At 43.4% G+C, this 144,179-nt stretch overlaps 1 protein-coding gene across 2 annotated transcripts; it reads left to right on the forward strand.

Annotated features, from left to right (window-relative positions):
- The first annotated feature begins 424 nt into the window (after positions 1 to 424).
- On the forward strand, positions 425 to 61,134 carry LOC143832444 (organic cation/carnitine transporter 2-like). Of its 2 annotated transcripts, XM_077326898.1 has the most exons (10): positions 425 to 899; positions 27,979 to 28,082; positions 29,058 to 29,212; positions 31,342 to 31,513; positions 37,436 to 37,562; positions 39,863 to 39,963; positions 42,299 to 42,513; positions 45,576 to 45,758; positions 58,563 to 58,698; positions 59,623 to 61,134. In XM_077326898.1, exons 1-10 carry the CDS (start codon positions 513 to 515, stop codon positions 59,708 to 59,710), a joined length of 1,668 nt encoding a protein of 555 aa, XP_077183013.1. In that variant the 5' UTR covers positions 425 to 512; the 3' UTR covers positions 59,711 to 61,134. The 2 variants fall into 2 exon arrangements, with proteins under 2 accessions (XP_077183013.1, XP_077183014.1); XM_077326899.1 differs by lacking the exon at positions 58,563 to 58,698.
- The last annotated feature ends 83,045 nt before the right edge of the window (positions 61,135 to 144,179 follow it).

The raw sequence follows: 144,179 nt of genomic DNA on the forward strand, positions 1-144,179 counted from the left end.
AAAGGAGACTGAGATTTGCTTAAGGTTTTTGCAGATTTTTGGATTTGTCCTCCCAACTATTTGGCTACCGCTGGCTCACAAGCTCGGGCGGAACCTGTAGCCTCCTGTTCCCGATCCTCAGTTCAAGAATTCACCCGCCGAGCGCGCGAGAAGAAACCCTGGAGGGAAAACGCCCCCTATGGCCACGCTCTTCCGCCTCCCCAACGTGCAGACACGGCCCGCCTTTTGGCGCTGGGCCTGTCGCCGCTTTGTGTGCAAAACCACACCCCCATCTCCTCAGCCGGCCCATGGGAAGCGCTTACGGCTGGCCGAGCGGGACTGTGTATTTCCTAGTAGCTAAGGCAGCTGCAGGAGCAGTACGGCCAGAAGAGGCCGTTGTATGGAGTGGTAGCTGCTGTCTCTGCCGCTGCTCTTCATTCCCTCCCTTCCTCATTCCCTCCCGTGGCCGGTCGGCTGGGCCCGCACTCCATTCGCCCGGTGCTCGCCTCCTGCTTGCGCGGCGCCCACCTACTATGTACGATTATGAGCAGGTGACCGCCTTCCTGGGCGAGTGGGGCCCCTTCCAGCGCATCATCTTCTTCCTGCTCAGCGCCAGCATCATCCCCAACGGCTTCAATGGGCTCTCCGCCGTTTTCCTGGCCGACACCCCCGAGCACTGGTGCCGGGTGCCCGCCAACTTAACCAGTGAGTGGCTGAACGCCAGCATCCCTCTAGAAATGCGCGGCGGGCGGCAGGTGCCCAGCCGGTGCCGCCGCTACCGCCTCGAGGCCCTGGCCAACTTCTCCGCCCTCCACCTTCTGCCTGGCCGCGACGTCAACCTCAGCCAGGTGGAGCAGGAGAAGTGCCTGGACGGCTGGGAGTACAGCCGCGACCCCTACCTCTCCACCATCGTCACCGAGGTAGGGAGGACGTGCATCCGCGCGGGGGAAAGGCGTGTAAGCGGGGGGGCGGGCGGGGGCTTGTAGTGGCTGCTGCTGCTGGCGCCTCGGGGTGGCATGAGGGGCGTCGTCGTGTGTAATCCTATGGAGATGAGGCGTTTCGGGGGGGGAGGGGTGTGTGCCGGAGAAAGACGCGCGAAAGGCACTTGGAGGTGAGGGTCGCTGAGGAAAGGGCTCCAGAGGGCATTGTAAGTTCCACGGAGAAGCACATTTTTCGAATTTTGAAAGAAAAACTGGCCCTCTGTTCAGAGAGAAAGTGTGGCGAGTTTCCGTAGTTTCATGTTCTGAATAAGGGAAAAGTACCAAAGAGTGAAAAGCAGCCTTGTGGTTGACAAAGAACTCAGTGCGAGGAGACTGAATGAAGCGGGATGAATAGAGGCTTTATAAAGGGGACGAACTAGGGCAAGTTTAACAAAATACGAGTCCAGTAGCACCTTTAAGACCAACAAAGATTTATTGAAAGCGGGAGCTTTCCAGTGCATGAACTCTTTAGTTTGTGTCCCTGAAATGAGCTGCCCGGGGGTGGGGATGGAGGTGGGTTAATATAGGGTGAGACTTATTGTCATTTCTGAAATGTACTTACAGGGTTTTTATCAAGTAGATGAAATCGGATATTTTAATCTGGTGCTTGGGATGGGATAAATGATTGTCAGAACACAAGATCCTCTATTAAAGCAAGATCCAAGGGTCAACATTCCTTTCACTTTATGCAAATCCTATGCACTTCATGAAGTAAATAGCAACATAAGTGAGACATTCCTTGCTGGCTTGCTAATTTTGGATATCTAGTTGTAAATATAATCCATTCCTTTCCTTAATCTCTGAAGTAGATTGTTTCTAACATAGACAAACCTTATATTTTATTAATGAACACTACTAGAGAGCCAGTTTGGTGTAGTGGTTAGGAGTGCGGACTTCTAATCTGGCATGCCGGGTTCGATTCTGCACTCCCCCACATGCAGCCAGCTAGGTGACCTTGGCCTCGCCACAGCACTGATAAAAAACTGTTCTGACCGGGCAGTGATATCAGCGCTCTCTCAGCCTCACCCACCTCACAGGGTGTCTGTTGTGGGGAGAGGAATGGGAAGGCGACTGTAAGCCGCTTTGAGCCTCTTCTTCTTCTTCGTCTTCGTCTTCGTCGTCTTCGTAGTCGTCTTCTTCTTCTTCTTCTTCTTCTTCTTCTTCTTCTTCTTCTTCTTCTTCTTCTTCTTCTTCTTCTTCTTCTTCTTCTTCTTCTTCTTCTTATCTGGTTGTATTGTGGGTGGAAGGGGGTACCTGTATACAAACCTGTTGCATTGAGCCCAGCTGTAACTACAAGTTCCAAGTTTTTCGGTTTAATGTAAAATATATATATATATATTTGCCTTGGAAACACAGAACCTTTACGTGGTATCCCCTGTCCTCCACATTTCCTAGTTAATGAAAAAGGCTGTTCAAATAAATTACAAAGATGATCTGACCTGATCAGATTTACTTACAAAAATAGAAGCACATCTTGCATGACATCTTCAACAGCCAAAGAGGTTCAACATCTAACCCATGAGAGAGTGGGGCCAACTACCAGGTGTACCCTTTCCCTCCCAGATCCACTTGCATTCAGTGTTACAATATCCATTCCGTGTATGGTATAAGAAGGCTATTTTCTGACAGCAGAAAATAATCAGTATGGGGTTGTTTCCTGATACTTTCATGTGACAGCAGATCAGAGTTCCAAATGACCTCAGCATAGGATGGAAATTAATGACCAAGAACTTTGTTTCTTGGATTCTGTTTTACTGCTTGGTAGATAAAGGCATTGTAAGCAAAGTTATATTCAAAGTCTACTGAAATCAGTGAACATGCAGTTCCTCATAGGGTGGCAGGAAATGTTATCTAATGATTTTACAAGCAATTGGGAGAAGGCATACTAATGACAGTATCTCTGCTTGTAATCTGTAACGTTTAATAAAGCCGGTAAGCGGTGCTGGGAGGAATTGGAACTCAATTGTCGTATGCCTAGTTGGCCATCCATTAAACGAGCAGCCAATCAGGTAGCCTGTCATGCCCCTGACTGCATCCTCTGCCAACCTGATTGGCCAGCCATCTGACAAGTGGCCAATCAGATTCCATGTCCCATCCCTGACTGCATCCTCCTCCAACGTCATCTACATGAAAGAGGTGCCAGCCCACTCAGAGGTGAACTGGCCGATAAGTGAACTGGGAGGGAGGATGGGGGGAAGGAGGTCCTTGGGGCAGTGGTTGGGCACTGGAATGGAGAGGGGAACAGCCCTGGTCTCCACTGTGTGGGGGGGGGGACGAGCTGCTGCCACCCAAGTCAATGCCTTGCCTGTGGGGGTAGCAGGGAGGGAGGAGAAAGACCCAGCCTTGGCACCATGGGGGGGTCTGTCAAGATCCAGGGAGGAGGGCAGGGGTGCTGCGACATGAGCCCTCACCACCACCACAGCCCCAGCTGTGGCTACAGCCAGCTTCTGAGCTAGCTGTGTGCTTGGACAGCTGCATGATATTATTATTATTATTATTATTATTATTATTATTATTATTATTATTATTATTATTATTATTATTGGATTTATTTCCCACCACTCCCTAAAAGGTTCGTGGCAGGTAATAGTAGTCTTAATCCCATTAAATACCCATTAAAAGACTTTAAACATCCCAACATGACGGAAAATAATCACATTTCCACCCCCCGCTACTAGAGCAGCAGGGAGAATGGAGAGGAATGATGTAACTTCCAATCCCAGGGGAGGGGCGGTGGTTCTAATTTGCTGACCCCAGCCTCAACCATAGACCTGGTGGGAAAACCACATTTTACAGGCCCTATGGAAAGCTGGCAAATCCCACAGGGCTGCAGCTCACCCGGGAGCTCATTCCACCATCTCCATGCCCTGTGGGGGCATAGGGCGACAGGTGGTCCCTCAGGTATGTGGGTCCCAACCCGTGTAAGGCCTTAAAGGTTAAAACCAAAACCTTGAACCTGATCCGGGTAGCCATTGGCAACCACCTCCCATCCAGCTGCTCGCCTGGTCTACCCACGCTCCGACACACTCTTAGTCAGGCTTCCTCCATGTTTCCGGGAACCCCACTCACCTCCTCAGGAGCCCCACTGCCATCTCAGATTACCAGTTCCCCTATTTCAGGGCCCTATTGCCTCCACCCTAACTATGTTAACTTGCCCTTCCTACACTTGCAGCCCCTTACCACCCTTCCACACTCTAGTTCCAACCGCCAGAGTACTCTCCTCTCCAAAATCTCTATCCTCTTTGACAAGGTCTCCATTCACTGGTTTCCCTTCTGTTGCCATTGGAGCTTTATGTCCCTCCACTTTTCTGTTTGCCCGGACTGGGTGATCTGATGTTTTGTACCTGCCATTATTCGGTGTCCAAGTGGGGGGGGGGAGAACTTAGCTAGAAGAATTTTATGAATTTACACAGATTGTGAGTGGGTGGGCAAGAAGTGATATGCCAGTGTTTGTCGCTTGTGGCACTTCCTTGTATACCCAGGGAATTGCTGATCGCCACTGCGGGATGGTAGGTGAATGTCCTCCAGGCCAGGCTGGATTCTGGAAATGTTTGGTGGGGTGGATCACTTTGGAATGAAATTGGCGTCACTGTGGGTAGGGAGGTAGTTGTGAGTTCCTGCATTGCACAGGAGATTGGACTAGATGATCCTGGAGGTACCTTCCAACGCTATGATTCTAATGAGTGAGGCATGCTTAAAAGAAGATATAGTACAACACTATCAGGCTCAGAGTTTGTACTTTCTCCATTGAGCAACAAAAAGTCTTCATCCTGTTATATGTGGACGATAATTCCACGATCTCCCTTAGAAGAGTTGATTTGACAAGGCTACTTCATAACCTAGATCAGGGTTAGTCAAACTGCGGCCCTCCAGATGTCCATGGACTACAATTCCCATGAGCCCCTGCCAGCAAATGCAAAAGTGTCTTACCATCATCTACACAAATACAAAAGTCTTTGGGGAAAAAAGACCAAAAAAGAATTTCCTGGAGCATAGCTAGTATTCCCATTGAAAAACATGGTACATTTAAATACCTTAGAGTCACTTGTGATGAGACTTTAAACTGCAGTGCCCACCCGGCAACTATAAAGGCCTCAGTTTTAAAAATTATTAGTCATCATGGGGTTCTACTATAGCAGGGGATGGTTTCTAGTAGACCCAGTCTTAAAGCTTTTCAGAAGTAAGTTTATTCCCCATCTACTACATAGCATTGATTTCTGGGGTTGGAAAGAGAAAACACCAAACAGCTTGGAGCCTATCCAAAATCTTTTTCTCAGACAAGTTTTGATGCTTCCAAAGGGGTCCCCTATGGCCCTGATGAGGGCAGAGCTCGGCCTTCCTTCAGTCAAAGGTCATGCTCATATAGCTATTGTGAAATCTTGGAAGAAAAATATAACAGCAAAACTAGATTCCTTTAACCATCAGTGATTCAAGTTCTTATTGAGCAAAGATAAGACCCAATCAGATTTTTTTGGCTCCATCTTTACCCAGTATACTGTCCCAGATTATCTACTTTGCACCTTAGCCAACATCCTGGATGTGTGTGAATGGGTCTACAAAGGCAATGCTTTGATTGACTACTCCATAATCTTGCAGTTGAATTCAGCCCTATGGTATAAAACAATTTTTAAAAGATCATTCTAGAGCACTTTATTTAGTAAACATTATGGCACACAATCTTAGAATGGCATTCACATCTTTATGGTTTGAAACAAATTAACCTATTATTAGATCCTGACTCCTGTGTCTTACATAGGATGACACTTTTCACTCTGGCTGCAAGGAAGATGTGAGCTAAAGTACTTGTCGTTTGTTTGTTTGTTTGTTTATATACCACCCTCCCCAGAGGCTCAGGGCAGCTTACAGGAAAGATACAGATAACATATGGTAACAACATGTGATAACAGCGATAACATAACAACAATAACCGTAACATGATAACAAAAATAACATTAGAGAATGATGGAACTGTAAAAGACTCAGAAGAAAAAAGAAAATCACGAGGCACAATGATATAGTAGTCTTCTCTATGTTTATAGGTGAAAAGGTTATAACAAAGTCTAAATGGTCAAACATATGATCAAACAAAGAGTCAACCAAAACGGGATCCTAGGTTAAGTGACCCACTTTCTATTTTATCTTCGTCAGTGGTTGCTCTTCCAATATACTTGAAGTGCACTTTATGAAATCCCCAGACGATTATGAGCATTTTGCCAATGTGATACTACAACTATTATTATGACAGTATACAAAGTTGTCTTTAAGACCAACAAAAAAGATTTTGTTGGTCTTTATTGGACAAAAGTCTTTGTTGGTCTTGAAGGTGCTACTGGACTCTGATTTTATTGTGCTACTACAGACCAACACGGCTACTCATTTGAATTTATTTCACCACGTTATTATAGCCAGTGATAGCTTGATCCCGTCAGATTTTGGAAGCTCCTTGGTTCTGGGTATTAGTTGGAGGGGAGACCACCAAGGAAGACCAGGATCATGATTCAGAGGCAGGCAGTGGCAAACCACTGAAGGACACTTGCCTTGAAAGCCATTGGGGTTGCCAGAAGTCAATTGCAACTAGATTGTCAATTAAAACAAAATCAGTGACACAGGGCACAATTATCTCAAGTTAAGTGGAACCTATCTGACAACAAACACCTAAGTACATTTATTTGAATGTTAATTTCAGTGACCCATACGTCCTAGCACTGTAAGTTTACAACAACATGACAAATTTGTGCAAGCAGTTTTGTCATATATTATCACATGCTAGGAGGGAGACTAGTATTTCTTGTCAGCAGTTTTACATATGTATTGCTTTATGTAAATATCCAAATGATAAAGAAAGCACAGTGGATTACAGCTTGGTGAATCAAAAGCAGTTCCTGTGTTTATTTAGCAGAATAACAAGGGAATCAGCCAAAGGTCCATCAAGTTCATCTGTTCATAGTCCAATTGTACTGCCTGACTTTCCAAATGATATAGAAAGCACAGTGGATTACAGCTTGGTGAATTAAAAGCAAGTTCTGTGTTTATTTAGCAGAATAATAAGAGAATCAGCCAAAGGTCCATCAAGTTCAGTCTCCTGGTGCAATGCAGGAACTATCTATATACTCTCGTCCCCATTCTACCTGTGTAACCCTGACTGTCAATAGAAAGATGTTTCAGTTCAGGCCAGTCATGCAAATATGAGCTGTCAAATGTTCCTTTGAGAACTAGATTTTCCAAATTCTTTAAATCTGCAAATCTGTGTAGATTTACCCTAGCCTAAACCATTTTCTGTGGAGTAACTTGACATAGGATTACACTGTAAATCTCAGGTTCCTAGTTAAGTGAAATATTTGCAAGTAAAATATTTGATCCTATCCTGGTAAATTGAGATGCAACAAGTTGATGTAACCACTGGCTTGCTGGGCTACAAGGATTGCATATTGGGAACTGGGAAGATTGATGAAAGTGTTTAAATTACAGTGACAACTGTGTGAGTTAATTTGCAGCACAATGCTAAGCATATTTGCACATAAAGGTAAAGGTAAAGGTATCCCCTGTGCAAGCACCGAGTCATGTCTGACCCTTGGGGTGAGGACGCCCCAATTGAATGAAGTGGTATTTAATTTCTGAAAAGTTACACACATGATTGTAGTCTTAGGCTGCTGACCTAGGATCACCCAGTGAATTCAGGGCAAACTTGAGATTTGTGGCAGATCCCCCTGTCTCTAACCGTTTATGCACTGGAGGTTTCATGCCAGGCTGCAGGCTGGAATTTTAGTCATGGCAGGTTGCCCCACCTCTTCCTGCACCCACATGGGGGAGCATTTGGCCCGGTGCATATCGTCCACCCCCGATTTGTGCTCCTGCACGGGAGCTGAGGCAGTGAAGTTCCCAGTGCATAAACGGTCTCTGTCTGACGCTCTCGATTTCCAGTGTCTGTAAAAGGCCAGCAAGGGTATTTCAAGGCAAATGAGGAAGCAGAAATGGTTTGCCATTGCCTTCCTCAGCAGAGACTTCATTGGTGGTCTTCTATCCTACTTAGTTTTCAAGATTCAATGAGATCAGGATATATCATGCTGCCCTCCCTCCTTTTGAATTACTATTTTCATTTAAAAATACAATATCCTGAAAAACCCTTTAAAACTATTTTGTTATATAAGAATACTTGGAACATTTTTTATCCTGCTCCTAGTCTCCTAAAACCTGCTGCTGCCTTCCATTTCTTTTCATATCTTTCCATTCCCACCCCCACTTGTGGAATATTTATAGCTCCATTAATCCATGTTCCAAAAATATATTCCACAGATTTGTGGGGGGAATAATATGCTCAAGGGAGGTTTGTACTTCTCAAACAAGATCTGTTGCTATGCGTATCTTGATGCTAGCATTCTGCTTGGAAAGTTTTTAAACGAGGCTCATGGTTTCTCTAGTGTTGTGATCGCATGCAGATTTAATTACTGAGTAAGCCATGTTGAATACAGTGGAACTTGCTTCCAAGTAAACATGCATATGATTAGATTGCATTTGGTATTTACTGTATGTACAAGTGCAGCTTCAGTCCTGATGATAATTGTACCCTGAGAGCTCTGCATTGTATGAAAGTCTCCAGAAATGCTCACTGGAAAAGCACTGAAACAGCTCCCAAAAGCACTGGGCTTCAGGCCAGTGTAAACAGTACACTCAGAGTGCGCAGCAAGATCTCAAATTCTTGACCAGAACATGGCTCAGAAATTATTGTGTCTGTAAACGAATTCTTCCTGCAAAAGCCATAGGAGTTCCTGTTGGTGTTAAGAAACAAACTGCTATGATTTCATTAAAGTAAATGCAAAGCAGGTGTGAGTTTTAAGATTAAAAGCGCCTTCTCAACCAGATCCTGTTCCAACAACAGATTCTAGAGTGTTTATATGATTACATAAAACAGACTTTTAAAAATTCCAATTCAAACATTTCCTTTACTGAATTGAAAGTTCTGAATATGGAAATTTGTTCTATACTGAGTTATGTCTTTATGTCACAGCATTTCAGTTGTAGAATAAACAGCAGAATCATTAGCACATTCTGTCAGAATAGACATCTGGTGTACAAAGAAGAATCAAAGATGACCCTGAAGGAAGCAGCAAAAAAGACAAGTAGATAGGATAATGAGCTCTTCTCTTCTTCCTCCGTCTCCAGATTGCTACATTATGACCATTTCTTCCTTCTTTTTGGAAGCTCCACATTTAGTCTATCCTATCTCTGTCTCTCCTCTTTACTATCAAGTATGCTAGTTCCTGAATAAACTTTTATCTACCCTGTAATCAAGTTGTGTGCCATTGCTGCTGTCAACAGTCTTGCCTTTTTGTAACGTCTAAATCAGCCTTTCTCAACTTCTTAAATGTTGAGAAATCTCTGAAACATTTTTCAAGCTTTGAGAAATCCCAGAAGTGGCGCAATAGTTCAGAATAGGTTGGGAGGTATAGCTGTGCACCTGCCCACACTGAGCCCATCATTGACCATTTTGGGATGGGGGGGCAATCAGTTCGACATGACCATATATGATCGTATTACCTGAGATAGATATATCCACCCACTCAGGAAACGCTTCCAAGGCTTTCAAGAAACACCAGGGTTTCACAAACCCTGGATGAGAAAGCCTGATTTGTGCTGTAGAATTTATAGAATTTGAGGGTGAATGATAAATGATCTTGGTTCCATCTTCCATGGTTGTTTCAGCACTGGAAAAGCACTTAGAGGTGAGAGAGATGAGCTCCTGGGGCCACTGCACACCTGTTCTGGATTGGGGCCTAGCAGCAACTTTGTAGCTTGGCCCCTGGTCTTAATAAGGATTAAAATTGTGTTTCAACAACTTGAATAGAAGAAGAGCTGGTTTTTTACACCCCACTTTTTACTACCAAAAGAAGCCTCAATGCAGCTTACAATCACCTTGTCTTCCTTTCTCCGCAACAGACACTCTGTGGGGTAGGTGAAGCTGAGAGAGCTCTGAGAGAACTGTAACTGAGCCAAGGTCGCCCAGCTGGCTGTATGTAGGGGGAGCTGCCACTCTTAACCACTACACCAAGTTGGCTCTCTACAGACTTCTTGAGGTTTCCCAATTGAAATATTGGGGACACATGAAAAAAATTCATATGATTGTTTTACCTTGTTGAATGAGTGAAATTCAAGATTATTCAAAATGCACAATATGGAAAGGTTTACATAAGACAGTTTATACCATTGGATAATCAAATTCCAGGGACCTCAGCACAGAGCCACAGAGGCAGATGGTCACTAGTGCAATAGCAATACTGCTGGTCTGTTCCCTAAAGTGCTTTGGCAGGGACTAGGAAACCATCCCAAAGAAAACGAAATGCAAGAAAGCAAAATGGCTGTCTGAGGAAGGGAGTGAAAGGCAAGGGAGAAAGATACACCCAATTGAACGTAGAATTCCAGAGAATAGCTAGGAGAGATAAGAATGCCTTCTTAAATGAACAGTGCAAACAAATAGAAGAAAACAATAGAATAGGGAGGACCAGAGATCTCTTCAAGAAAATTGGAGATATGAAGAGAATGTTTCATGCAAAGATGGTTATGGTAAAGGACCAAAATGGTAGGGACCTAACAGAAGCAGAAGAGATTTTTTAAAGGTGGAAAACTGATAAAGAACTATCCAAGAGCGAGCTTAACATCCCTGATAACCACGAAGGGGTAGTCACTTACCTGGAGCCCGACATCCTGGAATGCGATGTCAAATAGTTGCAGCCATCTTTTAGTCTTAATTTTAACAATGTAATTGGGGTATTTAAGGGGTTTTATTGTATATTTTTATTCTTTTATTGTGTAAACCGCTGTGAGCCCAAATGGGAAGGGCAGTATATAAATTCAAGTAATAAAAATAAATAAATGAGCCTTAGGAAGTCTGAGCAACAATAAAGCTAGTAGAGGTGACAGCATTCCAGTTGTAATATTCAAAATCTTAAAAGATGATGCAGTAAAAGTGCTATACTCGATATGCCAGCAAATTTGGAAAACTTAACAGTGGCCACAGGATTGGAAAAGGTCAGTTTACATTCCAATCCCAAAGAAGGGCGATGCCAAACAATGTTCAAACTACTGCACCATTGCACTCATTTCTCATGCTAGCAAAGTTATGCTCAAAATCCTACAACCTAGGCTCCAGCAATATGTGGACCGAGAACTTCCAGAAGTACAGGCAGGATTTCGAAGAGGCAGAGGAACGAGAGATCAAATTGCCAACATATGCTGGATCATGGAGAAAGCTAGGGAGTTCCAGAAAGAAGATCAGCCCCCCCCCTCACAAACTGGCGGTAGAGAGTGTCACCCCCCCTCCTGTAGTTGAGGATGCGGAGACCAAATGAGTAAGATTAAGACATCGTTGTTGCCTCTATTGTAAATTTATTGGATCTTATTGTTATTTTATGGTTTTAGGGGACGGGGTTATGTAAGCCGCCTCGAGCCTTCGGGGGGAGGCGGGGTATAAATACAACAACAACAACAACAATAATAATAATAATAATAAACATCTACTTCTGCTTCATTGACTATGCTAAAGCCTTTGATTGTGTGGAGCACAACAAATTGTGGCAAGTTCTTAAAGAGATGGGAATACCAGAGCATCTTATCTGTCTCTTGAGAAACCTGTATCCAGGTCATGAAGGAACAGTGAAAACTGGGCATGGAATCACTGATTGGTTCAAAATTGAGCAAGGAGTTTGGCAAGGCTGTATACTGTCGCCTTGCCTATTTAAGTTCTATGTGGAGTACATCATGAGAAAGGCAGGGTTGGATGAGTCACAAATTGGGATTAAGATTGCAGGGAGAAATATCAACAACCTCAGATATACAGATGATATCTAATGGCAGAAAGCGAAGAGGAACTAAAGAGCCTCTTGATGCGGGTGAAGGAGGAGAGTGCAAAAGCTGGCTTGAAACTCAACATCAAGAAAATGAAGATCATAGGAGAACGACTGAAGATGGGGCCTGCTAGTTCGGTCTGTGACGAGCTCTTGAGCCAAGCAGAGGGTCAGGAGCAAATGCACCTGGCAGACCTGAGCAGATACGCAAATCTTGCTCGCCGGTCGCCCCAGGAACTGGGAACGGCATCCTGAGGGTCCTACAGATCTGTGGAGACTGAGTTCTCTGGATCTCCGCTGCATGTGCTCAAGGTCACGATGGTGTCCTTGTCGTAAACAACTTTATAAGCTTGAAACGACCAGCTGATCCTGCATTCTTCCCAGATTATCTCTTACCAGACTGACAGGAGCCGAAGTCTGGGAAGGTCGGTGGCGTAAAGACTGTGAGTTTTCTGTCTGTTTTCTTATTCTTTGGAGCCAGGCACCAGCCCCCCTCCCACCTCCTAACCAATTTACAAGGGAATCCTTTCTTCGGACGGGAGGCAAGCCAGCTAAATACACTCGTTAAACAAACAAAGAAAGAGCTTAAAGAAAAGAGAGAGTTTAAAGATTTATTGGAGAGAGTTCAGTGGGGGACGCTGACTTGACACGGAGATTGACAAACTGTTATTTTTTGATCGCCCGAACTCCCGTGAGACCTCGCGAGACTTTCTGCTTATAATCTGTGACTGCTTAGAACTATGGAAAAATTAACTAAGGCACAGTTCCTTCATTTGTTATGCGAAGGGAACTCAGAGATACTGAAAGCAGTCAAAAAGCTTGAAAAGGAAATCCAAGACACCAAGAAAGAGCTCTCAGACAGAATCGATGGTTTGAAAAAAACAGCCGATGAAAACACAACTCAGCCAGCAATACACCAAACGAGAATTCAATGTCTGGAAGTTAATCAACAGGAGTGGGAGAGAGCTAGGAACGTAAAAATCAAAAGCATCTTGGAAGAATTTGGGAAAACAGATTTAAGGAAGGAAAGCACCGAAAGCCTGGAAGACTATTTAGAGGAGGAAGAGATTCGGATTGACAAAATATACAGAGTCTACTCAAAGGCGACCGCCCGCAGGAAGCAATCAAGAGATATCTTTGTGCGACCTGACAACAAGGAAGAAGCACAAATACTTCAAGATCTGCCAGCAGATACATCATGGAAAAGAGCACAATTCCACCTTTTGCGACCACCTGAAGAATGTGATGAACAGTGGAGCAATTACTTGGGCTCTCTTAGGAAAGGCAGCAGCAACCTTTAGGTTAGGGCCAATATACGATAGGAACTGACTATATATTATTTGGGATAATAATAGATTGTATCCTTATAAGTATTAACAATTACTTGGCTAAGAAAGACAACAGTAACTTTTAGATTAGGACTAACTGCGATGGGAACTGAATATGTTTTTTTCTTCTTCTTTAAGATAATAACAGACTATACTTTTACACGTATTAACAATTACTCTCTCAGCTGGTTGTTTCTTTTTCTCTTTCTTTCTACCTTTGTAAGCGCTTTATATACAATAAAAGTAAAAAATATAGAAAAAAAGAAAACAAAGATCATGGCATCCGGCCCTCTCAATTCCTGGCAAATAGAAGGAGAAGAAATGGAGGTAGTGACAGATTTTATTTTCCTGGGCTCCAAGTTCACTGCAGATGGGGACTGCAGCAAAGAAATTAAAAGACGCTTGCTCCTGGGGAGGAAAGCTATGGCAAATCTAGACAGTATCCTAAAAAGCAGAGACATCACCCTGCCAACAAAAGTGCATCAAGTCAAGGCTATGGTCTTCCCAGTTGCAATGTATGGCTGTGAAAGTTGGACCATAAGGAAGGACAAGCTTCAAAGAATTGAGGCTTTTGAACTCTGGTGCTGGAGAAGACTCTTGTGAGTTCCTTGGACTGCAAGGCGAACAAACCGGTCAGACCTAGAGGAGATCAGTCCTGACTGCTCTTTAGAAGGCCAGATCCTGAAGATGAAACTCAAATACTTTGGCCACCTCATGAGAAGGAAGGACTCCTTGGAGAAGAGCCTAATGCTGGGAGCGATTGAGGGCAAAAGAAGCAGGGTACGACAGAGAATGAGGTGGCTGGATTGAGTCACTGAAGCAGTCGGTGGACTCCAGGGAATGGTAGAGTACAGGAAGGCCTGGAGGATCATTGTCCGTGGGGTCGCAATGGGTCGGACACGACTTTGCACATAACAACAGCAAGGCAAAAGCCCCAGCAGTGGGGCTGCACAAGCCACAAGTGCCCTAGCAACTATACCATCATACCCACAAGATGTTACAAATGTGCAACAGCAAGACCATGACAGAAAGGGGGAATCAGCCAATCACACAGCAGCAGCCACATGCTTCACTGCCAGATCCACAGCACAGATTCACTTAAAGGTATAGCTCCCCTATTAGACAGGAGCCCCACCCAATAAAAAGCATAGGAAGGGAGATATACCATCCCATGCACCAGAAGTAATCCCAAGTATGACCACCAAGCAGCATGTAGAAAAACAGGGGCAACTTACAGGAAATTGCTAAAATTAAGATAAATGTGGAATGGTAGAAGAAGGTACAAACGTTTGCAACTTTTTCAAGTATTGGATATATTTGCATTTTTCTTATAGAAAAAGTCATAATCTTAAATACCATAACTATGCCAAATAGTAGAACTTTGTGTGCTAAATAAATTATAAATGATGCATTCTGTGTTTAAGAAGTTTACATATGACAGAGAATTATTGTGTATCTCATTCTCCCCTTACACTTCCTCCCCCCACCCCTGTAAAAAAGCTGGCTCTGGGTTCTCCACATCCAGACAGCATCCACATGAACAGAATATTCCATGTGGAGAAGCAAAAATAGAGAAATAGCAAAAAAAAAATGACATAGGAAAATAGCCTTTTGTGACATTGGTTGTTTCAGTAAGGACTTTGGTAATACTGTGTTCATCCTATTTATTTATATAGTTTACCTTATCTCATGAATCAGTGTTGGTTTATCAAGTATGAAGGATCCCTGAAGGTCACACATGCTAGGTAATACAAGGGCTCTGGGAAATTGCCTACACATTCTTAAAATAAACATTGTTTACAGGTTATCAAAAGTGTTCCTGAAGCCCAGTTACCTTTAACATAGTAACATTTATCTGTGTCTGTACATGTTCTTCCCTCCCCCTCTCCATCTGTCATTCAAATCTTAACCTTTGCTCCAGATTTCAAAGTTTCTGTTTACCACACCCATCCTCAAACAAAATGACAAAATGGAGGAGGGAATATGGACATTACCTTGTATCATTCAACAAATGTGACTCAATACAGATCAAAGTAATGGAGATGAGGCATTGGTTGAGCTGATTGAGGGCTGGACTTCCTTAAAGTCTAATGCAAAAATGTTTTGCAGAAATCTTCTTGCCTGCCATGTGCCTACTCTATGCTTGACTTCTTCCAGTTGACATTCCACAACCAAAGATTTTTGGCATCTGAGTAGTTTTCAGATGAGCTTTGTTTAATCTTCTGAGGCAGTTGCATAAGTTCTGTAGCATTTCACCTACTTTCCCACTTTCAATTTTAAAATTGTTTAAACTTGCTAAACTCATTCCTGTCCGTTTTTGATTTACTAATCTTGCACTTGACTGTCTTACCTTCACATGTCAGATCACTATGGGGACCTTTGGCAGAGATTTAGCTGAGATTCCATTTAGGAATAATGCAGGTTGTATCTCTTCATCACATACCCCATTTCTATGGATGTTTTCTGAGAAGTACATAGAGAATTCAGAACTGTATTTCCATTTCTGCTTCTCAGAAGATGACCCCTTCTATATTTGATATATCTTTCCTTGTACATGTCACAGGTGTACACATATTGTTGCCTTAACAAATCTGGATAGAATGAATACTGTTTAGTGAGGGAAGTTGCCGAAAAGAAATCTTATTAATTGGCCCTTAAATAAAGTTAAAAGGGTCATGTAGGCTGGGCGTGTCCTGATTGGGCCAGCCCCTGAAACGCCTACCTACAGGAGCCAGCTGTGCCACCCGGACACCATGCGGACTTTCCGGTGAGGAGGCCATGCGCCCGGGTAAGCCATGCTCTTGCCGGGCGGGAGGGGGCCGGGGATGGCTTCCCTGTGGCCCAGTGAGCACACCCGGCTCCTCGAAGAGGCAGGGGTGTGCTCAGCAGCCCGTGGGGAAACCGCAGGCTCGCCGGGTGGGAGGGAGCTGGGGGGAGGGAGCCGCAGATCGCTTCGGGCATGCTTGGCGTGCCATGGGGGAAATGACCGTGGCAGGGGGGGGACTTTCAAAGCCCATTCTTATGAACAGACCTTGAAGCTAGTAAAGGAATAAAACAAGAATAAAATACAGTCACAGTATGAAATCAGGCTTGCAAAATGAAACTATTGCAGTAACAAAGATTCAAATACACTAATAAATGTAGCTATTAAAATGTGTCATTAAAAATGTAACTAGTTTTAAACTGACATCTTATAGAAAGAGTGGATGAGAAATTCCCGTTCCAGTAGTTTTTCAGTGTGTAATCCGTTTTTAACATCTGTAAACCGCTCCTGCAGAGTGGTAGAAATAAAGCAGTAAGGGCATTGTGGGCAGAAAAAGGGGCGGACAAGTACGCAATAAAAACTTAGAGCAGCCAATTGGGAGCCGCAAGGCAGCTCCCAATTGGCTCCTCCGAGTGTCACTCTGGGGTCAGCGGCCAGTCAGGAGCCGCACACAGTGCGGCTTCTGATTGGCCGCTTGGTCCGCCGTGGACTAGAGGGTGCGGGTCCCAGAAGAAGACACTTTGCTGCCATTTTGCCCTGCTCCTTTCCCCACGCCAAAGCCAGGTACTGCCCTGGGGGTGGCCAAAAGCCACCCATTCCCACCAAGCTGACGACTGCTGGAGGCAGCAAGGGGGGAAGACTGTGGCCAGGGGGGGGGACTCATGCCCCTTCCAAGCCACCCCACCCACCTGGAGGTAGTCCGGCCCCGGGAGTCTTTGGCCCGGCAAAGGGACAGCCCTGCCACATCCCTGACGTGGCGGCCTTGTCTCTTTGCCGCCCACGGAGCCTGCCAGCCGGCTGGGAGCTGCCAGCCCAAGCCAGCAACAACGCGGAGTATCCCCGGATAAAAGGGAACTAAAGAAATTATCTCAGTAGACTGAAACATCAGCTATCTCAGCCTTGCCAGATGTCATGCCATGTAATGCATCACTTCCTTGTTAAGTCTGAGCAAAAGATGAGCTACTCTACAATATTACAGCTCTCATAATTATTTAGCACCAATCATCCTACTACACATTTTCATCACTGCTTCACAGAACCTGGCAACACCAGCTATCTCTGTAATTTTCCATTCGAAGACAGATGCATCCCACTTACACTTTAATTCTTTCACCCTTAAAACTTGGGAAGTCTGCTGGAGATGCAAACTGCAATGTTGACCATCAAAGTGTTCCGAAGGTTTACTGTATACTTGAAAAACATCATCTGTTTGTTGTAAATAAGCTTGCTTTTTGTTTCAAAGGAAATTAGTTTTAATGGGTTTATAACTATGATGATGGAAATGATCAGCGCTTTGCTGGCTTGTGTTGATGGGACGATATTGATTGATTGACCCAGGTTTTTACAGCAAGACTTTCACCCTAATGGTTCTTGGACAAGAGGACCAACGCCCCTTAGTTAGGTCCGGAAGAGGCCGTATGTCTAAACTTAATCCCGTTCCTACTGCTGTGCCTCCCTCTGCCTGATATCCTGGTAATATTAGCTCTGTAGATGTCCTTGTGATCTCCTTCCTCTCCAATACCCGACAACCCAACTCATCTTGAGGTAGCACAACAAATTTGCATCTATGAACTGGTCCTTTATTTATCTGCTTGGGTGGAAACAGAAGAGTTGTTATCACATTCTAGTGATTTGTATGCAGCCTCTTTTAAAACTGGTAATTGCTACATTGTAATGGGTTTCATGGTGAGGCGAATGTGACCATGTCTTCACTACATTTTTACTCTAAGCAAATGAAGTCTCTGGAGTAAGCTTTTAAAGTAACCACTGCATGATGATTGGCTAAGTTATTATTTATTTATAAGCCATTTGTTTGAGAGCTGTACAATAGGAAGAACTGTAACACATGCAGAACAGAAGTTTGCTCTCTTCAAAATGAAAAAGAAATAGAAATAGAACTTGAACTGGCCATTCTTGAGGAGGAAGTTGAACAAGCCTCGAGTCAGCTGCCAAACAACATCGCCCCCCCCCCCCGCTACTTACCTCCCAGTGCCAAGAGGAGGAAGATAAAAGAAGCTGCACAGCCCTCTCCAAACTAATTTCTACAGTGGCTGATACAGGAGAAAACATCTTGCCCTGCTTAGACCTTCAGCAGGTGAAGACCCATCTCAAGCTGGCGATGGCGAAGTGATTTAATGTTCAAAACAATATCAAAATGGATTCCCAGGTATAGACCATTTTCGATATCTTCATCAGTGAATTCTCAATATTGTAATAACTCAATCTTCTCTAACAGTGTTTTTATGATTGTTTGAAATAACTCTTATAATGTCTTTGTTACATAGTTCAATCCCAAACTGGTTGCATAATATCCAGATTTGTAGGAATCTACTAATAATAACATCACAATGTATAATTCCTCTAGAGGATTTCACTTCCTCAGAAACACACTCTTTGCTCCTACCTGCTTTGTGACAGAGTAGTGCGCACGCACATATTTATGATTTGTGCGGTCCTGGGGAATAATAGCAACAGCTCCAAGTTGGCTACCCACATGCCAGATGCCTTCCTTGTGCTAGAAGCCAGGAAGTCTCCTCATGAGCAAGTTTCTTCTTTCCCTGCTCTGCTCTCTGTTCCAGCAGTAAGTAATGGTTACATTGCAAGTAGTACGCTCAAGTGTTGGGGGGTGGGGGGGGCAGGACTAATCTCCTCCCCCCAGCATTTCTTTATAGGATCACTGTTTGTGTTGAAGGCTTTCCTTAAAGGGTGTTTTTGGTTCCCTCTAAAGCAACAAAAGAATGGAAGGGTTTAATTTCATTCATAGCAAATTTGATAGCAAATTTCAAAATTAAATTTTTCTGTATCTAACAAAGTGTGCAGGCATATGAAAGCTTCTACCTTGAACAAAATTTTGTTCATCTTAAAGGTACTACTGGACTCTGTTTGTTTGACCTAGCATGTTCTGCCACGGGACTGTGTTGAAGGATGCAGTGTTATTCTAAGCACGTTTGCCTGGACATTCAGTGGTGCCTACTGCCAAGTTAATATGGGTAGGGTTGCTGGTCTTAAAGACATAACTGGATTGACTGTAGATAAACTTTCGGTGAATTTGGGTGGCGCAGTGCAAAACCCAGGAGGATCCATGTTTTGGAACCATGTTTTTGTCCTGTGGTGTCACCACAAATGCATGCATCTGTGATGTTTGTGTTGTATGCTGTGGCTGTTGATAAAATAGGTGATCTTATGGTGGTTTGGGATGATCCAGTGCAAAACTCATGAGGATCCATGTATTTCAACCATGTTTTTGCCCCATTGCAGCACCACAACACTGTGGAGATATAATTTTTGTGCCTATAGTCTACGATCTACAGGGCAAAGGTGGCTTGATTTTCTTTCAATGTAAAAATCATACAAATTCATGAGGATCCATTTGAAATTATTTATATCTGAGAAACTCTTGGGTACTTTCCCTCTAGGTCAGGAGGACAGCTTGGTGGATGTTTCCCATATCTCCTTGAGGGAGGCAGGACTAAATTGAACTTCCTGTTTCCCAGTGGGGAACTCCCTCCTTCAGTCTTCTTCCTGCCTCAAGAGGGAGAGCAGCTCAGGCTAAGCATCTCTTACTGTTCTTTACTTTCTCTTTCTCTTTCTAATTTTACTTATTTTCTCATTCATTCTGACTAATTCATCTTCCTGCTCCTCCTCCCCCCCCCCCCAACAATTTCTGCCTCTCAGTTTTGGCTGCCCTCTGATCAAGCGACATGGGGGGGGGGCATGTGGCGCACCGGAGTGCCTGCAGCTCCAGCAGACATTTTAGGCACCGACACAGCCTGAAATGGCAACAAGCAGGGTGGATGACAACTTCATGTTGGAGGACAAGCAGCGGATGTCTCGAAAGCCCGATAGAGCCCCGGGATGTCTTGCAGTGGCAGCATGAAGCACTATGGTGCAGGCAGAGGCTAAAGAGCAAGGACAACGCTCCAAACTGCAAAGCCGCCATAAGCCGTGCCACTTGCTCCCAAGCTGTCTGATTTAGCGGCTACAGGAGAGAGGTCAGATTCAGATGGCTGTCCCCATGCCTCCCAAAGGAAGTTTGGTCTGGAGGGGCTTCATTTCACTGGCGCATGAGGTCCCTCAGATCTCACTGAACTTGATAATGTTGCGGCTATCTCAGGACAGTTTGATTTGCCATCCGAATTCTTTGTACTTCGGCAAACTTCTGTGCAAGCTGTACAAGCGAAGTTTTGCACACATTACATGCCCTTGCTTAGCAGGGCTACTTATTATTCTTGAATCTCCTCTCCTGCAACAGGTCCCAGGGGCATTGGGAGACTATCCCCCAGGAGCAATCCAAGGGCTAAGGTAACTTATTAAGGCTGACTAAAGATGGGGAACAGAGAGAGAGAGAGAGAGAGAACGGAGAGTTCTTTTTTACTGATAAGAAGCAAGTAGAACCTATTCAGATTTCCCAGCAGAGTGATTCTTTCAATGTTGAGAATATATAGTTCCTTTTGGAATAGATCTCTCTATGTTTGGAATTAAGGCATTCAGGTTCCGAGGAATTCCCTGCCAGGGAGACAAGAAAGTATTGTGGCCCTAAATGATCTGGAAAAACTTCTTTCTTAGTTATAATTAATAATAATAAATTAATCAACAAAGTTTTCCCATGCAGGTGTTACTGCAACACATCCACAGGAGTGGTAAGCCCCAGGCTGGAAAATACAGAAGATCCTGGGGCCAGAACAGACAAGGATGTCATAGAGGAGATTTTTGATCCAGATACAGTTGTTACAGACTAGGCTGCTCAGACTGGCCTGAAGGAGAAGATAAGCCCCCAAATGTATGACTCACTGGGCTTCCTGGTGGGGGTGGGGTTCATCCTCCGGGGGTTTTCAGGAGGCCTGGATTGACCCCAAGACGGACTCCGGGTCTCAGGAGATAGCTGCAATATACAGTTCTTCCTGTTGACCTCCAGATCGCTTCTTCCAATCTTCAGAGTCTAAGGATCCGTTAAAGGACAGAGGACCCTACAGGTGATAGAGCACCTGATAAATATAGGAGGCATTGAACCCTCTCCAGTTCCAGAGAGGGGTTGTGGGCATGCGCTCTGCCATTCACATTCCCCAACATCTAATGGAGACTAGAGGGCCATCTGGGCTCGAAAGTATAAACAACTTCATGGCCCTACTGAAATCCTGCCTAGTGACCCTGAAGCCCATAGCAGAGGCATTTCAGCATGGCTAATACCCCATGTCACTGGGTGTGCAGGAGGCATACTTGCAGATGTTACTTATGTTTCTGTGCAGGGCTCTATCATTTGGCTGGTCAATGACTCCTAATGGGTCTTCACAAAGGTCTGGGCGAATGTGGTAGGTTCTAATGTGTTAGGAGGAGGATCACATTCCTACTTAGGTTAGTAACCTTTTTTTCAGGACAGCCTTCCTGCTACAATTCAAAGCATACTCGCAAGGCAACTTCCAGGTGTTAGAACACTTCAGCCTTTTTGTCAACAGGGAAAAGAGCTCCCTGACCCCGTCACAGCATCCGGGGCATCTAGGAATGGTTAAAGACACAGTTCAATTGTCACTCTTCCTTACTCAGCTCTAGGTACTCAAGACAGGCCAATTGGCCACAGCAGTAATCAAGTAACCGCCCTGAGCCTCCAGGGAGGACGGTATATAAATATAATAAATAAATAAAGACCTGATGCTTATAATTTTTTCAGTTGTCAAGCCTGATGGGGCTGATAGTGTCAAACTCAGAAGTAGTCTACTGGGGAAGAGTTTGCACTCAATGCCTGCGCTGAGACCTTTTCAGCAAAGGATATCAAGCAAGATAGATATACTATTGTGGTCTTGGATCACCAGGCCTAGTTCAGCTGAAACTGGTAGACAGTCAAGAGTAATCTCAATCAAAGTAACCCATCCCTCTTAAACTAGTTCCAGCAGATATACACTGCTGCAAGCCTGACCAGTTGGGGAGCGCTGCTGAACCACAGCCTAGCACATGGACCTCTGGAGTTAGGGCAATATTCCTGTTGCTAAAATTCTTCAGACCAACAATAAGAAGCCCCCACAGCATAAACCACATGAACTATGTGTCAGCAAAGATGTACACCTAGTTCATCAAGGTGGATCCAGATCCGGGAAACTTCAAGGGAAGCTAATCAGATTATGACCTGGGCACAGCATTCTAGGAAGTCCTAAATACACAGGCAGGCTGGCTCAGCCAGCAAGGGATCCAGAAGACAGAGTGGTTTCTCTACTGGAAGGTGCTTCAAAGGTTTGGATCGTTACAGGATGCCAATTTTGGACTTGCTGCATCATGTCCTAATCTTCAGGTCACAAGATTCTGTGTTCAGTTCCATCATTCCAAGGCAGAGATGATGGATAAGCCAATAACAATGTCCAGACAAACGCCTACAGGAGGAGCAGCAACAGTGGCAGTGCCCCCCCCCCCAGACCAAGCTGCTCACCCTGCTTGCGACCCCTGTGAAAGGATCATTTGACCCCCAAAGGAGTCCCGACCCCCAGGTTGAGAACCACTGGTGTAGGGAATGAGTATATTTCTTCACCCTTTTATTATATGCCCTGTGTATTTAAAAGTGCTGTTGCTTTATTTCATGTGGTGTGCTGCTGGGATTGTTAATTTACTAAGCTTAAAGTTTAAATAGTTCAATGAACTTGAGGTTTTGGTATTTAAAAGTGAGTGGTGCTGTGGACTACTTAGGGCCATTTCGCACCAGGATCTATGTTGCAAATTGGTTGCGGAACGAAAAAAACACCATTTTAAATAGTGGAATTCGTCGTTATGCATACCTGCCTTTGTAGTGGAATCCAGTTGTGTTTTTATCATTTTCCACAGGTTTCCGGTCGCGGCAAAAATCGCTAGCCAGGAAGCGATATTGCTGAGCTTTGTCCCGCTCCTGGCCCGTCAATCAAACGAGCAGCCAATGGGCGGCCGTTATCATGCTCCCGAAAAGCCCCTTTCCCTTTAAGGCAGGTTTAAAAACACACACACACACACACACATGTTGCAACGAATCTGCGTTGATTCGTTGCAACGGAGAGACCAATCTAGCTAGCAGGTGGTGTTTGAGCTGCCGTTTCATCATTGCCACGCTCCCCCCGAGTGAAAAAAAATACCCTCCCCCATATCCCCCCCCCGCACGGGCACGATTTTCGGGCGAAAATAAAGGGAAAAATAAAGGGAAAATAAACCAGCAAACGGGGCTGCTTGGTGACTTAAAACAGCTCTGGGGCGGGACTGCAGCCGGGGAAGCCTTGCTGGGAAAAGGAAGGCTCGCCGGTTGATCTCCGCTTGCTCCAGGAAATAAAATGGTGATCGCTTCGCCAGAAGATCAGAGGAGAGAGCCAGGAGTAGGGACTTTGCAGAAACCGCAACAATGGTAATGCACAGAACTTTCCCGCTAGTGTTGCAGATTGGTTGCAAGAGTGTAGCGCTTTCCGGAGGGTGAATCCACTTTTTGGAATTTCCCTGAAAGCGCTACAACGAAGCGCTTTTTGCGGATCAGTTTCAGGAGTGTGGCAGATTGTCAACGATGTTGTGCATAACTGCATTTTTGTAGCGATTTCAATTTGCCACAGTCCTGCTACAAAGAATCTGTGCGGAATGGCCCTTAGTCTCCCCCGCTCTGGCAGTACTCACACATTGGGAGGGCCCAGGGAAGGAATTGAATGCAAAACTGGATGATTGCCAACTCTGCAGGCAGGACCCAAAGATTCAGTGTTTTAATCCCAAAATGCTGGGAAGTTGGCCAAGAGGTCTCAGTGTCCCTCAGGAAGGGTAATTTCAAGACAGTGAGTGGTGACAGCAACCCAGAAGGAGAGATAGGCCACAGCCAGGGAAAGAGGGTGGGAGGCTGGAACAGAGCCCACAAGCTTGGCATCAGTTGAGCTAGTGGCCCATTCTGTCACAAAAGCTTAACAACAACAACTAACAAGGGCCCCGCTCTGGCTCTGGTGCTACAGGCCCCACAAATCCTTAAACCAGGCCTGACACAGTTAGGCCAGCCTATAGTTCGAAGTGCTGCTGTATGAAGCAAGCATTCTGCTTATGCACTTACTAGACAATTTTCTTTTGGTTTGCTAAATTACAGAGCTCTGTAATTTAGCAAACCAAAAGAAAAGCTTATTCTCATTGATTCATAGCAATTTCAATGCAAAGGGGCAAATTAGATTCAGATTAAGCAATTTGCAGGGCCTGGAAAAGGGAGCTCTTCCATCAGGCATTTGGTTGAGGCCGAGGGGAACCAGCAACATCTACAGTAGCGATCCCCAACCTGTGGGCGGCGGACCACATGTGGTCCGTCGACTAACAGGAGGTGGGCCGCGAAGGACACCTTCCCCCCCCCCCGGCCCTTCATCCACGATCTGTCAGGCGCACATGGGACTATCTCGTTGCAGAGAAGCAAGCTCAGGGTTCCCATTGATTTGTCATTGTCATGAGTTAAAATTTCCATGAAAATAAAATGTTCCTTATGTTCATTGTTGTGGCATGTCTGTATCTTATTTTGAAGGGATGTTTAAACATTACCAAAACTCTCAAGCATTGAGTGGTCCCCGGTGATAAAAAGGTTGGGGACCACTGATCTACAGGGCCCCAGCTTCCTCCCTCCCTCCTAGAAACCCATTCATGTGTTCTATCCTTGGACCTGTTTGCACTGTTATAATTATCTCTGTTAATGTTAATTATTATGGTTGTGGTTCTCTATATATTATGGAAAATCTAAGTTCCTTGTTTTCGTTTCTACGTTCTATGTAAACCACCCTGAGCCTCAGGAGAGGGTGATATATAAATATAATAAATAAATAAAATTTGTCATTGATGCACAGCAAAAATCAATATAAAAGAGCTGTAAGGATGTTTATTTGAATTCATAACAAATTAGTATGTTCAGTCTACAATTCAAGAAGTGTTTCTGTACGCCTTTGAAAAAGATGGAAGAACCAGTAATCATTTATAGCAGAGTGATAATTTGTTTTACTCGTTGGGTCCACTATATATTACATTTGTTCACTTGCTTGTGCTGGTTTCCCCATATACTCTGCAGCCACACAGCGGCTCCAGGAAAGTGCTTCTTTAACTATAAAAAGGAGACCCCCCCCCCCCAAATGGGCTTATACTTGTGCCACAGGGGAAGGAAAGGATTCTGCCTCCTCACAAGCTGTTTTCTCAAGTGAATTCTGCTTGGGAGGGCAGGAGTTACTTTACTGTTCCATGTGGAGAGGCAACATATCTCCCCTCAGTGCAGTTTTTCCATGAGAAAACTCTTTGAGGGGGCAATAGGAACCCTTCCTTTTTATGTGGTGCTATTTGGAGCCTTTGGGCTCTCTCTCTCTCTCTCTCAAGAAGCAGTTCCCTGAAGCCGCTGTGTGGCTATACGGAAGAGAGGAAAGCCAGAACAAACATGATGTATAGCTGACTCCTTATGCAAGGATCACAAACAAACTGAGATCTGCATGTACCTCACATCTCCAAAATGTTAAGAATACATTTCAAAGTTAATTATTTACTTAGTTTTAAATATATTTCAAACTGATGTTAAAAAAAGATGCACATTATTTTAAAAATAAATCATACTTGCTTTTACCTGAGTTGCTGCAAAGCTTGGACTGAAACCAACAATAGCAGATCATATATGGACAATAACAGTGTTAATCATTACAGACTAGGAAGATGGAATAATATCTTCTGTTGTCCTGTTCCCACTTTCTGTTCCTCATGAACCTGATCTGGATCAACAGTAAAGAAACTAGTTCCTGCATAGGGCTTGCTGGGGGGTAAACGGTAATGACTGGGGAAGGCACTGGCAAACCACCCCATATTGAGTCTGCCATGAAAACGCTAGAGGGCGTCACCCCAAGGGTCAGACATGACTCGGTGCTTGCACAGGGGATACCTTTACCTTTAAGCAAAATAGACAACCCATCTGATCTATTTGCTGTGCATGTACAATATCTCTAAAAAAAGCAATATATGTGAAGAGCATCATTCTTGAATATAAACTGTAAATGTAAGGACAATTATTAAAAATGCTAATTATTATCATGTAATTATGAATGATGTCCTAAGACCAGCCAGCAATTAGTCAAAAGAAGCACAAAAAAGAGGGAAAAAATACATCAAAAGCAATTTTTAAAAATTCTAAAAGCAAAGTACTCAGGTGATATTACTAAATGTCCTCTTATACTGCTATGATGATATAGCAAGAGGGCTCAATGCTGCCATCTGCAATTAAATACAGGGCCAGAAAAAAAAGACAAAGAAGAAAAAGACCCTTGGAGGGGGTGTCAACCTACAACTGTGCAGTGAGGGATGTCAGTTCCTTTAATCTTTGGATTCCAGGGTGAAGGGGGCGGGAGACCTTTAATCTATTGCATCTGTTTTATAAATACATAATAATAAAATGATAAACTTGTGGAGGACAACAGTAAGAAACTAAATATTAAATTGAAATTAGATATATAGCCAGTAATATACACCAATTGACTTTGAATGGGTGGGGGAGTAAAAAAAATGAGCCTTCTCATAAAAGAACATACTGATTTTAGTTGTAATGTTACATAAGCAAGACTAATTATCACATTACATAAACAAGTCTAACATACTAAATAAAATTATATCAAACTGGATAAGAGTCAAGTCATTGGAATGAAAAAAAACTAAAGGGTTTGTATTTGTATTTCCAATTAAACATAGTTCATTCTTTAAAGCTTTGATTTACTTCATAGCAATGCCTAGTGATTTGTTGAAGCTGTCTTCACCTTTTGCCTTCTTCCTTGTCTTGATGGTTATCTGTTCCTCCCCTGGCTCCTTTACAGTTTCTTCTTTATCTTGGTCATTTGTTTTCCCCCATAATATGAAAGTGTGTTGAAATGCAAATCTCAGGGAAGAGGTAGCTTTAGTTTCTCAAACATAGTCAGCATTTCCTTAGGGTTTGAAGCTGTTTATTTTTTTCCCCTCTTGATGAACGTTAAGCAAACTGAACTCTTTTTTCTTTAAAAATATTAGTAAAACTACATGGTTCCCAGCAGTGCCTTAAAGTTTAAGGAGTCAAGTCTTGTATCTATGTTATTTCCATCTTTTTGGAAAAATAAAAAATTATATATATTAAAAAAAGGTCTTGTCAATTTGGAGAGGGGTGCCATTGTGAGATAATTGTTCTTTCCCTTTAAGACCACAGACTACTGCTTCTTTCAGTGTAAAACAATGAAAGCAGATAATAATATCTTGAGGCCTTGAAATTGTATTTATTGAAGCTTTGGGGCTGATAACTCTATGAATACATTCAAAGTCTGTTGTAGCTATCAGTTTCTGATAGCTTCTTTGCTAATATATATATTATATATAATATATATATATATATATAATATATATATATATATATATATATATATATATATATATATATATATATATATATATATATATATATATATATATATATATGTTAGGGTTACTGGGATATATATATATATCCCTTCTCTATAGTGATTTTTTAGACTCAACTTCCTAGTCTGATATTTTGGACTGACCCTCTGTGCTAGTCTGTCTCTGTTATCGCCACTTAGTTGGCATTTTAGCTCTTAGCAGAGGATTACTGGCAGAATGTAAAAATCTTTAAAACTGGCCTTGAGATATCAACTTCCAGGGTTGTTAATTAGGGTGGAGAAGTAGATATTCTGAAAAAGTTTTAAGCTTTAAGCAAGTCACTCCGAGCTCCCTGGAACTCTGCCCGTCCTCACAGCACCGTAACCATGCCCTGGAATGAGAACCTTTCCAACCACCTTTGGCAGTTCAGTTTGCAGGGGCTACTACAGAAAATGCACATGTCTAGTCAATTGGTTGGGTTTTTTTACATCATATGAGTAAGTTAAAAATGCTAAAAAATTGTCTTTCTTTTCCAGTGGAATCTTGTGTGTGACAATGACTGGAAATCACCTTTATCTATCTCTTTGTTTTTTGTGGGCGTTCTGATTGGATCTTTTGTATCTGGACTACTCTCAGACAAGTAAAGTATATATATTAAAGACCTGTCTCCTTTTTTATACATTACTTTTAACCCTGAGTTAGAACTGAGTGTATAAATTGTAATCAGGAAGTTTGTTGTATTTTGCTTTCAAAGTAACGCACATCATCTTCCCACAAATCTTGTGAGTTGTTAGGGTTACTGGTTTAAGATGATTCAGTGAGTTTCATGGCTGAGTAGAGGTATAAACCTATGTCTCTCCGTTGAGAATCTGCATTTGATGAGAAATATGCAAAGAAAAAGGAAGGAAAAATTGTTCTGCCCCCTGTCTTTACTCCCTCATTCCACAAGAGGACAAGTTCCTTGTAGGCCACAGTAAAAAAGGAATAGGCTAGAACAGTCTTTTTCAAACTTTTGACTCTGGAGGAGCCCCTGAAATAACCTTTCAGGCTTTGAGTGATGTGAGCTGCAAGGCTGCCCTATGCCCCTGGAAGTGACATCATTACCTGCTACAACAAGGGAGGAGGGGAGAGACAAGAGGTGATTTAAGGTGGGAGTAGGTGTGCAGTCTCTGCCCCCTCCCACATGCAAAAACCACAAGATAACTCATGCTTGTTGCGGGGGGGGGGGGATGTACACAGCCAGTTCCCTAGCTTGTGGCCAAGTCGATTAAGGCAGGAGGCAAAAGGCTAGGTGCTCTCTGAAGCTCCCATGGATCTCCAGGGGTTTGTGGACCCGTGGTTGGGAATCCCTCTGCTAGAAAATAAAAGACCTGAATGGATTTACAGACATCAGTTCCCTCTGTTGATTGAGTGCAATTGAACCTTCAGTGATGACATTTTACTGCTATGGAATTTTAAAATATTTAAATAAATAAATGAAGGAATGATTCTCCAAATGTTTCTTTGCCTGAGAGCATGAATTAATTGTCGCTTAATTCTTTTAATCTTTTTTATACTGCCTTGTTTAATGGACTTTTGATGTTATTCCTTTCCTTCTGTTTTTGTCCCATGGTAGGTTTGGTAGGAAGAATGTGTTGTTTGCAACAATGGGAGTCCAGACTGGCTTTAGTTTTCTTCAGGTCTTCTCAACAAGCTGGGAAATGTTTACAGCGCTCTTTCTTATTGTTGGAATGGGACAGATCTCTAATTATGTGGCTGCATTTGTGCTTGGTATGTGAGCATCTTGATGTTAGTGCTAAGAAAGAAAAAAATGGCAGACAATAGTTGGTTGATTTCATTTCATTAACATTTCATTGTTAAGGTTTTGTTAGGGGGGGGATCTATAAAAACATAATTTTACATTTAAAACAAATAGTAGAAGGACCCCTTAATTAAAATTATTACAAAAGTATTAAAATAATAATTTAAAAAACAGGATCAAAATTAAATCCAAAAATTGATACATATTAATTGATACACAATATAAGATGAAAAAACTATATATTGGATATGAAACAAGACAATAAAAATAATATATGAAACAAATAGTGACCAAAGCATTTACCTAGTGTTGGAACTGTCCAGAGCAATTAAATCTTTTTACTTGCGGAGAATGACCAGTATCAGTGGTCTCCATAGGGTATAATGAAGAATCAACCCTGAGGTAAATGAGGTGTTTTTTTTTTTTGGGGGGGGGTTGAAAACCCAAAGTTTCAAAAACATTGGACCAGGGGGTCCAGTTCTATGAGCCATCAAAGAAGGTACCCTCATATTTAGTCTAATATGCATCCCTAGTTGGGACTTTGTACAATAATAAATTAATCAGCCTGGCATTTTTTTCTTTTCTGATGGCACATTGCTGGTTGTAGCCCATTTTTCTTTATCCTTGTTATTGTTAGACACATAAATGGCATCTTTTTGCTGGAGCCTGAGCAGCACTGCCTACACTGCTAAGCAAATCATAGTTCTAAGTGTTTTTAATCTTTCTTCTGCTTAAAGCAAAAGCTGCCGGTTAATGTGGAAGTAAATTTTAACATATTACATTTCGTATTATAACTTGTTTTTAGTTTTATATGTATTATATGTCATATTTAACATATTATATCTCAGTCCTAAACCTATACTGGTATTTGGATTTTAACATGCAGGCATTGCATACTTTATTTATTTATAATTAAATTTATATACTGCCGTTCCCAGCAAGCTGGCTTGCGGTGGTTCACAATAAAATATTTCATAAAAACACAATATAATCATAAAACATCATAAAATACAAAACATGATCTGGGCCCTGCCTTTATATTTTCCTCGGAAAAGACTTCAATCAAGTAACACCAACCAGTTGAGGACCCCTGACCCTAAAGAAATGCATTTGGCCTCAACCAGAGCCAGGGCTTTCTCGGCTCCTACCTGGTGGAATGAACTCCTCAAAAACATCAGGACTCTGACCTGACTTCCTAAGTTCCATATAGGCTGCAAAGACAGAGCTCTTCCTCCTGGCTTATGGTTGAGGCCCACTACGAATCTGGATTTCATCATATATTGAACCGGGCCTCCCTACCCTTATCCCCCCCCCCAACTCCTCCCAATTGAATTGCCTATGTTACACAATGCCAAATAGGCCAGAAGCAGGCAACAGTCCTTTTTCAATTTTTAATTAGAATTTCATTTTTATGGTTATTTACTATTCGTTGTTTATTGTTCAAATGTTGTATATTTCTTCAATGTTCACTGTCCTGAGATGGTCAGTGTGAGAGATTTGGTATATAAATAATCAAACTATAAATAAAAAATAAAATAAATATGTAAAATTAATGCAGTATTTAAGATATTATTAAAACTGTTCTGAAGTTTCCATTAATTTCTGTCATGCATCTTTTCTCCTATACACTTAGGGCATGTTCCACACTGTTCTGTTTGCTGCCATCTTTCACACAAGCTGCTTAACTTTGATTTGAGCAACCTAACTACATGCAAAAGCAGCCCAAAGGTTTCCATGATTATGAGGGAGCTGTACTCTTTGCCAATTAACGTATTGTATGAAGCCTAAATGCTTCGCTGTGCTGATACGATGTTCCTTTACAACTATTGTAGGCTTACTACAATATGGAAATATTGTCATGAAGAGAGAAGATCATTTAGCATTCTGAAATCATAACATGTTGGCAAACAACTTGTTGCTACATGTGTAGCTATAAATATTAATTTTGACTAAAGGCACTTCCACAATGCCCTAGTGTTTTATGTCTCTTCTTATATAGATTACAGAGATAGTTTGACATCATTTACTAGGGGAAAATAGCTAATTGGGGAGGGCTTTTTGTCTAAATTTTAATAAACTTATCCCTTGTTTTGAACAGGCGCAGAAATTCTTGGCAAAACAGTACGCATTATATACTGCACATTAGGTGTTTGCATATTTTATGCACTTGGCTACATGTTGCTGCCACTGTGTGCTTACTTCATCAGAGACTGGCGGACTCTGCTTCTGATTCTTACTTTACCAGGGGTGCTGTACGTTCCACTGTGGTGGTGAGTGTACTTTACAATAAAGGTGTTCAAATTCTCCCCCTCCTTCCTAATACCTGCTAACACCTCCTGGCGGACCAGCTCCTGGTGTTCTTGGAAGAAACTTCGGCCCTTGACCCGTATCAATCTGGCTTCCATCCCGGTCATGGGGTGGAGATGGTGCTGGTCACCAATTTGGATGATCTCCGGCAGCAGTTGGATCAAGGCGGTTCAACCATCCTCATTTTGTTAGATCTGTCAGCCGCATTTGATGTGGTCGACCATGAGTTGTTGGTCCACCGCCTTGCCGGAACGGGGATACGGGGCACAGCCTTGCACTGGATATGCTCCTTTCTCCAGGACTGGACGCAGAGAGTCGCAGTGGGGGGATGAGTTGCCGACTCTTGTTCACTCCTGTGTGGAGCTCTGCAGGGCATGGTGCTCTCCCATACTCTTTTTAACGTCTTCATGTGTCCTCTGGCTCAACTGGTCCAGAGCTATAGGCTGGTTTGCCATCAGTATGCTTATGGATGGACACCCGGATCTCCTGCTGGAACCATTTGCCAGATGTTCAGAAGCCGTGACTGGGTGGCTTGAGCAGAGTTGCCTAAGACTCAACCCCTCCAAAATGGAGGTCTTATAGCTGGGAAGGAAGGGATTGGACCAGGTAGCACATCCCCCCCCCTCAAGTCACAGATCAAGAAGGTAGCCAACCAGGCATTTTTTCATCTTTACCAGGCTCTGCTATTAGTGCCCTACCTTTCACCTGAACATCTAGCCACGGTGATCCATGCAACAGTCACCTCCAGAATTGATTTCTGTAACTTGCTTCTTTGACCCTGACCCGGATATTACAACTGGTGCAAAATGTGGTTGTTAGGGTCGTCACAGGAAAATCTTGGAGGGCCATATCCAGCCTGTGCTGAGGCAGCTCCATTGGTCGCCGTGGCCTGGATTAGGTTAAGGTCTTGGTGTTGACTAAGGCTATTCACGGTCTGGGACCCAAATACCTGAGGGACCATCTTGTGCCTTATGTCCCTTGCAGGGCCTTGCACTCTGCAGATACCAACTTGTTGACCGTTCCTGGCCCTAGGGATACTCACAACAAGGGCCAGGCCTTTTCAGTCGTGGCCCCTACCTGGTGGAATGAGCTCCCGGAGGAGCTGCGGGCTCACAGAGAGGTTTCTGCCTTCTGGAGGGCCTACAAAATGGAGTTCTTCCACCAGGTTTATAGTCTAGGGCAGTGCTAGAGCAGGTGACATGGGTCCCCTTTTCCTATTGGCACCAGAACATCTTGGTGACTAAAAATATGCTGCCTTCATAAGGGTTTGTTTTAAGGGGGTTATGGTTTTGCCATCTGTTGAAGTTTTGTATTGTTGTATTGTAGAAATTGGGGTTTTAATGGAGTTTTAAGGGATTTTATTGTTTTTAATAATTGTATGGATTGTTTTATGTAACCCGCTGCGAGCCAGTTTTCAAGAGCAACAGGCTATAAATCCAATACATAAAAGAAAGAAAGAAAGAAAGAAAGAAAGTGGGAATCTCTGTTTAACTTACGGTATAAACATATGCAGACTTGCTCCAGTGTAAACCCATTGTTTAAACCAGTCTAGGCATAGGATTGTACTGTTAATAAAAATTAAAATTGTGTTTCAACAATTTGAATAGAAAAAGAGCTGTTTTTTTTTGTACCTCACTTTTTACTAACCAAAGAAGCCTCAAAGCAGCTTTCAATCACCTCTCTTTCTTTCTCCACAATAGAAACTCCGTGGGGTAGGTGAAGCTGAGAGAGCTCTGAGAGAACTGCTCATGGCCCAAGGTGACCAGTTGGGGCATGTGGAAGAATGGGGAATCAAACCTGGTTCTCCAGATTAGAGGTCACCACTCTTAACAACTGAACCAAGATTTTAAATTACTGATAGGAATAACTTTAGTTGCAAACACAAGCTAAATATGAAATAGCTAAAATTAGCTTGATTCTCAAGACAATGAAAATTCCCTTGATGCTTGGACTGAGGACTGTTTTGTCGAGCTTTGGGACACCATTGATGCCATCACTCCAGAACACCCTCTGTGCCCTCACTCTCTCTTAACTCCATGATATATTTCAGAGTGAAGAGATATTAAAAGGTTGCTAAGGCAACTTGAGTGAATCTGGTGATGGAACTGGGATGAAGCGAAGAGAACAGACTTTGCTTTCTCTCTTTTATCTTCCTGAAGGTTTCTAGGCCCCCACCCAGCTGGCTGCATATGGAAGTGGGATCAGGAATCAAACTCAGCTCTTGAGATTAGATCTGCTACTCTTTAACCAGAAAGTGAAGAGGAACTAAAGAGCCTGTTGATGCGGGTGAAGGAGGAGAGTGCAAAAGTTGGCTTGAAACTCAACATCAAGAAAACAAAGATCATGGCATCCGGCCCTCTCAATTCCTGGCAAATAGATGGGGAAGAAATGGAGATAGTGACAGATTTTATTTTCCTGGGCTCCAAGATCACTGCAGATGGGGACTGCAGCAAAGAAATTAAAAGACGCTTGCTCCTGGGGAGGAAAGCTATGGCAAATCTAGACAGCATCCTAAAAAGCAGAGACATCACCCTGCCAACAAAAGTGCGTTTAGTCAAGGCTATGGTCTTCCCAGTTGCAATGTATGGCTGCGAAAGTTGGACCATAAGGAAGGCCGAGCGTCAAAGAATTGAGGCTTTTGAACTCTGGTGCTGGAGAAGACTCTTGCGAGTCCCTTGGACTGCAAGGCGAACAAACCGGTCAGTCCTAGAGGAGATCAACCCTGACTGCTCTTTAGAAGGCCAGATCCTGAAGATGAAACTCAAATACTTTGGCCACCTCATGAGAAGGAAGGACTCCCTGGAGAAGAGCCTAATGCTGGGAGTGATTGAGGGCAAAAGAAGAAGGGGACGACAGAGAATGAGGTGGCTGGATGGAGTCACTGAAGCAGTAGGTGCAAACTTAAATGGACTCCGGGGAATGGTAGAGGACAGGAAGGCCTGGAGGATCATTGTCCATGGGGTCGCGATGGGTCGGACACGACTTCGCACATAACAATAACAACAATAACTCTTTAACCCCTTCACCACACTGGAGCTCAAGATCAGGCTGGTAGTTGGAGGGAGGAGGGCTAGAACCCAGGAAGGTCACAGTGCAGGTGTATGTGCTAGTGCTCGTTGTATTCCTGCGTGCAATCGTCTTTACCTTTAGTTAAACAATGTTTATCAAATAAGTGTCCAAGACAGTTTATTAACAAAAGTGGAAGATAACATAAACATTACAGAAGACTTGCATTACAGTATCCAAGCAAACTGCTCTGCTATGAATCTTGAGTGGCAGCCATAGAAAGTCCTTGAAGGAATTTTTTCAAATCTCTGGATCTTGCCATCTTAGGAACTTGAAGGCATAAACGTAGAGATATAACTATCTTGGATTTGAACAGTGCCAAAGATGTGATGACAGACCTCCCAGATTTAATTTGTCTGTCCCAAACTTTCATAGTCTTCATTATTTCATCAACGAATACCAGCTTCATATGAGGTGTTTCTAAGTATACTAGTGGACTAAGATAGTGTTTTTTAGGCTCTGGTAGCCAGGTTTTATTGATTTTGTTTCTTTTTTCTTTCTAATGAATGAAAAGCCCCTTGGAGACTCCCAGATAAGACAGGAATGTGATACATTACACACACCCTCCAATAAATAAATAAAATCCCCAGCAACTATTCACACACTCCACACTGTGGGATGGACAGATTCCCATCTTGCCGTGTCCTCCCTCTGAAGATGCCTGCTACAGTTACTAGTGAAAAGTCAAGGATTAAAACTACCAGAACATGACCACACTGACAAGAATACACACAACAGCAAGCAGATTGTTCTGCCTTGAGCTGTAACTTCTGCTATATACTTCTGCTTATTCTGAACCCTTGCAATAATAAAAATAATACTGTAGATTTACAGTGCAATCCAAAGGCAAGCTACATCCCTCTAAACCCACTTGCTTAGTTTTGAACTGCTAGTGTTTCCACAGCTTTATCCATCTGTTCACTGCCGAGAACTACTTAGGTTAAGTTCTCCTGACCCCATTGGATTATGTTGCAGGAAAAAAATCCATATTGGTGGTGCCATAGTACGTTCTTAAGGCAATAAACAAGTGAAGACCTACAAGACTCATGAAAGGAAATTCTGTCTTCACCTCACCCCCACTCACTCAGCAGGCCAGCCACTCACCAGCCGGCCCACTCCGTAGAATCATCACTGCCTATGTGCCTCCTGCTGTGGCTCCTTGCCTCAAGTGGTGAAGAAAGTGGCAGTTCCTCCTTCCCCAAGAACCCACTCACAGCACACCCTCTGTGGCTGGGAGGTGAGATGGGGTCTACTGCTTCTCTTTCCATTGCCGGCCTCCAGCACCCTTGCTAGAGTAGCTAAGTGGCAGCAATGACTCCTACTCTTCCTTTACCTGATTGCCTCCTGTTTGAATTTGTGTAGAAAACTGGTCTTTGTTTTGGTTCTTTTAATTTGAGGATTTTTTGCAAACCTGGGTGCCCTTCCTCCAGTAAAAATATTATTATTAGTGTTGTTGTTTTTGTTGTTGTTGTTTTCATGTCTACACAGCCCTGGTCCACAGATTTAAGTTTCCGCAGATGGGGCCATATTAGAAATATTGATGAATGCATTTGTTTGTTTGTCTCCTATTTGGAAGTATCAACTCGCAGTTATCCAAACCTTAGAACAAAGAAAAATATATGAATCTAGTTTTTGGTTACCTGGCTCAAAATATTGTGCTATGTTAACATTGGCGACAGTTAATTTAGGGCACAAATCAGCCATCTCACATGTATGCCTGTAATAAATATAAGTAAATATACATTTTATTTGCATTCAGTCATTAGCAAAGAAGCTATTCCATAAAGTAATACTAGTTTATTGGATCCATAGGGCAAGTGCATACAACTAGCAAGTGGAAAATAGCATGTGCACAGAAGGAAAGAGGCCATTCTGTACCATGTTTACCATGTGGTCCTGATACCCACTCATGCACATATGCACACACACATGTACACAAACATCTTGTGGTGCAGCTGCCATTGCCTAAATTGTAACCCCTGGTTAGGCCCTCAGGCTTCCAACTTGATCCTGTTATAGTTATCATAAAACCCCAGGCCTACGTCACTCACTGCTGCATTTTCCCCTAGGCATAGGCATCATCTATTTCAATCCATACTTCAATGCACTGTAACTGCTGTGATGCAATAACAGAGTAATCTTGTGACTACTTAAAGACTGACTATTTTTGGCATAAGTTTCCAGAAACCAGAGCACACTTCGATGCATGAAGTGTTACATTCTATTGGCACAGAAAAGAGCTGTTACAAAGAGAAGGCAAAAGGCCCAGTTTCATAGGACAAAGTGTACTACATTATATTCCACAGTGCAGGTAAAAATGAGATGCAGTCAAAAGAACAAAGAAACCACTTAAAGTTAGTGTGGACCATTCCCAGCTGTTAATGAATTGGCAAAGCAGGATGAATCTGAACAGTGCACAGAAACCTGTAAAGAAAAGCTCCTGCCTTTTATGTGTTGGGTACAAATTTCTCTGCCAGCTGAATGGCACAGTATCCCCTCTGACGAAGTGGGATGTTGTTCAAAGAAGGTTATGCTAGATGCCACAAGGCACAACTTTTATTTTGGCTTTTCAGCAGACCAATGTGGCTACACCTCATTGACAATGCATTAACAGAGTAAAACTGATTAACATATTTCCTGTCTGAATTCCATGCATGTAATTGCCAGTGAGTGGTTTCCCCCTGCAGGCCCTTGTTTGTCACAGCACAATTTGCTCTAGTTTTTTGTTATCAAAGTTACATGTCTGAGGGTGGAGATTTGACAACCCAAGCTGTTGTGGCGAAATTGTTGTATATAAGTTCTGTTGAAACATGTTGCAGGTTCATCCCAGAATCCCCTCGGTGGCTGCTCTCTCAAGGAAGGATTCAGGAGGCAGAAGCAATCATTCAGAAGGCTGCTAAGAAGAATGGTGTTCTAGCCCCAGACATCGTATTTGATCCTGTTGAGGTACATGTGCCTCTGAGTGCATCTGCTGTTTGTTTCCTTACTCCCTCCACCTTTCCTTCGCCTCCTGTTTATGTCCTATGAAATAAAGTATACACAATGTCCTTACATAAAGCTGTTCATGGTATGGCTGTGTGTAGTGTACCTGCTATATGGCAACAGTCTGGTTTAGGTTTCTATAAAACAACTGACTGTGCTTGAGAAGTTATGCAAGCTTTGCAGCTGCCTCTTTATACATGTTTTGGGTTCTTGGCTTAGGAGGTGAGATATACTTTGCAAAAACACAGTTTGAAACATAGCTTGCAAAGGAATTTTGATGGCAACTCTGCTGTTTAAACTTGGATTTGCACCTACTTGTACCTGGGCAGTTTACTGGAAATGTTCATGCAGACACATTCTCCCCACCACCACCACAACCACCACCACTTGACATTATTTAATAATGGGCTGTTGCCTTGGAGGCTTGACTGTGGCACAGTGGTAGAGCATCTGTTTGCTATGCAGAAGGTCTCAAACTCAGTCACCAGCTACAAGATGAAGTCATGATAAGAGATGTGAAAGACTTCTGCCTGAAACCTTGGAGAGGCACTGACAGTCTGACATTTCTGACCTTGTTGGATCAATAATCTGATTCAATAGAAGGCAGCTTCATGTAACTCCAGGGCTGTTGTGCAGTGTGCACATTGCATCACAGTGGAACCAAGCTATATACGGTCTAACAGGTTCTAGAGTAACTTTTAATTACTCTAGAGGAGGAAAGCTGATTGAGGAGGAAAGCTGATAGGAATCAAGAGATATCCAGTTAGCATCCTTTCAGTGTGGGTAGATGATATGACGGTTGTATTGCCTCAGGTTAGAAGCTAGTAGTGAACAAGAAAAGATTAACAAATAGTTGATATAATGGCAAAAATATCACAAAAATTATTATTTATTTAACATGTAGACTACCCCTCTTGAAGCAGTTTACAACATATTAAAATTCTGGTTAAAATGCAGTAAAAACGAAGACAATAAATATTCCTCAGTGCACCCCATTATCCTGTTTCTTAGCCACTTGTTTACTGGTGGAATGATCCCAGGAGGGAAAGAGGGAGGGCCATAAAATTGGACTGTAAAGGAAAATGAAATATATAGGGGGAAATAATTCTGATAATATTCTAAAAGCTTGAAAACCAAGAGTGCCAAGTATTAGAAGAAAACATTTATTTAGAAAACTTAAATACTGCCTCCCTTGGAAACCAGGATAAAGTAGGAATATCAGTGTTAAGGAGTTCTACACTGAGCCCCATGGATCCCCAGAGTGAGAGAGTTCAAATAATGAAACATTTTCTTTTAAATGTATATATTATAAGTTTATTAGAAAGAATTTAAGAAACTTTGTTAATCAGAATTTATTAAATACAGCCCATCAGTCTGAAATAAGCAACACAAAACCATAAAGCTAACTTCCAGCCTGAAACTCAGAGATCTGGATCAGGTGGTACGTACTTGTATTCTTGCACATGTAGGCCATAATTAAAATACTCAAATGACGTTGCTGCAGCAAAACCATGGAAGTGAGCAATTGAATATTCAGCCTAGCATATCTCTTCTCTTACACCAAACTAAATACAATCTCAGGCCTATGAGAATCAGTTGGCTCCATTGAACCAGTTAGACTCCACCATTGCAGGAACCCTCCAGAAAATTGTCTCATCTCTTCAACTCACCCCTTCTCATTCCAAGATACTGGGTTCCTTACAAAGTCCATTATTCCAGGCAAGACATTGTCTTTGAAGTCACTAAGGGAGCCAGACTCCAGTTAGGAACGTCTGCAAAATGGAACCAATTTAAAATTACACAGATTAATCCTTGGTAGGAGGATGACAGTCTGACAGTCAGAAATCTGCTGAAAATCAATGGGATGCAGTTACAGACATCTGCACCCCAATGTAATCTGTAACCCGCACTGTATGGAAAACAAGAGGGTATTGTAGGAGGGACTTAGAAATCCCACTCAATGTAGCTGTGGAAATAGAATCTATTCACAGGAATTTGATACTGTGTGTATCTCTCAGATCACTCTAGTTTCATAGTCACATTTCCTGGAACTGTCATTTAGATTTAAAATGGCTGCTTACTGTATTACATGCTGCATTAACCATATGAACATTTTTTAAAAATCCCTGCACTAGGAAAGAAATTGCATTTCTTTCCCATCAAGCATGTTACAGAGATTTGCTGTCATTTGCTCAGTGACTTTATTGATGTTTTATTTCAATAGAAATGAATTGGTTTTTATACACATATGTCTGTCTTTCTAGCTACCAGATTTGAATTCCCAGAACCAACAGTCATTCAGCATTTTGGATCTAGTGAGAACCCGAAATATAAGATGTGTCACTATCATGTCTGTGATCATATGGTAAGCAAATGTTAAACATGCTCTAAGAATTCACCCAAATAAGCTGAAGCCCAAGAATTGCATTTCTGAAGACTGGAGGTCTCAGATTGATAAAGTGTTTTTCGTAAATATCGTTATGCTACAGCTGTGCATGGCACTTATTAACGTAAGGAAATATCCCTACCACAGAAACCTCATAATTGAAATGGCTTTTGCTAGAGTACTTGCTGGCCATCCAAGTGTTCAATTTTCACAGCAAAGAAGTACCTGCATAAGATAATATGATAACAGTTTCTAGACTCTACATTTAAGACTGCCAGTGGAGCTGAATGACTTAAATGCAAAGGAGCACTTCTGTTGGGATAAAAACTTCTGCAAGCAGAATTTTTCCTCTCTCCTCCCACTGCAGACTGAAATTCATAGAAATTAGCACAACTGATTTTGGCCCATTATGCACGGCCGCCGAAACGGCGAATTTGGGTCACATCGAAAAAGCGGAGGGGGAAGACGCAACGCATACCGGTTATACACGGGGCGGGGCGTGACGGCGGCAAAACCCAGAGTAACCGATTATGCACGCGCCGATCCGGGCGCCGCTTCTGGTTGCGCCCCGCTCACCCGGAAGCTGTGCTTTCTTCCGCGTTTCACTGACGCGGCTTTTTCGGCGGCATGCACCGAAGCTGCAGCCGGTTGCAGCCGGCTCCGTGCGTTATCCGTGATTTTAGTCGCCGCCATTCCACCCCGAATGTGCGCTAAAACCCCCGTGCATAATGGGTCTTTGTGTTGCCTGAATGCCAGTGTTCTAATAAATTAGGCTTTGTTTCTTTATCATAAACTAGGACTCTAAGCTGCCTACATATTTTGTCTCCCCATATTATCTCGTTTAAAGCTGTATAATCAGCATCTTTACAGGAGGCATCCGGTGCTATATACCAAATGAGATTCTTTGAAGCTGAATTATCATCCATATAAAAAGCTCTCACACATAAATGAACAAATCAGGAAGAAGGCTGAATCCTACTCCTTCCATTGCTCTGCTATTTATTTATATGTCAGGAGACTTATACATGAAAGAGCATTCAAGTATTAGCACTGTCCTTAGTTTATTTAAACATACTTAGACCAGAAGAGTAGTAAAAAACAGAGAAATATAAGTAAGATAAAAATAATAGGGGGAAAGTAACAAACCCCCATCCATAAGCCAGAATATTACAAGTTCAACAGAGCGTTCAAATATTCTGTTCCCCCACCTGCAGTTTTAAGTAATAGTCTTGATAATCTTCTAAGAGCTGATTGAGCTAGATTCTTGAATAGGATGGCAATCTGTTCATATAGAAGAGAAACTGGCATGTGTCTCTCTTTTCTGTTGTGCATCAAAAGAAACGTTACAATAACATACTTCATGATATTAATCTTCAAAAGGGCTGGGGAGAATGAATCCTGACAATATCAAGATAGTGTTGGTTGGGAAAGGCAAGATCTTGAGAGCATTGTCTTCCCTACATTTCATGGGGTTCAGCTGGAGAAGTAAATGTATTGCCCCATACCAGTTACATTCTGCTAATAGCCTCCTCTTGGGACTGACTGTTCCACCACAGCAAGATCACAGGCCTTCATTGGTGGCCTTCGTCCTTTGGAACAGCCTGCCAGAGTGGATGAGCAGGGCACCTTCTCTTGCTTCATTTAGGAAAACATATAAGAGAGTCTTATATCAGAGAGTATTTGGTGGAGGGTAAAATGTTCCAACACATTTGGCTATGAGTTTGTTGATCCTGTCTATTTTAATTTTTGTGGGTTTTAAATGTGAATGTTTCCACTCTCCTTTCATTATGCAGGTTGTGTAAAACAGAATTGTTCAGGATGGCATTTTAATAAAGGAAATAAGGCAGTGGTATAACTGAACAGTTCAGATCTGTATTTTTATAAAGGGGATAAAGTCTTTATTGCAATATTAATGCATTGTCTTCCACTTTTATAATATAAACAATTCTTTGTTTATATGTCACAGCTTACCTTTTTGTTGTTGTTGTGTTGTTTTCAGTCCTGTAATTCACCAGAAGTTCAGTATGAAAGCTGAGTAAAGCTTTACTCAGGAGTATCAGCTCTGACCCTCCACAAATCTTTGTAAAGTAAATGTCTCTTTGAAAAGGATGAAGAAGGATGGCTGTATGTTAAAGCCTTGGAACTATAATTAATTTTGTAGTCTGAATGAACATGTTTAAGGTTTGTGCTTGAATACAAATAGCAAGAAAGTAAAGGCAAAGCTTTTTTCTGCTTGCAGAATACTTGTTTCTACATGTCTACATGGTTTTAGTCCAAAGAAGCAACGTGATTACATAGTAGATCTCTCTTACAGGATGGTCATTTCCATAGGCTACTTTGGCCTTTCTTTGGACACGCCTAATTTGCATGGAAACATCTATCTGAATTGCTTCTTCTCAGCACTAATTGAAGTCCCAGCATACACCATATCTTGGCTGCTTCTCCAGCATCTGCCCCGGCGGTATTCAATGGCAGGAGTCTTGTTCTTAGGAGGATGTGTTCTTCTATTCATTCAGTTGGTGCCTGCACGTAAGTCCATTGTACTTGAAGCCAAGTTTTACATTGTCTCTGCAGATGAAGTGCACAGAAAAAGCCAGCTTGAAAATGGAGACCCAGTAAGCATGCCATCAGCGTTTTTGTGTGTGTTAACATCCTTCTCAAAACATAACCACCTATAAAAACATTGAGATGTCTGCTCCCTGCTCCCTGCTTCTTGTGTCTCCCTGCTCGCTTCCCTAGTTCACAGCGACTAATGCCATCACTGCCTTCCTCCTCATGTTGGGAATCAAAGTGCTCTGGAGCCTGGTGCCAGCAGCCCAGCCTTCTTCCAGTCTTAGATGCCCACCTGCAGAATATTTTGTTTTCTTGCTGCAAGGGAAGGCAGTAACAGCAGTAACAAGAGATGAGGGGTCAGACTGAAATATCAGCATTTGAGTAATTGTATGCATGAGACAGAAACTAAATAAAATGAAATATTTAATTGATATGCAACATGCCTACAAGTGCTGTTTGCTTCCTTTCTGGATTCTGTCTTGATCGTAAGGTAAGGGATAACAGGAATTCCAAAATTAAATCAGAGTCCAGTAGCACCTTTAAGACCAACAAAGATTTATTCAAGGTGTGAGCTTTCGAGTGCAAGCACTGCCTGTGCTACTTCAGACCAACACGGCTACTCATTTGAATTATAAGGGCCACAAGTCTTAAGGAGTACCAAGGAACACAGCAGCTGATGTTCTGATAGAAGAGAACTGCTGGACTCACAAAAATAAAGCAAAGCATGAAACACCTGAAAGTAGGGCCTGTGGGTAGAAGATGCAATAGATTATAGTACTCCCTGCTAAATCATGAGTTCCCAAGGCTGCAATGGTTCTCCAGGAATGTATCGGTGTGCCATGTTCCAAACCCTGTCCCCTGATAAGTGAGATAACGCATTTGCAATGTCATAATTGACACCTGCAACGTATTTTGCTGATAAGGAAATGTTATCGTTGAGGCAGGTGAGAACAAATTTACATCACACATCAGGCACAATCTTCTCAGAGCAAGAGGACTGGTAATTAATAGTGCATACCATTGGTTGATCATCACACCAAAATGTGACTCATTTGTTAAGAAAATATACACCCCAAATGACTGCAGCGACTATGATAGGAAACATGTAAAATGTAAGATCCTTCAAAATACCAAATTCCTGCCGCTGGGCAGCCCATCACTGAGGACAGCAATGATGAGAAAAATAAACAGCAAAACTCAGGTTCCCAGCCACATCAAACTGTAAAGAATGAAAGGGGCGATTGCCAAATAGATACCCCACTGAATTTTTTCAGAAATTGATGCCAAACATAAGATCTGCCTTAATACCTTTGGTAACTCTAATGTGATGATGAAGAGGAAAAAACCATGCTGTGGGACAAACCGTGCATCTCCTTCAATGGGCATTTCTTAAATCATTTTTCCCAGTACAGAATGAAGGGCAGAAACCTTATTAGGAAATCATGAAATGCCCAATTTTGACTGCAGTAATACGCTAATTTTTTTTTCAGATTGAGGCCCACACATGCGCTCATCTGTCTTAAGTAATAAAAAATCATCTACAAAATATCCATCCAGAATATGCTCCCAGAACTTTCTAGGCCAGTGGATTTCATCCATGACCCTTTAATACAGTTCCTCATGTTGTGGTGACCACCAACCATAAAATGATGCAAGTGTTCTTTCACAGAAATAAACCAAAACTGACCAATGGCGTGAAGTTCCATGGTTCATGATTGTATGTAAATGTTTTTTTCTGGGGTTTCTCAGTTCAGTTTTGCTTCTTGTCCCACTGAGCTGCACCACCACCTGGAGTGCCTTGCAGGAGACTGCACTATGCTGGAGGCTCTGCTGGAGTGACTAGCAGCTGAACGTGGGCAGCTGCAAGAGGAGCAGCAACAGAAAGAGTGCTCCCCTGGCCAAGCTGCTCGCCCTGCTGCAACCCCTGTGAGAGGGTCATTCGACCCCCAAAGGGGTCCTGACTCCAAAGCTGAGAACCACTGTCCTAAGCAGATGAATGTTAGGTTGGGGGAGGGTGGTCTTCTGCATCCCTTAAGGCTGGAGTAGCTTAGCTAGCATCATGCAGTTCAGATCTATAAATAGAGCCAGTACCTGCTCCCACCCCACCACCTCTGCTTCCAGCCACAAGATGGCAGACTGGGGATATGAGCCCCTCTGATGCATGTGTGGAATTCTCATCAGAGGAAGAGTCACCTGTCCCCAAGTCACTGACAGTGAACCCTTATTCCTGTGTTGACTAAGAGTTGTGCTTCCTAAGCCAAAGAGCCATACCAAGCCAAGGGATCCACAGAGGAACCAAGCCAAAGATTTAAATAGGTCAGGGTAGACACTTAAGTCACTCTTGCAGAGCCCACTAAAACTTTCTGCATTTGCTTGGGCCCTAGATCACGTGGAGCTGACTAGAGTGGTCACCTGAGGTTCCCATCTTTGCTGGCCAGTGAGCAATGTGCAGGAAACCTCCTCCTGAACCCTTCAAGCCCATGCTGCAATCTAAATCTCTCTAAGTATGCCTTGGCCATGTTCACTTTTATATTAATTATATAAGCTACATTGTTGCAACATGACACAGTATTATGTTTGCTGTGACAGACAAGTAGCAAAGGTTTTCACTTGGATGAAGGCAGGGAACAGTTCCTGTTGGCCATAAAAGATAGGACCCACCGTAATGGCTTTAAACTATGTTTAGAACAGTACTGGCTAGATATTAGGGGGGAAATTTTCACAGTCAGAGTAGTCAGAAGTGGAATCAGCTGCCTAAGGAGGTGGTGAGTTCCCCCTCACTGGCAGTCTTATAAAGCAGCTGGATGTATACTTATCATGGATGCTTTAGTCTGGTTCTTCATTGAGCAGGGAGCTTGACTAGATGGCCTGTATGGTCCCTTCCAGCTCTTTGATTCTAACTCCCTATTTTGTTTTTATGTTTTTTTCTGCTAAAAATAAGTGGAAATAAAGTAAATGGCGGTAAACGCACAAGGCAGAAAAATTAATTGTGGAGTGGCAATAGTGTTACTGATACATGCTTTGCTTCTCAATTGTAGACCTCCATGTGGTATCCATTATTTTAGTGATGATTGGAAAATTTGGGATCACAGCCTCCTTCTCAATAGTTTATGTCTACACTGCTGAGCTCTACCCGACAGTTGTGAGAAACATGGGAGTGGGTGCCAGTTCAATGGCTTCGAGATTTGGCAGCATCCTCTCACCTTACTTTGTATATCTCGGTAAGTTACCAATATTCTTATGTTCCACCAACCCAGTATTAAGGTCCACTTATCCATCAAACCCTTGCGCTTCCCCCACACACATTAATATCCACTTTTTTTTGTTATCTGTGAGAACTTCTTTATGTTCTCCCATGGTTCTAGGACTCCATCCTTGATGGGTGATTCTCACCGTTGGTGCTAGGGAGGCAGGCCTTAAATTTACTTCCTCTTCCTGTCTCCCTGGTAGAACCACCCTCATCTTCAGTTTTTCTCCTGCCTGCAGGGAGTGCGGTTGTGTAAGCATTAGCACTTCACCCTTTTTAATAGAAGCTACATTAAGAATGTTAGTTTGAATTTCTATACTAAAATCCTTCTACTCCTTCTTTCCTCTGTATCTTTCCCTCCCATTTCATTTCCCAGGGGGGAAAATTGGGGGGGGGGGAGTTCATAGTTAGAGTTATTTAGTTTATAAGCAAAGTTAACAATAACAATACACAGATTAGCAAAATGAACAGAGATAGTCAGGATACATCAAGCAGTTTAAGTTTAAAAACTGAAGACAAACATTCAGCCGTAATAAAGGTGACATTGGCATCCTTATCGCTCAACAAAAATTGGCACATCAGGTCTTTTGAATGATTTCTCCATTTGGGTATAAGAGGTATAACGAGCCTTCGCTGGACAATAAAGAAGGGACAATCCAGTAAAATATGTTGCATGGTGTCAGGAGTGTTTAATTCACAGGGACATAGTCTATTTTTGAAAAGAATCTTGGCAAATCTCCCTTGTAATACTTTGGATGGAAAGGCGTTGAGCCGTGCAAGCGAAAACGCTCTGCGATAAAGGGGATTGCCAAGTTATAGAAATAAGTTGGCATTATCCCATGCTTCACTTGGAAACCAAGAGCACGAGGAGAGCAAATTGCCAAGACAGTAGGATGGACTTTTTGGAATTCCTGATCGAGGAGCCTTTGTTTAATTTGGCACATAATGGAAGATTCATTCAGAGATAAGATGTAATTGTAGTCAATGCCAATTTGTTGGAGTGTAGTCAGGATGGTAGAGAACCATTTAAAATTTTTAAAGTCTCTCAATAAACAGGCCAATAGACTATCTGATCGAAAATGCAGTTTTAGCCAATATTTGAAGGTAGAAATCCAGGCCTTAGTTTCGAGAAGATTATAGCCGATTTCGAGACGTAAGGAGGAGTAAGGGACACAATTTGGAGTTCCCAAAATCTGCCAGAAAAAGGCAGACTGTAAGCTTTCCAAGTTTTTGTTAAAAGCTGAGGTCCACAGAGGGATGCCATATAAAATTTGGGGAAGAATTTTTGAGTCAAACACACAACAGGCAGCTGGGACAAACTGATTACCTTTGAAGAAGAAAAAACAGTTTAAATGGGTAGTAGAACATTTAGCCTGCAAAATAATCCTATTTCTATGTTTGGTCCAGTGCAAATTATGTTGGAAGGGCAAAGTTAATAGTTAATATTTAGAGTTTAAAGTTTTAAAGTTAGATTGATCGTTAAATTGTTCAGAAATTTGCTTACTGCCCGAATGGCAACAAGCATTTTACAAGATGACTATTTGTCGGAGTCAGATCTCCCAGGCATGCATGGAGCGGCCGGTGGAGCTATGGGCCCGGTAGACTGCGTTCCATCGGGAACCTTACTGACCGTGGCAGCCCTGGAGCAGCCCGAGAAGCCTAGGAAGGCTACTTGAAAACCAGCCAAAAGGCGGCGTGGAGAGAAGTGTGACCGGGCTAGCAGAGGCGTTCTGCATAAACAAACAAGCTCCAGAGGCAATCCTGAGTGCGTCATGGCTAGCTCTGCAGGGAGCATTCCCCTCGTGCAGGGCAGCCATGTGATGAGCACTGAGTTACGCCCGGGGGAAGGAGTCCCCCTAATGGCTGAATGCCAAAATGACAGCGTGAATTCTATAATACAAGGTGAATCCCAAACCTCTGTTGGCTCTCTGGGACACCCACAGCCTGGCACGTATTCTGAAGACAGACCTACGAATGTGAGTGAGGGGCTGCCTGCTGGCATGTCCTCTGAAATGTTCAATTTTATGAAGTCTATGTTAAGAAACGAAATGAATTTGTTTTGTCAGCAGAGGTCTGCTTTAAGTGTGCCTTCTTTACCTTTACCGCCTAGGATGCTGCATCCTCCCATTCAATATTATTCCCCATCGCATTCTGTTCACTATGAGCAGGTTTCTCATTCCGTTCCTACCAAGGTGGCTAGAAAGAGATGCTATAATGTACCTATGTCCTCAGGATCGTCTGTGAGCGATCCAGAAGAAGGTGAGTTTCTGACGGATGAAGAACAGGGGACACAGGCGGTGGAGGAAGATATTCAGGTCCCTGAGCCAACTCAGAGATTTTTTAAACTGGAGGATTTTCAAGATTTATTACATAAATGTATTGTGGCCTTAGCCCTTATTCAACCAGAGGCAGCTGAGGCACCACCAGAAAAAGATATGAAGCCTAGAGTGAAAGGTAAGGAAGAATTTTTTCCTCCCGTGGAGATAGTACAAAAGGTGTTTCCTATGCCTGAGTTTTTTGAAAAAAAAGATTAAGGCAGAATGGCAGAAATCTATGGCTAACAAGCAATTTCTGGCATTTATTTTAAAAATGTACAAACTCTCAGACTACGCTGAAGAGTTTTTTGCAAACTTCTCTGGTTGATGCGCCAGTCACGGCTTTACAGGCACAGGGTCTGGTGTCTCAGGATGGTGAAGGTCACCTTAGAGACTAGATGGATAAAAAGGCAGACTTCTCTCAAAAAGGCGCATGAGGCTGTAGCTATGGCCATTAGAGTCTCGTTCACAGCTTCCATAACAGCTAGGGCTTCGATAGTCTGGACTAGAAAGCTGGTAAGATTAATTCCTGAAGCAGACAAGAAGTCTACTGAAGGTGTATCACGACTATTGAAGGCAGTTTGTTATTTAGCAGATACTACTTTGGATACAATTATTTTTGCAGCCAGGGGACTTGCGTCCCTGGCAGCTGCTAGGCGGGTTCTTTGGCTGAGGGCCTGGTCCTCAGACAACCATTCCAAATCCATTGTTATTGCCTAACCGTTTCAGGGAGATAAATTGTTTGGCGACACATTGAATAGAATTTAGATTGAAACCCGAGATAAAAAACTAATGATGCCAAAGTTTGTTAGACACAATAATGATAGAAAGTTTCAAGGCTTTTCTTTCAGATCGCAAAGCATTCTGCCAAAATTTCGGGATAACAGGAGAGGATTCTGGGGGAATAGTTGATATTCCTTTTGTAGGGGACATTACTCCCGATATACCAGACAAGGCTTCAGCAGACAGGAGAAGTCAGACAGGGACTCCTCCCAGAATAAAGCATGACTCCCCAGAGGACGGGGAGATTCCGGTAGGGGGTCGTTTGGCGTTGTTCCCTCACAGATGGTTGAATGTGCAGTCCGACAAATGGGCTGCAGAGATAGTTCAGGTTGGTTACAAAATAGAATTTTTTGCAGTTCCCCCCAACAGGTTCTGGTGTTCCCATTAAGTGCAAATCAGCTCAAGAGAGATGCTCTGCTAAAAGCGGTCCAGCATCTACTAAACATAAGAGCAATAGAGATAGTTCCTGCAGAGGAACAGAAAAAAGGAGTATACTCAATTCTGTTTACAGTGCCAAAATCAAACGGGGATTGGCATCCAATTCTATTTTTTTTTAATATAATGATTTTTTTTATTTTCATAAAGATAGAAATATAATAATCATTTGAGAATATACGACCCCACATTGACTCCACAGTGATATAAACTTTTGCCCAAAACTCTAAGAGCCATGAGTCTAAGAGCCGTCCACATTTCCACTACATTTAAAAAAAAAAAAAAAGGCCTGTTTAGATATACAAAAGAAAAGTTATTATTAGTCAACTTACTTGAGAGATCGTAAACCTCACATTAACTGCTTGATACAATCTAAGAGCTATCCTAGCAGATATTTCTAGGTTTGAGTTAGATGCTTAACATTAAACATTTCTTATAGCACAGTATGAGTTTTGGCCCTGTATCAATACCCTGATGAAGGGAGAGGAAAGTAGGGCTTTGCCTTAAAGATGTACAAAGAAAAAAAATTACAAAAGGATTTCATAATTTCTCCTTATCCTTAATACAGATACATCTACAAACCATTTATACTTGACCCATTCTAAGAGCCATCCTGACAGGTATAAGTTGAGAGCTTTGCATTTTCTACAGATCAATATGGGCTTTGGCCCTATAACAATACACCAATAAAAAAAAAATAATAAGGGGGGAAAGCCCCATTTTATATTTCCAACGCTAACGATTATATTACCTATATGCCTACTAAGAAAAAGAAACAAGAGAGAAAAAAGGCACTGCTTCCCCTTTTTCATAAAAATAGCAATGTAGAATACAGTATATGTTGTTAATACAGAGAATAATAAGATTTCCAGGTTTAGATTAAATGCTTAACATTAAACATAAAACAATATAAGCTTTCAGTCTTCTAAAGCTTCTCCTTATCCTTGGTTCTGATACATCTACAAAACAATTTATGCTTGACCCATTCTAAGAACCATCCTAACAGATATATTTTCAGATTTAAGTTGAAAGCTTAACATTAAACATTTTCTACAAGTCAGTGTAGGCTTTAGTCCTAGGACAATACACTAATAGAAGAAAGAAAAAATAAGGGGGGAGAACCCCATTTTACATTTTCAGCACTAATGATTATATTACCTATATGCCTACAAAAGAAAAGAGACAAAAAAAACAAGAGAGAAAGAGACACTGCTTCCCCTTTTTCATAAAAATGGAAATATAGAATACAGTATAACATTAAACATAAAACAATATGAGCTTTCGGTCTTCTTAAGGGGGTCTCATCTCGAGGCTTGCTACATCTTGTCGTTCCCGTAAAATTATATTCTGTCCCATTGGCCTTTGGCGTAGAAAGTGCAGTTGTACTCTTTCCCGCAGAGTATGCATCGATAAATCTTGAGGCCGTTGCACCTCCTGGACTCCAGTATCAATACAATTTTTTCCCCAGAGAGATCCTTTAAATCGGTTACTTTCACTGCAGATCCATATTTCTTTTGATTGATTTTTGTACACTGTTGCTTTGAGATGGCTGTATGTCTTTTTAAAAAGGGTGTCCTTATCTGGGCTGCAGAACTCTGGCATCCCATTTTCCGTCTCCAGAATTTCAGATTTCTCTTCTACTGTTGGTTTTCCACCTTGTTTAGAGCTGTCATCAGCCACTGTTATTGATCCATTATTCCTGTTAAAGACGTCTTCCTTGGCATCTTGGATCTCCTTGGAGATATTTTTGATCAATCCATCTAAGAATACTTTGTAATCTTGGGTTTGTATCTCTATTAGATGAGCCAATCTTTTTAACATAGACATGATTTTGACTTTAAAAAAAAACGGCCTCAAACAGTTTTACAAGTGGCCAGTAGAGGTCCTCTGTTTTATCCTCTGATGTTCCGGCACAGGCATGTGACGTATTGAAGTGAGTTAAGGCAGAGATTCTCGTACTGGCACAGAGTTCTCGTGAGATTTTCCCATTCACAGCTCTTATCTTCTTATAGTAAATGATGTTTTGGAACTCAGCCGATGTCCTCCCCTCAGTTCAAAGCGTTCATTTGTGGTAAATCATCATGTAGGGTTGAAGCAGATACTTTAAGATTGAAGAAAGAAAAGAAAGTCCGAAGTAGAAAATGGCAGTCGTCCTCTGGACCTGGAACGCTGACAGCCTATAATCCAGGGAGATATACTCCCTAAAGGATTGGAGACGGCCCCAAGAACTTCCTGGGTAGAAAGGTGAGGTGGGGTTTGCGTACCCCTCCTCTTTTCTGCCAATTGCTTGCACAATTGACCCCTGTCAGGCTTCAGAGATAGCAGAGCAGATGCCCTGCCACCCTCTCAGGACGACATCTTTAGCCACACCTGGCATCCAATTCTAGATTTGAAATTCATAAATCAATTCATTCCTTTAAAGAAGTTCCGCATGGAGACACTAAGTTTGATAGCGGAAGCACTCAACCCCAAGGAGTTCTTGACTTCCCTGGATTTCAGGGAAGCATACCTTCATGTGCCAATATTTCCAGGACACAGACAGTTTCTCCGTTTTTGCGTGGGGGAAGCCCACTACCAGTTTCAAGCACTACCATTTGGTCTCACAACTGCACCTCGGGTATTCACAGAATTTATGGTGATTCCAATTGTGGCATTGCGCCAGTCAGGGGTGTTAATACATCCATTTCTAGATGACCTCTTGATCCGAGTGTCACCAGCACAGGAATCAGCATCACACACAGAGAAAGTGATTACCACTCTGAAGGAATTCGGATTTCTAGTCAATCTGGAAAAGAGTTCCATGGTTCCTACCCAGTGCTTGGAGCATCTGGGAGTTTTATTGAACACAAAACAAGGAAAATTGATTTTGCCAAACAAAAAGATCAAAAAGACCAGAGATCTGGTGAGGGCTGTGATACAAGAAAAATCAACTTCACTTGTGACACTAGCAAAACTCATGGGAGTTCTGGTAGCAAACACGGAAGCACTACAATGGGGGCGATTCCACCTGCGTCCTTTACAGTCCCTTCTAAGACCATTTCAGGTGAAAATAGCAGCCAAGTCAAACAGAGTCAGATTAACTCCCGCCGTAAGGAGCAGCCTCTTGTGGTGGCTGAAACCGGTGAATCTTGGTCAGGGACGTTTTTTTTGTGATAGAACAAGAATTAGTCCTATTCACAGATGCCTGTCTGTCAGGGTGGGGAGCCACTCTGGAGACTCGGCACCAAGGGAAATGGTCAGCACAAGAGAGGGAGTTCTCAATAAACCTATTTGAAATCAGAGCAATTCGACTGGCCTTGGTACACTTCCAAATCAAATTACAACAAAAGCATGTCCTGATAAGAACGGACAATGTTGCAGCCAAGGCTTATTTAAACAAGCAAGGGGGGGGGCGAGATCTCCCTCACTTCACAAGGAAGCATCACTGATTTTACAATGGGCAGGGGAGACTCTTCGGTCCCTGACAGCAGAACATATCAAAGGGGTACTGAATGTACATGCCAACTGGCTCAGTCAACAGGAAATTTCTGAAGCAGAATGGTCCTTGAATCGGGGTGTATTCAAAATGATCGTGGAACACTTTGGCAATCCAGTGGTAGATCTATTTGCCAGTCAGGAGAATGCTCTCTTACCTCGGTTTTTCACCAGGTTTGTCCAACCTAGAGCAGAACAAAGAGATGCCCTGTGTGCTGGGAAACAAACTCTGCGAAGCGTCCTCAGTCATGCAACTTTCTGACCTGCCTGGCTGACAATTTCATTTATCAAATGGTAGATGAACCCACAAGAGGTTCAGCCATACTGGACTTAATACTGACCAACAGGCAAGAGTTGGTGGATAAGGTGAAGGAGGTGGGGACCCTAGGGGGAAGTGACCATGTCCTCATAGAATTCCTTTTAAGATGGGGAGCCAAGGAAACTTGTAGCCAGACGCGGATGTTGGATTTTCGTAGGGCAAACTTTAATAAACTCAGAGACATGATGAGTGTCATACCATGGATGAGAATGCTGGAAGGGAAGGGAGCATGTGAAGGGTGGGCGCTACTCAAACAGGAGCTATTGCATGCTCAATCAATGACTACCCCAGAAAGACGAAAACACTGCAGGAGCTCTAAGAAGCCTATTTGGATGAACAGAGAACTTCAAGAGGAACTAAGAAAGAAAAGGAAAATGTTCAGGAAATGGAGGGAAGGACAGAGCTCTAAAGAAGAGTACCTACAGGTTACTGGGCACTGTAGATCAATCATAAGAAAGGCCAAAGCTGAGAGTGAGCTAAGATTGGCCAGGGAAGCCCATTGTAACAAGAAAAGATTTTTCAGTTATGTGAGGAGCAAACGTAAAGTAAAGGAGGCAATAGGCCCACTGTTGGGTGCGGATGGACAAACTCTAACGGAAGATGCAGAGAAAGCAGAAAGGCTTAGTGCCTTTTTTACATCTGTTTTTTCCCACAGGTCAAAGTGTTTAGGATCATCTAGAGATGGCCATAGCCAAAGGACAGTGTATGGGTGGCAGGTTAACATGGATAGAGAGATTGTCGAGAGGCATTTAGCTGCACTGGATGAGTTCAAATCCCCTGGTCCGGATGAAATGCACCTGAGAGTACTCAAAGAACTTTCCAGAGAACTTGCACAGCCCTTGTCCATCATCTTCGGAACCTCTTTAAGGACTGGAGATGTCCCGGAGGACTGGAAGAGAGCAAATGTTATTCCGATCTTCAAAAAAGGGAGGAAGGATGACCCGGGAAACTACAGACCAGTGAGTCTGACCTCTGTTGTGGGGAAGATAATGGAGCAGATATTAAAGGGAGCAATCTGCAAACAATTTGGTGATCCAAGGAAGTCAGCATGAATTTGTCTCGGGTCCTGCCAGACCAACCTGGTTTCCTTTTTTGACCAAGTAACAGGTTTGCTGGATCGGGGAAATTCGGTTGATGTCATTTACTTGGATTTTAGTAAAGCTTTTGACAAGGTTCCCCATGATGTTCTGATGGATAAGTTGAAAGACTGCAATCTGGATTTTCAGATAGTTAGGTGGATAGGGAATTGGTTAGAGAACCGCACTCAAAGAGTTGTTGTCAATGGTGTTTCATCAGACTGGAGAGAGGTGAGTAGCGGGGTACCTCAGGGCTCGGTGCTCGGCCTGGTACTTTTTAACATATTTATTAATGATCTAGATGAGGGGGTGGAGGGACTGCTCATCAAGTTTGCAGATGATACCAAATTGGGAGGACTGGCAAATACTCCGGAAGATAGAGACAGAGTTCAACGAGATCTGAACACAATGGAAAAATGGGCAAATGAGAACAAGATGCAATTTAATAAAAATAAGTGTAAAGTTCTGCATCTGGGTCAGAAAAATGAAAAGCATGCCTACTGGATGGGGGATACGCTTCTAGGTAACACTGTGTGTGAACGAGACCTTGGGGTACTTGTGGATTGTAAACTAAACATGAGCAGGCAGTGTGATGCAGCGGTAAAAAAGGCAAATGCCATTTTGGGCTGTATCAACAGAGGCATCACATCAAAATCACAAGATGTCATAGTCCCATTGTATACGGCACAGGTCAGACCACACTTGGAGTACTGTGTGCAGTTCTGGAGGCCTCACTTCAAGAAGGACGTAGATAAAATTGAAAGGGTACAGAGGAGAGCGACGAAGATGATCTGGGGCCAAGGGACCAAGCCCTATGAAGATAGGTTGAGGGACTTGGGAATGTTCAGCCTGGAGAAAAGGAGGTTGAGAGGAAACATGATAGCCCTCTTTAAGTATTTGAAAGGTTGTCACTTGGAGGAGGGCAGGATGCTGTTTCTGTTGGCTGCAGAGGAGAGGACACGCAGTAATGGGTTTAAACTTCAAGTACAACGATATAGGCTAGATATCAGGAAAAAAATTTTCACAGTCAGAGTAGTTCAGCAGTGGAATAGGCTGCCTAAGGAGGTGGTGAGCTCCCCCTCACTGGCAGTCTTCAAGCAAAGGTTGGATACATACTTTTCTTGGATGTTTTAGGATGCTTATGGCTAATCCTGCGTTGAGCAGAGGGTTGGAATAGATGGCCTGTATGGCCCCTTCCAACTCTATGATTCTATGATTCTATGACAGCTCGATGGCCGCAGGGTCTGTTATATGCATTTCCTCCAGTCCCAATCATTCCCAAGGTACTCAGAAAGGTCAGACAACGGGGCACAGGTAATCCCAGTGGCTCCCTATTGGCCACACAGACCATGGTTCGCAACAATTCTGCATCTAACGGTGGGGAAATATTTGTCATTACCGGTAATACCAGATCTCTTGACACAGGGGCCAATTTGGCATTACGAGCCAGGCTGGCTACAGCTGACCGTGTGGAGACTGAACGGTTAACTCTGCTAAAATGCGGCCTTAGTGAAAAGGCGACTAACACCATACTGGCGGCCAGAAAACCTTCTACTGTTAGGATATATAATTATTCTTGGAAGGTATTTGTCAGGTGGTGCAGACGGAAAAAACAGGACCCTTTAAAACCTGGGTTATGGGTCATACTGGAATTTTTACAAGGATTGGATAAGGGTTTGAAACCATCCACATTACATAGACAGGTGGCAGCCTTGGCAACAGTTATTCCAAAGGTTACAGGGTTTCCATTAACCAAGCATCCTCACGTTACTAAGTTTCTGAGGGAAGCCACGGTAGTTTCCCCCCCAGCCGTGCATCGTTTCCCAACTTGGAGCCTGAGTGTGGTACTTTTAGCATTGCTGAGACAACCTTTTGAACCTTTACAGGATATTTCATTGAGACATTTGCAACTGAAGGTTATTTTCTTAGTAGCAGTAACGTCTGCTAGACAAATTTCAGAATTAGGAGCTTTATCCATTAGGAAAGATCTTTGTGTGTTCCACAAAGATAAGGTGGTTTTGAGGACAGATCCTATATTTAGGCCCAAGGTGGAATCTAGATTCTACAGGATGCAGGAAATCAATTTGCCTAGATTCTTTCCTGACCCTAAACATCCTAAAGAAGTTTTGTGGCATAAATTAGATGTACAAAGGGCCCTTAAGACATTCCTTATATGGACGGAACCATTTAGGATAGCGATCCCCAACCTGTGGGCGGCGGACCACATGTGGTCTGTCGACTAATTGGAGGTGGGCCGCGAAGGACGCCTTCTCTCCCCCCCCCCCCGGCCCTTTACTTCATCCCCCCCGGCCCTTTACAACACACTTCGGGTGTCATTGTCTCCCATCACTCCCAGATGGGACTATCTCATTGCAGAGAAACAAGCTCAGGGTTCCCATTGATTTGCCATTGTAATGAGTTAAAATTTCCATGAAAATAAAATGTTCCTTATGTTCATTGCTGTGGCGTGTCTGTATCTTATTTTGAAGGGATGTTTAAACATTACCATAGCGATCAGAGAGAGTTAGGGAAGTGGTTGAGAGTAGAGGAGTAAACTACCCCCCCCCCCACCGGCCTCAGTAAAATTGTCAAGCGTTGAGTGGTCCCCAGTGATAAAAAGTTTGGGGACCAGTGATTTAGGAGATCAGAGTCATTGTTCATAAGCATTTCTTCTCCTAATAAAGGAGGAAGGATGTCTGCTGTAGCTATTGGAAAGTGTCTCAGGGAATGTATTGCTGGAGCCTGTGCCTTCTGGCATTACAGCGCTTTCAGTTAGGGGGGCAGCAACAAATGCTGCCATGATAAATTCTGCCTCTGTAGAACAGATCTGCAAGGCGGCTACCTGGTCTTCAATTTCCACTTTTATTGGGCACTATAAGCTTAGTGATTATAGCGCAGCGGATGCTGCCTTTGGCAGAAGTGTTCTTTTACAAGGATTAGATTCAGATGACACAATCCCACCCGGGACAAAGTAAGCTCTTGCATATCCCATAAAGGATGGAGTCCTAGAACCAGGGGAGAATGCCCATTGGCACTTACCATGAAGGGTATTTCTCCCTGGGTTCTAGGACTCCATCCAGCCCTCCCTGGGTGTCGTCTGACATTTAGTCCTGTTATAGTCAGGAAAAGGGGGAATATTGGGATTTAGTTGTTCAGAACTGTTTTCTGCTTCCTCTTCCTCTTATTTCATGTTCTTATTATATGTATTTTTAAAAAATCACAAAGAGTTATTGTAGTTTGGAGTATTATTTCCCTGAGCTTTGGAAGGATCAAAACGGAAGATGAGGGCAGTTCTACCAGGGAGACAGGAAGAGGAAGTAAATTTAAGGCCCGCCTCCATAGCACCAGCGGTGAGAACCACCCATCAAGGATGGAGTCCTAGAACCCAGGGAGAAATACCCTTCACGGTACATGCCAATGGGCATTCTACTTACAGGCCAAGGTTTGTAGAGGGAATGTAAGAGGAGGTTGCAATTGGATATCGCTGACTGAACAAAATGTCCATATTCCCAGCATCAGAGAGGCAATATCCCATACCATGAAAGACACTTCTGATAACTTTCCAATTCCAGAATTTTGCTCCTGGCTAATATCAGAAATATCCAAAATTGGGTTACAAATGTCAGTACAGTGACAACTGTGATTATTGACCATACAAAATGACCATGGTAGGAGGCTGACAGACAGACAAATCCTGACAGGATCTTTTTGCTGTTCCTCAAATGTGCTGCTGGCCAGCTGGGCTGTACTTCCTCTCCCTTCCCACTTCTGCTGCCTGCAGGCACTTCAAAAGTTATGTTTGAATTTCATTTCTAAGTTTGGAAAGGTACCATAAATTGTTTTCACCCAATTCTGGAAGCATTGATAGTTTTCCAATATTAATTAAAACAGACATTTTTTTGGCATGGTTTTCTGATGAAATGATAAAATAAAAACTGATATTTAATGAACATGATACTCATGCTCTTCTCAAATTTCTGATGTGGAATTAAAATGATAACTTTTGAGGTTCGTACCCCAAATATGTAAGTTGTTTTATAGGGATGCTTGTCCATCATTACAAATATTCTTACTGAAGAACCCATGATAAGGTTCTAAGCAATCCTAATGCTACCCAGAACACCACTTTAAAGTTATTGGGTCACAATTTCTCTGTATGTATTACCTGTACCATTTTGTTGTTTCATGTAAACCACCCTGAGCCTTCAGGGAAGGTGGTATATAAACGAACAAACAAACAAATAAATAAATAAAATAACTTGCTGAATGAGAATTCACTTCACTACATCTGATGAAATTGGCACAAGAATCTTTGTTTGACTCTCTAAAGAATAATCTCAAAATTACCGTTGTTTCTGTCTTGTGCTTTCTACTAGGTGCCTATGATCGATTTCTTCCCTACATCTTAATGGGGACTTTAACAGTCTTAGCAGGAATCCTGACTCTGTTTCTCCCAGAAAGCAATGGCACACCTCTTCCGGAGACAATTGAACAGATGCTTAGGGTTAAAGGGTAAGGCTGTATGATTTGCGGCACAGAGGAAAGATGATTTTAGGCTTCTAGTCAGTCTTGATTTGGGCCATGTTATAAAAAGATTGGAAACAAATAAGATTATGGCAGAAATTAGCATGAACCTGTTCAAATGTTCCTTGCACAAATAGTGCTACTTAGGAAACTCTTGGATAGTTAAAGAAAGTTGTATAAGGAACACTTCAGGGAAATCTTAAATTAATACTTTAATTTTTGAGGAATACTGGGAAGGATCTAATGCTGTGTAAATGTGCTGCTTCATAAATGTTACTAAAGCCAGAGTTTGGTTTTGTGTTTGGAATTTGATTTTTCACTCCGCCCATTGAATGAACAATGAGCTATTTATTTCTGTGACTGTGGAGGAGAATGCATACAAAGATAACCTTTGCATTATCAAGGATTTGGGATATTTTAAACAGACCTGTGCGCTTGGTCTCCAAGTGAAGCACGGGATAATGCCGGCTTATTTCCATAACTTGGCAAATCCCCTCCATCACAGAGCGTTTTCGCTTGCTCGGCTTAACGCCTTTCCATCTAAAGTATTACAAGGGAGATTTGCCAAGATCCCCTTCGAAAACAGACTATGCACCTGTGAATCAAGTTCTCCTGAAACCATCCAACATATCCTACTGGATTGTCCCTTGTTCACTGAACAGAGAAGGCATATCATACCTCTCATACCAAAACGGAGAAACCATTCAAGAGACCTGATTTACCAATTTTTACTGAGTGATAAGGATGCCGACGTCACTTTTATTACGGCTGAATTTCTGTCCTCAGTTTTTAAATTTAAACTGTCTGATGTATCCTGACTAACTTTGTTTATCCTGCTTATCTGCTTTATGCCAATAAAGGTATTGTATTGTTGTTATGTTTAACAACTATTTTATTCTATTTTATTTACAGAATTAAATTTAAAAATACATCCAAACCAGAAAGGAAGACAAAGAATGGAGAAGAAAATTCAGTGATTCTTAAAACATCATCTTTCTGATGAAACTACTCTGTATGCAACTGAAAAGTACCAAGACATTTCCTTTAATTTTCCTCTGGAAAGGGCTAATGGAAATGCTTTGTCCTATAATTATGAACTTATTTATTAAAACACTTCAGTACATTCATTTTTGTGAATGTAGGTACTGTATATCCCATTATGGGATCTCCGCCAGCTTAGATGGAACTGTATAGGAGGACAAAATATCTGTTTGCCCACAAGAAGTTTGACACCCACATTTTTAAATAAGATACAGAAAGGTGCAGTGGCTTTGTTATTCTGTACACGTATGCAAAAGATGAAATGTGTTCAGAGTTTAAATGTTGTCACAGATCACCTGAGCAAAAGCATCCAACTGGGGATTTTGGTAACAGTTGCTACAAAAACTTTAAATATGCCATGCTGTGAAAATATCAAGATTATTTGAGAAAGATAACAAAACAGAATGCTACCCAAATGATTTTTGTAGAATGCAAGTTTCAGAAGAAATGGAGCTGATTTTTCTTTCAATCAACACTTGATATAGTACAGAGACTGTGGCAGCTTAGTTTTGTTTGCAAAACTATTTTCTTTCAGATGTAGTTCTAAATATAGCCACTGGATGCAGCTGTTTATATTTGAAAATGGTGTTTTGCCTTTTCTAGGCTTATATTTATTTTTTTAAGCAATAAAATTAGGTTGTATCTGTAACATTTCTCTCTCCTTCCAGTGTTCCATAAAATATTTTTCCCTGGGGTGCCTGTAATTTTATAAATCCGTAGAAGTTAACACATATCTGTCTATCCAGACCCTTTAATCTATTCCCATCTCTGCCTGTATGGAATTACATACTAGGTATGTAGTTCAGTTACAATTGCTTGTGTATATTTTGATCACTTGCCTTCAGTGCCTGATGTCCTTAACTGCTGCCTTTTAACTAAACATATTGTATGGTATGTTAAATTAGGATTAAATTTTAAATTCTCATGTTTTAATAATTGTGTTGAATAGACCAGAAAACTTTGTCCATTCATACTGGGATACACCTTAGTTGCAGTTTTTTAAGTCCCTTTAAACCAAAACTTTAATTACAGAACTTAATTATATTATAAATAGTTAAGAAGCTAATTTATCTGATGCAAAATGCATTAATGGACAAAAAGTAATAGCACACTTTTCCAGTGCACTTTAGATTTTTGATAACACCTTGCAGACATTCCAGAAATCATGATCCTGTGTAAAATTAATCACAAACCGAGTGCACCTTCCCATTTTTGGCTCACTGCTGCCACTGAAGACTTGTCTGCATGGGTCGGTGAAGGTATTTTCATCAAACATAAATTTATACTCAAGTATTCAGTGTTGATTCTGAAACAATTGTTCCTTGACATATTTTAATTGGGGTATGATATTCATTCAAAATAATAAAAAAATTGAAAAGCAAATATAGTAGTAGACTTCTGAATACTGTTTTTATGACCATTATGTGATGTGGGACATGTCTTCACTATTTTTCAAATTCTATATTTCTTATAACTTTATACAAAATAATTTCTTATGTATCTCTAGGGGCCAAGCCCATTGCATTCAGGAATATAAAGGGCGCTAGATTGGGGGGTGGGGTGGAAGAGCTCTGCAGATGGCCTCCCCCTCCCCCCAGGGCCTGGAAAGGCTGCAGGCAACTGTTATGGAACTCAACAGCAGGGGCAGCTCTCATACAGCAGGGATCTGCAATCTCTGAGCCTCAGAGAGAAGTGGAAGAAGGAGGGGGTGGTCAGGGGTGGGGGATGGAAGGCGATTGGCTGGACGCTGGACAGACAGGCAAGCCCTCAGGGGCAGGACAGCCTCCCTGAGTGGGTGTGAACTGCACTTAAGCCATGAGACATGTTCCTCATCCATGGCCTTACCAGAAATATATAATGGAACAGATAAGTATATATGGGGGATACTTTTGCTCTTAAACTCTGTGCACAGACTATTTGGCCACTATTTCCTACTTAGATGAAATAACTAGAACTGATTATTAGACACATCAGAGTGCCCATAATGTAATTGATGATTCAAGTATGCAGGCATCCCAATAGGAACCTTCAAGGCCAGGGCTCTGTTGCTCCAGCAAGCTCTGCTGATGTCGGCAGCTGTTCTTCTGGGCAGAAAGGGATGGGACATTACAGCTCAGGTGGTCTTCCCTCGAAGCTTTGAGATTACAATGTAGGTCCTTAGGGGGAAAATATCAATCTTAAAATATTACATGGGGAGGTTAAAATCTCTCCCACCCACCCCAAAAAATAAGAGTGCTGTCAGTACAATGTCCTGGAGAGGTGGTGGCAAAGTGTGAGCCATGCTAGGCCCAGCTGCAATACTGTCAAGGAATGTCTCTAAACTCAGAGACTTGGTGTATGGAAGGGAACTGCACCTGACTCGTTGGATAAGGGAGGGATGATGGGATTCCATACACACACACTGGTTTCACAGGCCCCCATTTGTATATTCTAATAGTCAACCCAAAAAAATATGAATACTTAAATTCAGAGATTGTCACTATGAATGGAAAAGACAGATCTTTTCACGGACCTGAAAAATGTTCCAGACTTACAGAAAAATCTGAAATCTTAAAAAAAATGCATTGGGACATTTTGATTAAAAAAAATAGCTGTAGCTGTTTGAACCTTGGTTTTTGTCAGTAAAAGTAAATGGAGGGGGAAGGGTCCTATCTGGGTCTGGTTTTGCCTTTCAGGGAGGGACTCCTTGGGACCACGGCTAGCATAAACTGCCAGAAAACTTGATACCACAGACTAGAGATCTGTACTCAGCTATAACCAAACCAAATTTATATCTGAAAAGTACCTTATATTTTTTAGATATACTCTGATTTCCAAAACATATCTGGGATTTTTGGGGATACTGAAAATGGCTCCCAAAAAATCCAGGAAATGTTCAGGATTAACCGCAAATATCATCAGCCAGTGTGGCAGGCTATGAGGGACCCCTACATCTTTCCCACTCGGAGGCAAATTTTCCCTTCAAAATAAAATGTTCCTTCATAGTCTGACCTGCTCATGCATCATGGCATTGTTATAAAGTGATGCTGAATGTTCCACCCTGCCATTGATAAATCTTTTGGCTTCAACTTAGTCCTCCAACTTTATGGAAAGGTATAGGGCCCTATTTTCTTATTTCTTTTTTCAGAATGGTCTGAATGGTTTTTAACAACAAGCAAAAAATATTTTACAGCAAGAAATAGGATCGTTGGAATGAGGAATCAAACTCTTGTTATACAAATCAATTTTACAGTTTTGAGTTCTTTGTTAAAGGCTTTAGAGATGTTCATCAGCTAATTCTTAGAGATGTTAAGTAGGGGTATGCATTCAGCTTGGCAAAGCCCTGAAAAAAACCCAAATCAATGCTGATCTTGGTGGGAAAAACCTATGTCCTTTTAAATGCCTCCAGCGGGCCTCCCCTTCTAGCACTGAGCCCACCAAACAGCTGATCCTCAGGTGTTTGCCAGGCTGTGCACTTCAGGTTGAGGCATTTAAATGCCCTACATAACTGATCTGCAGAAAGAGGCTTCATATATCAGCTGTCTGGCAGCTCTGGACTGAGGTATTTAAAGAGACCTAGGTCCCCCTAAATGCCTCAGAACTAAAAAAATGTAGCTTTCCCATATTAAGCCATTCCCTAATCCCAGTACTTAACCTGGGATTCAGGTGATTTGGGAGATGCTGAATCACATTTGGGTTGATTCAGCCTGAACCCGAAATTGACCATTTTTTTCACACCCCTAGTATTAAGGGTGATTTTTTTTTAATGGAGAGGTTTTGTTACTATGTCCCAAAACACATCTGTTTTTCTTTTATCTTGGAGAGTTTCGCTGAACTCCCCTGTCTCCTAGAAGATGGGCACTCTTTGCTGGTGCCACCACTTTTCCTTCCTAGAGGAACCAGTATCCCTCTGGCTACTAAGGAATCTGAAGCACTTTCTTGCACACGAGTGATGAAATCTGACTTCCCCTGATTTCCCCTCTTCTAACTGGGCAGGGATATTCCTTCTCTAGAATTCTCCTTCTAATTTGGCCTGAATTGGGAATATATCTTTCCTGCCAAAATCCCCACTGCCAAATATTTACAATATTTATCAAATGTCATGACCCTGTTTACATGTTCACTGGTTACCTGTTCACCTGTTCTGGCCATGGGTTGTTCCCTTGATCTGTTTATGCCTTGCATTGATTGTGTAGTAGCTTTTCATAGCTTTGAGACCCAAGCCTCATTCTCACATATCTCCTGGGAGTGTAATATGGTTTTGACCTTATTAGCCATGATGCATCTATTAGGAATGTTGTTGTAGTGTCTAAGCTGTTACACACACTTTTTTCATGGGATCACTATTCATGCCTGGCATTTCTTCTAGCACTCCCAATTTCAAATAGAGGGGAGGGAATGTAGAGACCATTTATAGTTTCCCTTCTAGCTTGGTTCTTCAGTTTTAGCAAGGAAACATCTTGCTCCCTGTTTGCCATCTTTTTCAATAAAAAGATTTCCTTTAACAGCGAGCCCACTTATTGAGAGTTCGGCAGGGACTTAACATTCAGACACTGTGTAGATTAGCTTTTGGCCTGAGACTCTTTTTCTTTGTCTAACATCTAAGAATTCAACTTGCATCAGACCCAGACTTGAATGAATGCCAGTATACAGCTAGTATGCATACAGCTAGTATATAAACTCCCTCCCAGCTGTTGCTGACCAATCAAAGCCTCAAAGCACCCTGTCACTCTGACTGCCTAGTGAACATTTTAACCCTTCACTTACTGTTGCTGTTACTTTAGCATTTGAAACCTGACCTTCAAAGTGGTGTCCATCACACAGGCTATAAGTATTGTTTCTTCCTCCTCCCCCCTCCCATGTTTCTATGTCTCCAGCCTGCCAGGTGTCAGTTTCAAGGTTTTTGTTTGTTTGTTTTTAAGTTTGTTCTTGGCTACAGTTGGTTTGTGTCAGTTTGCAGGTTTTCTTATATTTTTCAAGAATCTTACATTTCATATATTCTGAGATTCTTGGATTTCCATATGTTCAGATTCTTGGGTTTTACATAGTATCAATTCTATGTTCTACATTGGTTGGATTTTGCCATATCTTGCAATAGCATTCATCTGGGGGTGAGATTCATGAGTTTTACATATTTTTCCACAGGCTTTTTTTTCTCTCCATAGGAAACAATGAAAAATAGCTAAGGGTACCATGTTCAGGGGCCCATAGAATTGAACCACTAGGTCCAATTGACTTGGTGTTTGGTGTTTATTTAAAGGACAGGCACCAGCACCTCCCATGCAATTTTGGTGTTCTAAAAATACCCTCCAGCCCATCGCAAAGATTCTGGAAGTGAAAAATTTCAGAACACCTCCCCCCCCCACACACACACAAAATAAACCCAGTTCTGAATGCCATAATGGTATTTGTAACCTGGGAATATTGAATTTTTTTCTTTTTCCAATATATCCAGATAAAAAAATGCAGATTTATTTAGGTGCACACCTGTACATGTTACATCCATGTCTTATTCAGGCACCAACCGCTTGATACTGTTTAAAAGTAACCATCCCACTAAAGCCAGTATGGTGTCGTGGTTAGTTTCAGAATAGGGTCTGGAGTCCCAATTCACTAGATGATCTTGTGCCAGTTACCCATTCTCAAGGGTGAATTAGCCTCTAAAAGCACCAGGATGTCTCCCAGTGGGCTGTTGGCCTCCCCTGTACTTGAAGTAGACAGAAAGGCTGACCCTGGCCCAGTGGAGCCCTATTCACGGAAGGTAGCACTTGGCCCCATGCAAGATAGGTGGGAGAGGCTGCACTCAGACTGCCCAAATTCCATATAGAACAGAGCAAGGGAATATTCCCTTCCCCCAGCCTACCCTGGCCATACTAGTCAAAGGAAAGAGGGAGATAAGAAGAGGCTTGCCCTTGGGCTGTTCCGTGCCATGCGAGATGAGGGAAACAGCACTGGACCTATGAGTTAGGCAGGCTGCAACCTTCCCTCCTTTGCCTCTTCTTCTCTCCCTCTTTCCTTTGACTAGTATGGCCAGGCTGGGGGAGGGGAATATTCCCAAGGATTTTCACAGCCTGTGCTCACAGGATTGTTGTGAGGATAAAATGGAGGAGAGAAAAATTATGTAAGGTGCATTGGGTAGAATTTTGGGAGAAAGATGGGGTACAAATGAAGTAAATACTAAAGTTGAAGGTGGGGAATCGATAAAAGGTGGGTGAGAGATCAGGAAAGGGAAACAGAAGAATGAAGGTACAGGGGTTGTCACTAGAATGGAAGGAGGAAATAGTGTGGGAAAAGTGATTCAGACGGGAAATGAGGTTCCCTTCACAAGTGCTTGCCAGTTTCCCACTGTTTAAGTGAATAGAGGCTGCCAGGAGCACGGAAGGAAGGAAAGCTGAAAATAGGGACAGGACAGGTACACATAGGCTGGCTAGTAGATGTGAAAGGGAGAAGGAAGCAGTGGCTTTCAGGGAAGGGAAAGAGGAAAATGAGAAGTACCCTGCAAATCCTTTCATGGTTCCATTTGTATATTATAATAGTCAAACAGGCCCCCATCTGCAGGTTGGGGCCACACTGATAGAAGACCATTTTTTCTCCAAATCTGGGGAATCTCCAAGGTTTTCAGAAAAAATATTAAACCTTGCAGAAATTATGTGGAAGTAAAAAAACCAAAACACACAGCTGCTTCAGTGAAGGAGGGGAAGATGACCAAGCACAGCAGCCTCACTCTTCGTGCTCTGAGTGGACAGTTATGGAGGGCGGCTCAGGCAATGCCACTGAAGTTGGGCAGCTGGGCAAGGAGATTTCTTCTCAGCCACCTGGCTACCTTCACTGGTATTGCCAGAGCTGCTCACCCTGACTTCCCACTTGCTACTGAGCACTGAGACTGAAGTGATGGTGCTGCAGGCAGGTGGCTGGGTGAGGAGGATACTTGTCTGCTTGCAGCACCACCTCCTCAATCTTTGCACTCAACAGCTGAGGGAATAGTCAAGGAGGGTGTGGCTCAGGTGAAAATCCCCATTCTGTTTTGAGTCCCTAATTCAGCCTTTCTTAACTTTTTTTTTTTTTTTACCTTTGAGAGTCCCCTGAAATATTCTTCAGGCTTTGAGAAACCCTAGAAGTGGTGTGATAGTACAGAATATGGTTGGGAAGCCTAGCTATGTACAAGCCTTCCTGGGACCCCTCACCTTCCCACCCCCTCTAGGCCCATCACTGGCCATTTTGGGAGGTGTGGGTGGGTCGAAATGGTCATATCACGTGATAAATGTTTAACAAATTTTAAAAATACATAAACAATTAACTACCACCCATTCAGGAAACCCTTCTATGGCTGCGAAGAAACCTCAGGGTTTCATGAAATTTTGGTTGAGAAAGCCTGAGCTAATTGTTATATATAATTATGAACTATGACTGACAGGATAGAATTAGTAGACCCACAAAAATGGAGTTTGGGAGAAATAGGGAGGCTTTCACTACAAATTTGAAGAAAGCCTCAGAGTTGCAGAAAAATCTGAGGGAGCTAGGTCACTGCTATAGAGGAATTACACATAGTGATGTTAATATTAGTAGACCCCTACAAATCTTCTCCCTGGAGAAGAGCCTAATGCTGGGAGCGATCGAGGGCAAAAGAAGAAGGGGACGACAGAGAATGAGGTGGCTGGATGGAGTCACTGAAGCATCCAGTGAACTTAAATGGACTCCGGGGAATGGTAGAGGGCAGGAAGGCCTGGAGGATCATTGTCCATGGGGTCGCGATGGGTCAGACACGACTTCGCACATAACAACAACAACAACAACAAATTTGAATTTATGCAACCAGTTTAGGATTGAATTGTATACCCAAGATATTATAAGAGACTAAGTTATTTCCAACAATCAAAAAAAATTATTAGATGATTGAGTTATTACAATATTGAGAATTCACTGATGAAGAAATCGAAAACGGACATATACTTGGGAATCCATTTTGAAATTGTTTTGAATATTGTGAATGTGGTTTGAACATTAAATCACTTCGCCATTGCCAGCTTGAGACTATTTTTCTACTGTATCACTGCTGATGTATCTTCACCTGTTGATGTGTCATGGACTGGCTAGGTTGAGTTTGGTAAAGACCTTCCCCCCTGCCAGAGATGCCCAAAGGTGATTGATAGCAGGCACTGGATAGGAGTGCTGTCAGTCAATCAATCGAACTTTATTACAGTCGTTCAGACCAAGTTATATGAAGTCATTACATAAGAGACCAAAAGAATATGGTCATTTAATATAATACAATTTAAAACAGATCATAAAATAAAACTTAAAACTATGCTACTTTAGAGCACCGGATTTTTATGGCGGCCGCACAAAACTTGGCCAGCTGAGTTGTCACCTGGGGGGACTCATGACTTAGCAGCCTCTTTGCTTGATCTACATCATGATGTTCTGGCAACTTTTAAAGAAGTGGCTCAATCAAGTTGCTGTGAATGTCTATATAAGCAGGGCAGTGGAACAATATATGCTCTCTTGTATCAATTTCACCACTCCCACAAAAACATTGTCTCATTGTAAGGGGAATGTTCTTATAGCGACCCTCTACAAGAGCTGAAGGCAAGACAGAGCATCTTGCAAGGGTAAATGCCCTTCTCTGTTCACTTATTACCAGCTGAGACAGATAAGTGGCAGGGGCCAGAAAATATCTTGTTTTAACTGGGGCCAAAGGAGTTGGAGCTTTACTTAGGTTCAGTTGATGTCTATTGTCCCATATCCGCTGCTTAAATAATGATGCAGCTTGAACATGAGCTAATATGGATAATGAGTGTATGGAGAAGCCCAGACTTTGGATTCCTCTGTGGACAGCCTTAGTCCAAGATGATTGGAAGTTGTCATTCAGGGTTAAAGAAGCTATAACCTGTGGATTATATATTAATTTCAGCCACATTCCTATTGCTGACAGGCAGATTTTGTCTTGGACCATTAACATTCCTGTTTCCAGATGCACCATGGAGTTGGTTACACAGCATGGAAGTTGGAGGAGTGCCCGAAGGAATTTAGACTGGACCCTTTCAAGCTTGATAGTATCTGATATCAGAGCACCCAGAAATGCACCATAAGTGAGTTGGGCTAGAGATTTAGCAGAGTATAGTTTCAGAGCTGCTGGTACAAAGAATATGCCCTTTGTTCAATAGAATTTCAGTATGTTATTTGCTGATCTTTGCCCTAGTTCTGATGTATATGAATAATGGATGCTCTTTGCTCCAGAGGCTTGAATATATACACCTAAATATTTAAATTTGGTTACTTGTTCAATTTTGTGCCCATTTAGCATCCAAATAGGAGTGCTGTAGCAGCACCTTGTTCAGTTATACACTTATAGTCCGCACAGATGCAGACATCCCCAATAGGTTTGATGGGGGTAACAATTAGGGCGTTAATGCAAAGAGAACCTTCCTAGCCTTGAGGTGGATGGGCACCACCTGGGGTCAAGGGCCAGGGAAATTGGCGGACCAGTGTAGCAGATGAGCAAGTTATCAAATAAAGCTGAAAGCTCACTGACAACATCATCTAAGGATGTAGCCTGGAGCCGATGTATTCCACTTACAGTGATCCCAAGCGGCTCCACCTAATCAAGGCCAAGGAGACTAGTGTTCTCCCCTCGACACTGACCAGCAACAAACAGCTGGGAAAATCTTTAAAACAGATGTGAAAATTGCCAACGCCTCACATTGGGACAAGGCTGCCCTGAAAATCCTTAACAATGTTGTCCAGGGGTCTTAGAGGAGGACCTCCATTAGGGCATAGGCATTTGAGGGTCACACTGGAAATAATTGAAAGTGACAACCCCAATGTCCAGTTCCATGGAGTAGGGAGACCCTCTATGCTCAATGACAGACAGATCTTCTTGGGCCTGTTCTTCATGGAGTTGATGAAGACAGTATGGGTGCTGGTCTTCGCACAATGTCAGTGGTTGGATGTGGCAGGCTCACACAGTGTAATTGAAGTTTCATTTCTTTCTTGGTGGGACCTGTCCCCACCAGGCAGATACTGGGAAGGTGCAGCAGCTTACTCAGAGCGGCACACTCAAGCTATGTGCCCGCTTGAATGCTGGGAAGCAGCATGGACAAGTGCCAGCGGTATGGTTCTCTTCAGTCTTCCCCTGGTCAACGGCTTCTATGTCCTCATGGTGGATTCTGGCAGTGGAGTGTGATGCTCGGAACCACTGTGGCATCATGTGACCCTGGATACTGTGGGTGCTGTGAGAAGCAGATTCAGCAGCAAATGTGTCCTTCAGTGCATCTTTGAAGCTGAACCATCTTTTGGTGAAAAGTCAGTGCTGGGTCTGCTCATCTTGTCTTGGCCACAGACAAGATGGTCTTGGAGAACCTCTCAAGATTGGTGAAGAGGCAGTCTCAAGCAAGGTAGCGGAGGGCAGTGATGAAGTCAGCAATGGACACATGGCAGCAGAACAATGGACACATGGCAGCAGGCAATTTCTCCCGGCTGGTGGATGCAATGCTCCTGAAAGTACCAGAGAATCTCTTCCAGGTCCATGGCATCTATGTCATCCAGAGAGAAGAGGCCTTGTGCAAGGTCATAGGTAACAGGCCCACACAAGCTCGGGAACACCAACTGTTTCCTGGCTCCATTCATGATGCCAGTATCACCTCTGATAGGAATGCCAACAGTTGGGGTGGCTGAGTTTGAAGGGCTCAGTGTGGGCCAAGGTAGCCATGGCATTCATTTGCTGAGTCTGTTCTCCAGGCAGCGCATTCAGCAGTCAGACAGTCCCTTCCCTGAAGGTCAGGCACTCAGTGAATAATGGTCTCTTCAAGTGATTTAGCTGGCTGTTTGTCCCTCCTAGGCGACAGGACTGCACCAGTGATTCAGCAGCTGTAGGCGATCACTTACCAGGGTTCCATACCTAGTATTGCGATCCCATCCTCATTGCCAGTATAAAATATGTGGGCTTGTAGGAAGAACCAGTCTACTGTGCAAATGAACAGCTCTTTGTTAGCAATGTCAGCAGTTAGTACATGTTGCAACAAGACTGAGAACCTCTTCAAAAAAAAACCCTTATATACAAAAAGCAGACAATACCTGTACATGCAGTTGGCCAGATTAGCATTGATTGGTTTAAACTGACTGACTTGATTAGCATTGATTGATTTAAACTGATTGGTCAGTTACAAGTCTGCTAGGATCCTGCCTTGGGTCTCAAGTTCAGTCCTCAGCAGATCCACATACACAATACTGAGGCTGCGTCTGGATTCCACTTAAGACCTGTCAACTCTTGTGATTTCAAACTTCTACTTTCTTTTTCCCTTACCGCTCCCTCCCTCTCTCTGTCTAAAGCATGCTATAGAATGGATGAGAAATAAAAGTGAAAGTACAGTTAATCGGTTTTTCTCTGTTTGTGGATCTGTGATACACAGGAGATGGATTTTTAATCTGGTAAGCGAGAGCATAATAGAACCTGGGTATCTCTGAACATCAAGGAATAACAACAAAACTTCCAGGACTGCTTACCTATTTTAGTCTGTTGGATCTACTAGGATCTGGGAAGACTGCTGAAAAAAAGAAGCAAGTGAAAAGGTAAGCAGTATGTTTTTTCATGTACTAAGGACACAAAACTACATAAAGATCATCCTAGATGAAGAGGCCATCTTTAAAAGTTTAGTAGAAGTAGCAGACGGGGGGGGGGGGCTGCTAACAGTTCTAGTAATACCAGGGAGGATAAAATGGAGGGAAATTTGTCCCATAAGACCTTCTTACTATAGCTGTTCCTCTTGCCCCAAGGAGGACAAGATTCTATCTTCACAAATATTGAGGAGTTTTGTGCCATTCAAAAGCTAGCTCATTCCTTTTGTAGTTCTGAGTTGGTCCTAAATCAGCAGGGTTCTCAAACAGGGAACTCAAGAGCTCCCAGTACCCCATGCATCCCTTAGAAGGCCCGGGGGGGGGGGGGGTCACAAAAACATCTGCTCTAGGCTTTTAAAAAAATCTCTAATTTCATGGGGGTCTTCTCTGCACTATTTAGCTGATAGCTTCATTTCTGGATCTCTTCCTAATCATATCTGACAAAGGGAGTTTTGAGTCTCAAAATTACACACACCCCAAAATCATGTTAGTCTCTAAAATTCTACTGGACTAAAATGTAACTGTTTAGGGCTGACATGGCAAGTCTCTGAAAGCATGTGCCGTTTCTAGGACACAACAGGACTCGGTAAGATATGAGAAGGGTGAGGAATAGCTAGAGATAGTCTTAATAAGTCAAAATGAGTTATCCTTAAAGAAAAGGTTGGTGTCCCTTTTTGATTCAGTTTCTAATTCATAATTTCTGTACTGAAATATTTTAAAATGTTTCTCTAACAACTATGTGGGAGACACAGTGGAAAATTACCAACAAATTAGAAAAAAAACGAGTCTAAAACAGGACAATTTTATTTGCAATAAACAAACCTGCTTGCTGTCTTTTTCTTCATTTTATTTTGCTTGTAAGGTATCCCCCGTGCAAGCACTGGGTCATGTCTGACCCTTGGGGTGATGCCCTCCAGGGTTTTCATGGCAGACTCAATACGGGGTGGTTTGCCAGTGCCTTCCCCAGTCATTACTGTTTACCCCCCAGCAAGCTGGGTACTCATTTTACCGACCTCGGAAGGATGGAAGGCTGAGTCAACCCTGAGCCGGCTGCTGGGATTGAACTCCCAGCCTCATGGGCAGAGCTTTCAGACTGCATATCTGCTGCCTTACCACTCTGCACCACAAGAGGCTCTCTGATTTTGCTTGTAGTGACCCACAAAACCATCATTTCTGGCAAACAGCTTTCATCAGTTGTTGTCTGAGGAAAAAATAATAACAAAATTTTACAAGTAACAAAAAGCATCTAAAATTGTACTGTTAGACACAGGTTTTACTTTCTATTGAGTTGTCTAAAATGTTCCCCTCCAGTAGGCTATTATAATAAGACAGTGTTATGGGGCTTTGTAAACTGCATTGAGTAGTTTAAAATAGCAGCCAGCTTCTTCCTAAAAAAGAAAAGAGAGGTGATTTGGAGACCATTATGCCTGTTTACTTTTGCAAATGAATTGGAACAGATCAGGAGCTTGCTCTGGCCTCTAATCTCAAACCATTTATTTATTTAAAGGTTGGGTTATAACATTGCCAAAAGGCTGAACTTATTAACATGTCAATTACGGCAAATAATATGGTGTTAACAAAGCACCATTAGTCGGTTTTAAAGCTGCTTCCAAATACTACTTTAGAGGAGGAAAAGAGAGTAGCTTTTTCTTTGCCTGATTACTATTACAGTATAATTTTATCCTTGACAAATAGGATTGCCAACGGACTTGGAGAAAGGTGTTATCCCATTTCAATAAAGACTTACCCGCTAGTAATTACATCCATAATCAGCAAACTGGTTCTGATATTGCAAGTTACACAGTGGCAACTAAGCACCTAAAAGGGCTGCAACAAGGGTATAAACTGCACGGAGCTTTTATTCCAACCCCAGGTCGATTCAGTCCCTGCCCTCTACACAGAATGTGATTTCCCTTTGGATTTTGGGCGATTTAAATTTTCCTTCTGCAGCAAGAAGGATTGATCCAGAGTGACTCTACCTTTACTGTGCGATATCTTAGAGTGCTTTTAATGCTCAATATATTTTAAAATCACATTGTTTTGAATCTGGGCTCTCCTCCGTGGTAGAGAACCCATGATTGGCTACAGGTGGTCATGTGTCAAATTTGCCTTAAAGGAGAAGCCCCTTGTTGTTGTTAGTTGCGAAGTCGTGTCCGACCCATCGCGACCCCATGGACAACGATCCTCCAGGCCTTCCTGCCCTCTACCATTCCCCGGAGTCCATTTAAGTTCACTGGATGCTTCAGTGACTCCATCCAGCCACCTCATTCTCTGTCGTCTCCTTCTTCTTTTGCTCTCGATCGCTCCCAGCATTAGGCTCTTCTCCAGGGAGTCCTTCCTTCTCATGAGGTGGCCAAAGTATTTGAGTTTCATCTTCAGGACCTGGCCTTCTAAGGAACAGTCAGGGCTGATCTCCTCTAGGACTGACCGGTTTATTCGCCTTGCAGTCCAAGGGACTCGCAAGAGTCTGCTCCAGCACCAGAGTTCAAAAGCCTCAATTCTTTGATGCTCGGCCTTCCTTATGGTCCAACTTTCGCAGCCATACATTGCAACTAGTCAACTAGCCTTGACTAGACGCACTTTTGTTGGCAGGGTGATGTCTCTGCTTTTTAGGATGCTGTCTAGATTTGCCATAGCTTTCCTCCCCAGGAGCAAGTGTCTTTTAATTTCTTTGCTGCAGTCCCCATCTGCAGTGATCTTGGAGCCCAGGAAAATATAATCTGTCACTATCTCCATTTCTTCCCCATCTATTTGCCAGGAATTGAGAGGGCCGGATGCCATGATCTTCGTTTTCTTGATGTTGAGTTTCAAGCCAACTTTTGCACTCTACTCCTTCACCCGCATCAACAGGCTCTTTAGTTCCTCTTCACTTTCTGCCATTAGAGTGGTATCATCTGCATATCTGTGGTTGTTGATATTTCTCCCTGCAATCTTGATCCCAATTTGTGACTCCTCTAATCCCGCCTTTCTCATGATGTGCTCCGCATACAAGTTAAATAGGCAAGGCGACAGTATACAGCCTTGCCGAACTCCTTTCTCAATTTTGAACCAATCAGTGATTCCATGTTCGGTTCTCACTGTTGCTTCTTGACCTGCATATAAGTTTCTCAAGAGACAAATAAGATGCTCTGGTATTCCCAACTCTTTAAGAACATGCCGCAATTGGTTGTGCTCCACACAATCAAAGGCTTTAGCATAGTCAATGAAGCAGACGTAGACGTTCTTCTGGTACTCCCTAGCTTTCTCCATGATACAGCGTATGTTGGCAATTTGATCTCTAGTTCCTCTGCCTCTTCAAAATCCGGCCTGAACTTCTGGAAGTTCTCGGTCCACATATTGCTGGAGCCTAGCCTGTAAAATTTTGAGCATAACTTTGCTAGCATGAGAAATGAGTGCAATGGTGCGGTAGTTTGAACATTCTTTGGCATTGTCCTTCTTTGGGATTGGAATGTAAACTGACCTTTTCCAATCCTGTGGCCATTGTTGAGTTTTCCAAATTTGCTGGCATATTGAGTGTAGCACTTTTACTGCATCGTCTTTTAAGATTTTGAATAGTTCAACTGGAATGCTGTCACCACCACTAGCTTTATTGTTGCTCAGACTTCCTAAGGCCCATTTGACTTCACATTCCAGGATATCTGGCTCCAGGTCAGTAACTACCCCATTGTGGTTATCAGGGATGTTAAGCTCACTCTTGTATAGTTCTTCTGTATAATTTTGCCACCTTTTTAAATCTCTTCTGCTTCTGTGAGGTCCCTACCATTTTGGTCATTTATCATACCCATCTTTGCATGAAACGTTCTCTTCATATCTCCAATTTTCTTGAAAAGATTTCTGGTCCTCCCCATTCTATTGTTTTCTTCTATTTGTTTGCACTGTTCATTTAAGAAAGCATTCTTATCTCTTCTAGCTTTTCTCTGGAATTCTGCATTCAATTGGGTGTATCTTTCTTTTTCTTCCTTGCCGTTCACTTCCCTTCTCTCCTTAGCTATTTGTAAAGCTTCCTCAAACAGCCATTTTGATTTCTTGCATTTCTTTTTCTTTGGGATAGGTTTAGTTGCTACCTTTTGTACAGTGCTGCGAACCTCCATCCATAGTTCTTCAGGCACTCTGTCTATCAGATCTAATTCCTTAAATCTGTCACCTCTACTGTATATTCGACGGGGATATGATTTAGTTCATACCTGAGTGGCCTAGTGCTTTTCCCTACTTTCTTCAATTTAAGCCTAAATTTTGCAACAAGAAGCTGATGATCTGAACCACAATCAGCTCCTGGTTTTGTTTTTACTGACTGTATAGAACTTCTCCATCTTTGGCTGCAGAGCACATAGTCAATCTGATTTCTGCGTTGACTGTCTAGTGATGACCATGTGTAGAGTCGTCTCTTGGGTTGTTGGGAAAGAGTGTTTGCTATGACCATTGTATTCTCTTGACAAAATTCTACCAGCCTGTGCCCTGCTTCATTTTGTACTCCAAGGCCAAACTTACCTGTTATAAGTAAGTGCAGACTCTTCCAAGGTTTGCTGTGTGTTTGCACTGTCATTTTAAAAAGTGAATTCCCTGCCAGGAACTCCTTTAAAATGTAAAGTTCACAAATACTACACTGGGTTAAATGTTTAAATAAATTGCCTTTGGACCACAGAAGCTTTATGCAGTATCCCCAATCCTTCACATTTCCCAGTTAAAGGTAAAATACTGTTCAAACAAATTGCAAAGAAAATATGATTCCAATGGTAACAAGCGATATAGATGTTATTTATAAAATATGTCTTACAGGACAAATTCATGTAGAAGCATTTAACTTACCATGAGTAGATTAACTTCAAAAAAATTAACTTGCTACAGGTAAGATTCAAATGGGCAGCCATGTTGTTCTGAAGTAGCCCAATAAAATCAGAGTCCAGTGGCACCTTTAAGACCAACAAAGATTTATTCAGGGCATGAGCTTTCGAGTGCAAGCACTCTTCCTCAGACTAAGAACAGATAGAGAAGAAAAGAGGTTCTATATAGGATGAAACAGAAGACAAGCAAAGGTCAAAGAGGCTCAAAGTCTAACCAATGATAGGATGGGGCCAGGCCACATATAGCTGAGTGACAGAATTCTCTTAACTCTTTCTCTCCCAAATCCTTTTGCATGCAGAGTTACAGTGTACAACATAATGCATCCCCTCCCCATGCTTTTTCAAGGAAAAAAAAGGGCCAGAGGGCCCCTTTTTACCCTGTGCTTCAATGATCCTGATTAGAATTGAGCCTCTGCAGCAAACTTAGAGGAGTTCCTGGCCGGCAACTCACTTTTTCAAATGGGCTGAACCCAAGGGTGCTCATCCTGTCTAGATGGGCCTGTATCCAGCTATTATTCTTTCCCTCACTCTGTTCTTCTCTTCAGGGGAAATCAGACCCAGAGTTTGAGGGCACCCCTCAAACCTATTCTCTTCAGAGGGAGGAGTGAGAAATCAAATCATAGGATTCTTTGATCATTGGAAGATGGAATTTACCCTGACCCTGAAAGACTACAACTGTTTTCTCCATTGGAGAAGTTTGAGTCTCAAGTAGGCTTGTGCACTTTGGTGCGGTTCGACGTGCTTCGGCCACTTTGGCGGCCATTCAAGCCCGAGGTGGCCAGCGCCATGGCACGGGGGGAGGGGTGGTGGTGGCACACCAGTCGGCACATGCACGCAGGTGCAGTTCTGTGCCTGCGTGTGGGCACTGGGTCATGTGGTCTAAATCTAATCATAGATGCACAATGCTTTTTGAAAGCCATGGAATCACGAGTCTTGAATCTTTTAAAAATTAATCTCATTCCTTTGGGGGGGGACTTTAGAGAGGCATTATTTGTGTTTTAACTGTGGAAAAAAATTCTTTTGGGCTTTGCCTGCACACTTGAATGCCTATTAGTTGCTCCAGGCAGTTTACTCTTAAAAAAAAAAAAAAAACCTCATCCCCAGGAGAAGGGGAAGTGATGCGGGTGCGAGGGCGGGACATTGGAGGCAGAGATAGTGCTTCCATACATTTCTTTAGCATGTGGCTTGCTGATTGCTCTCCTGTAGCTCACACTTTTTAGGTTGGGGAATCCACTTTATGTGATTCCCCAACTAGCGCTTTAAAATGGCAGATGTGCCGTTAGGTTTGCCAGCCGGATGCGGGAGGCTGGTGACGTCATGTGAAACTCCAAAATGTAGCATCTTCATATGGAAAGTATAATGTTGCATGGGGTGCTGGATGGCCCTAAAACTTAACAATTGCAGTTACGGAATTCATAGTGGAAAGATTTTCATTTGAAATTGTCAAATGTAGTATTTACTAAAAATATAGCATTTGCTAAAAAAAAAAAAATTCCTTTCCATTTGAAGTGGCTTTTTATTCTCTCAGCAATTACTAGAGTCCTTTCACTTAAGGACCACATTTCCTTCAGTGTGTCTCCAATAACTTACATCTCCATTATCCTCAAAATTTACTTGGGGAGTTTCTATAAAGTGTTGGATAACTATGAGAATGCCCTGTGCTGATGTGGAGATTCTCTGCTTGGTTAGGATAATTCATGCTGCCTAGGCTGATATGATGTAAAGGAGTACTTGGCTTCTTATCTTTAAGGCAGAAATTTGACAGATGTAGACATAACATTATATGAACTTGAGAAAAGCTGCAGCTATTGAAATTCTATCTTCTCTGCATGGTACGGTTAGCCTAATATAACGAACAGCCACATCTAGGGAGGAGTCTCCTAGACCTTCTTTAGTTCCATTAGGATGGGACAAAAATGTACTAAAAATATTTTAGGACATAAATAATTTGAGAAAAGATAGATAAGGCTCTATGATATTTCTGAACTCAAATACACCTTTTGTTTAAGGAGGAAAAATTCTGTGTATTTCAAAAGCTCAGATATTACATAGTTAACATCAGTTAATCAGCCTTCCCCTCTCTTTGGGGCATTTACCAGAGGGGTTGAAAGGGACTGTGGTTTGGTCTCTCCTGAAGAATCCATTGTTGGGCTGGCGGGAGCTGCCAACAACTGCCCCATGTCACATCTAGTGTTCTTGGGAAAGGTGGTTGAACAGGCTGCTGTGGACCACCTCCTGACATACCTAGAAGAAGCTTTGATTCCAAACCCTTTTCAGTCCAGCTTCTGGCCTGGCCACGGGGTAGAAATGGTGCTGATTAATTGTTCTGATGGACAATCATCGGAGGCAGCTAGACTGACGTGGACCAGTATTGCTTCTAGCGCATTGCCTCATTGATGCTGGAATACAGGGGACAGCACTACAGTAGCTAAGCACTTTTCTCCAGGGTCCAGGTAAGGTAATTGTAGTTGGGAAGGACTAATGTGGATTGGATGCTCCAGTGTGGGGCTCTGCAGGGGGCGATCCTTTCCCCAACATTATTAATATCTTTACATGCCCTTTTGCCCAGTTGACTCCCAGCAATACCTACTGATGAACAGCCGGATGGAACCACCCCCCCCCCCTGAGGCCATCTTTGGCCCAGGCCTGGCATATCTGAGGGATAGCCTCTCTAAATATGTCCCCCAAAGAGTGTTACACTCTACCAGTTCCAACAGGTTGGTGGTCCCTAGCCTAAGAGAGGTTGCCTGGCCTCAACCAGGGCCAGGGGCTTTTCAGTCCTGGCCCCACCTGGTGGAATGAACTCCCAGAGGAGAGCCCTGTCAAAGCTCATAGAGTTCTGCAGGAACTGCAAAATTGAGCTCTTCTGCCAGGCATTTGATTGAGGCCTGGCAACCAGAAGCATCTATGACCCCCCCTCCCCCAAAACATTCACCCTTGTTCTTTCTACAGTACTGGAGAAGGGGGGGAGGCAAAGTGATGATGGCAGAAGGTTCAGTAATATTTAATAACCAGATGAACCAGAGCCAAAACAAACCCCGGAGTAATACAACTCATTTTCAACAACAACCATTGTCTTCATCAGCATTGCTGCCTATCTGGGTACTTTAAACAAGGCTTTAAATACACCAGTAGTTTTCTGTATGGATTTCTGTGGAAACAATTATCTGCTTTTAGTGTCACGAGTCTTCCTTGTCTGCTACTCTTGCTCTAGCTGTCTAACCTCCCTCTTCCTCTCCAGAAGCTCCGGGGATCAAGCAGTGAAAATCACTTCCAAAAACGTTCCACTAATCCACTAACCCTTATTTCCTAAACACCATACCTCATTAATGCAATTCATAGCAGATAATTTATTTAAAGAAACAAAAACCATTTTATAGGGAACAGGTGTAATCTAACAAAATCAGAGTCCAGTGGCACCTTTAAGACCAACAAAGATTTATTCAAGGCGTGAGCTTTCAAGTGCAAGCACCCTTTGTCTGACTATATAATCTCATGAGCGGTTGAGGCCACTAGGTGTCAGTGACCTCATTGTAAAAATCAGCTCCCCCTCAGGGCTCTACCAGGGCTCAGCCTCCTGCAATATGGAACCAGCCCTAGAGGACAGTTCTCTCCCTCCCCACACTGGCTATTTCAACAGGTTTCAACGACAGAGGTCGACATTTTGTCATCATTTTGCACCCCTAAATTGTACCCTGATGCACCTGAAAATGACACACACACACACACACACACACACACACACACACACACATCTGTCTTGATGAATGAGCTGGCCCAAACATTTTTTCTTATTGTGCTATCTCCATAAAAGTGTTTAACACAGATACATGATTTGCTGGAATAAATGAAAAGTAACCTGGGGGAAATTCAGGTGTCTTTCAATATGTAGAGCTCAATATCAGCTGGAACAAAGGAAAGAACCTCGTGTTAGAAGTGGTTATTCATATACTTCTTTGGAAGCTTCTCCCCCCCCCCCCAACACACAGTAACGCAAAGGAAGAAAGATACACTGTTTTGATCTCTTTGAACAGCATCTTTAGCCATTATTTTAGGGCAAGTTTGGGAGATTCACTGGAATTTATGATGATTTCCAGTAATTTTAAGCATGACTAATATTTGGTTCCTGAGCAGAGGCATTTTTTCTCCACCAGAGGGACACTGTCTTCGGCATATTAACATACATCTTTAAGAAGGCGAGTCCTGTATCTATAAATACACATAAGTATGTCTGGCAGATGTCTTGACATGTGTGAAGAAAGTATGTTAAGCATGCATGTATTTTTAATATATTCCTCAAGACCAAAAATACAGATTTGTTTTGTTTTTGTTTTTTTGTTTGGAATAGGTGAACTAACTAAGAAAGCTAGGGATTAAGGATTTGGGCTGTCAAATCCCTCAACTGTTCTCTATATAATTATCAATTATACATCTGTCAATTATGAATCTGTTGCTAGGCCAGGCCCTTTTAGGTAATTTCTGATAAATATTTTATCAATTGCCTTTCTCATTTTGACTTATCTCCAAACCTACACATCCACTCTGTAATGTAACCAAAATGTTTTCAATTTATTTCTAAAGTAATCTCATTTACTGTGCCACAGTCCACATGAGACTAGTAAAGAAATAGTAATCTATTTTGCTGGAAGCAGTATCTTGGATAATCCTCCTGTACATCACTTGCAGTGGTGGAGGCCCATTTTGCTATCTGAGTGTGGGGAAGAAAGCCTGCTTGAAAATGAAATCAGAATCCAGTAGCACCTTTAAGACCAACAAAGATTTATTCAAGGCGTGAGCTTTCAAATGCTTGGCCTTAAAGGTGCTTTCAAATTTCACCTTGGCCTTAAAGGTGCTACAGGACTCTGATTTTATTGTGCTACTTCAGACCAACACGGCCACTCATTTGAATCTATCCTGCTTGAAAATGAGTTACTCTTAGGGCTACCATTGCATACCGGGGGCAAGAGTTCTCCTACCTCCTACGGGCCCCTCCCTCTACAGCTCAGCTGGATGTTGGGGGGGGGGAGGGAGAGGTTGTCAGTGCATGCTGTAACTGATGTCACTTCCAGTCATACAGTCAAATTTTCAGTGACATCATTATGTTACTGGTGAAGACCCCCTGAAGTTGTGAGTATCTCGATGGTTGCCAGCCTCCTTATGGCAATTCTAATTAACTATATCTAAAAACAGACCAGTACATTAAGAAGAATGATTTTGATGTTTTGCTTCATTTTTAAATTAAATGAATTTGTCCTGTTTTATCTTATCATTTTCTTCTTGCTTAAAATAGTCCTAAGCTTTTCTTTAACCATTCTAGAGTCTGGCCTAACTTGAGTTTTTTCTTTTCTTTTCCCCCAATACCTCTTTTTGTGTACATGAATGCTTACATTGATCAGACCACTGCCCATCTCGTTCAGTGTCCTGTTTCTCAAAGTAACCAACCAGGTGCCCTACAGGGCCAACAAATAGGACAGAGAAGCTGAGGCCTCTCTCTTGAAGGTGTCTCCTCACACTGATTTCCAGAGGTTTAGTGCTTTAGGATGTCAAAGTTCCCTTTAGTCATCAGTTGATGGGCTTATTCTCCCATTTAAACCAACTATGCTAAAAGAAGAAGCTGGTCTTTTGCACCCTGCTTTTTACTACTTGAAGGAGTCTCAAAGATCATTTACGCACTGGAGATTTCATGCCAGGCTGCATGCTGGAGTTTTAGTCATGACAGGTTGTCCCACCTCTACCTGTGCCCACATGGGGGAGCATTTGGCCTGGTGCACCTCATCTGCCCCTGATTTGTGCTCCTGCATGGGAGATCAGGCAGTGAAGTTCCCAGTGCGTAAACGGTCATAGTGGCTTATAATCACTTAGGGCCATTCCACACAATGACCAATATTGCTAAATGTTTACAGCATGCAGAAACGCTATATCTAATAGTGGAATTTAATCATTCCGTGTCCCAGTAGCGGTCTATTCTTTCCCCACAGGTTTCCGGTCTCACCGGAATCACAACAAGGGAGGCTTCTTCCTGCCCCTGGACATCAATCAAACAGAACAGCCAGTGAACTGTTGTGTTCGTGCTCCTGGAAAGCCCCTTTCCCTTTAAAATCTGTTTTTTAAAACCCCCAAAACACCAGTAGCAACGAGTATTTGTTCATTCGATGTCTCAAGACCTTTTTCGCTGGCATAGGAGCTGGCGCTTAACCGTTTACGCGCTCTTCAAGCAAAACAAAAAACCCATGGGTGCAATTTCTAACCGAAATTACGGGCAGTATTGAACAGGGGGCTGTATTGATCTCAGGAACTTTAAAGACAATTGCAGAAGGGAGCTTTGTTTTACTGTTAAGCACTTCTGAATTGCTTGTGGAGGGACTTCAGCCAGAGAAGCCTCGCTTATTCGTTGCTTTCACCAGTTTAAGGGTGGGGGGAAATGGTTGAGAGCTAGGGAGGGACATTCTTTCTACCACTATTTTGAGAACGCATATGTCATTCGCTGATGTGTTGCAGCTTGTGCTCAGAAGTGTAGAGGTTTTTTCATGGGGAATCCACTTTTCTGGATTTCCCCCTAAGTGCTATAAAATTCCGATTGTTGCAGGAGTTTGGCGGAAGTTTTGCGGTTTGTTTAGGACATCATGCGGAACGTTAATAGCGTTTACAAAAGGTAAGACTTTGGCTACATTTAAGTTGTGCGGCATGGACCTTACCCTTCCTCTCCCCACAACAGTCACCTTGTGAGGTAGATGAGGTCTAGAGCTCTGAGAGGACTATGACTGGGCCAAGATCACCCATCTGGTTGCATGTGGAGGACTTCTCCAGATTCGAACCTGCCACTCTTAACTACTACACCAATTGGCTTTCAACTGACTAGTAGCTAGCTGGCTAGTGGCTTTCTGTACCTCTATTAGCAGTGAATGCTGCAAATCAAACGCTTGTTGAGTGAAGAAGTACTTGAGTGTCAATCTTGGCTTCAGCTTCAATATGAAATGCAGTCCACTTAATGTTTCCTTGTCCTTTATTGTCCAGAGGCAGCCTTGGGAGACTGTGAACTTAATCAAAAGAACACAGGATGACACGTGTCAGGATCAATATCTAGTGGAAATGTGCAGATTTTGCCCCTTATAAAGCATATAGTAAATACTGTGTACCACGTCATAGCAGAATTCTTTTTTTAAGTTGTGGAGAACAGTCATCATAAATGCTTCTGCACCTTCTTTTTGTCATCCTTCATCAACTTGCACAAAACCCTTTGTCAGTAGTTCTATGATTCATTGGCTTAAAGCTCTCACCTCATGTTAACTATAGCTTGCTGTCATGTTGGTGCCTGCCCCACCCTTTCCTGACTCTGGAGGTTAATTTTTGCACAGAAGCAAAACTGCAGCACGTAATGCTTCATTGCAGATGTGAGGACTCTTATAGTTTCTTGCACACCGAAGGTGATTGGTGGTAGATCATTAAATTTCTCGCTACCCACCCAGTGGATGGGTAGTGCTAATAATATGGTGAATTGCATCTACTGCACTGAAGTTAAGAGCTTCATGCTCACTGAAATCACAGATACTGATGGTTCTATTTGTCATTTTGGGAGACTGAACATTTTTTAAAATTTATTTATTACATTTTTATACCTTCCTTCCCTCATGGGCTTGATAGCCAAATGGTCCAATAAGGGTTCTTTTTCCCAGCCCCAATTAATCACACTGAGAGAAAAAAGCTTTTAAAGATTTTTACTGCAGAAGAAATAGAGACACAGAGGAGTTCCCAAATCTACACAGAGAACAATAGGATTGCACAGTGTTAAATACCCTGTTCTTGGAGGTTGGGAAAGATGATGCCTTTGCAGGATGAGTCAATAACCGGGAGTCTCTACTAGGGTTGGGTGCTTCGGCACCCAAAACGGCTGTTCACTCCCGCGGCAGCCAGCATCGCACTGTGTGAGGGGAGAGGAGACGCAGACATCAGCACGCCAGCAGGCACACACATGCAGGCACCCGCTGGCGCATTGGCGCCCACGCCTCCCCTTCCCCCTGTGGCACGGTGCTGGTTGCCACGCAAGTGAACGGCCACTTCGGGCACTGAAGCTCCCTCCCCACTCCACCTCCCGGGAACTCCCTTCAGCCCTTATATTAGCCTTCCAGGAACTGCTGACAGTTCCAAAAAGCTGCTCACATGCTTCCCCCCCCCCAACCTCCAATTGTTTACATAAATAGTAGTAACACACACTTCTTCCATTTCTCTAGCCTTGAGATACAGACTATCTCAGCTGTAACATAAACTTTGGTTTTGTGAGAGAGCTTATCAAAAACTACATTCCAGAGAGGAACAGGCCATTTTCTCTGCCTGGCAAGAACCAAAGACTTGAACCAGGACAGACCCGGATGTAGAATTATAGCCAATCCCTATAATAGCCAATCAATCAGAAGGTTGCAGTCATTTTCTTTACCACCAGGCCATCAATCCCTCCTCTTGGACTTTCCCAGCATCTTTAGCTTGCTGAGACAAGCCATTTACCCCCTTCTAGGGCCCCAAATGTTTGCAATCTTCCTGTGTTGGTGCAGATGAAAACCATTAAGCCAAAGTCAAATTTAGCAATCAATTGCTCGGACAGCCAAATCTTGTAGTAGCTGCAGATGGAGACCTATTTCTAAAAAGTTCTATTGAAGAATACCACTTTAAAACACCCCCTTAGGCAAATTATTCCAGGTAACATTTAAGCTGTCTGCTTTTCAAATCTACTTTCAAAACCCATTCCCAATTTGCATGAAGTCAATTACTATTTCAGCAAACTCTCAAAGGCCAAATGTATCCTAGATCAGTGGTCCCCAACCTTTCTGAGGTTGGGGACCGGCAGGGCACTGGGGCGCGGCCCACGGCCCGCGCGGGCCATGCCCACGCATCGGGCCGCACCCGCGGGCCGCGCCCCTGCATCGGGCTGCGCCCGCGAGCCGCACCCGCACATCGGGCCGCGCCCTGCGAGCCGCATCCGCACGTCGGCCGCGCCCGCACGGGCGTGGCCCGGCCCCGATTCCCTCTCCCCTCCATGCCGCAGTAAGAAGCTTCCCGGGCCGCAAGCTTGCGTCCTGGGAAGTTTTTTACTGCGGGGGGGCGGGGAGAGGGAGCCGCGGCCCGGCGCCATGGCCTTCGCAGCCCGGCACCGGGCCGCAGCCCGCAGGTTGGGGACCACTGTCCTAGATAACTGTTGGAAAGCAGAATGTTGGGCCAAATTGCCAAAAGGTACTTCAGAGGATTCTTCTACGACCAATATAATACCCATACAATATCAAGGAAATGTTTTCCCCAAAACATGCTTTCCTGTAGGCTAACTTCCTCAGGATTGCAATACATTTTGCAAATGCAAAATGCATTGCCAGGTTTGGCTGGCATCCCACAGCCTCAGCAGGCTGTTTAAAAGAATTTATTTAAATTACCGTATATATTCAAATATAAGCCTAGGGGAACTTTTTCAGTGTAAAAAATGTGTTGAAAAACGTGGCTAAACTCAAGGATATATGGTAATTACATAGTTGCAGGAGTTAACCATAAATGACAGGCTGATAGGCTCAGAGCAGTTTATTATTTATTTATTCGGCTTCTGTGACACGCACTGTTAGCCCGCAGTGGCTTGCAGCATAATTAAAATAATAAATACACAACAGTAAAAATCTACTCCCACCCACCCCAATCCTCCCTCCAGACTCCTCCTATCTAAGCTGCCAAAATACTGCTATACATGCCCAGAAGATGGAAAACTGGTGCAGGCACTGAGGGACTAGGGGATCTTACTGCAGAGTGCTCCCCCTCCCCCTCCCCCCCTTCAGGCCTGCTGCGAAGGTGCCTGTGACATGCCCTGACTGAGGGGAGGGAGGCCTCTTCAAGAACAACGCAGGGGAGACTGAGGGCCTTCCTTTTGAGGGGGGGGGGACTTTCCCCTTCTGCCAAACAGTTGCCTGACAGGGAGGCCACAGAAAAGCCCCTTCTCACTTAAAATACTACTGTGCCCGGAGGTTATACACAGCCAAGCTATGTGTCTTTCTTCTTTGCAACTCTCTGCAAATTTGAGGCCACTGCACAGTGTTATTCTGCAGAGGAAACTGGCTCTTTTGTCTCCTGTTTCATCTACACAACAACCCTGTGCAGTAGGCCTTAAGTCTTTCCATTCAACAACAACCTGTGTGGGAAGCATTAAATGTTTCTTCTCTACCACAACCCTCTCCAAAGTAGCCCTTTCTGCCTGGGGAGCTGATCTTTATACTCTGCAAGTGAGTTGTAATTCCAGGAGGTCTCCAGGCCACACCTGTAGGTTGGCTACCCCTGGGTTGGAAATATTCCTGGAGGTTTGGAGGTGGGACTTCAAAATCATACAATGCCTCAGAGTCCAGCCTTCAAAGGAGCCATTTTTGCCTGCAGTTGGGAGGGAGTGGTGCAGGAGTGTCCCTCCTGGCCTATGGGGTATGGCCAGCCCTTACCAGCAACTGTTTGTATTCTGGGGTGCAGACAGGCAGACCAGCATCAGTCCTGTGAGTCTGGAAAGTGCAGGAAGATCTAAATAAATATTTACAGCCTGAAACTGTAAATAGAGAACAAGTACATGTCTGGAGACACATCGTAACTGAAATAGTAACTGGCAAATAACCTTGGCCTGGCAAATAAAAAACCTTACTAAGGTCAAGACTGCTGTACACAGACAGTCTTCCTCTTAGGGTTGCCAGCTTCCCTGTGAGGCTCGCTACCCCACCTCCCTCATGGGGAGTCTGCTATGGGGAGAGAAAGGGAAGATGATTGGAAAATGCTTTGAGACACCTGAGGCCTGCTGGGTCACTACGGCCCATTCCCAGTTCTCTCAGATCTCTCACAACCCCACATACCTCACAGGTTGACTATTGTGGAGAGACGAATGGAAAAGGTGTTTGTAAACCGCTTTGAGACTCCTTTGGGTAGTAAGCAATAGGGTACAAAAATCTGTTCTTCTAAGGAGCAACCATGAAAGAAGCATGTGGGCACATAACATTTTACCAACAGTGAAAATATGGGAGACAGAAGGAACAGGGTGGACACCTATGTACTGTGACTACCCCATGTGTATTAGGGCAGAGGGGCATTTCGATGTCTGTGGTCTAATTCCCACAAGAAGGGAAATGACGCAGAACTGGGGGGAATTGGTTGTCATGTAATCTTCCCCTAAGAAGAGTCTCCAGTCTGATTTTCCCTTCACATATCTGAGGACATGGCTCTGGAAAGCTCATCTGTAACCACTATGCCACAATTCCCAAAGGTCAGTCCTCTCCCACACTCAACGAACATTCCACACCACAGGTTCTTGACACCCATATCTCCACACCCATGGCCTCATTTGCCACCATGCCACCACAACCTCCCACACAACACACACATTCAACCCCATGCCCTTACAGACTGGACAACTCCTCCCCTTTCTCTTCCCACTGCGAAACTCTAGCGCCCCTTGTATTCTTGGAGACAACGGGCTTTGCCCCTAGTCACAATAATCAAATCTCTACCACAATAATAAAACAGTTTGTTTTAGTTATTAAGATTATTAAAATTATTATTACAGTTTTAAAAGCCTGTTTCTGGTGTAAGTTGTATTTGCTTGGAGCCCTTCTTCAGAGTGAAGGGGAAGAGTAAAGTGCCAGTAGGGTGTTTTAGGGCTTTTGGTGTTAGGCCTTTATTTGTCAGTAGATATCTGAGTGTTTGTAGGGAGGTCAGTATCTCTGATATTCTGTTGGCCTCACGTCCTGCAAAATTGTTTCAGATCCCGCAGGGTCTGATCTCATTTGGGAGGTTGTTCCACTGGACCAGAGCCAGGACCAAAAGGCTCTTTCTCTGACTGAGGCCATCTTAAGCTCTCTGGGGCCAGGGATCTTCCGATGATTTTGTGGGCTGGTGCGGAGGCTCCTTCGGGGGGGAAGTGGTCCCCTAGGTACAAAAGTCCCAGACCATTCAGGGCTTTAAAAGTAAGTACTAATACTTTTAACTGGATTTTTTTCTCAACTTGGAGCCAATGCAGTTGGGAGACCATTCCATTCCATACCAGTAAGGAGCTAGGCTACTGCATTTGAACCAGTTGAAGCTTCTGGATCAGTTACAAGGGTAGTCCTGAAGTAGCCCAGTCTGGAAGTAACCACTGCATGTATCACAGAAGATAGGTGGGTGACAACAGATAGGATGATGTCACACTTGACAGAGATGATAAAGGCCTGGCAGGCGGTATTTGTGACCGTGTGGAGTCCAGGATCATGCCCAAACTCTTGACAGTGGTTGAAGCTGTCAGTTGAATCCTGTTAAGAGCAGGTTGTTATAACAACTCGGCCAGAGGACCTCTGTCTTAGCTGGATCTAACTTTAGCCAATTCCGCTTGATCCACTTCTAGGCAGCTGGTCAGTGCACTTGGGACTGTAGACAGATGGCTGTCCATTAATAGGTACAACTGAGTGTCATCTGGATAGTGGTGACACTCTAGCCTGAATCTCCAGATTAGCTAGGCAAGTGAGATGGTCCTTTTGTTTATACTATTTAGCTCTACTTCCAAAGAGCTAAGGACAGTACACATTGCTCCTCCACTCCATTTTCCCCCTTGCAACAGCGCTATGAAACAGATTAGGCCAGCCAATGTTGACTGATCCAAGATCAGCCAGAGATCTTCATGGCTGAGTTCACTTAATTACTCTGCTACAAATCTTTACTCTCCCAGACAATTCTGCCCACTTCTGAATGAAGAAGGCAGATAAAATTATGGGCTGATTGCCTTTACTGGAAATGTGTGCATGAAATCTTTGTACCTTGAATGGTATCAAAGTACAATCAATTAAAAACACCTCTTTAAATACAGCATCAAAACAACTTAGAATTGCAGCAACAAAGCACATAGAAAAGGTTGGCTTTCATTTACAGAAGAGCTCAGGTTTTAGTGCAGTCCCCATTGAATCCCAAAACTACTCATGATACATGAACCTGGATTCAACAAGGCCACAGCTTTATTGAACAAACTGCAAATTAACAATCAAACTTTGGGCACTTTGCAGACTATGGTGGAGGAAAAGAAGAAGAGCTGTTTTTTTATATCCCGCTCTTCACTACCCGCTTCCCTTTGTCATGACCTACGAAGTGTGCTCCCAGAAGTTCGGCACTGATAGAGCAAAGTCCCAGGCTTGGGGTACTTAGCCAAAGCCAGTTTTATTAGAAGGCACATACAAGGAAAGGCATCAGTAGACGTCCATCATGATACAGCTAGAAATTGATGAAGACACCAAACAATGACCAAGGTGGGGTAAAGATAGGCTGGGGGCCCTGCCCCCTAATACTGTTGGGAAGAACCTGTTCCCAGGGTCAAGCATTTGATCTACTGGGGTGTGAATACTGAAGCCTACATGTCTGATAAAGCGACCAGATGGCCTGGCCGCATCTAGCTGCCACACAGAGTGTTTCCCATTTCAAAGAAGGCAGACAGCTAACACTTAACACATCCCAGGCCTGCCCAGCAGAGCCAAGGCATCCACAGGAAGGGACTCTGGAGGGAAGGGGTGAGTTGATTCGGAAGGACTCACCTCCAGCCTGGAAAAACCCAAGGAGATTGGCATGGCATATGACACCCTTCCTCTCCCACAATAGACACCCTGTGAGGTAGGTGGGGCTGAGAGAACTCTGAGAGAACTGTGACTGGCCCAAAGTCACTCAGCTGGCTGCATGTGGAGGAGGAGTGGGGAATCGAACCCAGCTCTCTAGATTCGAGGCCACTGTTTTTAACTACTACACCACTCTGGCTTTCTGGAATCATAGAATCATAGAATCATAGACTTGGAAGGGGCCATTCAGGTCCAACCCCCTGCTCAACGCAGGATCAGCCCTAAGCATCCTAAAGCATCCAAGAAAAGTATGTATCCAACCTTTGCTTGAAGACTGCCAGTGAGAGCTCACCACCTCTTTAGGCAGCCTATTCCACTGCTGAACTACTCTGACTGTGAAATTTTTTTTCCTGATATCTAGCCTCTATTGTTGTACTTGAAGTTTAAACCCTTTACTGCGTGTCCTCTCCTCTGCAGCCAACGGAAACAGCATCCTGCCCTCCTCCAAGTGAGAACCTTTCAAATACTTAAAGAGGGCTATCATGTCCCCTCTCAACCTTCTTTTCTCCAGGCTGAACATTCCCAAGTTCCTCAACCTATCTTCATAGGGCTTGGTCCCTTGGCCCCAGATCATCTTCGTCGCTCTCAGTAGTATGATAGACGTACCTTTCCTCATCAACTTGACAGGTCCAGAAATGCCTGTGCAGCTGTTTGTGTAGATAAGAATAGCCTAGCTGTAGCCTGCGTGCTTGTCCGGCAAGTGTGTTTTGATACAATGGGGAGCTGAGCACTATTTTTTATTGTGAAAAGGATATCAGTAGATTCATGAATATATATATATAGGAATTTCTGACTGCCCCTTTTAAAACTGATCAATTAAAAACATAGAAACAAAACCGTGGAGGGAGTCTCACATGGGAATCACTTAGGTCAACAGAATGTCCATGATTGGCACTTAAGCACTGTTTTTTTTATTCTTGTTAATTTAAAAGTACCAGCCCCGATGCTCTTGATACACAGATCCTGATGAGTGTATACAGCCAGCACTTTGAGAGCCTCTGAGCAATTATGTGCTGTGCAGGAATCCTTTTCAGGAATCCTTCAGCTCGCAGCCTGGCCCCCGACTAACATCCTCCCCCTCCTCAGCTAACATATTAAAGGATGTGCAGAGACCTAATGGTGTGTGGCTGAATTTGGGCTGCCCTTCTCTTCCCCTGAAAGGCCTGTGCACAGATGTTTGGGTAGATAACATTGCTTTGCTGTAGCCTGCTTGTTTGTCCTGCAAGTGTGTTTTGATGTGATGAGGGGTTGAGTAACGTTTTTTTTTCTATTGTTGGGAATATCTGCTGGTTCATCACTTAGGTCAACAGAATGTCCAGGGTTGGTGCTTAAGCAATGGATGTATTTTTATCCTTGTTAATTTCAAAGTATCATAGCCTGATTAAAATAAGCATATTAATTCTGGATCTTTGCTGCTAAAAAACAATCCTGTGCTCCTGGTTTATTTTTTTTCTTCTTCAAACACACGGTTTGCACAGGAATCCTTTGCATATCTCTCAGCCTTGCCCTCAGTTAATCCCCCCCCCCTGACACATCTTAAATGATGTGCAGAGACCGCACAGGGTCTGGCTGGATTTTTAAAATGGTAGATCCAGGATATTTCAAATCGTTTTTTTTTAATTATCCAACCCACTTTGAATGTATCTCTCCTTGCACTAGATTTGTGTCAATTAAAGGCAATATCATTATTACCAGCATGTAAAAAAAAAAAAAGCACCTACTCTACACTCATTATCCAACTACGACTTGATTAAAATAACAAAACGAATTACTTTTGGATCTTTGATGCTAAAAACCATACCTGCAGAGCTGCCTGTTGTACAGATTTACACATAGGGAGTGCTCTGTGGGTTCCAAACGGTTTTCCGTGTGGGGTGGAAGAAGTCTTAGAGAGTGTGGCAGGGGCTGGTAGGAGGGGGTCTGTGTTCTCATCCCCCTTGGCAGCCCTACTGACCTCCTCTCCCTGCGGTGGTCAGGAGCAGACTGGCAGCCAGACTGGGCTGGGTGAATGGAATTTTGGTCTGTCCTGGTGAGGGGCCAATAGGAAGGCGCTTTGCGCGCCTCCCCATTGGCTGCTTGGCCCTGGATGGACACTCGGAGGGCCCAGTCAGGAGCCACTTCACGGCTCCTGATTGGGCCCTCTAAGTTTTTATCCTGGAGAGGGCCCGCCCTAACTCCTCCCCAGGTGGCCTTACCCTTTTATTTAATACCGCAGGAGCGGTTAAATATTGTTTGCTGATGTGATAGCAAGGTGCAGTTCTGCAAAAGTGGTTTTTCACTAGTAAGTTTCTTGTTTTTGCAAGTTCCTGCCAGTGGACTCAAAGAGGAACTCCTTTTGGCCTCTTCTTTCAGCAGCCTTTCCTCACTCCCCAAGTTGCACCCTTACAGGCAGGCAGCCAATTTACTTCAAGGGCATCTTACAGCAGATAGGATTTAAACTTTTTTCCCCCAGTCACTTTTTCACTACATTCTGTGAGACACATGAGAATACATTCAGACTTCAAGAAGGTGTGTATATGCATATAAAAGGTTTTTACTGGGAGCGTTCTTTGGATGTTTATAATTAATGTTATATATTTTAAAACAATTGTAGGGTGGCACTTTGAAGAATAAATATTCTAATTGGTGGGCTCCAAGAGATATATTTGGATACATTTTATTGTGTAGTGTAGGAGCCTCTCCATTCATGTGAGTAATCATCACCCTAAGTATTTATACCTTTATCCATGTGTCAAAAAGTTTTGGATTTGTGCAATAGTGCTTGATATATGTTGATGTTTTGAAGTTTTATATGTGCACATGTTTTGAAATAAATATTTGCAATTTAATATCAGTAGACTATAAGACCCAAACTGAAACATCACCGATTAGCCCTCATCCAGAAATGGCCTGCCCAGGGTGTAAACTGCACAGAGCTTTTATTCCAATCCCAGGTCAATTCAGTCCCTGCCGTCTACACAGAATGCGATTTCCATTTTTATTTTGGGCGATTTAAATTTTCCTTCTGCAGAAAGAAGGATTGATCCAGAGTGACCCTACCTTTATTGCACGATATTTTAGAGTGCTTTTAAACCTCAATATTTTAAGATTTGGATTGAGAAAGCAGGCTGTTTTGAACCTCCGTGGTAGAGATGCCCTGATTGGCCAAAGGTGGCCATGTGACAAACTTGCCTTAAAGGAGAAGCCTCTAATTTCTTTCAAATTCTGTTGGTCTTGGATTTTTTCTCCCTCCTCTGCCTTCTTCGATCCTCTCCCCCCCCTCCAAGAAACGAAAGAGGCTCCCTGCTTGGCTCCTCTCCCCCCCTTCAAGAAAATAAAGAAAGAGGCTTGGCTCCCCCCCCCTCTGAACTACCCTAACCACGTGCAGAACACTTTCCTGTTTCAATGGGGAGAGGGGGGAAGAGGAATACCCGAGTTCAAATCGATCTGAATTCAACAGGATTGACAATGGAATAAACAAAATAAGTGCAGACTCTGCCCAGCTAGTTTAGACCCAGCCTGGAGGGGCCTAATAACGAATCAGCTCTCCACCTCCAAATTCCAGCCAGTTTCAGAAGTTTGTTGGGTGGAAGATGAGCTAGTCTCAGAGCATATCCGGCTGCCTGTAAGTTGCCCTGGCCTCCTGGCCTTTTTCAACTCACAAGACATTGCGGCGGGGGAGCTAGGGGAACCTCTGCCAGCTTTCTGGAGTAAGGGGGCTGCAGAATGCCCAGAAACACCCCCCTGCTGACCTGGGATTCAGGGTGGTGAGGAAATGCCTCTGCACTGGGAATATTTACTTATGAGTAAGTGATGGCCCTCATCCAGGAATCATCACCCTGGTTGTTTAGCCACAATCAAGAGGCAGCCCTCAGCCAGAAAGGACTTATAATTTTTTTTTAATAGGAGCATTCTTTGGACTTTTATAATGAATGAGGCCATGTGGCTCTCCAGCAGAGAGTTCCCCAGTAGCAGCTTCCCAGTAGAGGAAGAATTGTTTTTTATACCCTGCTTTTCACTGCCCAAAGGATTCTGTCTCAGAGTGGTTTATAATCACCTTGCCTTTGTTTCCCTATAATAGACAGCCTGCAAGGTAGATGAGGCTGAGAGAGCTCTGAGAGAAACTGCTCTGTAAGAACAGTTTCTAAAAGGATTGTGACTAGCCTAAGGTCACCAAGCACATCCCCCCCCCCCCGGCTGTTTCACAAATATATAGAGGAACCATGGATAAGGATGACTGCACCCGCCTGTTATTGCCTTTTGTTAGAGCCTGAACCAATTTTAAATCTTTTAGGTAAAGCCTGTTGTTTTTATTTGGTGTGTTATTCTGTGTGTGGGAGAGAGAGGTGAAACTCAGTCTCAGTCAAACCAGCGGAAGGGTATTTGATATTGGGCCTCAGGTCTGGAGACAGAAGAATCAAATTTTCACAGAGTGGTAGGACTAGGCCCTTTTGCCCCCCTCCCCATGCCTTTTCAAGTGTTGAGATCTTTTTCCGCACTTGAAACAACATGGACTGGGGGGGACAGAATCAACTGCCCCTGTAACACTGCAGGTCCAATCAGGATTATGCTCTCACAGTACTTTAACAGGCCAAGTTCAGCTCTAAAAGTATGTCTGCTTCCGTGGGTCAGACCTGGGTATCTCTACTGTGGCCCTGAGAGGCCAAGTGCTAATTTTCACTTTCTCCTTTCCCCTGTATGAAGTGCAATGCTAGGAAATGGTAAAACTTGTAAATTGTAAATACAAGTTGCATTGCCAAGACTGAACTAGATGCAGCACTCTTTTTTTTTGCCAAGTAACCACAGAACAGATAATCACAGGATCATCTCCTCCTATCTGCTCTTCTTCCTTATTGATTAATTAATTAATTAATTAATTTTAGATTTTTTACTCGCCACTTCCAACGGCTCGTGGCAGGTCACAAAATGTCTGTATAAAATCCCCATAAAATCCCTTAAAGCCACAGACATAAAAGTACAATAAAACCAAGAACATGCGGCAAAATATACATATACATCCCAGTTCTACGGACCAAGAGAGGGAAAAAAGGGGCAGATGATGCCTCAAGGCCACCAATCACATAATGGCAGTATCTATTAGTGCTGAGTGGAGCCATACAGATCTTCCCCGGCACACTGGTTTCAACCATAGACCTGGCGGAAGAGCTCCGTCTTGCATGCCCTGCGAAATGCTGGAAGCTCCTGCAGGGCCCATAGCTCCCCCGGGAACTCATTCCACCAGGCAGGGGCCAGGACTGAGAAGACACTGGCCCTAGTTGAGGTCAGACACTCTGCCTGAGGGCTGAGAATTACCAGCAAATTTGTTTCTGCAGAGTGCAATGCCCTGCGGGGGGTTTAGGGTGACTGGCGGTCCCTTAGATATGTGGGTCCCAGACTGCGTAAGGCCTTGAAGGTCAATACCAAAACCTTGAAACAGATACGGGCCACAACTGGTAACAAATGCAGCTGCCTCAGCACAGACTGAATATGGGCCTTCCAAGGTGTTCCTGTGAGGACCCTAGCTCCATAAGATAACATATGGATTCTATTCTTCTAAAACATTTTCCATTGCCATGAATGTGATGGTTCTTAATTTGGTATATATATATATGATCTCACGGAAGTCCATTAGGAACCAGATTTCACATCTGAAATGCCTTCTAAACTAGTGGTCCCCAACCTGCGGGTCGCGGCCCGGTGCCGGGCTGCGAAGGCCATGGTGCCGGGCTGCGGCTCCCTCTCACCGCCCCCCCACAGTAAAAAACTTCCCAGGCCGCAAGCTTGCGGCCCGGGAAGCTTTTTACTGCGGGAGGGCAGGGAGAGGGAATCAGGGCCGGGCCATGCATCGCGCATGCGCGGCCCGTGCGGGCGCGGCCCGCAGGCGTGGCCCGATGCACGGGCATGGCCCGCGGCCCAATGTGTGGGCACGGCCCGTGCGGGCGCTGCACGGGTCGTGGCCTGATGCATGGGCACGGCCCGCGGGCGCGGCCCGATGCGCGGGCACGGCCAGTCCGTGCGGGCGCGGCCCAATGCCCTGCCGGTCCCCAGCCTCGGAAAGGTTGGGGACCACTGTTCTAAACTACACAGAAGATGACATTATCACAAATTTAAATCATAATCATTATCACAAATTTAAATCATAATAATAATTAAAATAATAATATTTTTTTATCCCACTCTTCCTCTAAGAAGATCAGGGTACTGCATATGGCTTCCCCCACTCCCATTCTGTCTTCTCACCAACCTTGCGTGAGACAGTTAAGATGAATGACATTTATTGGCCCCCGAATTGCCCGGTGAGCTTCCTGGCTAAGAGTATGGTAAGCTATACCACACTCAGTCTCTACACTAGAATTCTGTTCCTAGGATGTTCTCTGTGGAGGCTGCTGTCTAGAACATTGTTGTTGGTGTAGGTGTGACTAGGTGGAAGATGAGAAGGTACAGCTTACTTTAAGCAATTTGGAAGTTGTAAATTCTTAGAAAAGAAGACTGGTGATTATGAAGTTAAGTAGAAGGGCTGAAACAGAGTCAAAGGCTGCAAAGATAGATAGGCTTCTTGTAGCTTTAATCATTGCGCTGAAGAAGAGATGTAGTTTGCCATGTAAGAGTAAGAAAAGCCGTTCCTACTAAAACTTGGATGATGATTTTAGTCATTCAGTCATGTCTGCCTCTTGGCAGTTCTATGGCTCAGCTGCCTCCACATCTTTTGATCTTGCACAGCTTCTTGCAGTTGTATAATGTTCTGGCTAGCGTCCATTTTGATTGTGTCTAACTAATGTAATCTTTTTGGCCTGACTTTCTTTTATCACTGACCAATCCTAGCATAATTGCTTTCTCCAGTGAGTTGAATTGCATGATATGGAAGCCAGAGTTTTGTGATTTTGCTTTCCTGTGATATATCAGGCTTTATGAGTTCTAGTTGTCTGTTACTTTTGCTATCCGTGGAATCCGCAGAAACCTTCTCCAGCACCGCAGTTCAAATGTATCAGTTCTCCTCTTGTCTAAAACTCTACACCAGGGGTAGTCAAACTGCAGCCCTCCAGATGTCCATGGACTACAGTTAGGAAGGAACTCAGAAGTTGAGCTGTGCATGTAGTTTTTATTCTGTTTTTAATTGTACACTATAATAAATAATCAACATTTTACATTATTTTATTGTACAGCTCAACTTCTGAGTTCCTACCTCCTTTTTTGGTTTTGGTGTTTCGTGGACTACAATTCCCATGAGCCCTTGCCAGCAAATGGACATCTGGAGGGTCGCAGTTTGACTACTCTGTCTACACAGTTGTTATTTCCATGTTGGAAATATGAGATGGAGAGATCCTGATTTAGCTGCATGAATTTTGTAAAAATACAGATTAGAGCTGATACACCAGCTTTGTTGGGCACACCTTATTCCTGAAAACTACAGAAAAGCAATAAAATCAAGTTCATATCTAAAGTGAAGAAGCTGCCTATCTTATGAGACCAGTGGATACTAGGATGGGATGGCAGATGAGAAGTGAACAGAATGAGCCTGTGGCATGTTGAAGGCTGGCAAATGTATTGTGGCATAGACACTCTTTTATTTGTTGAGTTGGGCAGTTCTGTTAACAAACACCCACAATATCACTGAATTGGACTTTAATATTTAATTATTCCCACTGAGCAATAAAGATAAAACAGAGCAGACTCCAAGGTGAAAGGATTTTTGCTGCCCCATTACCCTTTCCACTTTTACTACTGGAAAGTGTAAGTTCATTCACCTACAACTACAGGATTTTTAATTTTTAATGTTAATTCAAGTCAATGAGCAATTGCTCTAAAGTAACTGTTTTGAAGTGGTTCTGGAGCCCAGGTATCCCTTCTGGAATAGACATATACAATATAGTGCCAGCATCAAGAACCAGAACATCAGAGCCCTGCTAAATCAGACAAGTGGTCCATCTAGTCCAGCAACCTATTTCACGTAGTACCCAACCAGTTCCTCTGGAGGGCAAACAACAGGGCATAGAGGCCTTCCCCCAATGTTGTATCCCACCACAGGATTCAGATTCTCTTGTCACCTCAGTTTTATTTAGTTCTTCAAATTCCCTTCCTGAAGATAGTGGCCAGGCTTGGTACATGTCCACACTTTCCAAAGTGAATGCAGATCAAAAAAATTCATAAGACCTGGGTGCCATGTTTCCATCTTCTTATAACAATCCTTTTATTCCTTAGCCATCCAAAGGCCTAGCGGCTTCACTGGCTACCTATATATATATATATATATATATATATATATATATATATATATATATATATATATATATATATATATATATATATATATATATATATATATATATATATATATATATATATATATATATATATATATATATATATATATATATATATATATATATATATATATATATATATTTAAAGATTATTCTTGGTGTATTTAGCAATCTCCTCCCCAAATTCTCTTTTTGCATGCCTAATTATTAACATGCATCTTTTACCAGTGCATGCACTCCCTTCTGCTCAGTTTATTGTGGCACACCTTCCACTTAAAAAAAAAACTTTTGCTTTTATGATGCCTAGGAATCTCATTTTTACAGCCAGTCAATGTGAGGGTAGTTGAAATCTCCCAGTGTCACAACATTATTTGCTTTCATCACCTTCTTTATTTCCTTCTCCACCTCAGTTTCAGAACCAAGGGTTTGATCAGGTGCGTGATAACATACTCTAAATAACTCTTGGGGCCCAGTATTTCCATCCATGTTGTTTTTGTCAAATAATTAATCCCCCTACTATTTTCTGACTTATTTGACCCTATGCTCACTTTAAGGAACAATGCACTCCCTCCCCCAAACCCATCCTTCTCTGTCTTTCCTATAGAATTTATACCCAGGGGTATCCTATTGATTTTCCCTATTTCTTCCACTGTTTCTGAATTGTCAATGCATTGTGGCACACTATATCTAAATTGTCATTTACTAATATCCACTATATTTTAAATTGACGTTACATTATCACATGTCTTCTGGACCTAATTATTGGGAACATCCATGTATTTGCAAAAGGAATCCCTTCCTTAAGGATAATGAACCTTACATCACAATAGTAGTTGCCAGATTTCTAGAGACACTGTTGCTTTAATATTCTGCTTGATAATGTGATTTTATATCAATTTTACACTCATACTATTTTACATATTTTATATGACATTGAAGTTATTGATCTGATCGATTGATTGATTGAAAAGGAATCCCATATTTTAAAATAGTTACTTTCACCTTTCTGGATTTTACCTGACACTTGTTAAAGCATTTCTTAAAAATCATTTTTCCTTCCACAATGTTAATGTTGCATCTTTTGTATAATTCTGTTATTCTAAATGTTCCTTCACTACAGAATTGTCACATTAAAACCAAGTTCTACTTGAAAGAAATACAAAACATGACAACAAATTTTGTTTTCTCAAGTGTCGTACAATTGCACAAGGTTTTTATTTTTTTTAACATAAAAGTAAAGCATAAGGAATGCCAACAGGCCTGGAGAAAAAAAGCCCCATCCCTTCAACATAGGATAAATGTACAAAATAGGTAGTTGAAGCTTTTCATGACAGCGAGTTAAATAACATTCCATTAAGTTTGTGTTAAAGGTACAGTACACTTCTCCAAGTTTCTACAGAGTGACAGGTTTTCCAGAGTAAATCCAAACCTAGAGCATACACAAGAAAAGCATATTTGAAAGAGAATCAGCTAGTAGCTAAAGAGGTAAACTCACTTTTGAGGTTGCTTCTGATTTTAAAAAAACCTGTGAGGGTTTTGTTGCATGTATTTTTGTTGACATATGCAGTTTGGTTCCTGCTGCTCCCAAAGGACTATCATCACCAAATAACCTCACACCTTTTGTAAACAACCCTTGTTCTTATTATTTAAGGTTAAGTTCCCGTAATGGGCATTAACCAAGCTTATAGAATAGTTTCTGAATGGTGAAAGTCATCATTGATTCCCTGCCCGCCAACACTGAAAGAACTATGTCCTGCCCCTTACTTACTCTCATTTACTCAAGGAATGTTAACATCTAGTCTGTTTTATCTTACCCATGATTCCTCTTCATAATTTGGAAACTGGCCAGGGGGTGGAGTATGTCCAGGGTGTCCGAGTTGGAATATGGGCCAGTTGGTGCGGCCAGCACAGGTAGCCATGCCCTGATTGAGCCAGTCCCTACAGCTCCTGCCCTCCATGCCTGGCCACTTGCCAGCACCTCTGCACCCCTCAGCCACTCTGCCCGGCAGCCTGCAATAGCGGAGCATGGCTGCTGCTCACGGCAGCAAGCAGGCACCGCATGAGGAACCGCCACTGAAGAGGCACCCATGCCACCGTCCACAACATGGCCATGGTGGCCATTAACATGGAGGGGCCGCTACCAGTGGTGACCACGCCATGGCAGCAAGTGCTGTGGCAAGGGAGCAGTGATGCACGCGGAGCCTGCCAAGGAAGAGGAGGCAGTGGGGAAAGCACAACCATGAGCCACTGCCACCACCCCCAGTGCTCAACAAGAACAAGAAGGAAGAGGCAGCCCCACACTGGCTGCGTCACCAAATGCTGCCACGAGGAGCCGCCACCACCTGAGGACATGCCTAGCACCGCCCGATGGCCTGCGCGGGAAACTGCGCTACCACCTCAGCTCCACTGCCTGCGCCTGTAGCAGAAACCTCATGGGGCCTGCCGCCACCTTGCAGGTACATCTGTGCCTAAGCGCAACTGCCAGCACCCCGCCCAGCATGATTCCGCCCCGATACCTTTGGTTTTGCGAGGTTGCCGTGAGGCTGGGAGACCTCTCCGTGGCTCCAGCCACCTGCCTCCCATCCCCCCCATGCCTATAGCGCCCACTGCATTTTGACTGTAGCGGGTTTGGATACTAGTATATATATAATGGGTAAGAATACAAAACAAAAGGGGAAGTTCCATACAAAAATACAACAACATAACAAGAACCATAAAAACAATAAAACAACCATACTGAAACTTCAATTAATTATTTCAGTTCTTATTACTATTACATTATGTTACTATAACAATTCAGGTCCATTATTTCTAGTCTCAAGTCTCTGGTACATCAGCAATCTTCATAGATTATAATTTGAGAAACCTCTCAAATAATTCACCAAACCAAGCCAAACCATATTGTAAATTTCTTTCTTTCCCCCCTTTAATTACTTTAATGTTGATAGCCAGTTTTTCCAGAATCATAAACTGTTTGTTGAGATTTTGAAAGAAAATGTGATCATAGATGTCACATAATTAAGGGCCAACTGTCAATATACTTTGTTTCCTTAGATGAAATAGTGTCTTGTTAAAATTGTCAAAGAGGTCCCACAACTATTTTGTAGATATCAGATCTTTGATATTATAATACTAGCTTCAAAGCCCATTCCTAAGAACGAGCCTTGAAAGGGTCCCCTCCCCTAGCCAGGCAGCTTAAGGTGGCCTTGGGCGGCAGCTGGCTAGTCAGCTTCTTAGCAGTCCTTAATGAGCAGTCAGCAGGCCCAGCCTAGCAGGCCAAGAGGCCCTCGTTAGGAGGTCCTCCACTACAACCCTTTGCCCAGGGCCCTATCCCCTTACCTGCTGCTGGCTCCAGGCACTGAGGCGTCTGAGAGCAAAGAGGCTAGAGTCCAGGGACGGAGGGCGGGAGTTGCAGGGGCAGGGCCAATCAGGGCAAAGCTGGCTGCATCCTGATTGGCCCTATTCCAACTTGGACAGCCGGACATGTCCCACCCCATAGGCTGTTTCATAAATATATAGAGGAACAACAAAGGATAAGGATCTCCAAAACATGTGTATATCATGCACCATCAAATTTAGTGCATGCTGGTATATATGTCAATCCCCCACACTATTGTTTTGCTTACACAGAAAGTAGATTCATTTTATTAGATTATCTTGTTCTATACATAGAGAAAGTCTTAATCTTGAACCGCAAAGCACATCAGAGTAAAATCAGGAGCCCATAGTGTGCTGTGAGTTAATATGAATTGGTGAGAACATGAGGGTCAAAACTAAGGTGACCAGATTGTAACATTGATAAAGCTGGACATCATTGACCAGGGGGGCTTCTTGATTAAAAATTTGGTCTATATGGAGCAACAAAAATTTTCATAGAATGCATAGAACGCAAAAATATTATTGTAAAATATATATATTTTAATTTCAACATAAGTACAATTTGCCAGGTGCCCCCAGATGTCCCTCCAAAAGTGGGACAATCTGGTCACCTTAGACTCAAAACAGAATAACACACATGCTTTAATTGGCAAGCATGATATTTAATGCCTTCCCATTCTGATATGGTAAACATAGAGTTGGAAGGTCCTTTATTCTTGTTGGCTGCAATGTTTGTGCATTCAGCTTCAAACTTTAAAACAATAACAAGACCAAACACTTCGTTCTTTTTATATGTGAACTGCATCCAAACCTTGCCTGTCTACATAATACATTAAAATTCCTGTTGGACTTCATGTCTATCCAGGAAATCTGTGTTGATCAGAAACGGTGGCTGAAAACTATACTAAGTGTGAAGAACTCAGTGATAACTATAAAAGTCGCTAAGTCTTTGTTGGCAACCTATCTCTCCACTATGGATTCTGTAACTGCAATTGTTAAGTTTTAGTTTTATGCTTTGCTATTTTGTGTCAATAAAGGTACTCTGACTGTGACTCAGGATACTTCCTCTTGTCCCTTCTCCCTCCAGAACTGGCTCCCCTTTTTTTAGTCATTGGCTGTTAAACAACTCCTCACCCACAACAATGTAACATCTACTTTGAACATGGACTCTGGTACCAGAGCTTGGAGTAAAGCCAGATACCAAATTTGCTGCCACATACACTAAGACAACACAATCACTGGACTTCAACATCAATTACACCATCTCAAGCTTATTCACATACTCATTTCCCTACACTGTATATGCCATTGAATACCGATAATGCCCTTCCATTCTCTATATAGGGCAAACAGGTCAAACTCCTTACCAAAGAATAAATGGATACAAACCTTACATCAAAATCACAGGACTGACAAACCTACAGCACTTCAGCCTTCCAGGACATTCAGTGGGTGACCCCAGAGTAACCTTCTATTACAAAGGGAAGAACAGACTGGAAAGAGAAATTGCTGAATTGCAAGTTATCACACCAGTTGAAATAATGGAATCCCCAGGACTCAACAGGGATATTTGGTTTCCTATCTCACTACATATGCTAACCTTGTTCAGCCTTTACATCTGCATTTCCAATGGTCCCCTGGAGAGCCATACAATCTCTTTATTTTATTTCTGATCTGGGATGGGATAATAGATTTAATTAATAGATTGCAATGTAACATAATGAATAGTAGAATGTAATGTAATTTGGAATGCTAGACTGATATGTATTTCTCTGGTCAGGGAACAGGGTAAATAACTCTACTAAACTAATCACTTCACTTTAAAGAAAAGGATGCTGTAAAGATCCCTCATGCTTGAGAGGAGATGGATGGAGCATAATGGCAGGGTCTCACTTAATCACTCTCAGCATTCCACAATACATCTGCCCGTTAATCTCCAATTTTGACATGTTTATTTCCTTCCTTATTCGCATCCCCTCTCCTTTAACCCAAACAAATGGTAAACTCAGTCACCATTAGAGTTTCTGTTTATTTATGTTTGGTCCTAGAATCTGTTAAACATCTTAATTATGCTGTATGTCAATTTACTGTCCACCCTCTACCTATATATAATGGTTGAGGAAATTCTGTTTTACTTTATCTGAAGAACTGTGCATGCATGTGAAAGTTTATATCTTGAGTAAAACTTTGTTGGTCTTATAGGGGCTACTGGGCTTAAACTTTGTTCTGCTGCTTCAGGCTAACATGGCTACACACCGGAATCCATCTTCATTGGCTGTTAAATTGATTCAGCTTTCCCCCATCTCTCTCACTTTAACCTTCCATTCAGCCTTTCAAATCTGATTGGTTGGAGCTGAATGAAGAAGAAAAGGAGGTGGGATCTTCTCCTGTCCATCACAGTAGGCAACTATAATTATTTCCATCTCCTATATCTGGGAGAAAATGGCTAGACTAAGCCTGTTGAGTGTAGTTAGCAGAAACAAAGTTTGAACTAGGATGCAGGGACTGCTTAAATCAGAGCTTAATTTTTAGCTGCTATTTTCGACAGCTCCCTGCCATTTCATTGCAGAAATTCATTACTGGCCTCAGGCTAATCTTTAAACAGCCCCGTGGCGCGGAGCACCATGGACTGAATAAAGCAGTAAGGGCAGTGTGGGAGGAGTTAGGGCGGGCCCTGTCCGGGATAAAAACTCGGAGGGGCCAATCAGGAGCGGCGAAGCAGCTCCTGATTGGCCCCTCCAAGTGTCCATCCTGCCCCAAGCAGCCAATGGGGAGCCGCGCAAAGCGCAGCTCCCCATTAGCTGCTTCACCCACCCAGACAGCCACGGGTGAGGGGTGGGCCGCGCCGCCTTCTCCCGGCCGGCGAAGCGGCCTCGCCGCGTGGTAGACACGGCAAGGCCGCTCCGCCGGCCGGGAGAAGGCTCAAGAGAGCCTCGGGTGGGGGGTGGGCCTGTTCTCAGGCCATCTAGGGCCCATTTCATTTCAAAGTGAAATGGGCTTTAGATCTAGTGTTGAATATAATCTAAGTTTTCCTTTTAACCTCAATCTAAATTGCAATGTTATTACAATGGTAATTAAAAAGGGAAACTACCAAGTAATAAACACTGGCATATAAAATTTGGAATCAGTAAGCTACCAGAGGAGTAGCCAGAGATAAGAAAAAAGAACCAGCAAAAATATGAATCTGTCTCTCTCAACTGATTCTGTGCTGTGTCTGCATGTGTCACTGTAAATTGCTTTCTAACAACAACCACAAGGAGTGATGTAAGCCAACTGTAATAGTGACTTGGCAGCTTGCCTTTTTGAAAGCAAGTCACATGATTTTGAGGAATAGCTCAGCATGATGCAGGGTGTGATTGTTTGTTTTTCCACTGCAGGGGACATCTGTTTAATATGTAACGCACTAGACTTAAATGTGCGTTATCTTTATGTAAGGCGTCTGCTATAAGCATTTTCAGGGTGTTCCTCTTTTTCTCATATTCTCATGCATATTTACTATTCCAGTAGCTACAGTAAAGCAGAAGTCATTAAATAAAAGAGCCTGCAGTTAACTGAGAAGCTGTACTAGCCACAAGAAAAAACATTCCCTTGAGGGCAGAATAACTGCATGTGAAGAGTTATTTTCTGCTCATCTGATTTAAAAAAAAAACCAGTCTGGAGTCTACAGTGAAAACTGTTTACATGATGGTTACTGAGCACATTCCAGCTGCAATCCTGCAAGAAGCTAAGCTACTCACATGAGATCAGAGACAATGGGTGTTGTAAAGAGCCTGGGCCTTATGTGCAAAGGGAAGGGGGAGGCCTCAAAAGCAGACAATTTGGGGGCATGAGGTACGTTTTGCACCATTTGTGGCACCCTGTTTTGTTTTTATGTGGCTGGTAGTAGGCCAGCATCCCTGGATCTCTGAAAAGGTCAGAGTGGAATTCAAGCAGTCAGCATTCAAAATCGCCATACATCACACAATAAAACAAGAGATGTCCACTTCCTGAGTTCTCACAGAATTATAACATCTCCCAACTACAGAAATCAGTTCCTCAGGAGGAAATGGCAGCCTCAAAGGGAAGTCACTGCAGCAATGCTACTCAGGGGCTCAGGAGCCACTTGTGGTTCATTAAAGTGGGCATAGTATGGCCACTGCAAGTACAAAAGACAGAAGGATGTTCTAAGCATAGCATCTCCTGCCATGCTGGAGTTCAATTTGAAGATAACTCTTAGCATGGGGAAGCATTTTTTTGTTTAATGTGCAGCCTAATAAAGAGTACTGCAGAATTTGAAATCTTGCACACTGTTTTGTGTCATAAGCCTGACTTTGCATACCTTTCCCAATGGATGATTAAGTTTCAGCAAAAGTGTGGGGAGAGGGTTCTCTGTACTCTGCCTGGATGTACTTCTGTTTGTTAACTTGATTTGTATGCTGATTGATGGCCATTTGCAAAATTCTGAAAGCCACCTCAATCCTATCTCAGCTGTAATTGCCCAGTTAATTAGGCATTTGAACTCTAGCTTAAATTTTCTGGCAATTAACACACACACACCCTATATGTATGGTTGAGGAAATTTTCTTTTATCCTATTTGAAGGAGTGTGCCTGCACATGAAAGCTTATATCTTGAATAAAATGTTTGTTGTATCTGTGGACATTTAGAGACAATGATCAGAGACTGATATCCTAAACTTTTGTCCGGGATTTGCCCATTCCCAACTTGCTAGCCAATCAGTGAACAGACTTAAGGTCCAATCACATGCCGTTAATGGCCAATTACACGTCTTGTCAGGCATCATTAATGTGGATATAAGTTCCCCCGTTCTGTTTATCTGTATTCAGTGTTTTCTTGTTTCAGTAAAGTTGTTTGGTTGTTGGAGCGGAGTGTCTTACTGTAACTTGATTGGTCTTAAAGGTGCCACTGGACTCAGAGTTTATTGTGGAAGTACTCTGCTAATTTAAAATATTATAGTTAAGTATTTAATATGATTTATTATGTTATCGTAAGTGTGTTTCGGTGCAGTGGCACATAGGCCATCTAGCTGACATATAGCTCTTAGGGTTGATGGTAATTGTAGATGTGGCTTTCCATGTCTTTTTTTTGAAGTCAGATTTTCGGGAGGGAGGGAGGATGGCAGTGAGGAAAGGGACATGCACACATAACTCAAAATGGCGGCTGTGGGGAAATACTAAAAAAAAAGCATTTCTCCCTGAATTCAGGGCAACCCTGAATTAGATATCACCAGGAATACCTTAACCATGCTGTAAGGGTAGATTTTAATGCGGAAAATTGTTAACTTAATAATGTTACTTTTCCCCCTATGTTTTGATGCTGGTCAATGACTGTAAATGAACTAATGAATGAATGTGGAAAAGGACAGAAAAGTTGGCCTTTAAAAATGCAAATCTGAGCAATATCAATTGTGCAGAAATGCTCTGAGTCTACCCTCATGGCTATCTTTTGGGAAAAATTGGTTTAGCAGAGTGGACTGTAGCACAGCTTCAGTAATAGAGCTGACATGTGTGTGTCTCTTTAAGAAAAAAGTTTACTAAAACAACTCATGGAAAGGTTGAATGGAGAAAAAACCATAAATAGCCTCAATATGACTGTTACCATACAGAGGATGCTAGGCCAAACTGCCAACTGGTTTTTGGTCTGGGGCTAGTCGTCCTGAGTTTTCCCATGACCACATGGGGTAGCATTTGGCCCGCTTCCACCTGTCTGCCCCAGATTTTCACTACTGCATGATGTAGCCAATGGACAGGAAGTGGAAACTTACCGTCATTTGTTTAAGCTGTCAATCATTGTGATGTGGCGAGAACTCCCCAAACGCCTACTAGAGCCATTGAGCACCCTTTTTGCAAGTCCAAAATATTTTTTTTTAATTATCAAGATTGTGTTACAACTCATGCAAGAGGATGGGAAAAATGGGCTGTTTTATCACACCATTCCCCTGACATACTCAAACATGCAGAATGTCTCAGATCTCACTAAACCCAAGAAAACCAAATGTGTGTGGGGGAGGGGTTGCTATTTCATTACTTTGGGATCATATTGTAACACAATTGGACTTTTCCCGCCCAAAGGATGCAAGGGTAGATGATGGAAGTGGTGCTCGGGGGGGGGGCATGACCCAGAATTTCCATGGACACAGGCCCAATATATGCTCTGTTGAAACCCAGGGCTAAAAAGGGAATGCAAATTTATCCACATTCCCTTGTCATGGGCCAACCAAGAACCTGAGTCTCGTCAGGCCTGGGACTGCCCCAAACTGGGCCCACTCATCTGATTGTGGGAATTAGCCCTGATTCCCAAAAGCTGGTGAGGCCAGCCAAATCCTTCATTTGGAAGTGATCTATCTCCATCTGCTTTAGGATTCAACAGCAGACAACAACAGATACAAGATTCAATACTCGACAGCTGGCTACCTGCTACTAGATTCCATATTCAACCAAGTTATCCTAAACTGAACTGTAACACTCCCTGGAAAAAAGGACCAGCAATCCTCCCCTATAGGCTCCATCCCTTTAGCCTGGAAGACTCCCTGCTCTATTAACCATCTGCTAACTAATAGAAAGACTTTACTTTAACCACATCATGACAAAATTTACTTACTAAAATACCCAACACTCCCAATACTCTATCATAGGCTGACTGGAGCATGCAGCCATGGCAGAGCATTTGAGGGACTTGGTACTTTGAAATCAAAATCCTCTTGTGGTGCAGGGTGGTAAGGCAGCAGACATGCAGTCTGAAGCTCTGCCCATGAGGCTGGGAGTTCAATCTCAGCAGCTGGCTCAAGTTTGACTCAGCCTTCCATCCTTCCTTGGTCGGTAAAATGAGTACCCAGCTTGCTGGGGGATAAACGGTAATGACTGGGGAAGGCACTGGCAAACCACCCCGTATTGAGTCTCCCATGCTAGAGGGTGTCACCCCAAGGGTTAGACATGACTTGGTGCTTGCACAGGGGATACCTTTACCTATGTCCTGATTATAGCAGGACAATCCCGATTTTGGACGATTTGTCCCGTGTCCCGTGGCATTTACAAAAAGTCCCGCCATAATCATGCATACAGGGAGAGCGGCGGCGGAGAAGGACAGCCACAGGGACAGCTCGCCCCTCCTCGCCTTACCCCGCCCACCTGTTCCTCCTTTAAAATGAAACGGGCGGGTGGGGTGAGCTGTCCCTGTGGCTGTCCTTCTCCTCCACCTCAGGCGTTCACCCCGCACGCATGCTCGCACCAGTCTGCAGCAGCAGGCCACGGTGGCGGAGGAGTGCAACAGGTGGGTGGGTACGTGTGCGACGCCCCTGAGGGGCCTTCATCCTGCTTTACCGATTTTAATATCTGGTCACCTTAGCTTTAAATGACCTCTTGTCCTCCTCAAGCCAGCCTGTTAACACAGGTAGTAATATCACTCCTGTGCGACATGTAACTTCCAGGCCACCTGGTAGGGAGGTGTGACCAGCTGACACCATTTCTGAGGCTCTTTGAAGCCTGAAAACTTATTTCAGGGTCTCTTCCATGGTCAAAAGGTTGCAAAAAGGCTGATCTAGACTGACCTGCTGAGAAGGTACTCTTCCAGTGCAGTATTAGCATAATGACAAGAGGAAGAAGTATAAACTCTAGAAAAAAAACAACTATGTAGTGCCTGTGTAGTCTAGCATTTAGGGAAAAGTTTAAGAGAAATATGCCAGAGAAATAAATTGTACTAAGTGAAACCAAAAAAATGTCTTTGTCTAAATGTTTATTATAAAAAATAAAGAGAAAAAAGGAAATTGGTGGTTGGATACAAGAAGCTGGAATAAATGGGGCAAAAACAAAATGTGGGGGGAGCCCATAAAAGAACACAGCAACAAAATCTAAAAATTAAAAGTAATGTAGTAAACTTACTCAGCTAGACACACTTTACATTCTCTGTAGCATGTTCTTCAGAGTATGGTGAGTTCCAGAAAACATTCAGGTAACAGTAGCCCGTATCAGCTAAAATACTGGATTTGAATTGAAACCCTCAAACCCAAGAACACCATCTTTAAATAGGACAGGGTCCTATTAAATAAAAGAGTAAGGCCACCTAGGGAGGAGTTAGGGCGGGCTCTGTCCAGGATAAAAACTCAGAGGGCCCAATCAGGAGCCGCGAAGCGGCTCCTGATTGGGCCCTCCGAGTGTCCATCCAGGGCCAAGCAGCCAATGGGGAGGCGCGCAAAGTGCCTTCCTATTGGCCCCTCACCAGGACAGACCAAAATTCCATTCACCCAGCCCAGTCTGGCTGCCAGTCTGCTCCTGACCACTGCAGGGAGAGGAGGTCAGCAGGGCTGCCAAGGGGGATGAGAACAGAGGCTTGGACAGGCTGCACCAGCCCTTTTCGCCCCAAGGCTGTCCTAACTGTCATGTCCAACTGCAAATGGCCTCAGAACCCTGACAGAGCTGGCAGGAGGCTGCAGAGTGCTCCCCCTCCCCCCCTTCAGGCCTGGTGGGAAGGAGCCTCTGACAGCCCCTGACTGAGGGAAGGAGGCCTTTCCAAGAGCAACGTAGGGGAGCCTGAGGGCCTTCCTTTTGAGGGGGGGGGGCTTTCCCCTTCTGCCAAACAGTTGCCTGACAGGGAGGCTACAGAAAAGCCCCTTCTCACTTAAAATACTGCTCTGGCCGGGGGTTAGACACAGCCAAGCCATGTGTCTTTCTTCTTTGCAACTCTCTGCAGATTTGAGGCCACTGCACAGCGTTATTCTGCAGAGGAAGCTGGCTCTTTTGTCTCCTGTTTCATCTGCACAACTACCCTATGCAGTAGGCCTCAAGTCTTTCAATTCAACAACAGCCTGTGTGGGAAGCCTTAAATGTTTCTTCTCAACCACAACCCTGTCCAAAGTAGCCTTTTTTGTCTGGGGAGCTGATCTTTATACTCTGCAGGTGAGCTGTAATTCCAGGAGCTCTCCAGGCCACACCTGTAGGTTGGCTACCCCTGGGTTGGAAATATTCCTGGAGGTTTGGAGGTGGGACTTCAAAATCGTACAATGCCTTCAAATGAGCCATTTTTGCCTGCAGTTGGTAGGGAGTGATGCAGGAGTGTCCCTCCTGGCCTATGGGTTATGGCCAGCCCTTATCAAGCAACTGTTTGTATTCTGGGGCGCAGACAGGCAGACCAGCATCAGTACTGTGAGTCTGGAAAGTGCAGGAAGATCTAAATAAATATTTACAGCCTGAAACTAAATAGAGAACAAGTAAATGTCTGAAGACACATCGTAACTGAAATAGTAACTGGCAAATAACCTTGGCCTGGCAAATAAAAAGACAGTATTAAAAACCTTACTAAGGTCAAGACTGCTGTACACAGACAGTCTTCCTCTTAGGGTTGCCAGCTTCCCTGTGAGGCTCGCTACCCCACCTCCCTCATGGGGAGTCTGCTATGGGGAGAGAAGGGGAAGATGATTGGAAAATACTTTGAGACACCTGAGGCCTGCTGGGTCACTGCGGCCCATTCCCAGTTATCTGAGATCTCTCACAACCCTACATACCTCACAGGTTGACTATTGTAGAGAGACAAATGGAAAAGGTGTTTGTCAACCGCTTTGAGACTCCTTTGGGTAGTAAGCAATAGGGTACAAAAATCCGTTCTTCTAAGGAGCAACAATGAAAGAAGCATGTGGGCACATAACATTTTACCAACAGTGAAAATATGAGAGACAGAAGGAACAGGGTGGACACCTGTGTACTGTGACTACCCTATGTGTATTAGGGCAGAGGGGCATTTCGGTGAATGTGGCCTAATTCACACAAGAAGGGAAATGACACAGAACTAGGGGGAATTGGTTGCCATGTAATCTTCCCCTAAGAAGAGTCTCCAGTCTGATTTTCCCTTCACATATCTGAGAACATGGCTCTGGAAAGCTCATCTGTAACCACTATGCCACAATTCCCAAAGGTCAGTCCTCTCCCACAATCAACGAACATTCCACACCACAGGTTCTTGACACCCATATGTCCACACCCATGGCCTCATTTGTCACCATGCCACCACAACTTCCCACATGACAACCCCATGCCCTTACAGACTGGACAACTCCTCCCCTTCCTCTTCCCACTGCCAAGTTCTAGCGCCCGTTGTATTCTTGGAGACAACGGGCTTTGTCCCTAGTAAGATATAATTTTAGTGATTTATTTTTTAAAATGTGCAGGAATATACAACATAAGAGCAGTGAACAGTGGAGATAAAATAATAAAACTAGATTGTCCAAGGATTGGTTCAAGATCCAGATGTTACCTGGCAAGACTGAGTCCAACAGAGTTTCAAATTCCAAAATAAACTCCAGCTAGCATGGCATAGCATAGTATGGCTCCAGAATCAAGCAATGTCCCAAAGTTAGATGTAATCCAGACAAAAGACAAAACTAGAATGAAAAATCTTTCCTTTATGCCCAGCGATCCATCTTGGCCTGATTCTAGTTGACTAATCAAATGCATGGTCAATGATGTAACTTGACCAATCAGGCATGTTGCTACCCAGGCGACCCAACCCATCAGGTTCCTTGCCTTAATGAGACTATATACTTGGCAGCTCTACAAGGTCCATTCAAGCAGGCTCCTTCCCCCACCATGGGCCTTTGCATGAAGGAGACAGAATGCATAGGCCAAACTCCCTCCCAGATTATTTGGCCTTGAAACTACCAGATCTAACAGTCTGACTGGCACTCCCACTCTTTCTTATCTGACTCTTTGAAACTACAGTTAGACCTTGAGTTTTCAAAGAGAAGAATTTCCATGATTTCTGCTTGGCCTCAGACTGAACCAAATTTTCAGAATTGACAAGACTACTAGGCTACTGGCTATCCAGTCTGTTGACAAAGGGAAAATCTCAAATGTCCAGATATTTATGGTCAATGGAATAGGAGCTAAGCCAGCCTCCTTTCTAAGCATGATGGGCTAATATAGTAAATGCCACACAAAGCTCCGTCAGAGGCAATGGTAACCATTCAGACAGCTATAAAATATAGTCCCTTCCCCACTAAGCATCTGCTGATGTCTCTGAACTTTCATGACCAATAGGTTGTCAAACCAGGTTGTCCTTTGTCCAAAAGGATTAACTCTGCCAAGAGATGCAGCAGGTCTAGTCGCACCACCCTTGGAAGATGAGGGAAGCCAGGAGCTGCAGCAGTCCCAGCTATGTTGGCAGTGGTGATGCAGGGAGGGAGCTGCAGCAGGCCTCCTTATAGAGGAGCCAGCCTTGCCAAGCAGAGGAAGGGATGGTAAGAGGCTGTAGGCAGGGAGGTTGATGAGAAGCTTGCTGATGCTATTGGGGGAGGCCTCCAAGAGACTCACTATAATTGTTGGTTTGTGTGGAGAGAAGGAAGCAGCTGGGCTAGGAGAGTAGCTGCTGCAGTTGGTTTGCACAGGGAAGGGAAGCTGCTGAGTAGGCAGGTAGTTGGTAAAGTTACTTCCAAGGCTGTTGATGGATGGGGGCAGGGAGCTGCTGAACGGACAAGTGGCCATGACCATCATTGCTGCCCCTGATGTATGTATCTGTGTGTGTGTGGGGTGGGGAGAAGTCATCCCCACCTTCGTTACTGTGGGGGAGGACGATGCTGGATGGGCTGGCAGTTGGGAGAGTCAATGACACTGTTGTTTAGTGAATGGGCAGCTGTTGGGCAGCTGTGAAAGTTGCCACCACTGCTAAGAGAAAGCGAGCAAGAGAGAGAGTGATGGGGTGGCAGAGGGAGAAACAGTGACAATGGGTACGGTTGAGAGAGACAGAGAAAGATAGAAAGTAATAGAAGGAGGGAGACAGGAAGAAGGGGGAGGGGAAGAAGAAAAACAGGGGAACAGCATTGCCACTACTCCACATATCTTGTGGGTCCCCACTTGCTCTAATATAAGCACCAGTCGGGTTCAAAATCCCAAGACATTCTAGGTGGCACTCTTGCTCTAGGAAGGTTTTAAAGCTTCTTTCAGTATGTATCTGAGGAAGGACTTACTTATTGCTTTCCTAGCAACATTTTGCACTCTCTCAGACCATTTCCGCACGCTCCATTTTCCTCAGCTCACGCTCTCTTTATTCACATGATTTATTCAGAGTTCGTGATGATGTAGCCTCCTCCATGTGGCTTTCCTGGGGCTGGTGCAACTCTGCCTGCCCATTGCCCCATAAACTGGGGAACGCAGATAAATACACAGTCCCTTTCTTATCACAGGACACAACAAGCATCAAGTTGCAGCAGCGACATTAGAAAGGGAAAACTCGGGCTGTCCCTTTCCCCGCCCTCTTAACTACTCATCCACCCCTGAGAGTCAATTCTGTCCTCTTCCCCCCCCCCCCACACCCTTTTTTTCAAAGGACTTTTTTTCAAAGCCTGCTTCTGCAAGGTCAGGAAGGGAGCCTCCTCCTTGGAGCTGCACTGCAGAGGCAATATTAGATACATATATATTTAAACTAAAAGGTTGGAACTGCATTTTTTTTTGTTAAAAATTATTTTTCTATGTTTGGGAAAGTGGGAGGGCCCACTAGGATACAAGAATACATTGCTGAAAGGTGATTGGTGGCTGATGCAACATCCCAGTAACTGACAAGCCTAAATGAGATGAGCGGGAAGCGGGTTGTCCTGACTTCTGCTCAACCATCTGACTTGTCAGGAAGCAAAAACCTGGGACAAGGCTGGGAGACTCCTGTCAGGAACAGGGAAACTGCACAGTAAGTGGGCGCAGGTCTATAACCAGGAGGCAGGGCACCTTGGCCGCCTCCATGTGGAAATGGTCTCAGTGTACTTCTTAGATAAGGAACAGCAATGGGAAGAAAACCCAGCCTGAGAATCAAGTGTGGAACCTAGAAGACCGAGCAGTTAAAACATAAGGAAAAAATCATATCTATTTATTGCAAAGTGCACAATAACAACAGTTTAAAAAGCACGATTTGTAGAATGTAGCTCAAAACAAAGAGATAATGGATATCACATCACATCCATTAAGATATTGCAAAAAGAAACAAACATTAGACTTTGCAGTAACATCAGAATTTCTGTTGGCCTCCCTGCCCAAATCCACCACAAGGCAGCATTAAAATCCAAACCAATCCTAGTCATAAAAATAAGTTTTCATGGACAGTCAAATCTCTTTCTGCCTTTTTGTGTTTGTGTATGTGTATGCTTATCTAAGCTCTTATTTTCTACCATTTATTAGTTATGAATGATGACAATTCTTGGAGAACAGGTTAAGTGCCACAAGACTGGAGGTGGGCAAATGTTGTAGGAGTAACTACCGACCCATCAGCTTGACATCTATAGCTGGCAGAATTTTAGAACAAATCATCCGTTGGTCCTTGAGCAGCTAGAGGTGATGGCTGTGATTACTAAGAGTCAGCTTGGGTTTCTCAAGAACAAGTCATGTCAGATTAATCTTACCTCTTTGTTAGAGAAATTTACTACCTTGCTAGAAGAGGTGAATGCTGTGGACATAGTTTACCTTGATTTCGGTAAGGCTTTTGATAAGGTCCCACATGAAATTCTTATTGATAAGTTGGTAGAATGCAGAATAGATCCTATTACTGTTAGGTGGATTGAGAACTGATTGACAGATCATACCCAAAGGGTGCTTGTAAATGGTTTGTCATCTTCTTGAAGAGGAGTGACAAATGGAGTGCCTCAGGGATCTGCCCTGGGCCCTGTGTTGTTCAACATATTTATAAATGATTCAGATGAAGGAAGAGAAGGGGTGCTTACTAAATTTGCAGATGACATTAAACTGGGAGGGGTAGCAAACATACTGAAAGATAGAATCAGAATAAAGGATGATCTTAACAGACTATAAAAGGTGATATGATAACCATCTTCAAATACTAGATGGGCTGTCATATAGAAGATGGAGCAGTTCCCCAGTGGAACAGGCATCTGCAGGAGGTGGTGGATTCTCCTTCTTTGGAGGTTTTTAAGCAGAAGCTAGATAGTCATCTGACAGACATGCTTATTTTATGAACTTAGGCAGATTGTGAGCGGGTGAGCAGGAAGGGATGTGCCAGTGTCTGTTGTGGCCCTTTCTTCCATACCCAGACAATTGCTAATCGCCACTCTGGGATGGTAGGTTAATTTCCTCCAGGCCAGGCTGGATTCTGGAGATCACTTGGGCATGACATCGAGGTCACTGTGGGTGGGCAGGTAGCTGTGAGTTCCTGCATTGTGCAGGGGGTTGGACTAGATGACCCTGGATATCCCTTCCATCTCTATGATTCTATGAATCATAGAATTTTTCACCATTTTAGTGGTGAAAAGAAATGAAGATGGGTGACAATAAAGAACCACTGATGCAGAAGAATCACTGTCATTGTTAAAGGTTTCAAATAACTTTTGTGAACTTATTCTCTGAATGCTGTAGTTTTCAAAAAGAGTGGTTTCAGGACTGCAGTCTTTATGGCATGATCTTGCTTTATGTTGTTCCTTCATTCTGAGCCCCCGGGAGGGCGGTATATAAATATAATAATAAATAAATTCTTGGTAAATAGAGAGTCAGCTACTGTTAGTAGCGGATGCATGCCCAATGTGTGTGTTCAGTAAATAACATGCGTATAACCCTTTTCCTGTTCTTGCACTCCACAAGCTGCATAAGTACAAAGACCCCCTAACAATCACAGTGTGAAATCCCCCTATGGGCCCCTGGAACCAAGGGGCCCATAGCCTGCCTTTGAATGTGACAAGGGTCTATCTTAGGGTTGTCATGTTCCTTCTGGGGATGGGAAATCTCCTGGCCTACAGGCCCTTTGATGAGCCTCTTGTGGCGCAGAGTGGTAAGGCAGCTGTCTGAAAGCTTTGCCCATAAGGCTGGGAGTTCAATCCCAGCAGCCGGCTCAAGGTTGACTCAGCCTTCCATCCTTCCGAGGTCGGTAAAATGAGTACCCAGCTTGCTGGGGGGTAAACGGTCATGACTGGGGAAGGCACTGGCAAACCACCCCGTATTGAGTCTGCCATGAAAACGCTAGAGGGCATCACCCCAAGGGTCAGACATGACTCGGTGCTTGCACAGGGGATACCTTTACCTTTACCTTACAGGCCCTTTCCTGTCACTGCTCAGCTGGGCAGTAGGAAAAAGAGATGCAAATGGAGGCAATCACCAGCGTGCTGACATCACTTCTGGTAGAGCTGGAAATGACACCTGTGTGTTGCTAGCAATGTCATTACTTTGTTGTTGGGCCTCCTCCTTTGTCAGTGCCTCAGCCCTGTGCTGACAACTCTATTCACTTTCACAGTTAATAGAGTATGTAGTAGAAGGCTGATGAATTCTGTAAGCCTTTATGTTCCAGTGGAAACCTGCCTTGCTACATTTCCCTTATAGCCTCCTGTTTAGAAGAGTTACAGGTTATCAGTTCTTAATTGTTTCCTGCAAGTCTCCAAGAGGATATGATTGCTAATTAAAGCAGGCTGAGCACAAAGAAAGCTTGCTAGTTCAAAACTAAACATGCTGTTAACAACAGTATGATGCAATCCAAGCAATTCCTTTTTGCCTGCTAAATTCAGAAAAACAAAAGGAAGATTACAGTGTACAGTGAGCTGGCAAGATGCAACAAGTAACGCATGCAACTGAGAGAGAGAAAAAAATCATTAGGAGGGTATGGGAAGGGCAATTCTGCACCTATTAAATGTAGTGAAATGCTTACCTTAGGTAGTCATAGTATTCTGGCTGCTCTGCCAAAGTTGTCACACAAAGCATGTCTCTCTAAAGTCACCGCCCAATCATGAATGAGATTTTTTTTAAGGTATCAAGTCTCGTGATTCCATAAGGGGTGGCATTCAAAAAGCACTATAAGCATTTCAACTAAGTATTGAATTTAAAAAAATTAGTGGGCATGACAGGCCCTTTAAAACATTGAGAAATGGGACTGGTTGCCTGGCTTGATTGATAGGTGGAAAAGAGCCGTGTGCAAAGCACATTGCTTTCTTCTGCCATTTCCCGCAGGCAATGTGGACTGTAAGAAACGCAAAAAGGCAGCAGATGAAAGCGAGACAGCAAGAAGGTGAGGAATGGCTGGAGGCGCGATAATATTTAGTGTTATGCCATTATGCTGGTGATTGAAAAATGATATTAAAACATATTTTATGTATATTTGTGTGGTTTTCTAAAACAATTGTGTGTACTTAATATTGACCTTGGAGGAAGATCTGTTTAGGTTGAAATGCGTTAGGTCTTTGGATGTTAGGACATAACTACCATATATATGTGACCTGTGTCCCTCCCTGCTGTTTTTATTGTTTTTTATCCTTACCATTTGGTCTCCCTAATATTTGTGAAAATCCTCTCTGGGAGGAGCGCTGCCTGGGACCACAACCTGTGTCTGGCCTGCATGGGCCAATTTGGATGCGCTGAGCGAAGCTGGGTGTGACCGGATTGGGCCAGCCCCTGGAGCACCTGCCTCCGTAGCCTGCCCACAACTTGCGCTCATCGCTTCGCGAGCAGACCCTGCCTGGCAGCCGACGGCAGCGCTCCTGACCTGCCCTGCCTGGGCTGCGGGCAAAGGACCTCGCTCGCAGTCATCCAGCCCCGCCACCAGCTCTCCCAGCCTGCCACTAGCTGCTTGTGGAACCTCCTGCCCAACCCTGATTTCCCCACCACACCATCCGCTACTCTGCAATTTGCCTTCGCCAGCCAAAACACCCGCAGCCCGCCGGCCGCCTCGCCCATGCCAGCTCCGGCCCCGTCATTCTGCCTGCCTGCTCCATGAGTTGCCAGCTGTGCCCTCAAGGCATGGGGGTGGGGGGGGGGGGAAAGAGCCACTGCTAGTGCCTGTTGCATTCCTCCATGCAACAGGCTTGAAAGCTAGTACTTTTATATATTTGAGCTCCATAAATAAAATTCAAATGTAATATGTTTTTTATTTATATAAAGTAGCTATTTTCTCAACCCTTTAAGGTTCTCCACCCCTGAAGTCTCCAGGTATATCCCAGGACTGACCTAGGTTCATATGAATGAATGCACTTCCTTACAAAGAATTCTCTGTAGCTTCAGAACTGTTTTTAAAAATGCTGAGTCAGGCTAGGTTTTATCCTAAGATGCTGTGTGGCTTCCTTTGTGACTGTCAAGCAATAATTTATATTCCTTTTCCTACATTATAACTTTATCAAGCCAAACACACCTAACCATAATAAAAACTGTTCAGCCATGCCCTATATCATTGCTAAGCAGTACTTTGCGTAAACTAAAGCCAGAGAAAACGGAGATTCAAGGTTATCCCACAGACATTCCACCAAAAGTTTGCTAGGATTTTTGCCAAATTTTAACTTTGTGTTTATTTCCAGAGTCTTGCCCAACAACTGATTCCCATCCCCCAACAGGTCTAGGCATTCCATCTATCAATCTATCATCTATCCCCTTTGTTAAAAACGGGTAACATTCAATCTAATTGAAGGCTTTTAGGCCAAGGAAGCCAGGCTACTACAGATTAGAAGACAGTTTTTAAGTGCTTTCAGTATTGAGGAAGGCCACTCAGTAGTATGAGAGTGGGGGCGGGTTACAAGCATGTCCCTATTTTCACTGCGAAATGTCTGGAATGAGGCACAGCGGAGTCTGTTCTACCAGCTCCTGCATGTACAGATCAGGCTCACTTATTCTTATTCAAAGGTCCAGTGAGGATGAAAGATAGTCCACCCAGCTGTAATCTTGCTTCATGTAGTTCCAGCCTGCCAGCAGCTCACCACAAAGAAACAAGGAAATGTTTGCTGTTCGGTGGACCAACAATTGCTGCAGCTATGTGCTCCCTCCTGCGATGTCCTTGCTCAAATTAGCAGGCATGGTTGTTTTGGGAAAGAAACAAGCTCAAATTCTTGGGCTTTTAAGAAGTCCCTTGATTGCCTGAGGATGTATCAAATGTTCAGTCATTTGCTTGATGATGGCTTCAGGCAACACCTAGCTGCCTGGACTGATAATTGCAAAACATAGCTTACTGTACAATTAAGGAAACGCAAACAGCCACACAAAAATGGCCTTTCTGAAAAAACAGTCAGTGGTGGCATTTTGAGAAATATTCTTCCTCGTTGCATCATGCTCTATAATTACCAGCATTTGAGTCTTCTTCCCTTTCTTTGTCTTCATTGTATTTATCCTTTCTCTCACTCACCAAGTACTTATGCACTGATTTCAACTGGAAATTGAGGTTGGGACGTTTCAGACACGTCACTTTGCATTCATTCAGAATTGTAAGATGGCAGAACTTTTGTGAGAAAGACATACATTTCAGCACAGGGACTGGACAATATATTGTCAAGAACATGGACAACAGATGCTGCTCCTAAAAAAAAAACCCACTTTAACCTGGAAATACATTTTATTGATTTCAGTGGACTTTCCAAGAAGGCGTAACTGTGGGTTGCAGTGTTTGACTTACATGACCTTTCTATTTTCTTTCATGTGGGAGTTTCCCTTGGATTTCTTTTGTTGGAGAATGTTGACTAAGCTGAGCAGCAAAATATCTTGCCCTGCTGAAATGTCTGGTTTCTGAATGTTGCCATTTTTTATATCAGAACCATTTGATACAATACAGACTAGTAGAGCATAGTTGATGGACGAGTCATATATCATGAGACATATATGAGCAAGCAAATAAGCCCTGATTTGCTTTGCTGGTGTTATGAGGTCCGATACAAGTGGTGACTCAGTGGATATGGGATTTGGTTTTGTTGCAGCAGACCAACATTTCAGTCAGAGGCAGGGAATGGAGCTATTCCAAAGGAAATCTCATTGGGAATGACTCTGTGCTTCCTCATAACCTGTTTTATCAGGCCTGATGCTCCAGAATAAGTGTAGGAGGGGACAGGAAGATTATACCGGCAGGGCAGGGAACCTTGGGGGCCTTTCTGCACAAGGACCAATGTTTCCAATTGGTTTCACAAAGCGGAAACGCTATTTTAAATAGTGGAATCTTGGCGTTCCGCATACCTGCATTTGTAGTGGAATCCAGTAGCGTTTCATTTGTTCCCCACAGGTTTCCGGTCTCGCAAAAAAAAAATTCTGTGCTTGTTCCCGCCCCTGGCTGTCAATCAAACGAACAGCCAATGGGCGGTTGGTATCATGCTCCGGGAAAGCCCCTTTCCCTTTAAGCACAGGTTTAAAAAAAAAAACACACGCTGCAACGAATATGCCTTGATTCTTCCTAACATAGAGACCCATCTAGCTGGCATGTGAGCTGGCGAGTCATTGTTACCATGCTCCCCCGAGTGGGGAGCACTCTAGTGATGGTCTTCCAAACTCCAAAACCCATTCTTCTGTGGGCTGGTTTGATCAGGAGTGAAGAGCAGCTAGGAAAGAGCTTGTTCATTGCACACATCAGGTGCATAACCTCCCTACTGTCCTTATATATCTTAGGTCATTTTATAAGAGGCTACTAAAGTAAAAGAAGCATGTTTTTACTAAATTACAATGGCAGAAGCTGGGCCAGGCTGTCCTAGAGAAAAGGGAATACTGATTTGGGGAGCTGGTCTCTATGATCCTTGGTTAAACATCCACTCTGTTGGAGGCTCATATCCTGGCATGCCAATTTCAATTTGATCTTTTGGATCTCTTCCATTCCCCCAAATAGTTTCTGCACAAGCTCCCTCATGGAAGGGCGGTATAAAAATCTAAATCTAAATAAATAAATAAATGGATCTTTCTGTCTTGCCTCAGTGGTCTCCCACTTCTGAGATTAAAAGTTTGATCTCCTCCCTTTCTTCTGGCAAGGCACCAAGGAACATGATCCCCCCCCCCCCAGAATTATTCAAATACTTCCACTACTAGGTAGGCCCCAATTTTGGCCAAATTGTTCACCCAGAACAACACAATAGGGGTTGTAGAAATGCAGGGTGGAAATGCAGCATTGGGATCTCATTATATAAAATGGGAATAAACAAGCAATTACCACCCAATTAGCCTACTGAATATAGTCTCTAAAATGTACAGCAAATATCTCTTGGGCAAGGTAGAGAACAGGAAAGCCTCCAACCGAATCATCTGTCCAGAGCAAGTGGGCTTCAGAAAAGGGCAAAGTTCTGGCAGCGCACAAATAACATCCTAATAGATCAGTGCTGCAGTTTTAAATACCTTAGGGTAGCGATCCCCAACCTGTGGGCGGCGGACCACATGTGGTCCGTTGACTAACTGGAGGTGGGCCGCGAAGGACGCCTTCTCCCCCTCCCTCCCCCCGGCCCTTTACTTCATCCATGATTCGACAGGCGCACATGGGACTATCTCATTGCAGAGAAACAAGCTCAGGGTTCCCATTGATTTGTCATTGTAATGAGTTAAAATTTCCATGAAAATAAAATGTTCCTTACATTCATTGTTGTGGCGTGTCTGTATCTTATTTTGAAGGGATGTTTAAACATTACCATAGCGACCAGAGTCAGAGAGCGTTAGGGTAGTGGACCTCAGTAAAATTGTCAAGCGTTGAGTGGTCCCCAGTGATAAAAAGGTTGGGGACCACTGCCTTAGGATAACATTTCTTGGAAATCCCTACTGGAAGTCTCATCTGGTGATAATGAAGTCCTCCATTACAGGATCAACTGGGACTATCCTTAAGTTTTTATCACTCAGAAAATGGCTTCTTGATAGACCCCCACCTTGAAATTTTTCCAGAGTAAAGTCATTACCCATGTCCTGTGTGAGGTTGAGATCTTGGGTTGGGACAATAACACAATACCTAGCCTGGAGATCACAAAACTGCTTTCTAATGAGAATTTTGATCCTGCCTCAGGGCACTCCAGCTGTGGAGGGGGGAGAGCAAATTGTGCTAAGAGAAAGATCTGGGCTGTTTTCAGGGAAGTTGCTGTACCTCACTCCTCCCACTGCTTCACCTGCCTTCTTGGGGAACCACTGATCTAGCCAAGAGGGTCCAGGCATACCCTTCTTTCCTGGTATTCCATTGTTGAGTGTTGTAGGGGTCAAGGGAAGAGGAAAAGGGCATCACTTGGAAGACAGGAGGGAGAGGGGACAAGAGAAAGCTGCCTTGCAGTCAAGTTTTCCTTGCAAAAAGAAACTAACCCCCTAGAAGTCTGAATCTTCCTGCAAAGATCATTTTGAAAGTATTAAATTGATGCAAAGATAGAACACATATCAAACTGTCATTCCCCCACTCCTGGAATCATTTCACAATCGATGTGGGTGCTGTGGGACTGGGTGGGTGGTGTCCAACCAGTGTAAGGAGGGTGGATAAAGTCTTGGGAGAAGACATCTGATGGAGGGATTCTGCTTTGAAAAATTTTGCCTTGGGGTTGAAAATTATATTAAAAACCCAAGGCAACATCACTTAAATAAAACAAGGAAACAGCAAATGTAATGCATGCTGATCCCTGCATGGTGGGGAAAGAATGTAGAAGGGGGAGAAATCCTATTTTCCAGCCAGGGAGACCCAGGGTTGAATCCCTACTCTGCCCCCAAGATCGCTGGGTAACCATGGGCCACTCACTCATGCTCAGCCTAACTTACCTCACAGGGTTCCTGTGAAGATAAAACAGAGGAGAGGAAAACTACATAAGTCACTTTGAGTCTCCCTGTTGACAAAAAGACAGGACATACATGAAGAATAAATAAATGAATGCTACAGACTGAACTACCTCTGTCTACTTTTAAAAGTGTGTGTGTGTGTGTGTGTTTTTTTTATCAATCTTTTCAGCCTATAACCTCCTTCAATGAAATTCCACATAACACAGCTCTGGTGAAGTGTTATCTGGCTGCAGAACTCCCCCATGGTGAATCCTGTGCCAGGAGCCTTGAGATGCCTTTCCAAGACACCTACAGATTTAGCTAAACAGTGAAAACTCAAGGCTCTTTGAATAAGGGAACCCTTTTAGAAGCCATAAGAAAAGCCTACTGTACAGCCTGCTGTACTGCAGGTGATTTGTTGCAGAAATATAACAATAAGAATCTCTTCAGACGTTATTATATTAAATAATATGTTTAATTTCATGACCAGAAAGTTGTCTGGGGGGGGGGCACAGCATTGGGAGTGCATTTTGGGGCTGCTGAGGGAGGTACTTTTTAAAACAACTATCCTCAGATTCCACACAGGAATACAAAAAAGAACTAAACAAGGTCATGAGGAGTTACCCCTATGCATACAGGGGGGAAATCCTTTGAGACACACCACAGGAACCTTGACCTTTTGTCAGGGAAGCAAGGATACAGCCAGGATTCAACACCATGGGACTGGGGAGGATGAAGTAACATCCTATCCTGCTACCAGGGCGCTAAAGGACTGGCTAGAGTGCAGTTCGCATTAAAGCTCTCTGCCTTGGTGTTTGCTAGAAGAACTTGAGACAGCCACACACTTGCCGCATAACGTACTTCACAGGGTTGTTGTGATAATAAAATGGGGGGGGGGGAGAAAGCTGGAGTATTAATGAAATAAAAAATAAATCCAACCAACATGTATTCCCTCATGAGCTTTCAAGAGTCAGAGCTCACTTCATCAGATGCTAGGAAGAGGAAATTGCTTTTCCTCATTTTATAGGGAAACTTGCTGGCAGGGAGTTGTTTTATGTGGATCCTGTCATAAACCTTTCCTCTCTCTGTAAGATGGCCTCTCTCATGAAGGGCACAAATAAACAAAAATGTAATGAAGGAGGATGAACAATAACTTGAAGGTATTTATGGTGTTTAGGTGCGTTGCTTAAGGATAACTTGTTACTGTAGAAGCTACCATTTATAAGCCGGGATGCAAAATCGTGGGGATAGCTTGCAGATGTAGGGAGATACGGTTTTCAGCTGTTTTTTTGCATCCTTGTTGGAGATTTTTTTTTAAATCCTTAAAACTTAGACCAGAAGCTTTATTATGTAAATCATAACAGTACTACAGTTAAACATCTCAAACTAGTTTGGAGCTTGGCTATCCTGATATAGTTTGTTTCAGCGCATCCAGAAGACAGATCTCTCCCCCCTCCACTTCCTCTCTAGCGCTAATGTTTTTAGCAAAAGAAAACAGACGACAATCGAGGGAGTTGCCTTGAGTGTCCTTTGGTGCCATGCAGGGAAGAAGAAGAGGGCTGGTGGTACAAAAGCTGTTAGGCGGCTCGACTTTAGACCTTCATAATTGCACCACGGAAATGCATGCTGGTTTCATGGGATCAAAAGCAGCATGCAGATGCTATAAACTGCAGCATTTTGCATTCCTCCCCGCATTCCATTGTGTCATGTAACTGGTTTACCATTTATCACATCGATCTATTAGGGAGAGAGAATCATTCAGAGAGGCAAGAGAGCTGACAGGAACTGACACAGCTGCTTGGCTTTTCTCTATAAGCTGGACTTCATGGAGATAAATGTTATTTCTCTTTATGATCTTTTCTGAGTGTGTTTAGGAAAACAAACTGCTGAAGTGGAAAAGGAGCAGTTGCTGAGGTACAGAATACTCCAGAAACTAGAAGTCAAAATAGGGCACTGGGAGATTTACAAATGAATTTGTATTTCTTTAAATGGTAAAAATCAGTCCCACGGGTCCTTGATTTGGATTGGATCCATGGCACAAGGAAGGGGGTTTGACCATCTTCCACATCTTTCCCCACAAGCTTCTCTCAGGGCAATCCCCATGGGGGGAAGCATGCAGTAATGATATGACGCTTGTCTGTTTCCACGGGGGGTGCAAATGTCAGCTTTAGAGACCAACAGGGGTTGAGAAAATAGAGTCAGGAGGAAGGATTTAACTTCCACACCAGTATGAATGGACGGCTTCCATTGCTACAGATTATTATTATTTATATGTTGTATTTATTTTATTATATTTATATACTGCCTTTCCTTGTCGCTCTGGACGTTTTACTCTAGAACTTTCATAAAACCATCCTTATCCATGGTCCCTCTGTATATTTGTGAAACAGCTAGAGGGTGGAATACATCTGGCTGTCCAAGTTGGAATAGGGCCAATCAGGGTGCAGACAGTAAAGCTGGCCACATCCTGATTGGCCCTGCCCCTGCAGCTCCTGCCCTCTGTCCATGAACTCTAGCCTCTTTGCTCTGAGACCCACCCCAGTGCCTGGTGCCAGCAGCAGGTAAGGGGAAAGGGCCCTGGGCAAAAGTTCATTGTGGAGAGCCTGCTAACGAGGGCCTCTGGGCCTGCTAGGCTCGGTCTGCTAATGAGGGTCTCCCAGTCTGGTAGGCTGGCCTTGCTAACGAGGGCCTCCTGGCCTGCTGACTGCCTGCTAAGGAGCTCTGTCCCGGGCATGCTAATGAGCTGGCCAGCCCCCACCTGATCTGGATGGGAGCTGGGACCCAAACCCACCTTATGCTACCTGGCCAGGGGCCAGGGGATGGGACCCTGTCAAGGCCTGTTATTAGGAATGGGCTTTGAAGCTAGTACAATATAATAAGCATCTCAATTTGAATATATAACATTTTTAACAATAGGGACTTGTATCAAATAAAGCAGTTTTCAATTTAAAATTCAACAATGGAACATTTTACTCACTTTTACTGTATTGTAGTTCTGTTCTTATTTTGTGGGAGCAGTTGATGGTGGGAGTACAGTGGCACCTTTAAGACGAACAAAGATTTATTCATGTGTACACACACTTCCTCAGATACAATGTCATGGAATATAAGTAATCAGCTCATACTTATAGGAAAGGTGTCAGAGTAAATTACATATAGCATAATGAAAATAGTTAACAGATTCCAGAGATAAACAGGGGGAAAAACAACAATTTGTATTTGTTTGTATTCACTTGAGATTGAATTGCACGGGAAACATTTGGCCACAATAAAAATGTAAATATCTACGTTAAGAGTATAGAGGGCAAATAGATATTCAATTGCATTACATTGTATCAAAGCATATGAAAGCTCATACCTTGAATAAAAATGTGTTGGTCTTAGGGAGGCCACTGGACTCGAAATTTGTTCTTAATAAAACAGGCAAGAAAAACTACCTTCTTTGAAAAGTCTCTACACTGGGCTTCTCAAAGACTCTTTAAATCTCTGAAATAGTTCACTGTTGTCTAGTTAGAACCTAGGTTTACTGTCATTAGAAGGAATTTATTTCTAATAATCTTGATGATCAGGAATAATGCATCAGGAGAACTGTTCCTTTTGTTGAAAGTAGATTAACTACTGTGTTTTAAAGAGTAAATTGATAATATGGCTTTGGGCTGAGCAGGCTGAAACCCTGTGCCAGAGGCCCACCATAAATATGTAATCAGGATGCACAGAGTATCCATGTGAGGCTACTTCTCGTCTTAGAACTGTCTTTGGGGCAAACCAAACTGTGAGTTTCCCGAAGGGCGATGTTTTGTAGTATGAGAACAGGATTGCTTGAGAAAAATGCTGCCCTTCTTCTTGGATAGGTTTTGCTGCCTCTTCTTATAAAAGAAAATGTGATCAAAGGAATTATGTGATTTTAGACTGAGATTATGTGATCTTGGACTGATACACAAGAGTGAGAGAAGAAAGCCATGATTTATTTCCTAGGTGTTTTGTAACAGATCATAAAAGAAGGGGAAATCCATGGCTGAACAGAGACTTTCTGCTGCTGGTAATATTCGGACCATTTCCACATGAGGAATATGCTCCTGGACAGCCTTTGAATGTTGGCAGCTTTTAGAGCCCCCTCCACATGACGTCACCTGCATCCCAAGGCTGTCCAGTAGTCAGGCCATGATTTGGCCATTTTTAACTTGTGATTTCGGAAATTGCCAAAACTGGATTTAACACCCTAAATCGTGCATCCCATTAGTGAGCCACCAGGGATAAGACCATACGGAGGGGGAAATGCACGATTTGTCCTGCCCTTTCACCTGCCCTCCCATCTCTATTTCCTGCTCTGAGTAATTTTTTTTTTATTGGCACGGTCCGTGTTGCAGAGCAGCTGCAAATCTACCTTAAAGTGTCCACAGTCTTTTTGGGATCAGTCAGGCAAAACACAACCCCTTTTCTGTTTTCTGAAGGAGGGGAATGAGCTGGAAAAGAGGGGAGCAGGTGATCAGGGTGCCTTCTCCAGATCATACAAGGGTCTGAGCACCTTGTCTTAAAGCCAACGATTTATACAAAATGTCTTTTTGGCTTCAGTTACCAGTCCAGCCTTCTAACAACTAGGGCAGGCAAAAATAGCCCCGTTTGCATTTTCTAGAGGTAGAAAAGGAGCTGAGAAAGGGGAGGAGGGTGATCTGGCAGCCTTCTCCCGATCATACAGGGGTCTGAGCACCTTGTTTTAAAGCCAACAATTAGCACAAAATATTTTTTTTCTTTGGGATCCAGGGCCCATGTTCAGTGTCTCAGGACTCCATCCAAACAGAAATAAACTGCAAAAGAACACAAATTCCCCCCCCCAAAAAAGGGGGGGAATGCTGTATAGCTCTGCCATTTCTTCATAGCAACAGGGCAGTGTTGATTTCTATTAAAAATGTATCTGTGTTGTGGCATTACCGCACAGCAACACATAAGTGTCTTAAAAAAAATTGTGGCTGGGCAGAGGAGAAAATTTCAGTCAAGAGCAGTGGTCCCCAACCACTGGGCTACGGCCCGGTGCCGGGCCGCAAAGGCCCTGGCACCGGGCCGCGGCTCCCTCTCCCCGCCCCCCCCCCCGCAGTAAGAAACATCCCAGGCTGCAAGCTTGCGGCCCAGCAAGCGTCTTACTGTGGGAGGGGGGGAGAGAGAAGCAGGGCCGCGCATGCATGCATGCGCTGGCCAGCCACACATTCGCATTGCGCGTGCGCAGCCATGCATGCGCAGCATGCGCGGCCAGGCAATCGCCCTCCCTGCTGCCGCCAGTCCCCAGCCTGAAAAAGGTTTCGGACCACTGCACAAGAGAACTGCTGTGCTGTGATTGATGGCTTGCTATGATTGACAAGCCAAGGAGCAGAGGGAGAAGTTTGGCTTGTTTTCCCTTGCAAGCACGTCAGAAGGCAAAAAGCCGTGACAGAGCAGAGGGAGAACGCAGGAGGGGTCTCCCCATGACAAGAGCTACAAATGCAAGATTTACCACCCCGCATTTGCAAGCAGGAAGCCACTTGTGTTTTACCCCTCCAGGCGGAAATGGTCTGGAAAATTGCCAAGAAACTAACAGTAAAATTAAACCAGTAAAATTAAACCAGACATTAAAGTTCTGTACAAGTCTATAAAATTCTATAAAGATATTATATAGGAGAGCTGGGTGTGCAAGCAGTGATTCAGCTTATAAAATTCCACCCACATTGGATAATGCACTTTAGAAGTAGTAAGCCACCACAAGCCATTTTGGGAGTGGCAGGCTAGAAATCAAATAAATAATAATGATGCAGCACACTTACAAATACAGCACTGCAAGGGAGGCAGATTCCCACCCCTGTAGTAGTTCAGCCACCATTTGCTCCTTTTCTCCCCCCCCCCCCGCATCCTGTTTGTCTGCCCACCTGCCACTCAGCCCTCCCCTTCAGCACTCGCTTTTGCCTCCAGCCCTTTACTCCTCCGAGCATTCTTATGCCACTGCCGCCGGGGAAGGCAACGGCCAGGGCAGTGAAGAGGCAGTAAGCGGTGGTGCTGGAGGCTTCCATGTTTGCTGTTAGACCGAAGCAGAGCGGGGTAAGGGTGGGTTCTGCTGAGCTCCATTCATTATGGGTGGGAATGAGGGGATTAGCCTGTGAGGGGCCATGAATGGAAGAGGCTGAGGGGGAGACCAGCTGCAGGCAGGCAGAGAGGCATGGAGCGATGTTTCAGCTGCCTCACCAACATCTGCCTTAGCATGGGGCAGCAGCCAGTAGTGGTGCCGGTGTCAAATGAGGGATCAGCGGATTATCTGGGACACTTGCCCGGACGCATGGGCCGCTGAGCAGTGGGAGCATCAAGTGTAAAGACTGTGGGCAGTGCTATGAGCATGGTGGCATAAGAGTGTTCGGGGGAGAGAGAGGGCTGGAGGCAAAGGCGATTGCTGAAGGGAAGGGCTGAGCGGTAGGCGGGCAGACAAGTGGGGTAGGGGGAGGAGCAGATGGTGGCTGAACTATGCAGGGGTGGGAATCTGCCTCCCTCGCAGAGCTGAATTTTTGTGTGTGCTGTATCATGCATAGGTTTCATTAAAAAACACACTAGGGGTAACTTTGAAGACAAAGCTCTGATTGGTTGCCTCCATTGATTGACAGGCTGAGAGGTGAATAAAAGATCACATTGCTCTCTCTTGTGCCTTTCCCCCCTGCTAGTGAGGGGAAAGGCACAAGAGAGAGCAAAGGGGGAGATGTGGTGGCTGGAAGGCTTTACATTGTGCAGGGAAGAAATAGCGCAATTTACTATCCTGCAATTGTGGGTAGGAGACATTGTGTTATTTGGCCCTCCTTGTAGAAATGGTAAACCAATTTACAACACGTAATGGAAAGTGTATAAGGAAAGGTTCAAGTTTATCAATCCGACCAGAATTAGGAATGTCTCTAGATTAAGGTGCCCAGATGTCCTGATACTGGCGTGACTGTCCCGATAATTAATAATTAGTCCTGGTTCCCGGGTTGTTTTCAAAAAGTCCCACGTTTTTGAAAGAAGTACCACTGCCGGCGAGCCAGCTGCCCAACATTACGGAATATTTTTTTCAAAAGTTTCCTTGAACCAACACAGCCATCCCCAGTCTTTGTTAATCTAGTCCTCATCACACTCTCTAAAATAACACATGTCCTGCGATGATGTACTTGCTTAACTAAAACAATTAACTACTAGCTGCATTCAAACAGCACAACTAGCTGTAATTAAGCTGCAATCAAGCCCAAACACAGCTTGTTATCGAGCTCACACAGTCCCTTTGCCTCTCCGCCCCCTCCTCCTCTTGACTGAAAACATCCTGACTTGAACAAGCTCCAATTTTGTGTGATGTCCCAATGCAGGCACCTTAGCACATGGGGGGTGGAGATGCGTTGCTCTCCACAAACTGGGATTTACCTGTAAAATCCCCACTTAACAGGGGTTCAGGCCTCTCTTGGCAAAGCGGAGCTTGATGGGAAGTAGTCAATCAAGTTCTGTTCATCAGGGAGGATGGAGGTAGGATGACAGAGAGAAGCCTCCAAGCACAGCAAGCCAGCCTCCAAGCTACATTTGTGCCTGATTGCAGTTTAATTGCAGCTTGTCAGGACGTCTGAATGCAGCCATTGTGTTTCCAGGCGTGCAGCAGAAATTGGTGTTTGCTGAAACATAAAATCTTTACTGGCTACCACATGCCTGTAATTTCTCATGTACTTTCTATCCCCACATTGAAATATTTACTTACAGTGTCTTCTTGAGCACCTGAGACAAAAATGACACCATGTATCTAGTATGTTCTTTAAATTCTCCTGAATAACTTTTTAAAAATAATGACAATTATGGTTTCAAAGTTGACAATACAAAATCAACTATCTGCTTTCAGTGGGGCAGGAGGTTTCTAACTTTGGATTGGGAAATTCCTGGAGATTTTATGGGTGGAGACTGAGGCAGGTGGGGTTTTGGAAAGGAAAGAACTCAGTGGGGTATAATGCCATAGAATCCATTTTTAAATCTACCTCTTTCTTCCCACTACGCATGGTCACTTCTGCACAGTGCCCCCCCATCTTGCTCATCACCCAGTGTCTTTTCCATCTCTACCTTCAACAGCCCCCCCATCACATCTTTCCTATTTTCCTCCTCTCCCAGTTCCTCACTCTTCTTCATTCAACTGCCTTCACCCTATTACTCTTTCTCTCCACAGGATAGTTTCCCCTTCTGTTCTCATCTTGCCACACTCTTTATTTAAAAATCTGTATTTTTGGCTCAGCACCTTTCTTCCTGGTTAATTTTATCCTTCACACAGCCTCCTATCGTTGCCGTCTCCCTTCTGCTCCTCCATAGGCCCTTTACTTATCTTGATGTTACCTGTTTCCTCCTCCCTCCCATTACTCATCAGCTGCATCTCCAGCACATCCTTAATTGCCTCCTCCTCCTCCTCCTCCCACATCTCTTTCCTCCAGATTTCCCATCCCCTCCTCCTTTTCCCCTTAGTCTTTCTTGATCTCTCTCTTCTCCAGGCTCTATTATCCAGCGATAGATCTCTTTTCTTTAACTGCTCTCCCTTTCTCTCTTTTCCATCCTTCTAAGATCATTTTCTTCCTGCCCAGTGTTCCCTATAACCTCCACCACACCTCCAGTATCTGCTGAGGTCCCATGGTGCAACACAACACTGAATTGAAACAGAAGGGAGGGGGGGACAGCCTTAAGAAGCGACAATGCTTGGGTGAGAGAAAACATTAAAAAATAAACCAAAACATGTGTATGTATTATATATTTTTATTTATTACAAAATACATTAAAACTATGCATTAAAATATTGGCACAGTCTGACCTTTCAGTGGTGAATATTAGAACTAAAAAGTGCTGAATCTATATAACAGAATACATTTCCATATCTCCACATTTCCATGTGTAAATGACAAGGCATTGATGTTTATGTGTTATAGTGTGTGTACATGTGTGTGTGATGAGGACAAGAAAAGGTTTGCCTCCCAATGACCACCAGTCAATGCACTGTCTGGCAACCTAAGCTGGACAACGGTACGCCTCCCTTATAGGCATGGAATGGGGACCTTTTGTTGCCCACAGACAGTCCCTTAATCTTAATCTTACTCTCTGACATAGCAATTGCAGCCAGTTCAACCTTAGACTGTGGCAATATGAAACAAGAATTCAGTCATTTGCTTTACTGCAGTGGTCCCCAACCCCCGGTCCGGGGACCAGGACCGGTCCATGGATCAGTCTGTACCGGGCCGTGGCTCCTCCTCGTCCTCCTCCCTGGCTGTTGCCTCAGGGGCTGCCCTGCCACTCTGCCGCCAGCTCACCTTTGGTGCTCTCCAGCGGCTGCCATGGCTCGGGCTCCCCCTTGGCGTGGCACTGCGCAGCTGCTGCTGGCAGCGCCCCCCAGCGGGTGGTGGGAAGTCAGGGGCGCTGGCGGGAAAGCAAGTGGAGCAGGGGCTCAGGCGGCGGCAACATCCTTTGGCAAAAGACTACCCCCCCCCCCGGCCTCAGTAAAATTGTCAAGCGTTGACCGGTCCTTGGTGATAAAAACTTGGGGATCACTGCTTTACTGGATGACCAGAACTAGTATCTGAATATTTGTTAAAATAGTTATCCTATTTTTCTCTGTTTTACCTCCAGTTTGTGTTACAGGTTAGAGGGGAATACAGGAGAATGGAGAATAGGTGAATGATATAATCTCATGCATAGTTATCTGTAAATGAGATCTTTTGAACAGGGTGGAACCTGCTTCTGGGTAGCATGTAAACCATTAGGCTACATATTTTTCACTTTGTGATTTTAAAAATTTGGCAGGGCCATAAGCCTGTCCATCTGATTGTCTGTTAACAACAACAGCAAGCTCCAATATCTCATTTCAGCTGTGCTTGGTCTGTCAAGCAATGCTGTGCTTGATTCAGGAAACTGTGGTTTTGCTGCAGAGGATGCACATATTAGAAGTGTTCGCCCTCCTTCATTTTCTCATGAATTCTCTTCCACCTTGTTCTTTGTTTGCCTTTGCCAAAACAGAAATGTGCTGAAGATTTCAGTGGGTGAATTATGAAACAGAGCAGACGACAGACGTAATTTTTTTAAACAGGAAGATGTATAGCTTTACAACAGCTGTCTCCAAGAGAGTCCAAAAGTATTCTATTACAGCCTAATTCTAACATTCTCAAATTGATATTTAGGTGAAAGTGCAGAATGCCACAGAATATTGTGTTAAGCCACAGTTATAGCCATAAAAATCAGTAAGTCATAGTTCCTTCATTAAAAGTCTGTAGTGTCTGCATCCGAAAAACAGACAATCCCATCCCTGAATTTTCTGTTTCTCTCATATGTCACAGAATATAACATCCCAAGTAGCTATCATCTATTTAATGTAAAGAGCATGTCTCATAGAACAAAATATGAGTCCGATGTCGCCTTTAAGGCCAACAAAGTTTTATTCAAGGTGTGAGCTTTCATGTGCATGCATGTGAAAGCTCACACCTTGAATAAAACTTTGTTGGCCTTAAAGGTTCCATTGGACTCAAATTTTTTTATCCTATTGCAGACCAATATGGCTACCCACCTGAATCTATCTTTATGGAGAGTATCTGATGATAGTTTGGGACGGACATTGAGAGAAATATTCTTCCTTCTAGCTGAGTTCAGCAAGCTTGGGGTGGCCACATCTGAGTATTTGTGAAGGAAGACAAGTTTGCTGCTGGGACAAGAGCTTCCAAAATTTGTGGAGTTAAAATTACAAGAGCCTTTTTCAGATGATGCTTCTGCATAGGCTGTGAGCCTCCCAATGACATATAATTTCTCCCAATATGCAAGCTTTCCATATTGTCTGAACAGGGCCAATACACATACTTTGCATGTGCATAGAGCTTTGGGGCTGACCACTGGATTTTTAAGGGTTCTGGTTTGTGCATATCAAAACTGTGTGCATATATAAAATACTTAAGGTAGCCCATTCAACCAAGCAATGTGTACAGTTATCATCCTCCTGATATGTGTTGGTATAACATTTGAAAAGGGCTCAGTGCAGAATTGTATCCATTTTATCTCAAACCATCTGGACAGCCTACCTTTACGAATCAGAATGACTGAAATTCATTTATTTACTAGATCACTGAGCCCAAAGAATACCAGTGTGCTCTTAGCCTTGAGACTAGAAACCTCAGCAAGGAAGTGTTCAAAATTTGTGAGTCAAATAGACCACAGGATAGTGATATCGAAACTTCTGCAAATAGAGGTCCATCAGATTATGGACAGGTGTGAATTATATAAAGTGTTGGGTGTGGATGGGCAAGAACAAACCACTGTCTGCAAATGTACTTAATATAAAACCCAAGAGATCAGTAAAAGCTCCTAGAATTCTCCAGGAAGTAGAATTGATTAGTTATTATCAAGTGTTATTACTCGATTGTTTTCATTAAACTCAGGGAAAGTAACAACCACACACCATCCATTTTTATCATCTTCCCTACTTAATAATAGTCCATCCATGATGTTGTTAATGCTCTTCCACCATTAGCATTAGCAGTTGTGTTTCTCCTGTCAGCTTCAGCTTATGGAGTCCTCTGATAGAATATTCTGCTCCTCCTCTTCCTGACTGTTTTTAAAAATTATTATTATGGAAGCAGTTTGTCAGAATTACCTTCTGGTTGAGTCTCAGAGTATATGTGCACAGCTTATTAAGGTGAGTAAAGCCATTCTCTTTCTGAGGGCCTTTTTAAATTGCTTCTCAGGATATGGGGCTGAACACTATATTAAGATTTGTTGGTGACCAGCTGTATGTACTTTTATGCATTCAAAACATTTTTATGTCACCTTTCTACCTGATTAAGGCAAACAAAACATTTTAAAAAGTATTAACAATATACATCTTTGCATACATGGATCAATGTATCAAAACAATTGAAAAAAACAGCAGGAAAGGAGGATAAGTGGAGGAACGCCAAAAAAATAGAAATGTCACCCAAAGGAAGAACACAGTGATAGAAGAGGTTAGACAAATATTGGGGAGGAGGGGTGCTCCATAATTTTGGTGACATCCCTGAAAAGCCCCTTCCTTGGGTTTCCATCCATATAGTCTCAGGCGGCAAAGGCCAAACAGGGCCTTGAAGATGACTATAGTGGTCAGTAAGTTCATATGGACATAAGCAGTACTAGAGAGAAACTGGCTGAAAACCATATAGTGCTATAGTCTATATCAGCACCTTGCATGTGGCCTGGAAGCAAATTGAGTAGCAGTGTAGATGGGACAAGACTGTAGTGGTATGCCCCAGAAAATATCCTGGCTACACAATTCTTTGCCACCAACAGTAGCTTCCAGACACTCTTGAAGGGTTTTGAATGTCCTCCATAGTGCAGGGGGTTAGACTAGATGACCCAGGAGGTACCTACCAGCTCTGTGATTCTATGATTCTGTGACTCTATGACAGCCCCACATAAAGTGTTTTACAGTGGTCTAACATAGCTATAACTAGGGCATATACCATAGTGGAAAGGATTCTCCCCCCCAAAAAAAATAATGGCCTCAGTTGGCTCTCACCAGCCAAAGCTGGTAGAAGGTGTTCCCGGGCACTGCCTTCATTTGCTTATCCAAAGGGAGTTTAGAAACAACATACCTTCCAACTGGGTTTAATTGAAGGGTTAAGCATTTGCTTAAATTTCTCCCATTGTGACCATTGGGGTCAGCCTAGGGAGGCCTATGCATTGTCAATCTAATTGCATTAAGTAGAACTTATTCCTAGGTAAATACATATAATATTGTAGTTTAAAACTCCTTAACTTCATTTGCATTATGTTTGTTATACCTGAATATTTTGCTCCCTCTGCCCCCATCTCCATAAAGACTATCCACAAGGATGGCCATATCTTGCTAGATTCAAGTCCACTAGTACCGTAGAGGTCAACAAGATTTTCAGAATGTAAGCCTTCAAGAGTTGAAATTTCCTTTGCCACATCTGAGAAAGGGTGCATTGACTCTCAAAAGCTCATACACCCCCCCCCATACACAAATCTTGTTGGTCTCTCAGGTGCTAGTGGACTCAGATCTAACTATTCTAATGGATACGAATATGGCTACCCTCTGAAACATCTGATTCGTAAGCCATTGTAAAAAGGCCTTTCGCAGGGGTGGAATTCAAGGTAGCAAAATTATTGATTGGTTTCTTAAGGTTGTATTTAACCTGTTTTTCATGCTAGGTTCTCATTATTTAGGGTTCCTCACCCTTCATGTTAAATTATATTGAAAGAACAAATAGAAATATTTTTAATTATTTTGTTTTCATCAAAAACACCATTAAAGACTACATGGTCATTGATTCTGCACATATTTCTATTTCTTGTTTTGAAAACTTGTGGCATAGCTGACAGCACTGACCCCAGATCACCTATAATAATCTACCTTCTATGTGAGTTAAAATGTCACCATTGTCATGGGGAGGGGACATTCCAGTTTTCTGTATGGTACATTTCTGAAGTCTTGAGGGAGACTTCTTGGTTCTAGGATTTTATTCTCAGGGGAGTATAAGCAGTATAAATGTTGGATGTCTGCATCTCCTCCCCCCCCCCAGGGGTGTTTAAAGAGTCCACAAGAGTGCAGATGACCTGGGAGGACTGCATGTCCTCCATTAAGAATCACTGCTGTGATTTTGTTCTTGAACTAATTGGAGCAAAAATCTGCAATATGAAACAAGTCAAGACTATGATTTCTTAATAGCTGATAGTTCTAGTTCCAGTTCACTACTTGAATATTCAAAAGTGTTTGCATAAAATGTTGATGTAATGATATATAATATCCTGAAAGTTAGTAGTTGTTGGTGTCCACATATGTTGGAAAATACTCAACTGCTTTGTAATTTTGGAATTAATAATTCACTTTCAGAAATTACTGGGCATAAATTGCCTGTGGACTTTCTTATCTTTCTTTTGAATGACATCCATTGTCTGATTCCTAAAATAACAATGTTGTTGGACCTGAAAACAATAGCCAGCTGGGTCTGTGCTTGATATTGCAAAACAATTTGGTCTGGGATCTTCCCTCCCCTCTTCCCACAGCCTTTTCCAGTCCTAGTACAGTTTATTCCCAAGGTCAAGGAACTAGCCTCAGATTGATGGCCGTAATGTAATGTGTGAGTGGAACTTTGCTAGTGGAACTTGAAGAAGTGCACACTTTGCACACTTTGCACACTTCTCACACTGCAACTGTCTAAACAGTAGGGCTATTAGTACACACAGGTCCCTCAATGCCAGGAATAACATTTCCCAGGAATGGAGATGGCTGTGGGGGGACAGAAGAGTAGAGAAGATTCCATGATTCATGTGCCTGTGGACCATCCAGCCCCACATTTCTTAAATTCAGTACAAGCAACCTGCTGGGTTGTAGGTTTTGTACTGTTCTTGTTTTATCTCATACTGGAGCACTGCATTAAATATTAAGATTAAATTGACTGAAGAATGTCTTTTGGAATACCTATTGAAGCAAAAAACAAACAAACAAACCCCAAAGCAATGATAAATGTTACATAATACACACAGTGACATCCACTCGGAAATTCTTTACCATCTATGGCAGGGGTGGCCAAACTGTGGCTCTCCTGATGTCTATGGACAACAGCTACCATGAGCCCCTGCTAGCACTGGTCCAGGGACATCTGGAGAGCCACAGTTTGGCCACCCCTGGTCTATAGCATTGCTGGAAAATGTAAAAATGTGCTGAACAGGGTGCTTGCCCTCTGACCCACATTCAGTCTCATGTGACCAGCAGAGGGGGAAAGGAAGTGTGCAATAAACTCAAAAACAGCAAGGACAGCTGGCTCCACTACAATAATTATATGTGTGTGTGCCTGGAATTCCCCTATATCTTTATTTTATTTATTTATTTATTTACATTTCAGTTTTTAGGCTGCATCTCTCCTGACAGTTCTAACGCCTTGACTTCTACCCAAGCTTCTATGGTATACATGTCATTTATCCTTAATCAGTGGTACTCTGTAGCTCACTGTTAAACCTTATCCAACCCTTGTGTATCTGAAGGGAAAGCAAGGGCTTCCCTTCTACCTTCTTACATTCTCCTCAGAATGAGAAACAGTAGCTCAGGCGAGAGAATGGGATTACCAGAGGAGAGCCAGTAAGGCAAGGAAGTAAAATCACATACACACAAACATGGCCAGCTTGCTCTTTCCATCGATGGCTGTCATGATGGTGGTTTTACACTCTTCGCTTATTATTGCTCAGTTTTCTGGAACATGGGGTGGGCATCATTGTGGAATAGTGCTCAGAAGAGCCATATGTGGCATATCAAAAAGCCACGTTATCACTGTCTTTAATCATTTCCTTTGTAGACTTTCAATGCACTTTGCAACTGGATTTTACTGTGTGAAAATGTGAAATCCACTTATAAACAGTCACTGGAGTGGATTGAAATTGCATGATATAGCACTAGAATTAAAGCCTGTTGTATCTGATACAATGGGCACTTACATGGGGTGAGGGGGGAAAATAGCAAAGAGAGAGAGGTAGAAAGAGATTAAGAAAGAGAGATATAAAGAGAAAGGATAGAAAAAAAGAAAGAAAAAGATAAGAAAAGAGAGCGAAAAGAGAGTGATAGCAAGAAATATAAGGTAGGAGGAAAGGAGTAAGAAAGAGAGAGACAGAAAGAACTGAGAGACATATATATAAAGAGAGAGTTACAGAGAAAGAGAATGATAGAGAGAAATTAAGAGAGGGAGAGAAGTAAAATGGCCTTCAAGGCCATCCGTGGTCTGGGCCCAGTGTATATGAGGGATCACCTATCACTCTATCCCCCCCCACAGGGCCTTACGCTCTGCGGGGGCTAACCTATTGATCATTCCCAGCCCCAAGGAAGCTTGCCTGGCCTCGACCAGGGCCAGGGCCTTTTCGGTCCTGGCCCCGACCTGGTGGAATGAGCTCCTGGAAGAGCTGTGAGCCCTGCGGGAACTTTCAATGTTCTGCAGGGCCTGCAAGATAGAGCTCTTCCGCCAGGCTTTTGGTTGAGGCCGGGCAGCAAGGGAGATCTGCCCCCCCACACACACAAATGTGGTTGCTTGTGCCATCACCCCCCCTTTTTTTCTTTCTTTTAGTGGGGTTATGGAAATTGGGTTAGTTGCATGAACCTGGCCGCCATTCTTGTCTTGCCTTGTTGAGATTGGTGTACTGTGCTTTGTTGTTCTTGTTACTGTTTTTAGGGGATTGATTTTATGTGACCCACCTCAAGCCTCCGGGGGGAGGCGGGATATAAATTAAACGATAATAATAATAATAATTATTATTATTATTAATAATAATTATTAATAATTATTATATTAATAATAATTATTATTATTATTATTTAATTATAATAATTATTATTATAAATGAAGAGAGAGAAAGAAAGAGAGAAATAGACAGAGAGAGAGAAAGAAAAAGAAAAAGAGTGATAGAAAGAGAGATAAGGAGATAAAAAAAGGTGAGAGAGGGATAGAAAGAGAGAAAGACAGAGAGATAGAAGGAGAGATAGAAGGAGAGATAGAAGAGAGAGAGAGAGAGAGAGAGAGAGAGAGAGAGAGAGAGAGAGAGAGAGAGAGAGAGAGAGAGAGAGAGAGAGAGTAGAGAAGACCTGCCACGGCATCTTCCAGGCTGGCCAGGGTTTTTCGTGCCCGATGAACCTGAGAGAGCTGGTGGCAGACAGGCCTCCCACCCACGCTCACCGGTGGGCTGAAAAGCCCTCCCGTGGCTTCTGTGAAGCCACAGCAGGGCTTTTCGGCTTTGGGGGGAGTGCGGGTGGGAACAGTGGCAGTCAGGGGCACACTGGCACTGATAGCACCAGAGTGCTCCTGGTCGAGTTGGTGTGGCCAGGAGTGACCAGTTTGCGGGCCAAAAGTAAAGTCCAGACATATAACAGCGAAACCTGTTACAGATGTGTGAAAGCACCCATCAGCATGGACTGTTCTTTTGTGAACATTCTATTGCTAAAAGTTGCCTGCAGTATTCAGAAAGAGATACTTGCAAAGGTTAATGGATGATACACTACCTTTTTTAGAAACTGTACATCTGTCAAAATGTAACAGTACTTGTGCAGTTTGAATAAGCAACCTGAACTTGAATATGAAAAGTGATAGGTCCATACTTTCCCCTGGAAAAGTTTCCTCATAGTTCAATTTGGCAGTGTTGTGGAAGGTAAGGGACTGTACCACTTGGAACAATAGCACACACAATCAACAATGAAGAGAATGTGGGAGAAACACTGAAAAGTCTGAGACAGACTGAAATTAGTAATGCTTACTGAAGGGAATAAATAGAACTCGATCATGATAATATCAAGCATACATCATCAGTACTCATACCTGAATGCCCGTAGCCTGGTTCACAAATTACAGTGAATGCATGTGAAATGCATGTGACTATTGTGGAGAGACAAATGGAAAAGGTGTTCGTAAACCACTTTGAGACTCCTTTGGGTAGTAAGCAATAAGGTACAAAAATCCGTTCTTCTAAGGAGCAACCATGAAAGAAGCATGTGGGCACATAACAATTTACCAACAGTGAAAATATGGGAGACAGAAGGAACAGGGTGGACACCTGTGTACTGTGACTACCCTATGTGTATTAGGGCAGAGGGGCATTTCAGTGTCTGTGGCCTAATTCACACAAGAAGGGAAATGACGCAGAACTGGGGGGAATTGGTTGCCATGTAATCTTTCCCTAAGAAGAGTCTCCAGTCTGATTTTCCCTTCACATATCTGAGGACATGGCTCTGGAAAGCTCATCTGTAACCACTATGCCACAATTCCCAAAGGTCAGTCCTCTCCCACACTCAACGAACATTCCACACCACAGGTTCTTGACACCCATATCTCCACACCCATGACCTCATTTGCCACCATGCCACCACAACCTCCCACACAACACACACAGTTAACCCCATGCCCTTACAGCCTGGACACCTCCTCCCCTTCTTCTTCCCACTGCCAAGCTCTAGCGCCCGTTGTATTCTTGGAGACAACGGGCTTTGCCCCTAGTAAATAAATAAAGCAGCATACAGAAAATATAGGAACAGAAATGTTAAGTATAAAGTTGGCTCCTTTACACACAGTGATATAATATGTTAACTATGAAAGACACTAAGGACCTTAATTGATTCTATGGACCAGAAGACCAGATAAAATTCTTTGAGGCCTCTCATATTTCGCAAGCAGGCCCTGGTCCAGATGAGCACTTCTGGTGTCCAGTGAGCGTCCTATAGGAGCCAGCCTTTCCCCAAGGTATGCTGAGGTGGATCACTGTCTGGCCAGTGGTGGCACTAGCAGGAATGCACACTTGGGTTTTAGTGAGGCTATATTTTAAGCCTTGGGTTTTTGATTTTAATAAATATTGATATTCAATTTTACAACATGTTTTACCCTACAGAGGCTTGAGCACATTTTCCTTATGATGAGTAGTTCTGCATGGACAGCTGAATGCACGGCCGCTGAAATGGCGATTTCGGGTCACATGGAAAACGCGGAGGGGGAAGAAGCGAAGTAAACCGCTTATGCACGGGACAGGATGCAACGGCGGCAAAACCCAGAGTAACCGATTATGCACGCAGTGACCCCGGCGCCTCTTCTGGTTGCGCCCCCGTCACCCGGAAGCTGCGCTTTCTTCCGCGTTTCGCTAACACGGCTTTTTTCAGCAGCATGCACCGAATCTGCAGTTATCAGTGATTTTAGTCACCGCCATTCCACCCTGAATGTGCGCTATTCCCCACGTGCATAATGGGCCAATGTGATACAACCCCCACATTTATTCAGGTACTGGTTCTCAGTTTCATTTGTAAAATGAATAGTACATGCTATTATTATATTGTTATGGCCTTTGGCCTCATACCATAAAATTCTAGTGCACATTGGCTCTTTCTTACAAACAGACAAAGGTCGTACATGTGTTTATTATTATGTGAACAGAGCTAGCATTAACACTCCCAAAACCCACAAACATTGCAACAGTGGAGAAGGGGAAAGGCAAGAGGCCATAAGGGGATTAAAATAGAGCTTATGCCCTCTTTCTGTGCTGGTTGCCATGGTCAAACGAAATGTCCAGGGAACACATGTTCCCCACAACCATGCAGCTTCAAAAGAGAGAAAGAGAGAAAACAGGCTCAGAGCAGTGCCACAGACAGAGGAAGGGCTCCAGCCTCTCTCCCAAGCCATTTTCCTGCATGAAAACTGCACTGGGGAAGAGGTACTTCCCGAGTTGTGCTGCTCACTGTGGAGTACCTGTTCACAGAGCAGCAAAAAAACAAGATTTTAGAAGCTTTTTCCCTGCAGCTGCTGTGCATGTAACTGGCAGATAAGTCAGAAGGGGCAGGAAAGAGAAAGGTGTGCCAATAAATTGAAACTTTGGAAACAGAAGAGCTAGATCTTTCCTGAAAAGTGGGGATAATGTTGCATGAAGGTCTGAGAAGGACAAATGGTTGGTGGGGCTGAAAGAAATACTCCAAAGCAGTGGTCCCCAACCTGCGGGCCGCGGCCCGGTGCCGGGCTGCGAAGGCCATGGCGCCGGGCCGCGGCTCCCTCTCCCCGCCCCTCCCGCAGTAAAAAACTTCCCAGGCTGCAAGCTTGCGGCCCGGGAAGCTTCTTACTGCGGGAGGGCGGGGAGAGGGAATCAGGGCCGGGCCGCACATCGCGCATGCATGGCCCGTGTGGGCACGGCCAGATGTGTGGGTGCGGCCTGCGCGGGCGCGGCCCGATGCATGGGCGCGGCCCGATGTGCAGGCGCGCCCCGCGGGCGCGGCCAGTCCGTGCAGGCGTGGCCCGATGCCCTGCTGGTCCCCAGCCTCGGAAAGGTTGGGGACCACTGCTCCAAAGAACCAACAATGCAATGGCTGCTTTTACTGGTGAATCATTTGCAACTATCATTCTAAATGCTCCTATAAGACCTTTTATGCACTGGGAACTTCACTGCCTCAGCTCCCGTCTAGGAGCACAAATCGGGAGTGGATGATGTGCACCGAACCAAATGCTCCCCCATGTGGGTGCAGGAAGAGGTGGGGCAACCTGCCATGACTGAAACTACAGCCTGCAACCTGGCATGAAACCTCCAGTGCATAAACGGTCTAAGAACCAACTCTTCTTCTTCTTCTTCTTCTTCATGCTCCTATTAGTGAAAGTGGAATTAGCTTTCATGGTGTTAAACTAGGTTTGGCTTGTGTTGGAAAACATATTGTTTGCCAAAATACTGTAAATAAACTAGTACAAATTGGGTGCATTATGGGAGGGAGGTCTAATTACAAAACCACTGACTTCTGTTTTTTACTGAGCGTCACAATCTGGCCCTTTCCCCCACCCCCCTGGCATCCCTAGTCTGAACTAATATTTCCTTAAATACTGAAGATGTCAGTAGAGACAAGAAATGAAATCCTTTTTTTATGCTGCATGACTAGTTACCCTGCAATGAGCAGAGATCTTTTCCATACCTCATGATCATACAGTACATCCTCCAAAAGACACATGTGTCAGTTAACCTGGAATGCAATTTTTAAGAGTTTTATTTGTCCTAACTTGCTTATTACTTTTTAAAATGCAGGTTAAATGCAAGCTGTTAGATGTCCTTTAATTAATCATAAACCATTAATGAATCATTCCGATGAAGGGATTAATGTATAAGGAAGTTTTATTTTTAACTCTTCATTTGTAATGCTATGTGATTTGTAATGATCACCTCTGAATCAGGTTTTGAACATACATTTTTGTAACTGCCCAGAGGCAAAGAAATTTAAGAAGTTTCCTTTTACTTACTCAAAGTTTTGGTCTGCCTAGTCTGATATTGTCAAATACTATCAGGTCTCTCGAGCTCTCGCCCATCTCTGCTATGACTAACTACACGTTATGCCTTGCCTGTTTTATACAACTCCACTGTAGATTGGGACTATGGATAGGGAGGGGGGTTAGGTTACTCCCTATGTTATTTTACAACCTGAAATATCTAGTGTTATGTATTTTATTTATTCATTTATTTATTTTTCACATTTACATACCACCCTCCCCGAATGCTCGGGGCAATTTACATGGAACTGAAGAAACTATGCATGAAACAACACATATAACTAATTATAACATTAATATTATTGACTGATAATAACAAAGTAACTGTATAACTTTAAACAATAATAATACAACAGGTCCAGGAGTCTTGGTGGATTTCCAGGGGGGGAGAGGGGGGCAGGGGCCCTGCTGCTGTTGTTGATTGAGTATATTGAGGATACAGTATATCCACTGTATGTGGATATATATGCAGTAGACTTCACGGATCTGAGCTTGTGACAGGAGCTGGCTCCTTGGTCTTCAATTGCAATTTGCTAGAATGTTCAAGCAGCCAATCAGCGGATTGT

This window comes from Paroedura picta, chromosome 3, assembly GCF_049243985.1.
Source record: "Paroedura picta isolate Pp20150507F chromosome 3, Ppicta_v3.0, whole genome shotgun sequence".
Lineage (NCBI taxonomy): Eukaryota > Metazoa > Chordata > Lepidosauria > Squamata > Gekkonidae > Paroedura > Paroedura picta.

Coding starts and splice junctions, on each gene's coding strand:
- LOC143832444 (XM_077326898.1), top strand. CDS start 513: ATGTACGATTATGAGCAGGTGACCGCCTTCCTGGGCGAGTGGGGCCCC. Junction 900..27,978: donor TCTCCACCATCGTCACCGAG/GTAGGGAGGACG, acceptor TTTCTTTTCCAG/TGGAATCTTGTGTGTGACAA. Junction 45,759..58,562: donor ACCTTACTTTGTATATCTCG/GTAAGTTACCAA, acceptor GCTTTCTACTAG/GTGCCTATGATCGATTTCTT.